The 119,826-nt window shown below is 52.2% G+C and overlaps 3 protein-coding genes across 9 annotated transcripts; all 3 read left to right on the top strand.

The window, feature by feature from the left end:
- The first annotated feature begins 58,767 nt into the window (after nt 1-58,767).
- On the top strand, nt 58,768-82,513 carry FRMPD3 (FERM and PDZ domain containing 3). The gene is made up of 10 exons (XM_062502856.1): nt 58,768-58,875; nt 59,369-59,500; nt 60,017-60,136; nt 60,255-60,391; nt 61,183-61,306; nt 61,900-61,989; nt 63,354-63,533; nt 73,608-73,752; nt 78,055-78,876; nt 79,671-82,513. Exons 1-10 carry the CDS (start codon nt 58,771-58,773, stop codon nt 82,511-82,513), a joined length of 4,698 nt encoding a protein of 1,565 aa, XP_062358840.1. The 5' UTR covers nt 58,768-58,770.
- A 10,240-nt stretch (nt 82,514-92,753) lies between these two features.
- PRPS1 (phosphoribosyl pyrophosphate synthetase 1) lies at nt 92,754-104,679 on the top strand. Of its 5 annotated transcripts, none has more exons than XM_062503113.1 (7): nt 92,754-92,992; nt 95,160-95,361; nt 95,684-95,782; nt 97,407-97,531; nt 99,272-99,445; nt 100,195-100,354; nt 102,609-104,679. In XM_062503113.1, exons 1-7 carry the CDS (start codon nt 92,871-92,873, stop codon nt 102,699-102,701), a joined length of 975 nt encoding a protein of 324 aa, XP_062359097.1. In that variant the 5' UTR covers nt 92,754-92,870; the 3' UTR covers nt 102,702-104,679. The 5 variants fall into 5 exon arrangements, with proteins under 5 accessions (XP_062359097.1, XP_062359098.1, XP_062359096.1 ...); XM_062503114.1 differs by having other exon boundaries at nt 95,160-95,352; XM_062503112.1 differs by having other exon boundaries at nt 95,160-95,343.
- A 114-nt stretch (nt 104,680-104,793) lies between these two features.
- LOC134050201 (thymosin beta-15A homolog) lies at nt 104,794-110,354 on the top strand. Of its 3 annotated transcripts, XR_009933665.1 has the most exons (4): nt 104,794-109,051; nt 109,374-109,478; nt 109,861-109,957; nt 110,040-110,354. XR_009933665.1 is itself a non-coding variant. In XM_062503117.1 (3 exons), exons 2-3 carry the CDS (start codon nt 109,379-109,381, stop codon nt 109,896-109,898), a joined length of 138 nt encoding a protein of 45 aa, XP_062359101.1. In that variant the 5' UTR covers nt 104,794-109,051; nt 109,374-109,378; the 3' UTR covers nt 109,899-110,354. The 3 variants fall into 3 exon arrangements, 2 of the variants coding, with proteins under 2 accessions (XP_062359101.1, XP_062359102.1); XM_062503117.1 differs by having other exon boundaries at nt 109,861-110,354; XM_062503118.1 differs by lacking the exon at nt 104,794-109,051 and having other exon boundaries at nt 109,336-109,478; nt 109,861-110,354.
- Nucleotides 110,355-119,826: the final 9,472 nt, after the last annotated feature.

Here is a 119,826-nt window from a genome sequence, read left to right on the forward strand (position 1 = left end):
TAAAAAGGAACAGGACAGGAATGGAGATGGACACAGCTGATTTTGTGGTGTGCCAAACAGTGGCAGATTAGGAACTGTACAAATGTGAGCATCAATGCTTGAGTTAAATGATACTGTGATCTCTGGGTGGGTTCCACCCCTCACAGGGACCCAGGTACCGAGTGTTTACCACCCCTGGTGATTTCTGTGACTGGGAACCCTGGTGATGGGATCTCCTGACCCAGATTCCTGTCATTATATCCCAAAACATCCTCCTGGGGGACACTGTGGCAAGCTGGCAAGGAGGGATTGAGTTCACCTCGGATAGTCTGTTACACCTTTTCTCACCTGAGCTGATTTCCAGGGACCCAGAGGATTCCATCCAGGATGAATTAAATGGTGAGGAGCAGGTGCTGTGTTTAAGGCAAACTAAATTGTGGGTGTGGAGTGAGACACTGAAAGTGAGGCAGTGATGTGGACTGGGCAAAAGCACCAGTGGGAGAAGAAACACATTATCAAAGTTTCTTTAAAACCATTACTGTTGGAAGGGAAGCTCAGGGCAGATAGCCACCCTGAGTTTAGGGCTGATGAGATACCTTTGTTAGAATGTCACCAGTGCTGAAAATCCTGTGCCAGAAGAAGCTGTGGGAAGGGGACTGTGCCTGGAATAGCTATGAGGTTTCCAAGCTGGCCTGAGCACTTGGCTCATGGAGATTTATTGGGCTGGGAACCTTGTCTCACTCTGGGGGTCAGACTAAGGTGGCCCATTGCAATTACTTTTATCAACAGCAGATCAAAGGGGAATTGGTGTTAAAAGTTCATGAACCCTCTCAAAAGCTCCCAATAGCCTGACCCTCTGTGTTGTCCTTGCAGCTCCTATTTCTGGGTAAGTAGAGTTAGTGTGTGCAGTGTTTGGATGACAGATTGCTGTGCCCTGACCTGGAACAGGGGATGTCACATCCAGTTTTAGGCCTACATGCATATGCATGCTTGCCCCCATCCTTTTCCCTATTTAAAGCAGCCCATGTTTATTAAGGAAAAAAAAAGACAAAAAACTACCCCACCCCACTCCCCCCCCCCGAAAATAAACAAAAACAAATACCACAAGCTTTTGCTCTAAGATCAGTGGGTAAATAGATAAATGAGGGCATTAGAATTGTTCTTTTTCTGGAGCCAGGTGCTAGGTTCAGACCAGAGGTAGGGCATCCCTCAGATGAAGAGAAGGGTTTCACCATCTGGAAAGATTCTGCAAGGTTGTCTTGAACCAGTGCTTGGGTAAGAAAGCTGAAGGTGATTAAATGCTTGCTGTGATACAGATGCTGAATGAAGAGAGTGGCTGAAGTAATATAAAACCCCATTTCTGTTTTCTTGCATCACGAATTCCCAAGTTTATGCTGTGTGCATTTATTTAAATTGGACCACTGCTTCTGTTTGAAACTAATATTTTTGTTTTCTTTAATAAAATGTGTTTTCCAATGTTGTTGCCCCTCCCCAAACCTCAGCCAAGCAGCATCTCAGCCTACTTTCTTAAATTGTTTATGTCCTTGGGAGCTGGCATAATAACATCCGAAGGAAGCCATGAGGCACAACAGGAATTCATTCATAAGTTAATGAAAGCTGTGCAGTACAGCATAAGGATGATCAGAGCAGGTCTTAGGCAACATTTGTCAAGCTGAATTCCTTTCTGTTGGAATTGTTCTCTTTGGAAGAATCATGGACCGGCTTAAATACTGTTCTATAGAGGTTTGTTATATAGTATTTCTTGGTACAAAGATGTGTAATAGAACAGGGTACAGGACAGAAACAGGAGAAATTTGATACAGATAAAAAAAGACAGAGAAATTTACTTAAATCCCTACCAAAGTGGGAAAACACTATCTGGGTAGTGTGGCATATTTTCCACGGAATTTGTCAGAAATGTTTTGGTACTCACTGGAGGGGACTGAACTGGAGATGGGGCTGATGCCAAACACCTGATAAAACCAAATCACATAGACCCTAAACCTACCCGAAGAAACACTGAAAGAGCTGAAAATGAGTTTGTGTGCAAGATCTTAACCAGAAGACGAGCTGCTACAGTGAGCAAGGTCAACTCTCCCCCTTGATTTGGGATTGCTCTCGTAGTGGGAACATGAGGCCCTAGTGCAAATATGGACTTGAATGCTAAAGCTCTGCCTCAGTGCTCAGAGCAGGTGGACAGAGCAGGCCGTGGTGGAATATCACAGCATCTCCTGGGCTGTGAGTCAGACCAGACTCGTCACCATCATGTGGATGTGGATGTCACCATCATGTGGCTTTTTCATCACAAGGACGTGTTTGTCCCCTCTCGGACTTGCATTGCCATGTGCCTCCAAGGAAGAGGAGCCACAGCTCAGTTCTGTGCCTTACTGTGCCACAGCGAGGTCTGCAGCAGGACACAGTGCCCAAAGGAACAGACCTGCTTCTGTTTCCTCTGCTGCAAATCCAAGTGGTAGAGTGGGAATGGAGATGCCCATGGCCAAGTGCTCTCCTGAGGCATGGGCTGGGAGAGAAGCTGGGGGTGTTACCAGCTCTCTCCCACATGGAGATGGTCCTGTGCTTTCCTGCCTGGGAAAAGCTAAGCAGAGTCAATTGTGCATGTGTAAACAACCTCTCTCAAACGAGAGCAAGGAGCTGAGTTACCAAGGCCTGTTTTCTATGGATCTGTCCTGCAGTGCACACAGGAGGATCTTACATGGCCCTCAGTGATCAGAGCTCTGTTGCAGAGCAGGATGTGCCTGTCATACACATGGATTGAGATGCCTGAATCAGCACATTCATTTCCCCAACGGTGGGAGCATCAGTAAGTTTATTTTCCATCTAGATGCTTGTTGACATGCATGGTGTAAACCCATCATTCCAGCTAATACTGACAGAGGCGGAGAGGTCTCGTAGTAATTAAGCACCCAGCTCAGATGATGCTGAGAGTGGGAGGGGAGAGGAGCTGCAAACAGCATACTAGCATCAGCTGCCTCTTTCTTAAAAAAATAAAATCTGCCAAACAAGTTTAAATTGCTTAGAAAGCTCTGGGAGTTGGAAATAAAAAGAAAAACAAAACCAAAAAACCTGCAATTGCTCTGGGGAAGGAAGAGAGAGGCAGATTTGTGGAACTCTACAGAGCTGCCAAGAGCCCAGCTCAGAGTAGCTGGAGGAGATAGACATCATGCTTGCAGTGGCTTCTCAGACTGGAAGGGCTTAACCAAGCTGTTAACTTTTCCTTTCCCATCACCTCAGGCTACAAGATAAAGTTGAGTTCCCAGGAAAGATCCCCCATCTCCAAATACTGTCAAGCTGTGAGCTACAGCTGGTGTTTGGCTGAGATTAATCCTTGAAAGCCCAAATGCCAAGGCTGATCATCAGCCTGAGCCTCAAAGGAAAGATCCACACGCAGCACCTGAAGCTCCTGGACTCACAGGTAAAGGGAGGCAGTGGCTGTTTCATTTGCTGCAATACTGCTTCTGCTTTTTAGGGGAAGAAGAGTTAGTGGATGGTGGAGCAGCCGCTTTGGGCTCTCCTCGGAACTGGGTAATGCAGGAGTAATGCGAGTGGGGGTATCACGGGTGGTGATTTACCTGCCCTCTTCACTGACCCAGAGCCCCCTCCCTGCTCTGTCCTGTGGGATCTCAGGATGCAGCAACACCCGGCACAAGTGAGGCAGCCCAAAATCGCTGGTTTATTTTCCCGTCTGTTTTATCGTACTGAGATCTCGTCTGCTGCCTCCTGGCCTGGCGCTCTGCAGGCTCGCTCAGGTTGCCAAGGGAAGCAGACATTCCTCCCCAGGTCTCAGCTCTCCACTTGCTGCTGCTGTCTGAACTCGATTAAGATAAGGGGCTCCGTGGGCAGGGACAGCGCTGCCCTCTTGCTGATGCGATGCCAAGCAGGCTGGGAGCTTTCAATAAAAAGTAATTAATGGTAAAGCAGACTCCTGCAATCCTGCAGTCTCTTCTATTTCTGTTACTTAGGATTTTAAAGGCAACGGGATCACAGTGGTTTGACTTCCTTCTCTGGCCAAAAAAAGGAATCACACTTAATCTGGTGACCTCACATCTATCTTCTGCACTTTATCAGCACCATCTGTCTCCTTCTGCCTGCTGAAAGGCGACTGTGCCTATCCTCATGGCTGGGACAATGCAAATATTGCTCAATTACAGCCATGCTCCAAATGCAATTACTCAATTGCAGTGTTAATTGAATTATTTGAGTTTAATTATTCCACTAGGACTTTTGTCAGTAGAGTCTAAGCTGTTTGCTTTCTCTCTGGGCTAGCATCACAACGCAGCATCTGGCCACACGGGCAAGGACTGGTTTTACTCACTCAGACCTCGTTAGGCTGAGGGAAGTCTGACACTGTTCAGAAATGGTGCTCTCAAGTTCAAGGAGAGGTGTCAAGGCTGCAGGGACCTTCTTTTCTTCAGTCAAAGCACCATACTTATAAGCAGATAACAGGGACTATTTATGCAGCAATAATTTTGCGCAAAGAGTTAGTGACAAAAATATTTGGGGGGGGGGGGGGGGGGGGCGGTTTAAGTGAAGGAATCTGTCCTAAAAGATGGTTGGCAGAAATCAAAAGGAGCAGTTGCACAACATGAGCCTGTAATAGGGACGATATATAATCAGTGAGACAGTTGCTAAGAGCTGCTTACAGTCACAGAGGGGCTGAGATGGGGCTGCGGTGTGAAGATCTCTGGTTTTTGTGGTAAATTTACCTGGACAAAGAGGAAAAACTACTTGGAATTTATTTCTGATTCTATGCCAATATCCTGCCACTATCACCAAATCACAGAATTGTTAGGGTAGGAAGGAGATCATCTAATCCAACCCATCCTTGAGTTTTCCTCACTCTTAACATCATCCAGAGCCCTTGACTCCTGGTGTACACTATTATTAAAAAGGGTACTCAAATCTTTCCCTCCCTTCAGCCCTATGAGCTGCCCTGGTTGATGTAAATCCTGCAGCATCAGTTTAGAGCTGTGACAGGTGCACTGGCAATAGCCCTGCCTTTCTCAGAAGGAGCTTTTCACCCACAGGCTCTTCTCCTGTGAGCAGAGCTCAGGCTGCAGTGCCTCTGTTCAGCAGCAGCCCAGAGCTCTGACTGCCACAGACAGCCCTGGCTTTGTACTTGAAGTGTGTGCTGTGCTTTGGAAATCCTTCACTTGCCTTAAAGCTGCTGCCCTTGCAGCTCTAGGAGCAGAAGCTCCTGAGATTTGAGGTGGAGGTAACACCCCTCCAAGAGACAGCAGCTGAGGAAAGGGTCTCTGAGGTGGGGACATCTCTGGTGCCATGGGGTTTTTTGGGGATGTGCATCAGATGGAACTTTCCTTGATGGGAGCTCCTATGGAACCCTGTGGGGTTCAAGTTGCTGGGACAGTGTTTCCTCAATCCCTGGTGACTGGTGATCCTAGGGAATCCATCCTTTTGTCTCTTTGCCCTACCACACCCCGCGCTCACGCTCCCCTGTGCCGCATGGTTTTATTGCATTGGTTTTATTGACCCAGTGGGGCACAGGAGAGGAAGTAGAGGTCAGAATCAGGGTGGTGTGTAATGGCAATTTTGTGGCAGCTTCAGGTAAAATGCTCTGCCCTAGCAGCCAGAAGTATCAATGGATCATGGTTAATCACAGATATAATTGGTTTAGGTGGTACACACGGCTGTGCTTTAAATATTTTTTTTTTGCAAACATGGACTTTATCTGCCATGTGCCTCATTAACAGTACAGAGATATTGGCACTTTGATCCTGGGTGACGTGGTGGAGTTTGGAGGCAGCAGGTCCCTCTGTGGCTGTCATTTCTCAGCCCCAATTTGCAAACATCCCTCCCCTTCTAAAGGAGAGGTGGTTTTCTTTACAGGGTACCAAATGTCACCCATCTTTGGTGAGCACTGCCATCAGACCCTCCTGGTGAGCTGTTTGAGGCTTGAACACTTGTCATGGATATGCCAGCAGTCCTGCCCTCCTGATGGATGAGTGATTCATGACTCTGAATTCATCCTCAAAAAAAAAAAAATGGAGAAGTTATGCCAAGAGAAAAAGAAGAGCCTCTCTGGGGCAGAGTGGTGGCTAAACATCCTACAGAATAACTGCAGAGAATTGTGAAAATAGCTCCTAAAAAGCTTCAGAGATTGTGTTATCCTCAGGGCTGCTCCCAGTGCCTGGGGTGCTGCATCTCCCTGGTCTAGCTGCAGAGCTCTCTTTGCTGCTCAGCATGCATTCAGCCCATTGTGTGGCACTGGTGGCTTGAATTTCCCAGGTTCTTTGCTGTGTTAATTCCTACATTTTCCAGTAATACACCCAGGGCTCTGTCAGTCCTTTCCTCTCCATGCCCACATCTGCTTTTCTGCATCTCCTACCTACAGTATCATCCCAGTTTGAGAGAGGACACCCCATCAGCATTACCATCAAAGCCCTGCATTTTCCAACTAAACAAGGAATTGGATTTCCATGCCCACAGTATCTCTGTACTTGCCTGGTTTCCCTGCCTGCTCTTTGGGATGTCTCTTTATTTCACTTCTGGCAGATCTCAGATCTTTGAAGCTCAGTTTTGCACAGTTGCTTCAGTGCCAGCAGAGGCACCAAGGCTCTGACCGGGGCTTTTCACAAGCACCCGGGGCAGCCTCCTGCTGAGGCTTCCTGGCTATTCCAGTGGCAAAATGGAGTGGATTTATGGGAAAAGCAGTAGCCTGGCACTGAGAGAAGCCTTCATTTATTACCCTGCTCTTCCCCAGGTTCTTTGGGGAACTCAGGATGCTGACAGCCTCCTGTTTGAAGCAGGAGGGAGCCAGGGGGGATCTGAGCATCACCAGGGCCCTGGCATTAGGCAGGACCAGCGCAGGAGCAGGCTTGCCTGAGGCTGAGGGGTGTGGATGTGCAGGAGCCACCCCCTGTCCCCTGCCAGCTCTGGTGCCCCTCTGGGGTGGGTTTGCCATAAATCCATCCCTATTTACGTCACAGGCAGCCAGAGCCAAGCCCGGGGGGCATTGGAAAGCAGCCTCTGGATTTGTAATTTTGTTCTTTTGACTCTAACACCTCATTTAATATTTCACAGCCCCGGAAATGCATTTCTGTGCCAGAGACAAAGGCTGGCTGGAAGTTCAGCCGCTGACATTTACATTATTAGGCTGGGTCTCCAGAGCTTGTGCTCAGTGAGGTGAGTAGCATTCTTCCTGTGCTCCTAACTGGAAATACGGGGTTGGCAAAAAACTTTTGGCACTTGACTTTTAGTGCTGAGCCAGCTGAGGGTTATGGATGGTGGAGAAGAATCAGGGTAACATTGCTTTTTGGAAACTTTGCCCCCAGTTTTCTTTAAATGTGAAGTCTGGATTAGGTGAAGCCATCAAGAAGAGTGTTGGTCCCACACAGTCCTGAGTCAGAAGTTGTTTCCAGTGGTCCTGTTCTGAACAGCTTCCAGACCCTCTAAATACACAGCTTTAAATAATTGCCCTTCAGTCTGGAAATACTGGCTCTTCTCTTGCATCAAATAACACCTAATGTCATTGTTGCTTAAGGCAACTAAGATGAAATTGCCTGCCTTATTTTTCCCAGTGTGTTGGCTTTATGCATTTGGCAGAATTTGGAATCAAATCAATCTTGCTTTCCTCTCCTGGACAGGTACTTGGTTTTGCTGATGTCAGGGTACAGCTTTAGTGCAGAGAAGGGAGAGGAGGCAAACCACAGCAGAGAACATGAGGAATTGGGTTCCAAAGCCCCACAGGCTCAAGGAAGCTTGAGGCTAGTGCATTAAATTATAGAATAGTTTGGGTCGGAAGGGATCTCAAAGACTACCTCATTCCACCTCCCTGCCATGGGCAAGGACACCTTCCCCTATCCCAGGCTGTCCTAAGCCCTGTCCAGCCTGTCCTTGAACATTTCCAGGGATGGGGCAGCCCGAGCTTCTCTGGGCAACCTGTGCCAGGGCCTCCCCCTCATTGTAAATAATTTCTTTCTTATGTCTGATCTAAACCTGCCCTCTGTCAGTTTAAAGCCATTTCCCCTTTCCTATCATTCAATGCACTTGTTAAAAATCCCTCTCCAGCTCTCTTGGAGCTCCTTTAGATACTGGAAGGGTATTCTCCAGACTGAAGAGGCTCTCAAGGCTGAACAATCCAAATTTTATCAGCATGCCTCCAACAGGAGAGGTGCTACAACCTGAGTTTCCCTGGCCCAGTACTGGCAGAGGTCTGGAGAGCTCAGTTTTGGGAGTGCTGATGTCCCACATGCACTTGTACCTGCTGCAACCCAGGAGGTGTTCCTTGGTGTTCCCCCTCTGGCAAAGCTGCCTTTCAACTAAAGGGCATTGGATGTTCTGAGGAGGAGTTTCAGGGGACAGCCCTCCTCACTAAAGTACTTCAGGACCTGTGTGGACCCCTGACCAGTGGATGGAGTGAAAAATCAGATTTGAAAGGAGCTCAGGTGGATGTGCTCTGCTTGTGCCAGGCTTTGGGACCCTGGCACATGGAACACGTGTACAGCATCCCCTGAGCTGTGAGTGCCCAGCTGGCTCATAGAGCCAGACCTTTCCTTCTTTTCCAACGCTGTTGATGATTCCTTTCATCCTCTTCAAGAGGCTTCCTGCTGCCTCTTAAATCTCTTTGTTCACCTCGTTTAAATACTGCAGCCCACTCCAAGACCTGCTAAGGCTGAGCATGATTAAGATTATGGCTCTCCCTCTCTGTCCAGGGGCTGGGGATCACCCTCCCTATGGGGGTGCCAGTAGGCAGGCTGGTGGCAGCTGGGCAGTGCCCTGCCATGGGTGCTGAGATGGCCAGGGGATGATCTCCCTGGGCACACAGGTCTTTAGGAGGCTGCTGTGTTGTTCAGCTGGTGCTTTGCTTTGTTAAACTGCCTTCATCTTGACCCATGAGTGTGTTTTTTAATCTTATTTTCTCCTCCCACCCCATCCCATTCCCTCTCCTGCTGAGGAGGGGAGGGATAGAGCAGCTTGGTGGGTACCTGGCATCCAACCAAGGTCAGCTCACCACAGGAGTGCAATCTTCATTCCTTGCTTTATTTGTGCTGTGACTGCTCTGGGCTACAGTTACCTTTAATTACTGGCTCTGCTGAGGCTGGTTAAGTCTTTTCCAGTGAATGGTTTGGAGGTCCTTGCTCCCAAACAATGAAACCACTTAGCATCACTTATCTTTTAAATCAGAGTTTGTATTTAGCTGGTGCCTTCCATTCAGGCTGTTTCTCCACACCTGCAAAGAGAAAAGCCCTTCAATCCTGCTGTTCACAGGAGGATTGGAACGCTCTCCAGCCCTGCTGCTACAGCTGAGTTGGGGTGTGATATCGAGGAGCACATCGGGCCCCATACTGCTTGCCTTGATGTTGAGCTCAGTTCTGGCAATTCTTTCACTTTGATCATCATTATAGAGTGAAAAAGTCTTCTAAGCATGTACAAAATCATTAAAGCTCACACAGAAGAGAGAGCAGCTGAGAGTCCCCAGATTTTGTGAGAGGAGCTCTGCTTCTCTTTCATGGGGGGTGGAAGCAGAGCTCGCTGAGGGGACAAAGTGTCTGCTCTGGATCCCAATGGGCTCAAGATTTCTGAACATGAGTGTCATAAACCAGGACATGGGATTGTCTGTCCTGCAATAACTTGGGTTTAATGCAAGCTGAAGGGAACTGGGAGCAGCCTCAGCATTCCCCAGCCTCTTGTTTCCCTTTACACACAGCTTCAGGAGCAGAAACTGCTGTGAGAAGTTCCTCCAGCTGCAAGAGCTGTGCTCTCAGCAGCACTGCACAAACTGGGGCAGTGAGCAGGGAAATTGTCCTTCCCCCCCATCCCACCCGTGGCTTTGGGACAGCGGCCTGGGGAGGCTGGAGGACACAGCACTTTAAACAGGATGAGGCACCATCGGAACCTTTTGGTCCAGAGTGACCCGCAGCCAGCAGCCAGGACACTTTCCCCACTGCCAGGCCCCCCATGTGGTGTCTCCTTGGAGCTGGGGGTGACTGAAGCCCTGTCCCCCTGTTTCCCAGGAGGGAGGAGTGTTTGGGGCTGCAGCTGTGTGCTCAGGGGATGCTCTGCCCAGCACCACAAGCCGTGCTGGCTGCCTGACCCCACAGGACGAGATGCAAACGAGAGGACAAAGAGTCCTCATCTAATTACTGTGATATATTTGTACATGAGAGAAGGGAAGTGAGCAGGAGCCATGCTGCTGCTAGGAACTTGATGGCTTTAGGTGAATTGAGAGACAGGGCACTCCAATTAAGGCTGTTTTTTTCCTTTTTGCACACGATTCCTCCCTTTTCCTCTGCCTGCCTGGGAGGCTGGACTACCTGCAGTGCTTCCCATGACAGGAGGTGGCTGAGGGGGAGTGGGGTTGTGCATCTCTGGGAGGAAGAAGGAGGGATGCAGGGACAGTCAGGCAGCATCAGGGGACAGCCTGTCCCACCAAGGGGTTTATGATAACGCCCTTCTGGCACTGGCCATGCACAGAGTGAAATGAAATGCACCATTCACTTGATGGTGTTTCAAAATGCCATTAAGGGATCAGAGCATGCTCCAGCCTGGGTGCTGGCAGCAGGCAGGGGAGTGAAGTAATTGATTGGCTTCTCCCTGTGATCCAAAAGGGTTTCGATGTCAGGCCATTCATTGTGGTGGCTGGAATGCTAACACAATCCATCGGAGCTTCGGCCCCGTGAATGGGTGACTGTACTAATGGCTAATCCGGGGTGATGGATGGGCTGGGGGAGATGCTACTGCTGAGTAAGGAGGAGGCAGCAAGGGGAGAGTGAGGCAGCAACAGTCTGGGACTCAGCAGGCACTTTCCCAGCCAGTGTGGGAGCTGGAAGCGGGGGCAGTGGCCAGGCAGCTTGGGCAAGTATCCATGTCCGGGCCCCTCTGCTCAGGGTGGTCACCCAAGAGGTAACATGTGAATTTAGCCACTTAATTTTTGCCAGGTCTGGGCTACAGAGTAACAAAGAGGTGGCAAGCCCTCTCTCTGTCCTCCTTGCAGTGCTTTTTAAAACTCAGATATATTTCTTTATTTTGAATTAAAAGTGCGCTGCTGTTGCCAGCATCTTCAGGTAAATGAAAGACCAAACTGAATGCAAAAGAGAGGGCAGTAAGAAATAATAAGATTAGCAAACCCAGAGAGGGCAGTCATGCTAATTAGCAGCAGACAGGGACTGATGTGTTCCCCAGCACACCAGCCCAAATTTCTTGTGGATCTACTGACTTGTCCTGCCTCCCCAGAAGCACATCTCTGTGTTTTGGGAGCATTGCTGCTGTTTACTCCGGGCTGAGTGGGAGGAGAGCTGGTGGTTGTGGTTCCCCTGCCCTACTCCAAGGCCTGCCTTGAAGGGGATGTCCACTGAGGAAGGTTTGACTGCGTCCCAGCCCCAAACCATGGCTGTGATGAGGACTCAGCTCGTGGCCAAGCTGGTGGCTCACAGGAGGAGGACCGGGGCTTGTCAGACCCCTGGTTCACAAGGGGACAAAGGGGACCACTCGGGGTTCTCCCAGCAGCACCTTTCCTCCCAAAAAATAGCTTCCATACCAGCATGCAAGGGAACAGATTGACTTTAAACGGTTGCAGCTCAAGGAGCCTCTCTTGGTTATTGATCATTTACTGATTACTCCAGCACTTGGTATTCAGCTTGTAAATAAGATTACAGGGTAAATTTAAAATGGAAGCAGAGGGATGATAAAATTCTGCTCATTTACAATAAACTCAAAGAACTTTCCCCCTTCTGCCCCCCCTCCAGCTTTATTATGAAGTCCAATAAAATACCCTGGGGACAAGAAGGAAGAGAGAGTAGCAATTCAAAGGCAACATCAAAAGGCATCTCTATTTATTTTAGCGTGTCAACAGGCACAGAAAGACACTCCCAGACAAATGTGGCAGCTGCTCCAAGTGCAGCAACCCAGCCCCTTCCCTGCCATCCCCAGCCAGCTCTGCTCAGCCCAGGGCTTCACCTGCTCTGTGCTGGAAAGGCAGGCCCAATCCCATCCATTTCCTTCAGATCGCAGATAAATTTCTATTTTGATGGCAAGCATTCAGGTGTTAGATGGGGAGTTCAATGCCATAGACTGTTCTCACTGCTTTCAGCCCATCTCTGCGAAAGAGAAAAAACCAAATGCTCTGTGGCTAAAAATAGATGTTCCTCTTCTTTTTCCATGCTGCTGCAGGGCTGTCCTTTGGGCTCCTAGCAGTGCCGAGAGGCCTGGATCTACCACAACAAACTGAAGGAGACTGTGATTTAATGGCAGGATATTTAAGAGCTATGCCCACCTTTGCCAGCCTTGGAAGCATCAGTGACATCTTGTGACATCCCGTGGCTGAAGTAAGCCCCAGTTGCTGGAGTCACGGGAACTCATGAGGATTTTAAAATCTGGAAGAAGCCCAGTCTTCCACTGGATAGCCATGGGAAGTTTCTCCCAGCTCCATCCTCTGAAGACAGGGAAAGCAGCCAGGACATCTTCACAGGCACCTTTGCAGGCACTGTCCAAATGGCAAGGCTTCCCTGCACCTTCTTTATGGATGCTACTGCTTCAAGCAAGGGAAAAAAATCTCCTCTAGTTAATTTAGGACCTGACACCATCCAGCTTCAGGTGCTCCAGCAGAAGTAAGGCTCAGGAGGATGGGTTGTCCTGCTTTCCCCTGTGGGGTCTTGAGGAGACTCAGGAATATTTTGTCTAAATTGTGCTTTTCCTCAGGAACTTTTGAAATTATTCACCCTAGGCAGGAATTGTGCCAAGTTATTATCCTTCATTGCCATGTCAGGGGAAGCTGTAGCCCCCATCCCCTGGGAAGATTTGGACTCCTTGGTGCCTAGAGCAGGTTATGTCCTTGCTGCTGGTAGTGGGGCACCAGCACTGGTCCTCTCCAAGGGTGTCACACTGAATGCCAGCACCAACACTGAGGACAGAGTACTTTTGTGGCAGTGTTCCCTCAAGAATGAGGCTTTTAAATATAGCAGGATTGACTCGAAATCCCAGATTAATTCACTTTTAAATACCAGCTCTTGGATTCTCATCCTCTGCTTCTAGGTGGGTATCCCCAGTGGGTGTTTATGAGATCTTGAAATTTAATCCTCGAAGAATACATTAAAACTTCAATTTCTTGTTCAGTCCAGTGATTTTGGAGGCTGAGGCCTGGAGGAACAAACAAACATTGTGAGACAATCAGAACCAGCAGTGTTTTGTGCAAATGGGGCCGGACCATCAGAAGTGCTGATCCCCTTGGGGCAGTGCCAGCCTGCACAGCCTGAGGAGTTTATAAAATAGATTGAATGAGGGGTTTCACAGCCTTTGAGTAGCCACTGAGTTCCTTCTTCTCCTGTGTTAAGAGAAGGCAAAATCCTCCACTTCCTTCAGGGCAAGGGCTTCTGCCTGTGATCCACAGAGCCCGAGTGCCCATGGATTATTTCTTGGGGTAAGGAAAAAGATAAAGTGTTTGAAGCCTCTAAGTGCGAGGGTAAATTTCCAGAGGGGATTGTGCCTCCTGGAGAAATTTCAGTGGCATCTACAAAGCCTTTCACATGCAGTTTCTGGCTGCCAAGGGATGGGGCAGCCCCCAAGCTATGGAATCATTGGCATGAAGCTTCCAGATATTTGCAAGTCCAAATGGGGCTGAAGGCCCCCTCATCCTATGTATGTTTTCAAGCTCCTGTTTTCTCAGCCAGCTGCTGGGGAATCTTCAGGTTTTCAGTAATAAAAGCCTCCTCAGCACCAAAAGAACACTCATCCCACTCCACAACCACACTGCTGTTGGGCTGGAATGGCTGGGGAGCAAAGGCTGCAGCCTCATTTCCCCAGCAAGAAGAAACCTCTCCAGCCTTCAAAGGGCCCACAACAATTCACAGCCACGCTGAGAAAAAAAAAATTAAATGCTACCTCCTATCCAAAAAGGTGAAAGGACAGGACAAAGTTAAAAGAAACTCCAAAAATGACTGCTGAGAACAGAAATATCCATGTGTAACCATGGCTTCCTCACCACAAGCATGCCTGAAATGCAGGTGCCTACTGCTGGCCCTGCTGTGCTGGAGCCACAGCCTGGGAAGTGGCCCAGGAAAATGTTCCACTCCTGGGGCTGGGGAAGATGCTGGGGACAGTAATGTCCTCAGCCCAGGGTGGGGGTCCCTGTACTGAAAGTGCCTGAGCAAGGGGCAGAGAGGTGAAAATCTCAAATGACCTGCTATCACAGAGGTGCTTGAAGGAGTTTGAGCTTTTCCTGACAGAGCCAGCTTCAGTGGAGGGGCTTTCCTGGGGGTGTTACACCCACCCTTCCCTTGGGAGCACAGCTAAAATCCTCCTGGGACAGTCAAAGGCCACTCTGCCCCCAGCACAACCTTTCTTTCAGCCTGATGGGTGCCCTGTGATCCACACTGGTAGAGAGCACCCAAGAGGTTCCCTGCACACCCCAGACCCACAATCCTGCTGCCAGCTCTTCCACCCCCCAGGCCCTCCAACATGGAGGGATTTATCATGCAGGCAGGGAACTGGGGCATAAACACGTGCCAAGACTGAGAATGCCAATATCTGAATGCCTTTGGTTCCTTCCTCCAAACAAATCACTGTGCGACTCTAATTATCACACTTGTCCAGGGTACACACCAGCTTAATATGGAAAATGAGTGTGGAGGATTTATTACTGCTGATCCTTGATCTTTCTTTTTTGATATGAAAACATGTTTAATTCATTGCAATGTAGATTGAAGTCAGGGAGGCCATGGGCAGGCTCTGGTTTGCCTGGGGAGGATTTGGTTGGTGCCTGTCCCAGAGCAGGATGGTGCTGGCTCCTGCTCCCCTCCGTGCTGACTCTGTGTCAAGCCCTGGCTGAATCGTGTCTGCTTTCACCACCACACTTTCTCTGCACGTGGATTTATGGTTGTTTAGACACCAAGACTATGGAGACTACCGTAAATGTGTTATTTTCACTGAGGGGATGGGTTACAGCAGAGCTTATAACCCTGCTAGATGCAACAGAGGTGGTGGTTTCTGAGGTTTTAAGCTTTCCTAAATAGATAGCCATCTCTGTCAGTATGAATCAGCTCTTGCTTTCAGAAAAGCTTTTTTTTTTATTTTGTTACAAGAGCCCAGTGACTAGTTTGCATTGAATCTTCAATAATTGTGAAAGCATTTCTCACACAGCCTGGGAGTGTACTGCAGAGCCCAAACCTTTCTTACCCTATTTTGTACTACAGCTTCTGCAGCATGATGGCACCTTGGCCACTTACACAGGGCCCTGGTCATGGGGTCTCAAAGGGATTTTCAGGGCAGGGGAGGGAGCACAGAGGGTCCAGGGATGAGAAGACTTGGAGCAGACATGGGTTCACTGAGCTTATGGCTCACCCCAAGCAGGACAGCACAGGCCAGATGGGGAGAAGGCTGAGCATGGGGAAAAGCAAAATCGGGGGGGGGGGGTGGGGGGGGACTCCCTGGTGGCACTGGTGACATCCAGACTGCCCAGCTTCTTGCACACGTACCTCCCAGGGTGACACCAGCCTGGGCATCAGGTGTGCACCATGCCTGCAGTGGCAGCATCTTCTGCTCTGTCCTCACAGGAGCGATCCGCTCCATCCATCCATCCAACCATCCATCCATCCATCCAACCATCCATCCATCCATCCATCCATCCATCATCCATCCAACCATCCATCCATCCATCCATCATCCATCCATCCATCCATCCAACCATCCATCCATCCATCCATCCATCATCCATCCATCCATCCATCCATCCAACCATCCATCCATCCATCCATCCATCCATCCATCCATCATCCATCCAACCATCCATCCATCCATCCATCCATCCATCCATCCATCATCCATCCATCCATCCAACCATCCATCCATCCATCCATCCATCCATCCATCCATCATCCATCCATCCATCCATCCATCCAACCATCCATCCATCCATCCATCCATCCATCCATATGTTTTTATTTCCCCTGATGACATCCCTGGTGGCAGCTCAGGCACGTGTGGAGTGTGACTCACTCGGAGCAAGGGAGGAGTGACCACTGGTGAATAATTCATCCCTGCCAGGAGCATAGTGTCCCCTCCCAGGGGAAGAGGATGCACCATGCTACTGCAGCCCAGGAAGAGGAGGAGGAGGAGGATGTCACCTCGGGCTGTGTGTTGTCCCTGCCCTGGCCTGGAGGGAGAATGAGGATCTGCACTCCCTGCTTTGCCAGGGCATCTCCAGCCCTGTGGCATCAGGACACCCTCCAGGACACCCATGAAATGTAAAGGCTGGGATTCATCCCTCTGATCGCATCTGGCCAGACCGTGTCTGCATTTCGGAGCACATGAGGAGGGGGAATCCTGGAGGAATCCATCCGTGTTAGCTGGTGGAGCTGGAGGGAAAAATCAGTCTCTGGTGCATCAGAGCATTTTATCTTCCCGGGCCCCCTCTACAGCTCTGTAAACCCCACTCTCCTCCTGCCACCACCGATGCACATCTGATGGGAGAGGAGCTGGCCCACCCACAGGCTTGGGAAGGGCAAGAAAGGAGAAAAGCACAGAAAGGAAAGGAAGGGAAATGGAGGGAAACCACATGGCTCACCCTAGCATCTCCTTCCCTCTCTACCCCAGCTCCAGCAAGGCCAGCCTGCACTGAGCCCTGGCTTGTGTCTGATGGTGGGACAGAGGATGAGAGATGTGCCAGAGAGCTGTCCCAGGAGTCCCAAACCTGCCCCAAGGGAGATCTGCTGCCTGGGCACCGTCTTGTCCCACCACAGGGACAGAAGGGAGGTGGCAGTGCTCCACATCACCATGGCAACCCGCGGAGACGGCTCCGTTGTTCGAATCCCGAATCTTCAGGATGAGCCTTGGCAAATCAATAACCCCAGCAGAGACAGACAGGGTTGGGCTGCGGGTCCCCTCCTGGGGGATTGACGGAGTGTCTCTGCCCTCTGAACACCGATTTGCTAATCCTCTCTGCAGCAGTTTTGTCCCGTGCCAGAACAGCTGAGCCAGAGGTGTTGCTTCTGACAGGGGCATCAGTGTTTCTCTGCATGGATATTTCTACCCTGACTCCTGTTGGGAAGTTTCTCTCCCAGTGAAAGTCTCGGTGGAGCCTTAGTTGGTGCATGGCAAGTGAGAGACTGAATCGAACAGAACTGATGGGGAGCTGGCATCCCCTGTGCTGATGGAGCTGCTGATTAGGGAAATGTTCTTGCATTTCTAACGCTCTAGAGATTTGGTCCAAGAAGATCCTCCAAGGAAATCAGCAGGTTTGAGATGCTCTTGCAAGACACGGTGTTTGTGCCCCGGTGGGTAGCTCCAGTGGGATGTGTGCCCATCCTCCTGGAGTGGTGGTGACACACAGAGGCTTCTTGGCACCTCCACCCTTCCATCTCATCAGCATGGCCCCACATGGGACCAGAGCATGGATGGGAGAGTGAGACTCCCCAGCTTTGCCCCTGCTGCAGTTTCATTCACATCTCCAGGAAAAAGAGGCTTTGATGAGTTCTGCTTTAGGACAAAGTCCTGGGGGCTGGGTGCAGGCAGTGCTGCCAGTTTCCCATCCTCCTGGCATCTGCCTGGTGGTGAGGTCCTGCCCAGTCAGCATTCCCAGCAACAGAGAGCCACTCTGTCCCAGCATGTCCTTGAGACACAGAGCACATCACAAGGCTTTCCGAGTGCCTGGCATGGACACAGTGCTGTGCCCAAGCCCTCCCCAAAGCAATGGCCAGTGATGACCTCATGTGTGATGAGTCTGTGCACGCCCAGCGCGGGTCCCCATCTCCTGAAGCTGTCTTTCATTCCCAGCTGAACCATTTAACACATGGATGTATGTGCCATCACATCCCAGCACTCCAACCCTCTGGCCACCCTGCCCAGCTCCTTGTTCCCCTGCTCAGGGCCAGACCCTCACCAATGGTACCGGCCAGACCACTCACCACTCCTGCCTTCCTTTCTCTAGCTCTGCTCCTGATCCCACTTCCAGCCTTCCCCCAGAGCCCACATTTGTTTGGGGTTGAATTGTGCTGTGGCAGAAGAGCTATTAAGGCTCTTGTTAGTACAGAGGAAAGGATGCCTGCTGTGTGCCCATGGCCACGTTAGGAAGCCAGATGAGGGCAGTAAATAAGGTTTCACTCTATTACAATGATTGGAAAGTCTTGAATGAGAGCAGCAGGCTGACAGAGCTGCAGAGGAGGTGTCCTCCAAGGGGCAATTGTCAAACAGCAATCTGCCAGCTGTCACCATTTATCTTTCTGTCTTGCCAGAGATGATATCAAGCTCCTTTGGCTGCCCAGGGTGCCAAGGTGGCCACAGATGGCCCTGGGCTTGTCCTGTAGGACAGGACAAAGCGAAGGACTCCTTCAGCAGCAGGAGGTCTGGCACTTTGCTGGGTTCTGGGCAGCAAATCTGCTTCCAGGGGATTGTGGAGGAATGCAAAACATGGGAAGGGTCTGACCTGCCACAGGTGGCATGGAGCCAGAGCTGTAGCTGTCCCTGGCTGGGATGCAGAGGGTGGTGGAGATCCCCACTCCTGCAGTCTCCCTTCCTCACTTCAATATTTCTGTGTGCTGGTTTCTTCCCCAGCACAGCAGCAGCTCTGCTTTCCTCTCCTTGCTGAGTGTTGGGATACTTAATTCATTAGCATTAACGAGGTGTGCCTGGCTCTGCTGCAGCAGGACCCTGGTACAGCTCAGCTGGAGGTATCTCATCCCCAGAGAGATGCTCGACAGAGTGAATGTGCTGTCAGCACTGGGTGATGGCCCTCGGTTTCCCCTGCTGCTGAGTCACAGCCAGGCTTAGTTGCACAGCAGGCTTTAAAATCCTTGTTTAGGGTTTATGGGGTCCCTGGTCCATTACAGCATGTCTGAGCAGCTCCAATGCCCCTGCCATGGGCCAGGCTGGCAGGAGGCTGCCCCAGCCCCAGACACACAGGCAGCATCGGGAAAGGGACAATGCTCACTGAAGGACTTGCAGTCCTTAACTCATCGCTCTGAAGGGCAACACAAGGTGCCTAAAATTAAACTCCCACCTCCTAATTTAGGTACTTCAAAAAATAGGCTGATTTGTGTATTCCTTTCTCCCCGCCCCAGTGGCACAGCTCAGCATCCAGAGACTTCCAGGGAGGTGCTCTGTTCTTGGGCAGGTTGGAGCACTCCAGCAGCACTCAGTGAAAGAAACCCAAATCTTCCAGTATCCCTGGTTTACCCCGAGCAGGAAAAGAGGAGCTACTCTCCATCTCTGGTAGGGAGAGCCCTCCTGGTGCTGCAGGAGCCTGATGGCTGCTCCAGAAGATGTTAATCAGCATTATCAAAGAGCAGCCTTGTCCTGGGCCTCAGCTTACCTATGGTGGGCTGGCTTTGCACCTCAGCCTGGCTATGTCCCAAGTGGTTTCTGATACCCCAAAGCAGTGTCCCTCCCTGCAGCACCTCCCTGCTAAACATGGCCTACCCAGCCTCCAGGAGGGACCAGAGGGGTTCCACCCCTCTTGATCCCATGGCAGGTAACCAGCACAGCAGGAAACCACTGTGCATGGCCAAGAGTGTTGAGGCACAGCTGGGGCTCTAACCCTGTGCAAAGGGAGCCATGGGGGTAAAGCAATGCCATCCTGGTCCCTGCCAGAGGTGCTGGCTCAGATGGGTCCCACTGCTCCCTCCCCATGCCTGGAAAGGTGGGTGCCAGCCTGTCTGCTCCTCACACGAGCCTGCAGCTGGAGTGATCTGTGCACGTTTCATAGTACACGTGTCCCATTAATAGAAAGATCAGAGTTCCCAGGAGCTAAAAATAACACCAGGCAGTGGAGTTTGTCCAGGAGACAGTAAGGGATGCGGGGGTGTAGAGCAGAAGGTGTAATTTCACTGCTGGCTCCACCAGTGACAGGGTGCAGGAGAAGGGGAATGAATCGATGCTGCCGTGTCTCAGGGAATCGCTGCTGAAGGAGCGGCGTGGGGCTCTGGTAACTCAGCTCCAGCCTCACTCCTGTCGGAGCCGAGGCAGTGCAGGGTGCAGGGGGAGCACAGCCAGGTCCCAGGGATGCCCCGGGGGTGTGCCAGGGTGCAGTAGGCATGGACAGAGCTGCCGGGATGTTCCTGACAGGCAGCCCTGTGGAGATGCTGGGGCAGCAGCATCCTGGGTGATGGGTGGGAGCTGTAGGGCCCTGTGATGTTGGAGTGACAGGGCTGCTCTCCATATGGCAACCTCTGGTGCTGAATGAAAGAGTGAATGCAAACACAGATCCTAATTACCACAGCTCCTCCAGAGCCAGCTCTGCCTGCTCTCCCCAAGCTGTCAGATGCTCTCTAGCAAAAGCCTCCATCTCCTTTCCATGGCTGACTTGAAGCTATTTATTCTCTACTCAAGATCCAGCAGCTTCTGTTTTACCACTAGTTGAACAGCTGTGAGAGAGAGCTGGAGGAGTGAGGAGGGGAGAAACCCCTGCAGCTCCTTTTAGTAGCACCAGAAAATCCAAGCCCCATCTGAAAGAACAGAGGTCAGTGTCTGTCCTGGGCCAAGGAAGCACCTGACCTGAAACAAGCTTTGCTGGAGAAATGATCTTCATTCCCTGAATTATGTTAGTGGCATGAGGAATGGGATGGGAAAAAGAATTTGCTCTTCAAGATTATTTAACTCATTGCCCTCCAGGTCTTGTGTCCCAGCATGGGTCAGTGCACCTGGATGGGCCCAGATAATGCTGTGAGGACAGACTGAGAGAGATGGGGGTGTCCAGCCTGGAGAAGGGAAGGCTCCAAGGAGACCCTGGAGCCCCTTCCAGTGCCTAAAGGGACACCAGGAGAGCTAGAGAAGGACTTTGGGCAAGGGCCTGAAGTGACTGGTCAAGGGGTAAACGCCTTAAGCTGAAAGAAGGCAGGGTCAGGTTTGACATTAGGAAGAAACTCTCTACTGTGAGGGTGGTGAAGCCCTGGCACAAGCTGGAACAACATGATTTTTAAGGTGCCTTCCAACCCAAACCATTTTGTGATTCATACTCCAGGCTCCCACCACAGCCTGGAAGGGAAACCATAAAAAAACAAACAAAAAAAAACCAGCCCAAACAAACAAACACGGTAATAGGTCCAATTAGCAAAGGCATTTGGCTTCCCAGCACCACTCTCCATTGCTGCTGGATTTTGGAAGGCTCCTGGGTGAGATGACTGGCAGCTCCAGCAGTTCTGTGCAGACAGACACATCTACTCTCTATCTGGAAAGCTTTTGTCTCCCCAGCCAGCCCTGGTACTTCTCAGCTGCTGCAGCCAGAACAGACCACGAGCACCCATCACCTCTCCTGCACCCAGCCTCATCCTGCTGGCACCTCCAGGTGGGTCAGCACCCACAGCACTTCCAGGGTAGCTGTTCCCTGGATGCTGCATCCCTGCAGGGGCTGGGCTTGGAGCCCCAGGTGTGCAGTCATGCTGCCCCGGGGCTTTGGGGGTTCCTGGCTTTTGGGGGCTCATACTCTCAGCATGACTTGCCTTGATGCCTGTGCACGCTTGCCCCCCTAGCCTGCCCTCACCTTTGGGGTGAAACCCAATATCTGTTTAAATCTGAGATTCTCAAAGATTATATCCAGCAGGTTTCTTAAAAATCAGCAACTGAGTGGAAGATAGAAACACTTTTTCTTGCCCTCCATAGTGGGGAAAGAAAATCTGGTCTGAAGTATGAGACAAATCACAGGGAAAAGGCCTTCCTTGGTATCTGTCAAGGTGGAATTCCATGATCCTCATGGGTCCCTTCCAACACAGGATATTCTATGATGTCCACTGAAATAATTTCAGGTGCCAGCCTGTCCTGCCCACTGGTGACAAAGCCTTTGGAAAAGGCAATGGTTTCCCACTGCTCCTAGCTCTGTTCCCTCGTGCTGCTGCTCTCCTCCCAGCTGGTGAGACTGTTGATTATATAAACTGCTCACTCTCAGCATTGATAGAGCTGTTTGCCTCCCACCTTACTGGGCTTTGCAAGTTTTTGTTGTTTTTTTGTTTTTTTTTTTTTCCTTGACTTAATGGGATATTTACTCCACAACAGCCTTCCCTCAACACCCAGCAGGAGGAACTCTGAACCACCACCCCAACAACATGCTGACTTTCACACTGAGCTGGGAGTAGACGTGAGTTTCCTCCCTGCTGCAGCTCCTGACACTGTTGGGATTAAAAGTTGGTCCCCAAATCCAGCAGAGAGGTCTTGCAGCTCATTTCTGCCCTGGGGAAGAAGCTCCTCGCATGGTTTGGAGTCTGAGGACTCTTCAGCCTTGGGCAGGTAGGGCTGGGTCTGAGGTGTGTGCAAGAGTCCTGCCCTGTCGTGACAGTGCATCTCTGAGCAGGTGACAGAGATCTGGCTTGGCAGCTGCCAGCCTTGTTTCACGACAGCTGCCAAGCAGGGATCAGGATCAGGTAGTCGTGATTTCTCCTACTCCCTCTGACTTGGAGCGAGGGACAGAGTGGGAGGGGTCTGCTCAGCTTTTCCTGTGGAAGAGAGCAAACCCAGGTATGCACAGGTCCCTTTCTCATCTGTCCACCTTACACAAGTGTGACACCCATGCTTCCCACCTTCTCCCTTCATCTGCTCCCCCTGGGTGATGCTCCTGGGGCAGTGAGGGTTGTACCAGGGCAGGTGTTCTTACAGCATCCCTGGTTTGGTCTACACATATTGGTAGGATCTATGGCACCTCTGCCATATGCTGGTGTCATCTTCCTTCACCTGTGCCTCCAGCACTGGGGTAGCCATGACTACTCATTTCTTCAGAGAACAAGAGCCCCATGGAAGTTTGTTTCTTGCTCTCCACGAGCTCTACAGTGTATTTTTGTTGTCTTGGTCTCGCCTCCATTCTGCTGCTCTTTCTGACTATCAAAAGCCCCAGCAGTCTCTCATCTGATGTTCTCCCAGTGCTGCAGTGAAACTCTCACCTTGTCATCACAGGACAGCAAGAGCCCCTGGGAGGAATGCAGTAAAGCAGCTGATTCCCAAGGGGTTAATCCAGCACGGGGCAGCAGTGTGGAATGGTGGCAAGTGCTGCAGTGCAGACCCAGCAGTCTTTGACCCATCCCTCAGCACAGAGCTGGGGACATGCAGCAAAGAGCAGGGCAAGCCCACAGCACCCATGGGAGGGTGGCAGTGGTGATGGTATTGTGAGATTAGGAGATGCCAGAGGATGGTCTCTGAATTAACTGGAGCAGGTAGGGATTCTTAAAACATTTGAAGAGGGCAACATATAACCATAAAGGAACGATTCAGGTGCCCAGGGAAGAGAAGAAAATTTGTGTTTCCCTCGCGGGAAGCGTGCAGGATAGAGAGCAAGTTGTTCATGTTACAGTTTCCCACTGCTTCCCAACTCTCACCCAACACCAACTGCAGAACAGTCGTCTGGCAAACAAGCTATGAAAAAATAAGGAAACTTTGCCAAAAAAACGCAGCTGAAAGGGTGAAACTCTCACAGATGATACTGCTGCTCAGAGACACTTGTCTCCTGCCTTTAAGCAGGCTTTATAGCAGCATCTAAATATAAATAAAGAAAATCTGACAGGTGTATATAAGCAGTTGGGCACAAACAAACAAATCCTCAAACTCCACAAGGAACAGGTTATGTTTTGTGGGGGCTGTCTTCATGTACAGGCATGCAGAGAGAGGGGCGTTTTATTTTGTGGAGTAAATTCTGATACTGAAATCTGGGAAAGCATTTGAGTTTTGCTATATCTTCTCAATCTTCATTCTGGAAACATTCTTTTAAAGTTCATGGTTGTATCTGTAAAGGGCCGAAAAATGCAAACAGGTTTAAAATAGATATGTAAATGAGGCAAATAGATGCCAACAGACAACCTTAAAAGGTGCATGCTGTATCAAACAGGGAAGACAGGAGTAATAAATAAATTTGGGGTGAGACATGCTCACATAAAATTTTAAGGTGTGACATGCTAAAAGCATAAGAACATACCATGAAGACTATGCCAGGTCATTAGAAGAAAGGCAGCCAGTGTTGTGCTGGATTCTTGTGTTTCTGTGGCTGCAAAAAGTTCTGACATTAGGGCATCACATAAAACCCAGATGAATCCCTTTATATCAGCATCTGCCATGGACAATGTTGGGAAATTCACATACTCCGCTCTTTCCTATAGCAGATAAATCTAAAGAACTCTCCTAAACGGACAGGTCAGAAAATGCTTTTAGAAAATACTGATGAGATGGAGAGCAAGGGATTGCCAGGACCAGTCAGGATTTCCCTACAGGCTCTGGAGAAGGAGCAGTGTGGTACTGAGCTGTGTGCCCTGCTCCTGGGATGAGCACAAGATCATGGAGATGCAAAAAGAAGGCAGCAATTGTGACCGCAATTTCTGTCAAAACTTAGAGCCAGAAAACTATATCCAAGTCCAACTTCTGTACAGAGCAAATTAGTTGCTTGAAGCTCTGATAAAGAATAGAATGGGAAGATGTGGAAAGTCATATGATGGAAGTCATATTTTCAAAGGAGGAAATCGTGGCTTGCAAATCTATTATTCTTTCTTGAGTATGTTAGCCAGCTAATAGTGCACTTGAATTCCCCAATTCCATGGTAACCTACCTCTCAGCCCTTGCTTCTCAATCTATTTGTAAGAAATGCACACAAGCCTCCTTTCATGCATTGATAATGTAGTTTCCTTAAGAGGTTTTGTTGATTTTTTTTTCCCCGCCAAGCCTGGGAGGGTGGTTACCATGGAGTTACCTATGGACGGGCAGGCAGACAATCCCATGCCTTTGGAAAAGGGGATGAAGAGTAAGGTGACAATGTTTGTACATCATATATAATGTCTAGAGGTAATTAACAAAAAAGCTAATGAAGCACCGCAGGAGGGTTTCATGATGTTTAGCGATCCGATGACAACATGGCAAGCAGCATCCAAAGACAAGTGCCACAGGCAGAGGGGCTTGCAGGGCAGGCCAGCGGCGGCCCGAAAGTGGCTGCCCGGGGAAGGAGCCCCTGCTGCGGCAGGCGGGCGCCGGGGCAGGCTGGGGAAGGCACCCGGCTGCCGGGAAGGAGCACGGGAGGTGCGGGGCTTTGCGGTGCCTGCCCCGCCGGGCCGGCTCCAGCGGCGCGGGGCTGGAGCGGGGACACCGGGCGGGAGACACCGGAGAGATGCTGCGGCTGGGGCCGAGGCGTGAAGAGATGGGCGAGGTGCTCCTGCGGTGACCGCTGCCCGAGTCCCGGCTCTCCGGTACCCACCGAGAGCGCCCGTCCGTGCGCACCCGGCAGGGACACGCGGGCGATGCCCGCCGGTCCCGGGCGGGGCGGGCAGGGGCGGGAGGGCTCCGCAGCCCCCGGCCAGGGGGGGATCGCCCGCCTCCGCCCGCCCCGCGTCCGCCCCGCCCCGCAGAGCCGCCGCCCGCCCTCGCCCCGCAGAGCCGCGCACCGCGCTCGCCGCCGCCGCGGGCACGGGAGCAGCGGGCCGGGCCGGACCGAGCCGAGCCGAGCCGAGCCGAGCCGAGCCGAGCCGAGCCGAGCCGAGCCGGCATGGCGGGGGTGGGCGCTGCGGGGCGGCGGCAGCAGCGGCGGCGGGCCCCGTCCGAGCGCTGAGCGCGGCGGGCCATGGGGGCGGCGGCGGCGGGGGGCTGCGGGAGCCCTGCCCTGCCCTGCCCGCCTCACCCGCGGCGCTTCCTGAGGGAGCGGCGGCGGCGGAGCCCAGGTGAGCCCTTGCCGGGGGCGAGCGGTGCCCGCCGCGGTGCCGCGGGCTCGGGCCGGGGACGCCCGTCGGTCCCGCACGGGGAGTTCGCCGGCCGCTCCGGGATGCTCCGGCGGCACCGAGGGGACTGCGAGAGGCGGGCGGCTGCCGCCCCCTCCCCGGCACCTCCTCGCGTCCCAGTGCCCGGCCGCTCCGCTTCTCCTGCGGCGTGTCACAAGGGATGCTCGGCTCCCCGGGCGCGGGGTGCCCACAAGCCATCGCTGGCGTGGAGGAGCTGGAGCAGAGCTCTGTCTCTTCCTCCGCTGGTCGGCTGGAGATGTGCTTGTGGCCTTCTTCTGGTGCCGGGGTGGTGATGGGGTACCACTTTCCTGCCCCGTGTCCCTGTCGCTGCCTCGGTAGCCCCGGCGCGATGCATCCGCGGAAGGTGCCCGCCGTGATGCGCGGGAGGAGGAATCCGGCTGGAGGGGCTCGCGTGATCTGGATCTGGATCGGTGCCGCTGAGCACCGCACGCACCCGAGGTGGCTTTCCCCATCGCGGGGCCCTGGGCAGGGAAGGCTGAGCAGAGAAAGTGGGGCTCGGGGCAGGGAACTCCACCACTTCCCCCTCAGGTCACCTTGGCGTGCTCCTGAGTGTCCGTGTTCTCGCTATTAGTCTGGTATCATGCTAGTTGCCATCATGAAGTGTGGCTGACTGAGCTGAAAAAACAGAGACAAATGCACTTGGCTTCTGGCTTGAGGCTTGTTTGGGTTTGGGTTTTTTTCTCATTTTCCTATTTTAGAGCAATTTGGATGGGATGAGTTTTCCTCTTTGTCGGCAGCAGAACTGGTAGAGAGACGTGGCTTGCTTTTGAGGAAGTGCAGTTTCAAAACATTCTCACCTTTCTCTTCTCTGATGGAAATCAGTGGGCTATATGGGCCACCTTCAGCCTTCCAGTGCCTCAGTTTCCCCATGTCCACAATGCAAAAGTCGGGGATAGATAAGCCACATTGCACCAGGGTGGGCTGGGGTGTGCGTTCTTGTGTGTGAGAACCTCTGCTGGCATGAGACTGCCTCGAGGACAGAGTGGTTCTGGGTCAGGCCCAAGGGAGACTGAGCCTGCAGCCCATCTTTGTGAGGAGGCAGGTGCTGGGTGCAGGGGAGGGCTGGCACTGCCTCTGTTCTGGGCACAGACCATGGCAGGGTCCTCTCCAGGTTTAGCAGCGCTCCATGCCTGTCCACGAGATGCTGGCATCCATGTTGTCCTGCAGTGAGGAGCTCATGCTGCACCTGAGCAGCGAACAAAACAGCATCCCAGTTATTTTCATATCAAGCTGGGGTTTTTTTGGCTCTGACATCCCCTGTGGTCATTTCCTGCCCAGGCAGTGCCCTGTCCCTGTGCCTTAGAGCACCAGCCTGTGGCTGAGCCTGCACTCTGTGGCTGCTGGCTGAGGACCCCCGTGATGCTGAACTTTCACTTGTGTTTGCTGCCATGCTGCTGTCTCCTTCCACTGTGGCTGTCACCTCGCAGCCACTGGGGCAACAGGGACCAGCCTTTGCTCATGTGTGTCAGCAGCTTCTGGCTGGAGCTGGGCTGTGGCAGTGCCAGGCTGTGCAGTGGGCTCCAGGCGCTGTGGGGCTGCCTGCACTTGAGGAGTGCTTGGTGCTGAGAGCAGCTGAGCTCCTCGGACTCTGTGATGCTGCTGCAGCAGCCTGTGGGGGAAATCAGCCCCCTGGGACACCCTGGCATGGGCTGGTAGCGTGGTGGCTGCTCTCCTGGTTTGACAGTTCAGGGTGCCAGCTGCCCACTTGATCGGCATGGCAACAGCCACTGTGCTGCAGCTCTGCTTGGAAGCCACAACTCCAGCGTTGCTGCAGGACCAGCCCATGAGGGGGGCACAGGGTGCTGCTGGTTGGGTGCTCCACCATGGAATAGCACTGAGCCACCAGAATCCCACAGCTGGAGCGTGTCTGCCCCTTCCCAGGGCTTCCGCACTGCTGGCACCGAGCGCTGTCCCTGCAGTAGCCCCAGCTGCTGTGGCTTGTCCTGCTGTGAAGTCCCCAGTGCTGTCCCCGGGGGCCAGTGCTGCTGCCAGCAGCTCACTCAGCTGCCCAGGAAGCTTTATGACATCAAGGGAATTGGGATCATTTGTTTAGGATGGACCCATGCAGCAGATGCAAACCCACATCCTCTTTGCACAGTGGCTGGTGTGGGGAGCACAGTGGGGATGCAACTGAAGTGGGCTCAGGCCTGGTCTCTCTCTGTAAACCAAGGGGTGCAGTGCTGGAGATAAGACTGGGGAAGGGAAGAGGTGCCACAGCATGGTTTAGGGTGGACAGGGTCCTGTTGGCCTCAATCTTCCTAAGGCAGGAGGGCAGCCACATGCTTGCAGTTTAAACAGTGAGCTCGTAGTGGGCCTTGGAGCTCGTTTCTGCCTCAGACCCAGCCAGTCTGAGCTTTGAACTGGAACTGAAAAGCATAAAGCCCTGTCTAGCACAGGAAAAGTCCCTGAGTGGGAAGAAGTCAGGAGAGAAGATGCTGTTTGCACCAGCCACCTTCATGTTCACCACCTCAGCTCCTGGGAGCTGACCTGATATGCTGGGGCTGAGCAGAGCTCTGGGACGTGTCTGTGGATCTGCAGAGCTGGGATTTTACCTCCAATCCCAACCCCAGGATAGCAGGAAGATGTTTGCTTGGTGGCTGCCCCCTGACACTGAAGGACAAAATCTCAAGTCCTCACCTTTGCCTTAGCACTGGTCCTTCCTCCCTCCCACTGAAATCAGTAGCAAGCCTTTCCCCTGATTCATGCTCATGAGTTCTGTGCCCTTTTCCAGGGCAGCTCCAGCACTCAAGCTCCATGGTTTTGTCAAGAAAAAAGCGTTTAGATAAAGGTCAAATCGAGTGCTGCCTTGAGGAGTCTCTAGCCTGGCTGGAGCAAGGCTCTGATCATCTGAGGGTCTTCCACAGAATGGGTCCCCCCATCATCACTGGGCCAGCACTCTCCTACTGTGGGGCATAAAACAGTCCAAATCTCCCAGGGCTGAGATGGTTTTTGATGCCACCTTGTTCTCCCAGGACATCCCTGGGTGATGTCTCAAAGGTTGCAGTGGAAGGAGGGAGATGAGCTGATGTAAGGGGGCCTTGTGCTCCTTGACAGAGCAGGGCTTGTTTGGGTGTGCTCCCCACCCACAGCACCCACAGCTGTTGGGCTGCTCCAGCTTTGAAAGTAGGGGACAGACACATGGATCCACATCAGCCAGGGAGAAGCACTTAGGAAGGTGGAAGGAAAAAGGGCACCATCAAGTCATATAGCTCATCTAAGTGGTGGCCTTGGGCACTGTGGGCTGGAAGCTGCCTCTGGCTTGTTGGAGGAGACACCTTTTCCCACTTGATCCACCTAAAACAGAGTCTTTCTTCTTCTGTGGCTCCTTCTGGGGGTGTGCTCACCTCCCTGCCTCTTGGAGAGCTGGAAATCTCTGATCTGGGTGGATATTAATCCTTCTGGCTGGCTGTCCTTCACAGGGAAGAGAGGAATAGCTGCTTCACAGCCTTCTGTGAGGCTGAGTGAGCTCTGCTCACCTTCTGCTCTCACCTGTTATGGTGGGAGTTGTCTTCCCTGAAAATGGAGAGCCAGGAGAGGGCTGGGGTGGCCCTACATGAACCAGAGCAGAGACTTCTACAGCCAGGACAGATGTAATGGCCAGGAGCCACCTTTGAGGACCCGGCAGTCTGGGGTGAAAGAAGCTCTTTCATGCCACTTGAAGTGATGATCAGAACACCATGGCTGGGTGTGGGGTGATAGAGGAGCCTCAAATCTGGTGCAGCCACAGTTGCACTGAGGGAACACCATGCCCAGTTTTAATTCCTGCTCAGTGCTGTGAGTGCTCACATGCATTCACAGATGAGCCTTTTCTCCCTAAGAGCGCACAGATCTTCTGCTGTGGAAAAACCACTGTGCTTCTGCCTTGCCATACCTCTATCCCTGACCCCTCCATCCCTGCCTGCACAGCCTGAGCATGCACACGGCTGCCTGGTGACGTTGGGAACGCTTCTGAGCTCCCTCATCATTCTCCCTCTCTTTCAAATCGAGCAGGAGCTGGGCTCAACAGCCAGTCAATAACAAGACTTATCTCTTAAATAGCATTATTGATTGCCCAGGAAGCCTGGTTTTGTATCAATAGATATGTACACATGCAGGCAAGTCGTGTGCCAGCTCCTAGTGGTGAGTGGCACAGGGGAACGTGCAGAGTGGTTTGTTGCAGGTGTGAGTCCACGTGAGGCAGATTCAGCTCTCCATTGGAGAGCAAGGTGAGGCACCTCAGGGTCTTTGGTTATGGGCCTTTCACATTTGACCAGCATTATTGTGCTGCCTTGACCACTCTTGAACATGTCCATTTCTTCCTAAGATATGGTATTGTGATGCAGGACCTCTGCCAGCTTGCTTTGCCTCTGCATTTGCACGGAGGCTTCTGGACTCTGCCTTTGGAGATGTGCAGATGTCTGCCCACAAATTGTGTGGTCTTCTCAAAGGTCACTGACCCTGCAGGGATTCTTCATGTGGGAGACTTAGGATAGATGTACAACATTCATTCTGCTCTAGCATTGTTCAGAGGGACTGGTTGGAGAGGAGGAGGGACGAGACAGGCTGGAGCATCCTGCCAAGGAGGGCACTGCCTTGTGTCCAGCTCTGGGATGGCAGTGTAGGCTGTGAGCTGACACATGTGGGGAGTGTGGTGGCATTTGGCTGAGCTCCGAGCAGATGGAGCCATGGGAGTGTGGCAGGGAAGACAGTTCTCTGCCATGCCTGCTCAGGAAAGGAAAACTGTGCTGCTGCTCTCGAGCTGTCTCCCTGCAGCTAATGGGCAGTGGTGGAGGAGGGCTCCCATGAGCTGTGGGGCTTCACTGGCTTCATCCCCTCAGGGCTCAGAGTGGCCCTTGTCCCTCGGAGGTGGCGGAGTGCTGGCAGCAGCCAGGTCATGGCTCGCTGCTCAAGGCCCTGTATGCCAAGGCTCCCACACTGCACCTCCCTTCATAGCATGGAGCCAGCCCCTCGTGTGGGGGCAAACAGGAGAGGGGTCTGGAGCTGAGTGTGGTCAGAGCTGCATCCTTCCTTTTGTGCAGCACCACTGTTCTCCCTGGAGCAGCTCAGTGTGCTGGGAGCCCTGGCTGCTCTGTCCTCCAGGGTCGTGGAGCACAGCCAAGGTACAGTGATGCTCGTGAGAAGAATTGCAAAACCTCCTGACAGGTTTGCTGTAGCAAAGCTGGGGCTGTGGCAGTTTTGCACTGGTGCTGCAGAGCCCGATTGCCCAGCCTTGCTCAGGGCTGGGAGCCCTGTGGCTGCCACAGCAGCCAGCCTTGCTCGCCTCTCTACTCACACTCTCTCTGTGGCACAGCACGGCCCCATGTCCCATACCTGGCATCCAGCCTTGCTTTGGACCGTGCTGCCTGATGCTCTGCTCTCTCCTGGGATTAGCTAAGGCAGAGGAAAGTGTCAGCATCGTTATCACAGGCAGCTGAAACAGCACAGATGATCTGTAGGGTCGGCTCGCCGAAGCCTGGCGGGTAAGACTGAGCTTGTAAGACCTCTGTGTGTGTAACTGTTTAGCTGATCAGTGGCACGGGAAGTTCTTGGTTGTTGTGTATGTTTCCACGCCTATAAATGTGTGTGGATATGTAGCACTATAAGATCTTGCTCCTGTTTGGACCCTCTCAGCGTTTTTCTAGACAATGCCTGCCCGCAGTGAGCGCCGGTTGCTTGATCTTAGCCAGCCAATCTATGCAGGGATCTTGGGAAAGAACAGTTGGGGTTTTATGAAGCTGGCATAATTTACAGCTAAAATAGCACACCAGATATATGTCCAATCCAATCTCCTTTGTAATCTTGTTTTCATTTAAGCCTCCAGGGTGGTGATGGGGGGAGTAAGGAAAAGCAAACTGCAAAGGGAGTTTATTACCCGTGCCAGGGAGATTTGCATGATGCTCTGCACCAAATGACCTCAATTTGCAGAGGTTAAAGCTGGCAGTGGTGGTCCCTGCCTTGGAGGGGTGTCTCCTGCCTGTGCTGGAGACACTGAATGCAAATCCTTTTGCAGATGGCTGTGGGTGTGCTCAGGACCATGTGAAGCCATCCCAGTGCCTGCTCCCGTGACCAGGCAGGAAGAGTGATGTGATGCATCCGTGTCACCCTGGCCAGTTCCACAGGAAAAGGAATGAAATTATCTCGCAGCCACTGCCTTTGCGGGTTGCATTTCTCTTTAGTTTTCAAACCACATATTGTCCCAGATCTCCTGCCAATAGCAGGGAGCAAACTGATAATGCAGCTGCTATTAATAAAGCAGCGTCGTTACATATTCATATCAATCAGACTTCGAATTCCACAATATTTTTTCAGGAAGAAAAGGCAGTGCTTCACTGGGGCGATGGAGGAAGCTGTCCGGTGGGATGGTGTTGGAGATGCCTTTCACCAGCACTGGCAGAACCTGCTCCCCTCACATTTCTTCCCATGGGGATTCCTGCACTGAGCTGGTCCTGGGTCTTCCCCTTCAACTTTTCTTCTCCCTGGGAGTGCTGAGCAAAAGGGTGGGATCCCCAAGGCAGCTCCAGAATCCCCGGAGCACTGTCACTGGGGGAAAACACGAGCAGTGCAAGACAGAGAAGTGCTGAATTCCAGCGGTTGGTTTGGCAGGAGCAGCTCCGTGCTCTTCTCCATTTTATATAGAAATTTTCGCATATTATGCAAATTTCAAAGCAAAGCATGGAAAATCTGGGTATAAATCTGGGATGTATGCACGTTTGTACAGCCATTTAAGAGGAAAGTATACCACAGGATTCTGGCCGATGGATAAAGATACTTACACTGCCATTTCTGCAGTAAAATATGCTTTTTGTCACTGCTATAGTATAAAAAAAAGTACTGTCTCCAAAACTGTAGCAGCGCTTTATGGTATGCTATAAATTGGAGGAGATACCTGATTATTCATAGAGTATTATGGAGGTCTCAGTAATTTCACCATTAAGCCCACACCAATACTTTGTCCATAAAGCAAAAGCCTCTTTCTCACTTCTTTATGATTGAATTCAATGTCCAGATTTGGCCAAATAAATCTTGTGAAGCTGAGCACGTTTTTCCTTTAATATTTTTCTGGAAACTCTCCCTTACCCTCGGGCTGGGAACATTTTGAAGCCTTAGCTGTGGGATCTCCAAGTCCTCAACCAAGCCTCGCAGCCCTCAAGTCTTTCCAGGCTCTCTCATCTCTGGCGCGTGTCAAAGCTGCTCCCAGCTCATCCCTGCTTCCTCTGGCTCATGCCAGGGAATGGAGCATGATTGTTCCACCAGGTTCTGTGGTGGCAGCCCTGGGAAGTGGGCTGGCACTGAGCCCTCCCAGCAGCAGCTGTCAGTCGCTGCAGCAAACAGTTTCCAAGCAACTCGGAGGCTGCCGGTCTGAAAAAGCTCCTGATAGAGGTTTGTAATATTAATTGGAGTTATGGAAAGGAGCAGCGCTGAAGGAGATGTGGGAAGGGCAGCTGGTGTGCTGTTGCCAATATCCTCCTGCCATCAGTCGGGCCACGAGTGCTGGAGAGGACTGGCACGACCACAGCTCTGCTCCCCTGCTGCTGCCATGGGATGCAGGGCATTGCTGTCCTGCCAGCTCTTCAGCTGGGTGCTGGGGCAGATGGAGAGGAGGTAAAAGGTGCAGTTCCTGCTCCAAAGAGCTTCTGTCTGGGGCCTCCATCCAGCTTTGGCATCTTCTCTGAGCAGCTCTGTTCGCCAGCATTGCTCAGCTGTGTCACACCCTGTGGTGAGTGCTCTGCTCACCTGGGGACAGGTGGAAGAAGGTCACTGGGTGGATCAGGTGGGTCTGGCTCCCTGTGCAGATATCCAGCCTCCATCCATGCTCTGCCATGCATTTTCTCTCTGGAGGCTTAACTGCTTCTTTCAGGTCATATTTTCTTGCTCTGCCTCTCTTTATTTCCAATATTTTAATGCTCCCTTGAATCTTGTGCACACTTCCACCACGGTCAGCAGCCACCTTTGAGCATCCATCCCCTTCTCTTCTCTTTGCTGTGGCTTGCACCCACTGGGCTGTAATGGGGAGGCATTCTCACGTGGATTGGTCAGTATTGGGAGTTACCAGTCAGTGCTGGAGAGAGCAGTGGGAAGGCAGTGTCCACAGGCACTTGGAGCAATCTCTCCCTACACATGGAGCAGTTTGGAGGTTTTCCCCCTCCATTCCTTGACAAGTACAAGCTGGAAATGCTCCTCCTGCTGCTGCACAGAGCCCTGGGAGGCTGACGTGGTGCTGGTGGGATGTGGACCAGGGGCTGCCATCAGGGTCACATCTGCCTTGGCTGTCACATCCCTCCTCCCAGCTGCTGGGCTTGGACCCAGATCTCTCTGGGGAAGGCTTGAAGTGGTGTCTGGGTGGTTTCTACCATGGTTGGTTGCTCTCCAGCCCCATGCAAGGGTCTTCCATCCCAGGGGAAAACAGAGATACCAGCATTATACTGTGGCCAGGGTCTAGGAGGGATCTGATGGCTTCTTTTCAAATAAGTGGTGAGTTTCCCTAAGTGGACTGTCAGCAAAAATCCCTGAACATCTCCAGAGGAGCGTGATGGTTCCTGTAAAGTTCCAATACAATAGATCATGCCTGAGCTGTTTGTCCTGAGGGTGGTGAAAATACAGGCTGGAATTTGTTGGCCTGGGGAGATGGGTGGTGTGTGGGTAGCTGAGGGGTTCAGGTGCAGAAAACTCTGGGGTCATAGGAAGAGGCAAGTAGGATCAGCAAAAGCATGGAAAGGAGTACTGGGACACTTCCCTGTGGCCAGCTGATGTCAGCGGGAGAGGCCAGCAGGGCTCCTGCCAGGATTTCTAAATTCTCAGAAAACCTGAGCCCAAGGGAAGAGAGATGCTATGGGCAGTGCTCACCAGGATTTGAGCTCTGATGCCCAAAGCTAAGCCCTTTCTTTGGCAGGATGAGTGTGTCTGGGGTGTGACAGACAGCTGGGAATAAGTCCACTTTGTCCACATTGGAGGCTGGATCTCCAATGCCACCTGACAGATCTGCACAATCCTCCATAAGCAGTGTCTGGTATGAAGCCATGCAGTGGAAGAGTGCAGGAGCTGTCCTGCTCTCACAGCACCTGCCATGCTCTGAGTGGATCTGCCACCCTCTCTGCCTGGGTTAGGGTTCCACGTTAGGGATTTGGCAGCTCCTCAGGCTGATGCAGCGGTTGTAACAGAGCAGGGCTGGAATTTTGGGGGGAAGGAAGGTGGTGGAGCAGCCTGTGGGGCGCTGGATGGGAGGGAGGAGAGACCAGGCACTGCCACCTGGTCACTTGGTCCCCAGCATGGTGTAGCAGTGGAGGCCAGGCTTGTTCCATGTGGAGTGGGTAGAAACTCAGGTTAGTCATGCTGGGTGAACTGGCACCTCCAGCAAGCCCCTTGCCTCCAGCAGAGCACAGAATACTTGATTTTGGGAAGGAATAAAAGAGAGCTAATTGAGAGAAGTCAGGAGCTCTGTTGGTAGCAGGTGGGATTACTGGTGTCACAAGGGAGCTGTGAAGTGCCTGTGCTGTTTGCTGTGGCTCTATGAGCAGGAGGCATCTGGCTTTTCTTACCTTGATTGTGAATTTAACTTTCTGGCTCTTCTGAGGTAGTGTGAGCTCAGGATGGGCAGGGAGATAAGGAAGAATTGGGTTTTTTTTGCTGCTCAAAACCAAATCCAACACATACATTGTTGTGAGCAATCACTGACCTTGCAGGAGTGCAGCGGCCACAAACAACTTTCTGTGGAAGAGAAGACCTGCCTGGGCAGTCAGGCAGGGGCTTGGGGACACTTGGGGGCAAGATCCATCTCTCCCTGTGCATGGGAATAAACTGCTGGATGTATCATTGGGACACTCAAATTCAGAGATGCATTTCAAGAGGCAATAGCTGTCATGGTCCAAATGAGCAAAGTCCTGGTCGTTGGGCAGGCATTTCCCCGTGGAAATGGAAATGGGTGACTTGGCAGCTCATCTGTCTTCTGGTTTGGTCTGAGCTCTTCCCTGCTGCCAGAGCCCCCAGGCTGGCCACCAGGGCAGCAGCCAGGGGAGCCACTCCTGGGCAAGTGATGCCACCAGATTGTCTGTGGAACTCCTGATGTGTGCTAGAGCTGCACAAGGCTGCTTGCAAACAGGCTGAGCTGGGAAGGTGCCCAAAGAGGGGCTGTGACAAGAGGAAGGAAGACAGGGTCCTGCAGGACTGGGGGCTGCCTTGCAGCACAGGATCCCCCGTGCTGGGGCAGCCAAGCCCTCAGGTGCAGATGGGCTGTCTCTGCTGCAGTCCAGCATGGACTCTGCTGCTCCAGCAGGGCAACTTTACAAAATATGGGTCCTCACCTGCCCTGGAATACTGGATAAGGTGCTGGGTGTCACCTCCCACTGGTGGGTGACTAGTGGCAGGGTGCTGCCCGCACAGACACTCGCACTGGGGACTGGCTCCTGCCACAGGCTGCAGGAAAGGATGCTGGGACCAGCACAGCAGTGCCTGTGCTGTCATAAATCTGCCTGGCATCAGTGCAAAGAGCATTCCCGCTGACTTATGGCTTCTGTGCTCCATGGGGATGGGAAACAGCGTCTCATGGCTGGCTCTGCTGGCATTTACTGCGTCATGAGTTGTCCTTCCTCCCCCTGCGACGTCAGTGAGACACAAATAGTGGTACTGCCAGGCAGGTGAGGTGCTGAGGGCAGGGGAGGTGTGCTGGCAGCTCAGACCAGTGTGGGGGTCTGGTGGCTGCAGCAGCATGGTGAGAAGCAGCTGTTCCCCCACAGGGACACTGTATGGTTATGGCAGAGCAGTATCATATCAGCTGTCACTTTCAGTCCCACCTCGCACTGAGGAAAAGCTGGTGGCCAGGTGTAAAATGGTGCCACCCCTGCTGTGCTACCTAATGGCCCTTGTCTGGTGTGTGTTACCCTCCATCCTTGCAAGTCAGTGCTTGATCCTTCCAAAACTGCCTTGCTTGCAAAGCTGAAATGGCTGTCAGGGTCCTCTGCCACCACCAAGGATGGCACCACGCTTGTGGCCAGCCATGCTGTCAGCAGTGGGGCAGCCACGTTCACCCCTGTGGCTCTGACACCAGCTGTGCAGTCCCCTCAAGGCCTTGGGGCTGCAAAACAGACCCTTTGTGGCAGCGGGTAAGGCTGGGAGAAGCAGCAGAGCACAGGCAGGACTGTGCAGGGTGGCACACTGAGCCCTGCTCCTCTCGAGCCTGGGGAACGCCATTGTCCCCATCCCAGGGAGGGTGTGCTGCAGCAGGACAGTCCCTGCCTGTTGAATTGAGACTCACAGTTCCCCTTGAGCCCTACTCTAACCAGCCTTGTGGCTGCTGCTGTCCCAACCCATTCTGAGTGTTCTGCAGAGGTATTTTCTCCCCAGCGCTGTTCTCTGTTGTTGCCTCTCTCCACACTTCTGCTCCACACAAAGCCAGCTTTGTGGACCTGTCTGACCTGTCCCACCACAGTGCAGCAAGTGTGGGGCACTGGGAAGCAGTGGGATGTCCTGCTGTGTTCCTGGCAGCACCTCAGCCCCTTCTCTGCACTCTGGGTCTCTTTGGCCAAGTGCCTTCTGCTTCTGTGCCTCAGTTTCCTCTTTCTTGCAAGGAGAGTGATGGTAATGTTTCTGAAGTGTTTTGGGAGGAAAGGGAAATGCCATGCACCATCTCTGTCTCTGATGTGATGGTCACCAGGCTGTGGTGGCCTCCTAAAGCTGCTTCACCCAGGGAAGTCCCTCTCCACCTCTAAGCACTTTAAATAGATGTGATGCAGCTCTTGGCTAAACAAATTTTCTCCACGGCTCTTTTCTTTCCCACTCAGAATTCAGGGAACATCATTTTGGTAACCAAGGTATTTGCATAATCAGTATTTTGTGGTAATTGCTCCCTTTCAGAAGAGGTGCTTATCATCCCATCGGGTTTTGAGGAGCTCGTGCTATCTTTGAGGCCAGGCAGGGAGGTGGTTTCCAAAGGGGAGTGGCTGGGCTGCTGCCCTGTGGTTTGGGGGATACCTCCCCCAGGACGAGCAGCATCAGAAAAACTTTTGCCTTTGGGCTTCTGCACCGTCAGTGATCTGCTGCAAGCCCCTTCCTCCCCCCATGCCTCAGTTTCCCCTTAGTCCCAAAATCTCTGAGCTGGGAGAGAGGAGATGCCTCAGTGCAGTGGGGCACAGGGTCTCTATCTCTGCGGGACCTGCCTTCTCAGGGCTGGTCCTCCTCTCCCTGATGCCGTGGCAAGGAAAAGCAGCCTTTGGGAATGGCTCTGCAGTGCTTTAGTAGCTGCCAGCCCAGTGGAGCAAGGTGGGAGGTGTGGGGCTACAATCCATCTGCAGGAAATGCCACTCCGTGGGGACACACACCCTGGCTCTGTGCCCCCTGTCACTGTCACTGCATCTCTCGGGGGGCGAGTGGTAGCCAGTGCCTGGCATGCCAGCGAGCCACCCTCGCCCGCCCAGCAGCGTGACTCACTCCCGGAGAGGCAGCTCCCACTCGGCAGCGTTTCCAAGGAACCCAGGAGATGTCTCCCAGTGGTAGCAGCTGGGATGGGGAGCCCGGGACCCCGACCTGGGGCTGGACAGGCTGTGAGCTCCTTCCCTGCCGGGTAGAGCTGGGAGCAGGAGCTGGGGCAGGAGCAAAGGTGGCAAATCGGACAGCCTGCATTGGAACAAAAAGCAGCAGAGCCTGGTGTTTCCCAGCATTGGCAAAGGTGGAAAGGTCGTGAGGAGGGCAGATGGGATGTGGCAGCAGGCAAGGGAAATGCCCGGCTCTGAGGGCTCAGCCGTCCCAGTCCTGGAGGAGAGGCAAGTTCCCACTCTGGGCTTGTGAGCTGGCTCTCAGGTTTGCCGCCTTTCAGCCTCTTCTGGTCTTCAGCATTTCTGCCTTGCTCTTGCAAAGCCTTGGTGTGCTGTCCACAGGTCCTGGGGTGCCTGTGGGTCTGGACAGGCAGTGATGCAGGAGCCAGCCCGGCCCATGGTGCAAAGGTTAAACCAAGCCCTGTGCTCCCTGACTTCAAAAGGAAAAACAGTGTGTCCTGTTCCTGCGCCTGGGCAGCGTTGGTGCTGCCTGACCTGACTGCTAAGCAGGGGCTGAGGTTCCTTGCAGCACTGATTTCAGTGCTCACCAAACCATCCCTGCTTCCTTCTCTGCATTTGTCCCTACTCCTCTGCACCAGGATCATTCCCGGGGTGGCTCTGCCATTCAAACCCAGCTCCTCTCTTGCCTGCTCCATCCTCCGTGCCTTGTTTCTGTGCTGCCATCGGCCAGATAGCAGAGGCTGCTCCTGCCCCAGCACTGACTGTTTCCCCAGCTGTATTAAGTCTCTATTTATCTATATAAAATTTCATGTCATTCACCGTCCTAAAAAGCTAGCAGGTAATTCTGTAATCACCATCCTTCATATGGTGTTGGCCTCTCCTCTCTCCCTGCTAGTTGGATATCCTCTTCAAGTTTAATCCTCTGGGAGTTTACATTGTCTTTGCAATCCCCAAGGGAACAATGCTGCTAAATCCAGGTCCCAGTGGTGGCCTCTGGGAAGTCCTTAATTCCCTTTCCTATTAGCAGAATGCCCAATTAACAGCCCCTTGTGACTCCTCTCCTGGTCCTTCTCCCCACAGAAGTGGTCTGGGGCTGGCTGTGTGGGCTCGGATATGATGGAGTCCATGCCCTCTTCCCAGACAATCCAACCTGGGATGCTGGGATGTGCCCGCACTGTTTGCCCTACACCCTGCAGACCCCCTTCAATTCCTTCCAGGGGTGAGGAAGGCTTCAAACTGCTTTTCACCTACCACTCTGCCTCAGAGACTCCACAGACATCCCAAACCCCATGGAGAGTTCTCATTGCAGCCCCCACAGGCCATCTCATGAGCAGGGTGGGTGGTGGGAAGGGGGGAGGCGGCACTGGAGCATCTCCCAGGGTTGGGGTCTCAGTGTCAAAGAGCATTTGCAAGGGTCCTTTCTTCTGGTGAGGCAGAGGATGCTGTGAAGCACTTCAGTTCCCTGTGGGTTTTTGTGCTTTGCACTTTTTTTCCCTTTAATGGGAATTGTATTCTGAGCATGGAGCAGCTGGTGATTCTTCTGGCTGCTGCAGCATCACCTTTGAGGAAGGCTCATGAGGCTTCTCTTTTCACTGACTGTACAGAGAACTTGAGCAGAGGAGCCCTGGGTCTGTTCCTGCCGTGACCCTGCTGATGAGAGAAACATTTCTGAGAAGGCAGGAGATACCTGGTCCTGCCTGGGGTGGGGACACAGGGAAGAGACCTTGGGAGCTGCATCCCCACCCCATTAGCTGTGGGGGTTCACACGGGGGTCTGGATAATCACAACCAGCAAAGCACAGTGTGTGCCCCACTGATGTTTAACAGCAGTCAAAGGCTGATTTTTGATTTTTATTTTTTAATTTGAAAAGGTGCTTTCCTCAGTCAGAATCCTCAAGTTCCAGAGGGGAACCAGGCCTGAGCCAGGGGAAGGAAGAGAGCACTCCCCAGGGAGTGAGGACCTTTCCAGAGCTGTGGGCTCATCCAGGAAGGAAGAAAGGCTGTGGGAGAGAAGCTGAATGCTCCAGTCTCAGCTCCCATCCCTTGGCTCTGTAAGAGGGACATGCTGTGCTTTGCTTTGTTTCAGCTCTTCAGAGGAGATCTTTTTAAGGGAACATCTTCCCTTGCTAGCTGTTCAGGCAGGATAAGATCCAAGTTAGATACTCTCTGCTGATGCTGATAATAAGGACTTGCCTGTGTTTACCTGCCCCTGGCAGTATTCCTGCAAATGAGGTGTCAGCAGGGGTGCTGGCGTGTGTGGGTTTTACAGGAGCAATAAAGCAGAGCTGAGGTGTGTGGTCAGGAGGAATCGTGCTGGCACCCAGCCAGCCGCACGTGGGGAAGTTTGAGCTGACAGTGTCTCATCACTTGCTCATTCACCTGGCACCCGTTCAACAGAGGGACCTTGTGGAAATGGCTTGAGGACCAGGTGTACTAAGCACAGATCCTGCAGGCCCCTCTGTGATGAGGTGGCTCTTTGTAACCCAGGCTCCAGCACAGGCTGCTTTCCCAGGAATCATCTGCTTGTCATGAAGAGCAAAGGCCACATATAACACCTGTGGGTCTCTCAGTCCCTGTGTGATTTGGGTGCGGAGCCCTGCTCCTGCCTGTCCATGAAGGAGCGCAGAATTCTCTGATCTCCCCATCCTGCACAGGGTGTAAATGATGCCCCTAGGCACAGCTCTGAAGGGAGTGGGAAGCACATCTCCATCACCATCACCAACATCAGTAGACCCAGGCATTATTTAGAAACTGCCCCTGGACCCTGAGCTTCGTGTTGCCTGTAGCCTCCAACATATCCCGACCACTCTCTCTGCAGCAGCAGGACTGATGTGGCTGTAGAAAGGTGACCAGAAACTTGGGGGCATCTCATGTCTGTCCTGCAGATTTGTGGTACAACCTATGCTACCTCATTACCAAAATACTGCTGGGTACCCTCTTCCCAGTGTGTGCACAGGCTGGCATAGAGCCATGGCTCTGGGAGATCTGCTCCTCCTTCCTCAGCCACTTGCACTGGTGTCAGGATTTGCAGATGCTCTTGGTCAGAGGGCTTTGTCTCTCCTCCCTTTTAATTGCCACAAGGATAATTGGTTTTGTGGTTGAGCAGGGGGAGTCCATGAGCTCTCGTTCCTCCACAGCACCCATGCAGCTCACTGCCAGCAAGCTGAGCGCTGAGAGGGTGCCAGAGCATCCCAAGGTGGGAGCTGTAATCCTTCTCACTCCTTGCCCCACAAGCTTTCCCAGATGGATGTCCATCCTGGCACCAGGATGGAGCCTGCAGCTCTTGTCTACCCATGATGACGAGCTGCTGGCAGCCAGGAGGAATGAAGGACCAACTGGCTCATCTGCTGAGAGCATTTGATTGATGTTGTTATCACTTTGATTACCTTTTTTATAGGCTAACAGAAGGATTTTAATCTGAACAGTGGAGTGGGAAATGGGAGAAGCTGTGCCTGGAAGTTGACAAGGAGGCAGCAAGGGCTGGTGCCTCCTTGTCCACATCTCTGTGAGGTGATTTTGGAGCTGTCGACCAAACTAAGAGTGTCAGGTAGAGGCGTTCCTGGCCTGATCTTACAGGAACTGCAGCTGCCTCTTGTGTTATTTACAACGCAGCTGGTGCCCAAGCAGCTTAACCCCAGCCTCACAGCTGCCCAGAGCCAGGAACTGCCTGAAAGCATCGATCTGAGCCGGCAGAGGAAGGGGCAGCGAGCTCTGAGGCCAAGATCAGCTCTCTGCTGCCTCTAGTTACTCGGGACAAAGTCATCTGATGTGTTGCCAGCAGCAGCTACGAATTGTCATTCTCCAGAAGTGCCAAGGTGACAGCTGTGGGGACCACGGGCGGCAGTTTCGTGTGTGGATGAGGAGTGGTGTCAGTCCTGGCTCTGCAATGCTCCCTGGATGGGAATGTGGTGCTGGGAACAGGCAGGGTGGATGAGAGAGCCACTGTTTCTCTGCTAACTGGGCCACCTCTCCTTTGAGGCTTCTCTGAGGCTCTACCAGTGCCCTGCAGAGGGTCGAACCTGCCCCAGAATTTATTTGCTTCGGTGTCTCTTGGAGAAGGCAAAGTAGTGGTGCTGTAGGCAGATCCATTTGTTTCACTCTCCAGCAGCTCAAGGGCACAGGCCAGGTTTGGTACCTTGTGGCAAGGGAGGGGATGGTGATGGGGAGCAGGGCTGTGTCTCACAGGACTCAGCCAGCCCCACCACGACTGACATCAGGGGATGTCTTGCCTTTGCCAAACTCTCCATGCCACCACCAAACAGCTCCTGGAGGGCTGTTGCAGTGTGGATGTCAGGTGGGCTGGGGCTGTAACATGGTACTTCCATCTCCATCCTTTCCCCCTGTGCCTGCCCCAGCTCCTCAGTGGCAGCTGGGTGGTTGTTCCAGCCTGATGCCATCAGCGTACTATGGTCTACAAAGCCTGTGCCAGCAGACCATGAGCCTCCTGCTGCAGGAGAAGATATACAAGAGACCAGGTGACAAAAGCAGTGGCCAGCACCCCTTGGCCAGGGGACTGCCCAGAGAGGTGCTGGAGCGGAGGCAGCGCTCCCGCACGCCAGGTTCTGAGTGCTGTGGCATAGCAGGGGTGCCACAGCCCCGTGGCAGTGTGGGTTGCGGGGTGTTGTGCAGGAATGTGCTGCAGCTAATGCTGTGTGACAGTTTGACACGTCCTCCCGGGACAGCCAGAGCTGACATGTCATCTTCAGAGCTGTCACTCTGGCTGCCACACCACGGCGTTCACTGTAAACAGGCGGCGAGGGGAACACTTCCCCCGGTGTGTGAGGAGGGAGAAGGGCTCTGTTTCTATTTGCATGTCCTCAGATGATCAGGCCCATGTCACTTGGCACTGGGATGTATCCTTCAAAGAGATGGAGCCAGCTGGGCTGAGGGCAGAGAGGAGGAGGGGTCTAACATCCCCCTAATCCAAAGATGTGATGCTGAGCACCTCCTTTAGAAGATTCTGGCATGAGCAGAGCATTGCCTGCCAGCCCAGTGAGGGGTTTCACACTCACCCAGGCAAGCTGTGGCGACCACAGTGCCTTGGCTGGGGAGCCAAGGGCATGGCACAGGCTCTTTGGGACTGGGGTAGCCACTGACCCCTGGGGGATGCTCACATGGGGCCCAGAGAAGGCTCTTGAGGCAGCTCCTGCCCAGCCCCACAGTTAAGCCTGGAGCTGGATGTGGCATTTCAAAAGTAAAATGCAGGAGCAGAAGGACACAGTGCTGTCTTTTCCAGCCCACTGAACTTCGCCCAGGATGTGAACAGCGTCCTGTATGGACCACTGTCCCCTGGCAGGAATTCTGGGGCACAAGGTGCCCCCATGAACCAGCCCTGGGGGATGCTTGTGATCCTGTACCTCCCATTGCTCTGCTCTGCTCTCCCTGCTGCGTTCGATGCTCTTCAAGAACATTGAGGCTCACAGTGCCGAAACCCTTTTCTCTCTCAGAGAGAAACAAACGTGGCACACACACAGGGGAGCAGAATTACCGGTGTGTCTGGTGAGCAGGGAGCTGGAACCAGACAGGTTCTGACAGCTGTTTTCAGGTCTGTGAGAGACCAAGCAGCGTGTCAGCCACACACAGCTTGTCCTGCACAGCATCAGCTCCTGCTTTGCCTGGTTGCTTTTGGCATGATCAGCCTGCCCAGGTACCAGAAGCTGCCTGGCTTTACCTGTCCTGGTTGTGAAATGCATTTGGGGTGAGTGCTGGGGTGGCAGCCATGGGCTGGTTCCTTATGGGATGAGCACTGGGGACATGGCAGTCCTGACAGTGGGACTGGGAAGCAGCATGTGTTTCCAGGCTGAGTCATGCTGAGGATTGTGTCTTGTTCTTTGTTGCAAGTCCAGTTGCAATATTCACTTGGCAGAATCAGCTCATCCTCTCTCCTCAGTTGTGTGTCTGTCTGTCCCTCCATCCCTCCCACCTCCTTCACGGAGCAGCAGAATAGCACTTGTAGGGAAAAACAAAAAAGCAAAATCTCTACCTGGAAGCTCTGCAGGGCTGTAAGGTCAGGACAGCAAACACTGGTGCTTGCTATGCAAAGCACGGAGCCAGTGTGCTGGGCAAGCAGGTACTCACTCAGCTGCAGCTGCCAGGGCTGGCTTTGCACTGGGATGGGGACTTGCATCCATGGAAAGGGGGGAAATATCAGGGCCAGAAAAGAGTGTAGGCAAATGGGAGATGGAGACACACAGCTCCTGCGTGGGTCTTTCCTCTCTGCCAGAGAGAGGAGGGAGCTGCAGAGAGGGACAGGGCACCTGCACTGCTCTGTCCCCCCTCGCTGAGCTGTCTCTGCTCAGCTGCTGTGTGTCTAGGTTATTTTAGCTTTGATTCAGCTCTGAAATTGCCTTGGCTGAAACTCTGTCTCTATTGTTTTCAGTCTGCAGAGACATTATTGAACGTGTCAAAAAGATACATTGGAGAAAAAGAGAAGAAGGAAAAAAAAAAAAGAGGAGTGCAGTGCAATTGGTGAGGAGAGCCATGCTGGTTGTGGTTTCCCAGAGCATCTGGCTGCTCCAAGCCCACGGTCCCTTTCCAGAGGCAGCTCCTTGCAGCCCTATCCCCTTCTCTGCAGGACTGAGACACCCTTCCAAACATCCTTCTTTACCTTCTGCCAGAGGGCTTTTCCCCATTGGCAAAGCTCATTTAGGCTCATTTAGGCTTAGCATCTGTCTTGCCTGAGCCTCGTCGGGGAGCATCGTGAGCACAGCCTCTGAGACCTGCTCTCTCTCTCTGCCCTGGCTGGGGCTGACACCGAGTCCAGCCTGGTGTCAGGGCTCTGGAGATGAATAGGAAATAAGTAGGATGGGCAGCAAGAGGGGTCCTGGGTGTGGGCAGGGGCTTGGAGCAGACCTGTGTGTATCCCCAGGGGTTTCACTTTCTGGTGGCCTTGTGCACACCTTGGGGTTCAGCACCGAAACACTTGGTCCAGGGTCCACGGAGCTGGGGAAGGTCTGTGCAGCACTGACCGGTCTGATGGGTCAGTTTGGGCTCCAGCCCAGGCTCGCTCAGGAATTCGGGGGCACCTGTACTAAAGGTTTGAAGTGGTTTCTGCATGCCTGCAAGGATCAAGCCTGAAGGATGAGGTTTGGGGTATCATTTGGTTCTGGAGGACATGGTGCTCTCCAAGGGCTCCTGGTGCCAGCGCTGGGGCTGTGGCATTGAACAGCATGGGGTGGGTTGCTGTGTAACACCTTCATAATTGCTAATTACCGCTGGGAGGAGGAGGCGGCACCTGGGAAAGGAGCAGAAAGGCAGTGAGTTATGGGAGGTTGCAGAAGTGGTTGTTGCTGCTGCTGAGGACGCTGGGGCAAATGAATAACCTGTTAAATAAAATGTCAGCCAGGAATGGATAGGAACTGGCATTGCTTTTCCGCTTGCACTTTACAAAATGAATCTCCCTGTGCGTGGTTGATTTGCTTATTCAAAATAGACCGTGGTGGAGGAGCTCTCCTGCTGAACCCGCTGATACCAAAGGCTAAATTGTGTAAATTCTGTTATCCAAATGCTCCTCTGAATGGCTGCAGTACTCTAAGGACATAATCCATTGCCAGAGAAGAGGGGTTTTCAGAGCCTAATTCCCTTTGTTTCTGGAAACAATGAGAATGTGAGAAATGAAGCTGAGAAATTGCCATTGAGCTCCAAGCTGCTGTCCAGTGCTGGGAAAGGTGAAACCACTCCCTGCCTCAGTTGCCTTGGTTGCCTTTCACACCTGAAACGGGGAAGATCGATCTGTGTGGAAACTCCAGGAGGCAAATACTGAGTGGGTTCCATTAGATAAGGCTGGTTTCAAATGGAAACTGATTTGCATGAGCTGATTAAGCTCATTACTACAGCAGGAACTCAGAAAATCATCAGATCCCTATGCAGCAGGAGTGCTGAGGTCTGCTGCGATGACGCTCGGTGTGCCAGCACTGCTGTGCCTCCAGCAGCATCTCCTGGGAGTGCACACGGGACTTGGCCAGGGGTCACTTTGCTACCAGCACCAGCCTGAGCTGGCAAACTTGTGGCACCAACATTTATAAATGATTTGGCCTTGTTTAGAAACGTGTTGGGGCGTTTCTTGTCATTATGGATGCTTTCAAAGAGCCGTGGTGAGTGCAGTGCTGCAGCCCCAAAGACCAGGGTTGTGGGCAAAGCAAAGCTCTGGGCACCCACACAGCACCTGGGGAATGAGCACCTTGCTCTTGCTGGTGCTCTGGTCCCATCTGGTACCCCAGGGACCAGAGGGGTGTGCTGGCAGCCCCTCCTGCCACAGCCAGGGTGAGTGTGATCTCAGGTGCTGCCTGGGAGCTCTGGCAGAGCAGGGAGGCTATGTGCCAGTGGGGGACCAGCATGGAGCTGTCCCTTGGGCTTTCCCCTGGGGACAGTGTGTGCATGCATCCCACAGGGACCCAGGTGCTTGTGTCCTGTGGGGGACCATGTGTGCGTGCATCCCACAGGGACCTTGGGGCATGCAAGGCAGATCGTGCTCTGCCAGGAGCAGCTCTGTGTCCCCATGTCTCTTTCAAACTGAGAGGAGATTTAGATTAGATACTATGAAATAATTCTTTCCTGTGAATTCCCAGTGGGGAGGCCCTGGTATGGGCTGCACAGAGAAGCTGTGGCTGCCCCGTCCATGGGGGTGTCTAAGGCCAGGTAGGATAGAGCTCTGAGCAGCCTGGTGTGGTGGAAGGTGCTGCTGCCCATGGCAGGGGATTGGAACTGGATGAGCTTTGAGGTCCCTTGCAACCCAGGACATTCTGGGGTTCTATTCCTGCAGCATTTCCCCGGGTGAGCACCTTGTGGGTGAAAAGCCACAGGGCTGTACACAAACAGGTGCCACCTTCCAAGGCTGCAACCTTTGTACACCCACGTGTTGAAAACAGAGTCCACATGGGCAGGTGTGCCTCTAGATAGATATATATATATATATATATATATATATATATATATATATATATACACCTGGGAAATACACTGCACTCATGAGCACTGCACAGACTCTGCAGTTTGAAGAGTCCCCCCTTGCCCTGCACCCCCAGGGGCACCCTGGCACAGGCAGCAGAGCTGGGAGCTGATTATGAAGAGATTATAAAGAGGTATAAACTAAGCCACTCTGCTAAAAAGGCCAGGAGCCCCAGGCTGGAAGCGTCACACACAAAGGCTCCTCTGCTCCTGTGCATTTTCTCTTTTTAATGTCTTTGCCTTTATCTTGCATCAGCTCAAGAGCTTTACTGAGCCCTGGAGCATGGAGAGGCATCCTAGAAAAGGCAGGGGTGGAGGGGGACTCTGTGAGGCTGTGTTTGTCACCTCCCATAAGCAGGTCCCTGTGTAGCTCTTGTGACAGTATTGGGGGCTTGTTGGGACAGTCCCTTCTGCCACACAGGTGAGCTTGTGGGCCAGTTCTGTCACAGCTTGGGAGAAAATCTCTCCAGTGTTGTACTGCTAGAAATGCTCCAGTGTTTGCTACCTCTGTGTCAAGGTGAGCTCTCACCCTGGATGGGCTGGCAGGGCAGGGCTTTGGGTTGCTGGAGCTGCTGGGTGAGCTTTGAGTCCAACTCAGGCTCCCTCTGCACCCAGGGGCTGTCACACAGCTTGGGCTGGGGGTGATGTTATCTCTCCTGTTGTCCTGGCTCCTCTGGCATTCCTTCCCCCAGGTCCCTGCTCTGTGCTGTGCTGGGTGGAGATATGAGTCCAAGTCATCCACTGAGGAAATTGCTCACTGTAAATCCACAGTGGAAGTCCTGAAGGCCCAGAGGAAAGTGCTTGATTGGATTTTCAAGCCTCTCTGCCAGCTGTGGGAGAGGAGGGCTGACAGCCTCCCTGAATCTTCCTCACTGATGCCTGGGAGGGGTTGCAGGCTGTGCCTGCTCGCTAATGGAATGTAAAGGATGTGTAAATCTCCCACCTTATTTAACTCCCCCCTGAACTTTATATGCAGCGATAAATTTCTCCTCCTGCAATTCTGCTGGAGCAAGGTGGGTCTGGGCTGCCCACGCAGGTGTGGGGGGAGCCATTCTCCTGCTGTGGAAAGGAGCTGCTGTGCCATGCAGCAGCCAGACCCTGGCCCTGAGGAGCTCTGGGGACATGTTGGGTGCACTTGGGGGCTCTTGCAGGAAAAGCTCAGTTTGGGTTCGTGCTGCTCATGCCAGCATGAGAGGTACAAGGTGGGGGTGGTGTAATCCCCCTTCTCCCCACAGAGCCAAGGGTGTTTGCATCCAGTACCACCAGAAAGCAAAGTAAATAAAACACAGAGATCTCCTGAGTTAAAACTGCAGCAGTAATGGACAGGCAGAGAGTGGCTAGGCTGTGGTGGCGAATTGGTATCACTCCAAACCACCATCATGCAGCTGAGCATCACACAAATAATGGAGAAAAATGCTGCAAATTTTATTCTATTGCTCCTTATCTCTGATTAATCCTCTTATGTGTTCATCTCATTTTATCCCACTGTTGACTGCCTGTTTATTGTATTTCTGTAGTCCTCACAAAGATGAGAATCCCTCTGAGTCTTGCCTGGCTGGGCAGGGGGGACCTCCTGCCTGCTGGTACCAGTGGAGTACCACAGAGGAGAGGACCAAGGTAACATGCCCATGGTCACCACAGCAGATGGTGGGAGATGAGGGGCTGGAAACCAGTTTCTCCCAGGCCCTAGATTAGTGCCCAGCTGCTTGGGCATCCCCAAATGTAAAGAAAGATACCCTAAAAAAAAAAAAAAAAAAATCCGCATGGTGTGGTTTTGCAGCCCGTGCTCAGAGCATGTTCTCAATGCACTAGAGAGGAGACAGGCTTTCCTCTTCACACCCCTCTCTCACTGCAGGCAGACTTGTTAGAGCCCTGCAAGGGAAGCCCTGCCTGTCTCAAGTCCCTTTTCTCCAGTCCAGGCTCTCCAGCTCTGCTCAGTTTTGCCAGCAGCCCTGATGTCCTCTACCTGCTGCTGGGTGAGTCAGGAGCACGAGCCTTCTGGGCCTGACCTTGTTGCTAAAGGATTGTGCTTTCATCGTCTTCTCCAGCTGGGGAGAACAAAAATCCCTTTAATGGCCAAAAATCATAGGGAAGATTGGAGGAGAATTTTTTTACCTGAGTGGGAGCCCCTGGTTCAAACAATTTGGTGGATGAGGGTGGTGTTTGTAATGGCATAAAACAATTTGGAGGAGAATGATGTTTATAATCTGGTGGAAAGTTGCACAGATAAGGGAACCCACTGTCTTTAGGGGGGGCATTTAGAGAGGTTCCACAGCACCCCAGCCTGTCCCAAATTTGTGCAGGCATGGCCAGGCTGTGTGAGTGAGCAACCTGGAGGTTGTCACCATCTCACACTCAGCATCCTTCGCTCCTGCAGATGCTGAGTGCTTGCCCTGGAACCCAAGGGCCTCCTGAAGGCATCCAGTGGCACACTTGGATGTACAACACACGTGCAGCTGGGGTCCCACCTCTGCCACACTCACATGCACCTTGGGCAGCCCATGCATGTGCACTGTGCCAGCAAGGTGGGCTCAGGTCCTCTCTCCTGCTGCACATTGATCAGACAACTCTTGGTGTGAATTCTCCCAGGATCTGGCAAGCTACAGCACCGGAACTGTGGAGGCCTCTGGCTTTAGTAGCTGGAAATTGCTTTTGAAAGCCAGTAGAATTTCCAGCCTCTCCAGCATTCTGTGGCAGGGAGCTCCTGGGATTAATTGGTTTCTGCATGGCAAAGTGCTGCCTTTTCCACATGTCAAACCTCCTTCCACAGGTGCCTTCCAGCCCTCATGCAGTGCCAGCTCCCTGCCTAGTGTCAGGCTGCTTTCAGGGACCATCATGGTCCCTCTCCTCCTTTCTGGCCTGGAGATCCCAGGTCTTAGCTGGGGAAGGCAATGTCTGTGTGTTTGCCTGTGGAAGGTGCAATACAGGCTGAGCTTCAGGTTCAGTGGTGCATCTGGCCAGGTCTCACAGGGCTTCGTCTTTCAGGACAGCCTCTCCCTGTGCAGAAGCAGATTTTTCTGGTGACCTGAGTGTGGCTGGAGGTTGTGGTGATAGGGTCTTTGCTAGCCATGCTTATACTCTATTTTTTGTAATTGGCATCGTTATTTTGAGAATTTTTGGACCCCTCTTGCCCTCAGCACTTTGAGCTGGCTCCACTCCTTGCCAGGGGGCACTAAGTCCATCTCTGCCACCCCCAGGATAGAACAGGTCCTAGGATTTCCAACTAGCCCCCAACCCACCTTGCCCCTCTGCCTATGTTTATTTCTAGGTGAGATGCCAGGACCATTTAAAAAACTGCAGGCTGAGCAGCAGAAGGCTGCAGCTGCTGCCCAGAGCCAGGCTGCAGCTGCTGCTTCTTTATTTACAGATGCCTTTGGCTGCTCATGAGCTTTTCCAGCATCTCTGCTGGACCTTGCTCGCTGTCTGCTTGTCCCTGCACTGAAAGCCAGGGGTATTTGTGCCCTCACATGGGGGCCATCTGGCACCCCACCTTTGTATCAGCAGCATACCTGGCTCACCTGCCAGCTCAGGACAGAGCCAGAGCCAGTTCCCTTTGAGGAGCTCTGCTGATTTTAAACTGCTTCCCAATGTTGACAGCAAATCCGAGCTGGAGCACAGGGGGTAAAGCTGTGGGCCATATGGCAGAGCTGTGTGCAGGCTGCATTCTGCAGGCTAGGTCTGTGAAGGACCTCACCCATCAAGGCCAGGGTTATTCTGCTGCCCTTAGTGTTGGTCCCAGCCAGGCTGGCACCCTTCAGTGCAGCTCTCCTCACTTCAGCCAGATGTGAAACACTGCCAGAGCAGGGGCAGCGTTACCACCAGGGACCGTGTGACCAAGCAGCTCCTCAGTGCTCTGGAAGGACAGCATCTGTTTGCCCATGCTGGGGATGTCTGACACCTAAACATGGGCAAAGTGGCATCTTCCAAGGTGCCCAGATTCCTGCTGGGCACAGATGCAGGGCTGATGGAGCAGAGATGCACGTCCTGGTGGATCCTGTGCCAGCCAGCTCTGCCTGCTCTGCTTTTGTCCCTGCTGTTGGTCCCCACGAGCCCTGGCAGCTCCGTGGTTCCATCTGAGATGGAGACAGGGGTGTGAGGCTGGAGCTGCCATATGTTCCCCATAAAAACACTTCTTGGCCTGTTCCCCAGCGTTTCCTGCCGCTGCCACACGTGCTCAGGATCCCACATGCCTCACAAGCCGTTCACCAACTGCAGCCTGGCAGATGGAGGAGCTGGGCATGGTTTTGCAGGAGAAGAGGCAGGAATCCACAGGCGCTCTGTTTGTTCTTGGGTTGTTCATGGCAGCAGAGGAAGGGGGAGGAGAGCTGGCACCCACCCCTGCAAAGTGCCCCACTGCAGAAGGGACAAGACCTTTCCATACCCACTGCCCATCCCCAAGCTGAGCTGTGAGCCCTTCTTTGGCTGCACAAAGTGGTTTCACCTGGTGCCACTTGTTTAAAGGCAGTTGGAAATGGTGTGAGTGTCCTGGGGAGATGGAGACCGTCATTCCTCCCAGGCAGGTGGTACTGGTTTGTTTTGGTGGCAGATGGCCAGTCAGCATTAAGAGCAAAGGCAGAAAATTAGTCCTCAGAGGGAGCAGAGATTTATTGCGGTAGGAAATTAAAAATGTTTGTGTCAGCTTTTGGAATAATTCCTGTTCTGCCTTTATCCGTTTGGGAGGGATGAGGGCTCTGTGTCCAGCCCTGCTCCACAGCAGGGAGGTCTGAAGGTGCTCTGGAAGCTGAAGGCACATCCCTTGGCAGTAGGTGTATCATTATGGGCAGTGACTGGAGCAAGCTGATGCCTCTCTTACCTTGAGTGGCAGAGTGTGACCAGATCAGTGTCAGCTCTGAGCACAGCAGATGACTGTCCCAGCCTCAGGAGTGGGATGTCTTCATGCCATGTCAGTTGAGGTGCTGTGAAGAGCTAAGTGTCCCACAGGGGTGCATCTGTGGTGGGCTCCTGCTGCTGCTGGGCACTGAGAGGTTTCTCCTGATAAGTCCTTTTATTTTGTGCTGAGCTGTTGTCCAATGACTTAGTGCCTCGGTGGCATTGTGCCATGGTTGTCCTGAGGACAGAAGGGGATGCAGAGCAGGCTGTTGGGCTAAGGGTGTGCAGCAGGCAGGTAAGGACACAGGCAGGATGGGGACATGGACATAAACAGCCATCTGCTCCCTGCAGTGGGATGGGGTCAGTGCTGGTCTGCACCCACCAAGGTGGTGTTCCCCAAGCAGTGTGACCCCAGGGTGAGGCTGGGTTTGGGTGCTGCTGATGGCACCAGAGCTGCTGAGCTCCAGGGATTGTTTCATATCCTCAGTTCCCTGCTGCAAGAGTGAGGCTGTGAGCTTTGCAGCCCAGTTCAGCTTTCTGCCCTGAAATTAAAAGAAGAAACATAAAAAATTAGGCTCCAGGGAAGTGATAGCTCCTGGGGTACAGCCAGTTACCAGTATTAGGGAGAGAGCTACCTTACCCACTGCTGCTGCTGGTTTTCTCTGACCTCTCACTCTGGTCCAGGGTGAGCACACGTTAATCCCCAAGCCTGGCATGGGAGCGCTGCTGCAGGAAGGATGTTCAGAGCCACAGCCTGGAGAAGGCATGTTGTACCTGCTGCTGAGCATATTACTGCTTCTCCAGGAGTGGATAAGTCCTGCTTACGAGGATGCTCGTCCTCTTTTATTTAATTTCCTGGTAATGCTTCTGCAGCGTCCAAGTCTTATCAGGAGAGGAGCAGCTTAAGAGGACGGTAAAGGAGTTTTATTGTCAGTATCCATCTCTTTATTCCCCTCTTCCCTTTGACGCTGCATGGCAGGCTGGTTGTGGCTGAAGTGAGGTGTGCTTTCTTTTCCTTTTGTCTGTTAAAGCTGCAAAGATTTCCCGGCTAAGCAATTCTGATGGTAATTTCGGCTGCGAGAGACGCTGCTGTCCCCGGTCCCTGGGCGGTCACCGGCTGTGGCTCAGCCACGGGTTCCGTGGGGAGGAGTGAGGGTGACCCCGACATCCCAATTGCACACAGAAGGACAGATTTGGGGCCACAGCTGGGCAGCTCTGGTCTGGGACTCGCCATCCACTTTGCTGTGACTTGGTGATGCAAAGCCCTGCCTCTGTTCCCCCAGAGCCGTGGCACTGAGCTCAGCCCCATCTCCAAGACATCCCAGTGCTTGGGATGCTGCTGCTCATCCTCGTGTTCCTCTGCTGGGGGGGGGGGGTGTGGATGGAGGGGCTGGGATTGCTGTGGGCAGCCTGGGTGGGATGAAAAGTGTCCCCTGGGAAGCCAGCAGCTCGGTGACTGCTGTCTTGTGGCAGCCAGCTCCATCCCTGGCATTCTCCCTGGCCATGCCAGGCGTGTGGAGACGCCGTGCTGTGTTCAGTCGCCTTTTCAGCTGCACACAATAGCCTCGGATAACGTTTGTTTGAGAAAATTGGTTGAATCGCGTGATTCTTTTTCTTGTGGTTGTTACTGTTGTTCTTTTAAATGCTCATGGGAGTAGCAGAGCAGCTAATGAGGCGGAGCAGAGACAGTCGCTGGGGAGATGGTCTCGCCTGTATTTCCTTGCGGCTGCACTCTCCTGGTGATGGAGCTGGCTCTGCTCCTGCTGGGAGCACTGATGGGTGCGGCACTTCCCGTGCCCAGACCCTTCTGCTCCTCACCAGTTCCCTTCCCCAGGCCTCACTGTTTTCTTCTCCAGCCATGTGCTGCTGCATGTGGGAGGGAAAAGCCATGAGCACACATCCAGCTGGGCGCTGGGAATGGGTCACCTGGCAGTGGTGACATCCCATCACCCTGGGCGCACTCAACTGGTGCTCAGAGCTCTCCTGGCTCCCATGGCATCCTCCCCTAGAGGATTTTGGGTGGGTTCAGGAACGGCACAGGACTGTCATTTGCTGGCAGTGATGTCCTCAAGCCCCAGGTTCTGTGTGCTGGTGTGGAGCTACCAGGAGCTCCTGTCCCCTCCAGCCCCACTTGCTGTCCCTCTTGGCTCTCCAGTAGGTGCCAAACACAGCACTGGGAGTGGGTGGGGGTGTCAGAAATGCAGACAGATAGCATTAGATGGATGATGCATCAAATCCTAAACTGATAAGAGATGGAACAATTGGTGTGTTGTCAAAAGGCCGGGAAGGATCTCTTTTAAATAGACTAAATAGTCTGGACAGGAACAAGCAATGAGCAGCACAGAAACAACAGCACGTTCACCACTTTGTTTTTCTGGCTGGGCTGTGCATGTTGCCATCTGTGCTGTGCTCTGTGGCCATCCCGTGGTGCTGGGATTGCTCCCCCATAGCAGGCTCACAGCCTGGAGCCATGGCTGGCATTGCTCTGGGATGCCAGGGGCAGCTTTGATATGATCTTGCCTTGGGCTGGATCTTCCCATCTGGTTGTCTCCACTCCAAGGAGTCCCTGGGCTGAGCATGGAGATTTGGTTGTAGTAGCACAGCTGAGCCTGCCTTAATCCCAGTTTTCAGACTGGCTAAACTTGTTTTCACTTATCTCTGATACTGTTGAGCTATGTTACCCAACATGAGCAAGCCAACCCTTGAGATTGCTCTTAAAGCTCTGCAGAATGGCAGAGAGCTCTCTGGCTCTGCCAGGGCCAGTCTCCCCTGACCTTCATGGCAGAGCCATCCCTCAGGGAATGGCCAGAGCCACACCAGCAGTAGTTAACCCCTCACACATCTTCCATCTCATCAAGTGCAGTGCCGGGGCAGGGGTGGGACAGTGAGGTGCTGGGAGAGGATGGTGTGTGATATCTCCATGAATGTCCCCCTGCCTGAGCTGCTGGTGCTGTGGCAGGGACAGGCACCGAGCAGCACTGCTGTGAGGGGGAGGATGGGGCTGTGGCTGTCCCAGGAAGGGACTGAGAGTGCTGGGAGCACTGCAGGTGCAGTGGGGCTGCCCTCCAGGTCTCAGAGGGCTGGGTGTGACAGGCAGGGCTGCGTGGTAGGGCCTGTCCCTGTGTTATAAGTACATATTATATTATTGGCTTTTTGCAAATATTAAATGGAATGCTAGATGTATAATGTTGGGAAGTGTCGCTGAATGAATATAGTTTCTTTTAGTTCTGCTGTTAACAAAACTTAGAAATAGTAGTGTGATAAATATATATATTTTTTGGACTATAACGTGGTAATGTAAAAAAGCTTCTGTTCATGTAACTAACTCAGAGAATGGTAAAAAGATAATCAGAAAATTCTTCACATTCTTGGATTATCTTATCTGGATGAAGACAGGGGTGACAAACACCAGAACTCCAGGGAAAGGATTTATTGATCTCCATTATAAGGGAGTGCACCGACAAGAAGGCGCCACAAGATAAAAAAAATAAAAGAAGTTAAAAACTGTTGATTTACAGGTTGGGGGGGGGGGATGATTTTGAATTATGCATGAAGGTCTATGAATATGCAACAGGTTGATGCATTTAACGAAGTGTTTTCTGAGTTAAGGTGTGCTCTTGGCAGCCATTATAACCCTTTGCTTTATTGTCTCTTCCTGCCTTTTATTAAACTTTTAAAAATCTGTCAGTAAGCTGACCCTCGTTTCTCACACCTGTGGTTGCAGCGCAGCCATGTGATGCCGGAGGAGCGCGGTGGCGATGATATGGAATGTGGGCAGCTGCCTTCGGACACGCTCCGGCAGGTGACGGTCCAGCGCCACCCCCTCTACGGATTTGGCTTTGTGGCTGGCAGCGAGAGGCCGGTGGTGGTGCGGTCAGTGGCAGCAGGTAGGGTGTGGGGGTGGTCCTGGACACAGCTGCAGCGTCGCTTCCCCCTGCTGGGACCCCTCCCTGGGCTCCTGTCCTCTCCTGTCCCCTCTGGTGGCCCTGCAGGGTGTCCTTCACAGCCATATATGTGGGCAAATGCTTTGGGGGTGCTTGGGACCCTCTTGCTTCCCCTCCACCCCGCAGCTCTGGGATGCCTGGGTTGGCCCTGACCCTCTCTCCTGGCAGGCGGCCCCTCTGAGGATAAACTCCTGCCAGGAGACCAGATCTTGGCCATCAACGATGAGGATGTGAGTGAAGCCCCCAGAGAGAGATTCATCGAGCTTGTCAGGTGAGGACAACACTTGTCCCTCATCGCCTCTGGGGAAGGGCTCATGCCAGGCTGCTGTCCCCATACCAAAGCCTTGGGCTGTCAGTCCACACCCAGTGGTCACTGCTGGGGTGGGGAATTCTCAGCCTGAGCAGGGGGAGTGCCTTGAAGCAAGTGCCATAGCCGTTCCCAGCTGGCTGAGAAGTGGGAAAGTATCCACAGCCATGTTGTCAAGCACCCCAAGGAGCCCACCAAAGTCCTGGCCACCACTGAGCTGGGAAGGGTGGGATGTGCTCTCAGTAGCCAGCTGCCCATGTTGAGGTCCATCACCATAAGGTCCCATCCCTCTTCGTTTCTCCTTTCTGTCACAGGAAGGCCAAGGACTTCATCATCCTCACGGTCCTGCACACCCACCAGGTGAGACTGCCAGGGCCATGGTCAGCTCCAAGGGAGCCAGGACAGGAGTGAAAAGCCCTTTTGGAGATCAAGGCAGGGTCCCTGGAGACCCTGGGAGACCACTCAGGCAGCTCAACTGATTTGTTGGACCCAGGTCCCACCACCACCCCAAGGCTCTTCCAAGCTGTTCAGTCTGAGAGCTGCCATGGCCCCTTGGGGTCAGTGGGCATGCAGCCATCTCCCCATTCTTGTCACCAGGAGGGAGGGAAGAAAAATATTCCCAAACCCATAGGGTTTGCTGAGGACATCACTTTTTTTGTGTGTCTGACAGAGTAACCCATTGTGCCAGAGGAGGCAGGGAGGGGTCGCTGCTGGCTCCGGAGTCCCTGGGGAGCTGGGAGGGCCAGGAGATGCTGCAGGAGGGCTGGAGATGCTGCTGGCACCACCACTGCTGGTGCACTGGGGCAGAGTGAGCTCTCACGCCAGAGGCACCTTTTGTGCTTCACCGAGTCTTTGATGTGGGGGAAGGAGAGAAGTGTGAGAGCTCCCCTGTGCTCCCCTCCTCTCCGGGAAGGAGATGCCCCCACCCAGCACTGCTCTATCAGGAGCGGGGGTGTGTGCCACAACTCCAAAAAAGCCTATTTCCTCGTGGCCCAGGATGGCCACCAGCCAGGACAGGAGCTCAGCTGGTGCAGGCACCATCAGACGCACACAGCTCTGTGGCATGACTGTCTCCATGCTGGAGTATGGTGCAGAACACCCTGCCAGGATGCCCAGGGTCCTTGCCACCTCTCTGGGGCTGCAAACCCACATCTAAGGGGTTCATCTCTCTCATCCAACTGGTGCCAGTGCCTCCAAGCAAGACCTGGCTGACGTCTGCTGGAGCTCAGCTGGCACAAGGGGTGCCAGGCACAGGTGCTCACTGGGGTACAGCCTCCCTGCCACACTGATGTGTGCTGGTGTAACTTCAGGGGCTGCTGCTCATTGTTCTGGCCCTGCCTGCAGTGCTGTGTGACCACAGCCAAGGGGATTTGCTTTCCATTTAACTGTTTGCTGCCCACTCCCCATCATCACCCTGGCTCCAGAGGGGTTTCCTCTCAGCCCCATGTCTGCCTTTCCCCACACCGTGGCTCCAAGGGCAGGCAGGTGATTTACCCAATGCTCTCTTTCCAGTCTCCCAAATCTGCTTTCATCAGTGCAGCCAAGAAGGCAAAGCTAAGGTCCAACCCGGCCAAAGTCCGATTTTCAGAGCAGGTGACGGTCGGCGAGACAGACCCAGTAAGTCCTGCCCTGCCTCCCTCTGTGCTTCACCCCTGTGAGGTGTCCCCAGGGCCATGGGGTGTGGGGTGGTTGGGGGCCACAGGGCTCCTCTTCTCTGATTTGGGCTCTGCAGGTGGGAGCAGCTGTCTGGCCTAGGGAGCCCCAAAGGACAGATGCCCTTGGGCACAGTCAGTGTGTTGGGTCACTGCTGGGGGGACTTTCTGTGGTCCTCCCCTGTCCCTCTGAAGGAGCCCCAAAAATTGGCCTTAGAAACCTGGCCTCAACTGAGTCCCCCTGAGCACCCAGAGGAGGCATCGAGGCAATGCCAGTGCCTGCCCTAAGGAAGATCTGTGCCCTCCAGCCTGATCCCAAAGGCTTTGGTATGCCTGTATGTGAGGCAGGGTCACCAGGGCACTGCTGAATGTCTGTGGAAGCTGAAGAGTTCCAGCTCAGTGCTTTTATCTCTAAACTGCAGAAAGGTTTTATTAACAACAAAACAAAACTGAAAAAAAAACCTGTAAAGCGCTTCTAGCACGTTCTATTTTTAAGCAAAATCAATTAGATAATTATCTGATTGAAATGCTTCTCACTAAATAAAATCAGCCTTCTCCCAACTTCCTACAGAGGGGAGTGCAGGGTTGAGGGGGGATAGGCTTGGGGTAAGGGTCAGGAAAGGGGGATCAGCTCTGAGCCACCCCAGCCATACCTCCCCTCTGGGACACCAGCTGGGGAGCAGGACAGGCTGCCAGGCATGGGCACTGGGATGTGCTGGGCAGAGCAAGATGCTCTGTTCCCACTGCAGCTGCTGGGAGCTGAGGAGGTGAATCTGTCAGGCAGCTCTGAGTTGCCTCAGCTCCGTGCTTCTTGATGGCTCAACAGACTGCTGGGTTTTCAGGGGAAGTGTGCCTCTTAGCACAAAAGCCCAAAATAGCAGAGGATGCCACCAGCACTCCATCACTGACACTCTCTCTCTTCCTACCCTCCCTCTGTCTCTCCGTGCCCCCCTCCCTCCTCACCTCCCCCTTTGCTGGCCCCACATGCCAGGACATGTTGAAGAAAGAAGCTCTTCTCCTCATTCCCAACGTGCTGAAGGTTTTCCTGGAGAACGGGCAGATCAAATCCTTCACGTTTGATGGCCGAACCACTGTGAAGGTGAGCCCCTCCATTCCCCCCAGGGCACTGTGACACTCCTCTTCTCCCACCTGCCCAATCCATTTTTCCTCTCCTGCTCCCCGTGCACAAACACCGCAGCAGCTCTGGGCTGGCTGCGAGCTGCTCTGGCGTGATGGATGGCCCGTCTGCCTCCCCAGGCAGCACGCTTTGCAGCTGGCAGGGATGGGGGTTTGCTGGCTGTTTGCCTCTCCTGACTGCTCTTCTTGCTGTTAGCCTGCCCTCCAGCCAGGGTGGAGTGCCCCTGCCAGGAGCCAGCTCCCTCAGCACCACCACGGTGTCACCCCAGCTGCTGGGGCTCTAGCTGCTGGTCATCTCCCCCTGCAAGGTCACTGGGTACCATCCCGTGGACCCTCTCAGCCTCATCCTGGCACGGCCCCAGTTGCCAGGGACAAGTGGGCTCTTGGTGAGGTCCCAGCTCCCCCTGGGGAAGTAGCCAGTGCCTCGCACCCAAGCCTGTCCGTGGCATTTGCAGGACGTGATGGTGACGTTGCAGGACCGCCTGTCACTGAGACACATCGAGCACTTTGCCCTGGTCCTGGAGTATTCCAGCTCGGAGCAGAGCCACCGCTTCCTGCTGCTCCAGGACAAGCAGCCACTGGCCCACGTAAGCTGCTGGGTGTTGGGATGGGCGAGGTGAGGGGCTGGGCACAGAGAGCCTCCTCTTCCCCCACTGTGGGGCTTGGCTGGGATTGTGCTGTGGGATGGCACAGCCACTCCTTGCCTCCGGTATGGTCCTTTCAGGGGTGAAAAGAGTGGCCAAAGAGGGACACAGTCAGGGTTTTATCCATCCCATACTGACAGCACCATGGAGCTGCTCTGTGCTCCAGCCTGGACAGCTGCAGACAGCACTCATGAGCATCCTTGGCTGGGAGAGCCAATAAGCTAGTGCTGCACAGAACCAGGGATAAAATGGGGGATCATGGAGCAAGCATTAGCCTGAGTGGCATAAATCCTGCAGCACCAGGCAATGCTGTCACACCAAAGAAGTCTGGGATGTTGCTGGGATGAAAGGTGCATGGAGGAGGAAAATCAAATAACATGCCAGAAGAGAAGAGAGGGCATCTCGTGCCCTGCAGCCAGTGGTTCCTGGGCTCACTGCTGCCTTCTGTTCCTGCCACAGGTTGTGCAAAGAACACACTACCACGGCATGAGATGCCTCTTCCGTGTGAGCTTCTTCCCCAAGGACCCAGTGGAGCTGCTGCGCCGGGACCCCGCAGCTTTCGAGTACCTGTACATCCAGGTAGGGACTGGGAGCTGGTGGTGCTCGTGGCCCACACGTCTGCCAAGGCTGGACACACCTCAGGTGGCAGTGCCCTGTCTCTGTGGCTGTCTCAGGACACCTCTTCTCCCTCCCACAGAGCCGCAATGATGTGATCAGAGAGCGCTTCGGCACAGACCCCAAGCCAGAGATGCTGCTGGGGCTGGCTGCCCTCCACATCTACATCACTGTCTCAGCCACCCATCCCAGCCAGAAGGTCTCCCTCAAGAATGTGGAGTGAGTCCTCCTCCCTGTCCCCAGGCTTCTACACAGCCCTCTTTTGTTGTCCCTACATTGTGTCCCTGTGTCCCTGTGTCACAGCAACGTTTTGGGGTGCAGAGCACAAGGTGCTCTAAGAGCCTTCCCAGAGCTGGGTGGTGGCTCAGGGGCTTGGCAGCAGTGACAGCCAGCCCCTGATCCCACCATGGGGCTGTGTAGGACCTCCTTACACTGACATCCACCTGCATGCAGCAGCCAGGGCTGGGGACATTTGCTGTGAACCCAGGATCATTTTCATGGGAATCTGGGCTGATTTTCCGCCTGCATCCAAGGCAAGGAGAAGGCTCTGTGGCTGTGCAATCTCAGCCTGTCTCCAAGCTGTGCAGCACTGGCTCAGCCCTCCTGTGGCTCCTGGGGGTCCTAAACCCATACCCAGCCCATCTGGGCAGGCTGTCCTTGCCCAGTCTGGACAGGGAGGAAGGAGGGATGGATCACTCCAAGAGGACCCCAAAAGAGGTTTGGGAACTGGGGCCTGCATCCCCTAAGCTTACATGAAGGTGAGTGGGAGCTGGGGTCTGCTGCAGAGTATTCTGGGGAACTGCTGTTCCCCAGCCTGATGCTTGTAGCTGTGTCACCAACCTGGGGTCCCATCCCTTTGGGGACCCGAGCTGGGGGCTGCTGTTGCTCCGGCTGTGGCACCAAGGAAATGCTGGTGTGGCTCCAGCTCCCTCTGATGGCAAGAGGATGATCTGGGACAGTTTTCTGTCCCTCTCTGCCCGGTGAGCTCATGCAGGCTTCCCTCCCCATAGGAAGGAATGGGGCCTGGAGCCTTTCCTGCCCCCCTCACTCCTGCAGCTCATCAAAGAGAAGAGCCTTCGGAAATCCCTCTCCCAGCAGCTCAAAGCCCACCAGCACCAGCCTGGCGGCACCAAGGTGAGCCCAGCCCACACAGTCCCTGTTCAGCCCTCCACCCCAGCCTGCTGTCCCCAGCTTCCAGGGGACTCTTGTTATTAAATCCCCTGGGATGGGAGATAAATCCCAGACAGCCTGGTAGATACTCTCTCTCTCTTGAATCCACTTTCAAGAGCTGATCTGAATTGCAGGGAGTGCAGCAAGGATCAGGGGTGAGATCAGCTGAAGCTTGGCTGAAGTGGCACACATCAGCTCATTGTTATCTCTGCTTCTGGGCTTGGAAAGCTCTGGAGGCAGCTGCTGAGCCACTGCCTTGGTCCCTGCAGTCTTCACAGCTCCCCAGGGAGGGGGGAGTGTTGTACATCTCAGGGGGGTTATACATCAAGCACTGGGGCTCCTTCCTGCTCTGAGTTACCTCCCAACAGCTGCCCAGGGTGACAAGGGAGTGGAGACCCCCATCACCCATGACTCAGACTCACTGCCAGCACAGCCCATGCCTGGAGCTGCCTGACAGCTTGCCGTGCACCCCTGCTTGAGAGCCCCCAGGTCTGCCCCAGCCTCCTGCAGCTCTTTCCCCTGTGCTCACAGTGATCACCTGTGTGATGTTTTGTCAGGTCTCCACAGCCCAGGCAAAGCTGCAATACCTGAGGATCCTGAACGAGCTGCCGACCTTCACTGGGGTTCTTTTCAACACAGTGGGACTGGTACAGTAATTCAGGCTGGGCTGGGAGGTGTGTTGTGGGAGGGAGCCAGGGGGCATGAGGAAATCACAGAAACCACTTCCCTCAGTCTCCTGCTCTACCCTGCTGAGCTCCAAGCCCACCCAGAAAAGCCTTCAGAGCCTCTGCTGTCAGGTTGGATTTGCAGGTCTGCAGGGTCAGGATCTGCTCTGCTCTTGCCAGCCTGTGGGGCAATGAGATGACCTGCTCAGTGAAGTTGGAGTAGTTTCAGGCATATGTTTGTAGCTTGATTGTGCCCTGGCACATCCTGCCATCCATTCTGGAGGAGGGCAACTCCTGGCAAAGGCCACTGTGTTTCCTGCTTGCCCACACAGCCCTGGCTGGGCTCTCACAGGTGCTCCAGCCTGATCACTGCCACAGTGATCCTTCATCTCCACTGCTCACCCAAACCACCTCAGCAGGAGGAGAGCCACCAGCCCAAACAGGACCCACAAAGGTTCCCCACTGCCTGGCTTACCCTTCATCCCTCTCACTCCATCTCACCCAGAGGTCCCCATGTAGGTGTCACCTCTCTGCCACCCTTCCCTTTACCTCCACCCATGGTCTCAGCACTTCCCTGGCTTCCTGTGCTTTGCCTACTGGGTTCCATCTCTGGCAGCCTTTGATCTGCTCTGCCCCTCACCTCACAGCTCAAAGGGCTGTCTGCAAGAAACCAATGCAGGCACAACCTCATGGTGTCTGGTTGGTGCCATGGCAGAGCAGTCAGAGCCTGCTCCTGACACTGCTTGAGTAGACAGCATTTTTTTTAAATCTCTGACACCAAAGCAATGCCTCTGAGCCAGCCTGTGTGTTGAACTGTGTTGAAGTGTAAAAAGGTAAAAAGTATTCTGTTATTATCTTCTGCAAAGGCCTGCCCAGCTCCTCTTCCCTTCCACACCTGGCTTGAAGCATCCTTTTAGACCAGAGCAAGAAACGTCCTGATTTCCAGTCGAGGCTTTTGTGTTTCTTCTTTTCTGAAATACATTCACTCCCTCCTTTGCTTCCTTCTCTCGGAAGCAATGTCAGATCAGACAGATTTGTAACACACTTACTTTAGTGTAGTGACACCAGTGAGCCTGAATATTTCATGTGGACAGTCAGTTCAGAGCTCGACTTTTAAATAGCCTTGGCATCCTGCACACCACTCCCAGCCCTGCAGAGGGGCTCAGGGAGGCAGGTGGATGCCACCAGCCTTACCTACTGCTCTACAAAACCCTCCTGGACCTGACCAAGCTGCCAGCATTGAGGCTTGGCTCCATGGAGAGAGCCAGGTGCAGCCTGTGCCACCCCGGGGTGTGTTTGTTCACCCCTGTCTGTCTCTCTTTCTCTCCATGTGCCTGTGCCACCAGGATGAGAAGCAGCCAGCCACCACCCTGCTGGTGGGACCCCGGCACGGCATCAGCCACGTCATTGACCTGAAGACCAACCTCACCACGGTGCTGTCAGAGTTCAGCAAGGTCAGCAAGATCCAGCTGTTCAGGGAGAACCAGGGGGTGGCCCGGGTGGAGACGAGCATCCTGGATGCCAAGGTAGGCATGGGTGCCGTGGAGGCAGACAGGGGTGGAGATGAGGTTGGGGATTTGGGGCCAGCCTTTGAGGGGATTCACATCACAGCTGTGTGCTGGAAAATCTGCTTGGGGATTCCCAGAGACTCCAAAAACGCTTTCACACCAGGGTCTGCAGCATGTCCCCTGCTGGTCTGACTCCTTGTGCCATGCAGGCAGGGACTGCTGCTGAGGAACACAGGGCAGACATGGTGGCATTCTGGCCATGACCCAAACATCTACTTGACAGTTCAAGCAGGATCCTCGGGGCAGATGGGGAGGACACGGGCCAGGCAGGTAGTGGGACCCTTTGGAGGCAGGACAGCACCTCACCTCTGCTCAGGGCTGGAGAGGAGCAGTGCACAGCCATACCAGGGCTGGGTGCAGCTACTGGAAGGGACCAGGAGGTTTTGTGCATTATAGCACTTGTGGGACTTGTCAAGCCGGGCAGGATTGTTGAATAAAGTGGAAATGATGGGAAGGAGGTGTTGGGCTCAGTGTGAGCACAGATAACTGTGTGTCCCTGGCCCAGTAGCCACCCCCTGGGTATCTTGCCAGCTGCCCCCAGAGCACTCCTTGGCACGCCCTCCTGAGCCCCCTGTGTTATCATCCCCCATCTCCTGCTGGCTGTAGTGTAATGCAGTGCTGGTTCTGATAATCAATCCATGTGGTCAGGCCCTCCCACCCCTCCTCATCCCTCATGGGTCCCAAACCCTCCAGGAAAAGTTTCAGCAGCACAGTAAGATCTTTATTTACTTCTTTGGTGCCCAGTGCAGCAGCCAGAAGATCCTAAGGAGGTCTTCCCTTGGCCTTTGCTCAGGTTTTTAACAAGTTGGGACATGTCCCTGACAGACTCAAAGGCAGACAGCTGTGTGTGTCTCCAGAGCATCCTCGATGTCACTGCCTCCCTGCGCCCAGCTCCCCTCTGCCCCATGGGGAAGGACAGCTCAGAAGCAGAGATCTCACAAATACCAAGCCTTATCTTCTCCTCTTCTCCCACTTGGAATTCAACAGGACAGAGTTAGGATTGAGTTTGGAGTTAATTAGTCAGGAGCAGTACTTGGCAGAGACTGTCTGGCACACTGGGGCCAGGACTCTGTGGGGCATGGAGGTGCTGTTGCTCAGGTGTATCTGCACAAGCCCTCTGAGCCTTTGGCTGTGGGTCAGCTTTCCTGCCCCTGCATTCATCCCTTTTCCCCCCAATGAAGCTGAGCTGCTTTGCCAGCTGTCTCTGTGTTTCATCTCCTGCAAGCTCTCAAAGGCTCAGCCAGCCCTGTCTACGGTCCTTTCTTTGCACTGTTTCAGTCTCACAGCTGTAATCACAGTGGATTTGTTTAGGATTCTTCTGCTGCCTCCTGTCCTAGAGGAGGATTTTAGCACTTTCTCCCACCCAGGTCATTAATTCCTCCAAGTCTGTTTTCCTGCTGCTGTGCCTGGTCCAGTAGCTCTGCTAACCTGCAGTAACACCCCAGTAGCCTCTGCCAGAGCTGTGTTAATCCTCATCCCCTCTGCTTCAGCTCTCTCCTCCACAGCCTCATCAACAAAACCGTTTTTTTTTACATTCCTAACTCAGTGGTTATTTGGTCAACTGTAACATTTTTAACATCCCCTCTTCTGCATCCCACCGAGGTCAGTTGTTGTGCAGTTAAAACCTCGGTGTCCATCTGTGCCCGTCCTAACCCTTCAAAGCCCTCACCCTCCCCTGCTGCAGCCTGGGCAGGAGGAAGCCCTCCTTGTCCAGCCCCTCCAGCTGCCTGGGCTGTGCAGGAATCCATCAATTTACTCCTTACAGATCAGGAATAACCAGGGGATATTGCCTGCACCATGAGGAACCCTGCAGGTTCCTCCTGCTGCCCACGCCCCTTGGATTTGTGTGTATAAAATCATGATATTAATGCATTAATAATAGGCTGTTCATGACCCTGTTACTGTTTGTGGCTCACTGGGAGTGCTCTGAGCATGGCTGTCCCCCTCGTCACCTAGCTCCATGGCACTGGCACTGCTCCAATGCACTGACCTCTTGGGGTGCTGCCATCCTCTCCCTGGTGTGGAAGAGAGCAGTGTTCCCCTCAGCACAGACTGGCCACAGGAGAGACAGATGCTCTGGAGGCTTAGGTGATGCTGGCATCCATCTGCTCTAAATTAGGTGGCAATTCCCACACAGCTTGTCGACAGATCCCGCAGCACTGCTACCCTGCTGCAGAAATCCATTCTGTACCTCCACTAGCCCTTCCGTGCTTCAGGAGCAGACTTTCTCCTGTGACCCTGCTATCCAGCCCCCCAAAGGCTGGAGAAAAGCCAGCTCACTGGAGTAAGCCAGCTCACACACTTCCCATGAGCACGTCCACATGCACGATGGCTTTATCTCCATAAGAAATTCCAGGCAGCTGCCTTTGGCCATCAAAAGCCCCTCTGCCTGCCTGGAGTGGAGCAGCAACCCATTTATGGATCTTAGGAGGCTCAAAAGCACCGTGCCGGGGCAGAGGTGGCTGTTATCTGTCTTCGTTTAGCCATTATCCGAAGGGCTGGGTTTTAAAGCCAGAATGTCTGCTCCAAAATGAGGCATATGCTAATCCTACGCAGGACAGCGATGGATGAGGCAGGCTAAGAAAAGCAGGCAGAAAGATCATTATCTCACAGTGCTAATCTGCTCTCTACAATTATTCTATTGCACTGAACGTGTCACTGGCTAAAGCCCTAGGTCGCAAATCAATCCATTTCTGCTTCGAGTTGCAAACCATTAGAGGGCTCAAAGTAGTGTCCTGACTGCTTTGGGGACTTGTCAAATCCCTGTCAGAGCCTGTCAGAGCTCCATGGATTGCATTGTAGGAGCGGATGTCCCCCTGGGCTATTTCACCCTGATGCCTGGCACTGCTGCTGTCATGGGATGTTGGTGCTGGGGCAGCTCCCAGCCTGAATCTGTAGGAGGTGCTCGCTGAGTTACTGTGGAAACACAGATGGTCAGTGATGGTTTAGGGTTTTGTGCAGAAAGACCATCTTGAATTTCTAAGTGTAGTTAAAATGATGGGTTAAAAAAGGCCCCGGGTCATGGAGCAGCCCTCAGCTGGGAGGTCTGAACACCCTGACCAAACCAGCCAGCACAGTCCAGACATCCTTATCTGCTGCTGACCTGCAACCACAACCCAGACTCACCTGGCAGGAAGGAGCTGGAGAAGATTTTCAGGTAACAAACAGGCTTGAGGAGATCATAAACCATTTGCATTTATTTCTGACAGAAAAGAAATGCTATTTGTCTTATGAATTATTCACGAGGTAGTTAATTGGTTTGTTTTGGAGCTTTTTCATCCTGGGCTTCAATTTCTGTTTAAAACAGCCCATTTGGGATACAAATCCAGAGCTGGTACCTCTGCTTTGCCTTCTTCAGCTCTTTGCCACTGTGGCAAGAGCGGGGCAAACACTGACAGAACCCCTCAGAGAGGAGCTGCACAGACAGAAGAACAAAAGCCTCTAGGTTTCTGCTGCTGGTTCCAAGGATTTTTGTTCCCTGCAAGCTCTGTGAGAGCTGCAGGGAGGACAGGAGCAGGTTTTGTCTCAACAGTCAGAGAGGGACTGAGCAGCTTTGCTTGGCAATGCAGAGAAAGTTCCCAGCCTGTGGCTGGGGGCAGTACCACACGTCCCCAGCTGCACTGCAGTGGTGCAGGTGATCATTTTGCAGGTTCCAGTGGTCATTCTCACCTGACAAAGCCTCCTTTCTGCTGGGGGTGTTGCTTTTCCATTCTTCCTCCTCATGTTTAGGGATTGATTCTGGAGCTCATGTCTCTGCTGGAGGAAGGGAGGTGGCACAAGGTGTCCCCTGTGATCTTTATGCATTAAGTGCATCTTGCCAGGTTAGGGGGCTCTGCATCTCCTAGGGACTTCCCCCTTCTGCTGGGACCAGCATTTGAGAGTGGCCAGTGCTTCTGAGCCAGCTCAGAATCGAGCTTCAGGCGTGCATTTCCCTCCCTGGTGCAGCACTTCAAAGTCCTCCTGTGTCTCCCAGTATCCCAGGAAGGACAATACATCTCCTGCCTCGTACCTGGACAAGCCTGGCAGCCTGAATGGGGCACAGGGAGGTGATGGCTCCCTCAGGCTCCCCAGAGCAGGGGTAGGGGTGGGAGCTGCTCAGCTCCAGGTTCCCCTGGCTGTGCAGCTCCACAACTCCCACAGGAGCTAAGGGCTTGTTCTTTTTGAAATGTTTTTTCCAATGGAGCATTTATCCTTTCTGATTTACACAGCTGCACACCGCTGGGCTTTTTGTTATTAACAGTCTTGACATTGGGAAAAAGGCTGCTGAAGCACTCTGAATGCCAATGAAAGCTGCTTGGGGGAGAGCTGGATCAGCTGAGCCTGGACAAGCAGCCGAGCAGAGGAGCTGTCCCAGGCTGTGCCCTGTCCCTGTGCAGGGCTCTGGGGCAGGAGCCCACGGTGCTGGCTGCTCGCCAGGCACAATTCAATCAAAGGCATCGGGGTAATTGACTTTGGTCTCCCAGCAGAGCCTGCAACCAGCCTGTACTTAAGCTGTGATCAAGACTTGAGAGAGAAAAACAAAGGAAAAATTAATTCAGAAAGGTCCCTGGCCGCTGCTGTGCCTGGAATCTGGGTACTGGTGTTGGTGTCCCAGGGCGTGCTTCCAGCCTGCCATGAAAAAAGGAATGCTATGCACAGCTGGGGTTCAGCCTTCTCCTGTCCCCATGGAAGGAGCCAAGGAGCCCCTTCCTCTCACAGGAGATGGGATGATGACCCCTCTGAGCCTGCCCTGCTGCAGCCAGCCCCAAACCTGGCTGTGCTCCCCTGAGCTGGGGCAGGGATGTGCTGTGGTGCTGAGGCCAGTGCCCGATGCGTATTTGCCAAACTCCAGTCTGAAAACAGTGTCAAAGTCACCAGGGCAAGCAACGCTGACATTCCTCCACACTGACCAAAACCCCTGAGGTTTCTGCTACAGGAAGAGCGAGGCTTTGGAGTGACAATGGGCCCGGCTCTGCTTCCTTACACTGAATTAATCTTCGTTTACATTAAACCGTTGTGAAACGCTGTCACCTCAGGGGAGAGAGGAGGAATTGAGATTTCCTTTGGCTCGGTACCTGGGTGGGAGGGACAGATGCAGATCCCTGCTGGGAATGGGATGTGAAGCAAGGGATTGGGATGCAAAGCAAAGCACTTCCCAGCTCCAGCACCACTTCGAGCACTGCCTGCAGGCACCCAGGACAGGAGCCAGCCAGAAACAAGAGAGGCAGACAACATGTGGAGAGGATGAGTTTCCAAGCCTGCAAAGCTGAATTTGATTTGTTCATTAAAACAAACAGACAAACAAAACGACCACACCCAACCGAAAAATGCAGTCCTCTAAGGAAGGAGAGACCTGCAGGTCTAACGAAGGCAGTGCCCTTATTGATCAACAAGTGGGAAATAGTGGTCCTAGTCACAAGCAGCCTGGTATTGATAGAGCTGAGTTAATAGTGCTTAAGGGGAGAGAAGGAAAGGTCAACGTCGAAGTGAAAAATTGACTGCTGCCTCGCTTGGCCCAGGTACCTGTATTATTAAATAAAAAGTTGGCAGTGCACCTCAAGTAAACCAAGGAACATAAATTATGTAAATTCATCTCCCATATTTCTGCTGAACTGCATTAAAAGAAGCAGGGTAAGACCCAAAGTGCATGACAAAGGGCGGAGATTAAAAAGAAATGCATATAATCTTAGAGGTTATAGTATGAATAGATTGGGTGATAAATTAATTTCAGTATGAGGACTGTTAAAATCATCTAGCATAACCCTGGCCAGAAAATTTCCTGCAGACCTTTGTCTGAGCAAGGAAATACCCTCCAGAAGGATACTGAGATCTTACTTAAAAGCAGGGCATAATGGAAAAATCACTTTATCATTAAAAAGCTAATACAGAAGTAATTTCTTCTATCCGGTACAAATGTGTTTTGTTTTACTTCACAGAGTGACTGGTTGCCAAGCAGGAGACTTTGAATGAAAAGGTGTCCTTTCCTCATGAGACCTAGAAAATCTAGGAAAACATTATGAGTGAAAGATCAAACCCTCAATCATTTCAGGCTGGTATTACACATTTAGATGTAGGAAGAGCATCCTTGTGAAAATTTGCTTCTTTACATGTTGGCACATTACAGGTCAGAGATGAACCTTTACCTGGGCATCCCACTGGGAATCTGATGCTTGACCAATACTTGGAGCAGTAGGATTATCCCAGGAGGTTTGCTTCTATGTAAAACTTGGAGTTTTCGTCCTAAAGGTGCTGCTGTCCTGACAAAACACAGACAGGCATTTCTGCTTTTCCCTCCCAAGGAAGCAGAGCCCTGGGGTCCACTGAGGAGCTGTAGCAGCAAGAATGTGCCTGTGAGAATGAGGAAGAGGATGGGCTGGTGGGCATTAGACAGGCCAAAGGTGTGGGGTGGGAGGCCAGCCAGGGGTTATCCAGATTAATAACTTGTTCCCCATCAGTTCTCAACATCACCTCCTGATTAGCAGCTGAGAAAGAGGGTTCTGCACCTTGTGGCCACAGTGCTGCCAGGGCAGGGAGCAAGGCTCAGAGGAGCAGCTCTGCTTCTGCCCCTGCTGCATCCCTCCCTGCCTTCCACCTGCTCGCAGAAGTCTCTGCCCTACTGCACCACTGGGTTTAGAAAACTGAGAAAGATTCATGCTCTTCCAGCTTGCTGCCTTTTTGTCGGGTTTAGTTGAGATTGAGCAGCAAGTTGAAAAAACTGCAGGGAAATACACAGGGATGTCACAGTAAGCCCCAGCCACGTGGACACCAGGCTAGTCCTGACCTCAGGCATGAGCCCTCAGTGCCTCTTGCAGGATGTTTCTAAGGGAAAGGAGGCGAATCCCTTTTGCCAGAAGCCGTGGGTGTCGCAGGGAAACCCAAAGCACAGACTGCAGTTCTTCAGAGTTGTTCTTATTTAGAGCAGTTCCCTGCAAAGCTATCCTGAATGTGCCATCTAAAACCCTCAGCACATGAGTTGGAAATGAATGTTTTGTGCACCTGTTCACAAAGTCAATATTTGCTCAGCTCGCCCATGCCTGGCTGTCTCCACATGATCTCGTTTGCCTTGCCCACATGGAACAGGGTGACCAAGGTTGCCAATGCCTAAAAATAACACCTCCATTAGCTGCCACCCCTGATACCTCCTCTTTGTGGAATCATTTCCCAATGGAATAGGGCTGCTGCAATCATGGTGTCTCTTTGCCTCTTGATTCCATAAACCACTTTTATATTTCAGGGGGATGTGGGTGCAGGGTAGACATCTCAAAGGCGCTGAGCTGTTGCAATATCAGCAAAACTACCTAGTGGAGTGGAAGAGAGAGACTCAGTCTTGTAACCCAGTGTGGGAAAGTCTCAGATCCTGTGCCAGAATTCTGCTAGTGAGCAGCAGAGAAGCCACCAAGGCCAAGGGAGATGCACAGCCTGACTGCAGCAGCTTTGCTCACAGTCAGTGTTGGTGTAAACAGCTCATAACCCATGAGCAGGACACAGACCCACAGCACTGTGGGCTCCCAGGCCAGGGGGAGACCACACATCCACAGCACGGGTGGATGGCTCCAAGCTGCACCTGAAGTGATTTAATCCCTAATAACAATATTTAAATGCTTGATAATTAAATAATTCTCACACAGCTTCCCTGTCAGTATATCAGAGTAATCTCTTCTAAGCTGTAATGTCAATCAGGTTTAAGATTCCTCCTTTTCAGAGCAGAGTGTCACAGTTAACCCCAGCATGCCATGCATTTATTGCTGGAAGCCGTTCTGGAGGCTGGACTTACTTGGACACCTGGTAGGGAGCTCACAGCACCCTGGTGTTGCATTTGTAGTTGAGAAACATCAGTCAGGGTTGTTGTATCTCAGTCCTGTTGTCCTTCCACATGCCCTTGACCCAGGGGTTTCCTCCTGCCAGCAAGAACCTGCATCTTTGGATGGGTGGGAGCATCTTGAGGCAGAGGTAGCTGAGCAAAGATGGAAGTGGGTCTCAGAGATGCTGGTCCCCAGCTGGGGCACTGGGGCTGCCCTGGAGGCTGCATGGTGAGCACTGACAGGGAGGCAGTGAAGGTTCACAACCCTGTGCCACTCTGCCTTGGTGGGATTCACACGTGGTGGAGACTATCCCCTGGTTTTCCTTTTGGAAGGGGATTCTCAGCCCACCTTGGCCTCTTGGTTTAATCTCCTGGCAGTGGGTGTTTATCAGCCATTGCCTCCCTCCCACTGGGATTTGCTCCCTCCTTTGCTGCTGACGCTCCAAACCCTGCAGAACAGAGCAGGGAAAATGCACAAATATGTCCTCATTCAAGAGATGGCTTGAAAAACCCAGGAGGGCTTAGCCCTGTGAAGAAGCCACTTGTTTTAAGGATACTTCATACACAGAACACATGGTTTCCTTTCATCACTCATGTCAAGACTGGAGCTGGGCTAAGAGTCTCACCCCCCTCACCACTGCATGCCTACCTCCCTTGAGCTAAGTTGAGAATCTCTTTGCTCCTCTCTCTCTGGTTTGATACTTCCCCTTTGATCTGTGTCATCTCAGGTTTATTTTCCAGGATTCAGAAAGAGCTTTGTCAAGCAGGCAGGGGCAGAGTCTCTCAGCAGAGGACATTCACTTGTCAGGCTACTTCTCTTCCACATCAAGTTATTTCTTTTCCTTTATCTTCCTGGACAGCAGCCAAAGAGGGAACTTCTTTACCCTGGCCCTGGGAGAAATCTGCCCCTGCCAGGGGATGGCATAGCTTGGGGATCATATGCAGCTCTGTCCAGGGCTGATAGCTTCACACCCAAGTTTGTTGCAATCTATGTCCAGAGCATGACACTCTGGCCTAAGAATTGGCTTGGTGGCTTACAGTAGCAAATAGTAAGCAGAGCACAAAACTGGCCAGTGGGTACCAGGAACCTCTTGTGGTTATAAAACAAGAAAACCAAAATAGTTTTAATGTTTTTCACACTGCGTAGGCTTAAGTGTTTTTTTTTTTTTTTAAACAGCCTCGGTGTTCCCTGAATATGGTAAATGAATTCTTCTGAGTCCTGAAGGGCTCTCAGTGTGCAAGAGGCTGAGTGTGGCGGGACAGGCTCAGACTATACCTGGGTACAAAGGTCCTTTAGGTAAAGGTGCTTGTGAAAGGGGCAGGTGAGGGCAGGAGCTGTCTTTGCCATAACTATTGAAGGCACTTGTCCAATTGTTCCATCTCACGGGTCTCTCTTGAGCAGTGCTGGGTGCTCAGACAGAGCATGGACCTCTCAAGTGAGCTGTGCTGACACAGGCTGCTCTGCCCAGCCTGGTGCCAGCAGTGCACAGGACCTCACAGGCTGGGTAAGAGTGAATCCCACCCCAACAGCTTCACTGGGCTAGCTAATCTTCTCCTTGGGACAATCTGGGAACTGGGAGTTGCACTGTCTGCTGCTAGATTGTGCCGTGAGGTTATATGTGTCACACAGATCGTGTCTGAGTTTCATCTCTCTTTAAAGCAAAGATCTTTTTTAGCATGCAAATAAATGCTCTCCTAAAAGGGAAGGCACCATCTGCTCCTAAGCACAAATTTAATTTTACAAAGGGTTAGGTTTAAATAAGATCCACAGTCTCAGAATGGTAGCTGGGGGAACCTGTAATGGGGTTTGGCCCCTTTGGCATCTTGCTGGAAGCAGATGTTTTAATTCATGGGAGGGAAATACGGTGCCTGCAATGAAAGAGGGGTTCTGGCAGCTGGAGACCCCACAAACTCCCTGTGCTCCTCCCGAGGTCCTGATGGTTGAACAGGTGCTTGCAGGTGGGCTCAGAGCACAGACATGGAGACAAAGGATCAGAAGGACATCCTTGTGGGTCCCTCATCCTAGGGGGAGTCAGCAAGCAGGAATCACAGCTGCATGCAGACACTGTCCTGCCATTTGTTGGGTGAGCTGGAGCACGGCTGTGCACCCAGCTGGTTTTTCATGTGGGAGTGCTGGGAGCAGCAGCAGCTCACCAGTTCCACCAGTGCAGGGCCCAGCACAGCCCCCTTGGAGCTCTGCCCCATCAGCTGAGCCAGTGACCCTCATGCACTTTGCTCCTCTTGCCTTCCAGCCGCTGGTGTTGCTGATGGAGTGGCCTGAAGCCACCAACTTTGCCTGCCTCATCGCAGGCTACTGCCGTCTCCTGGTAGACTCCAAGAAGATGATCCTGTCCAGGGCTCCCAGCCAGCCACCCCCACCTCAGATTATTAAGGCAGGTACGTTTCAGCCTCTGCTTTCTGTGCCAGCCCCTTCCCCAGCCTCCCTCCCCTCCCTCTGCCCAGTGCTCTGCAGCATTAGGAAGCCGAAGGCTTTCTCTTACATCTCCCCTCTGCTCCCACTCACCTTGAGAACCAGCAGACTCCATCTTTAAGCATAAAGCAAGAGCAGGGAGACAGGTCCTCATTTTGGGTCAACCAAAATGACTTGTGGTATCAGCTCAGGCCCTAAACACTATGAGTTGTCGTGGCAGCTCCTGGAACAGCTCCAGGAGGTGCTCTTTGAGCAGCTGCCAGCCACATGCTGGGTCCTCACAGAACAGCCTGTGCACTGCTGCAGGGATGCAGCACACATTTCCTGGCTGGCATCCTGCTCTGGAGCCCCACCTGAGTGTGTGAGCTCAGGGCACTGCATTCCTGCTGCCTCCTGGGGCATGGGGGTCTGAGCCTCACGGGCAGCCCTGCCAGCGTGGCTGCTCTGCTGATTTCCTAAACCAGGAAGGCAACTTTGCTGTCCCAGCTTTTCAGGGAGCAGAAGGCTGGTCTGGACCCAGCAGGAGCTTCCATCCCAACAGGGACCAATGCTGTCCCTTGAGGATGGATTGCACGTGTGAGTCACCCTCCGAAAAGAGCAATGATTCTCAAGAGTGATTTCAAACAAGAGCCAGCCATGAACTACATGCTGCTGTTACATGTAGTTGCTCACATCCAATAAATTTTGTATAGGAAAATATAAAATACAGGTTCAGTGAGTGGAGATGGGCAAAATACCAATCCAGGTGCCTTTGGAAGGTTGCTCCCAGACCTTCCAAGTGACACTGCAGCTCCAGAGAGCTGTGACAAGTCCTCAGTTCAGCTGCCAGTGTCAAAACTCCCTTCTCAAGATGGGCCTGGCTTGGGGAGGTGGGAGGAGTGCCGAGAGCTCACAGGGTCCTTGGCAAAGCACCTGGTGCCTTTGAGGAAGGCACCTGAATGTGGTTTTGGTGCATGTGGGAGGAGACACTCACAAGAGGGATCTGGAAAGCGTCTGCAGCAACCTCAGTGAATCCAGAAAAGGCCTGGCAGGTGATTTTGGTGTAAGTATAAGCAGCTTCTTCTCCTTTCTTCCCCTGTGACTCTAACTGACAGCTCTCATTGTGCTCGGCTCTTGTTGCCCTATGGAAATTGTATTTAATGTATTTAATCACATTTTGCTGTGAGCAGAGGGTGTTTGCAACTGAACTGGTTTAACTGTCATCAGAGTGGTCCTTCCCTGGCTTATGCCACCCTGACATGGGCTACAGGGACACATGGGACATGTGGCTGTGGGGAGTCAGAGAAGTGGAGACCTTCCCATACCCAAGGGCTTGGAAGGAGGCTGGCAGCACCCACAGTTCCTGCCCTCTCAGGGGATGTCTCAGCATGTGCAAGTGGTGTTTGTCCACCCTCTAGCTATTGTGACAATAGCCAGAATTTTTCCCTGAGATTTTGCTTCAGGGCCATGGTCCAGTCCTCTACCAGAAAGGGTTGTAAATCTTACCCTGTTCTTGACAGTGTCAAGAAACCAATGTAACTCTGCAGGGCCAGGAGTAAGTGCAAGAGAGAGTCACAGTGTGGGTAGGACAGTGATGGATCTGTGCCAGCCCCTCTCTGGATGGCCTGGTCTATCCTCCTGGGTGCAGTGAAAACCTCTGTGACTAGTGGAGTGGAGCAGTTTCCTTGCAGACCCAGAGCAGACTCAGGCACCCTTCAGAAGGAGTGAATTTAGAGAGTATTGGTGAAAGAGTCTGCTCACAGTTCTGGTCTCCCCAGGGCTGCAGGCTGAGCTGTCAGAGCTGGGCGGATCACAGGGAGCAGCCACTGCTGATCATTAGCACATCCTTGCAGGAGAAAGCCCCACTGGGACGAATTAAGTTAGCCCAGACTTCCCAGGCTGCAGGCAGACTGTGCCAGAATCTTAAATATAAAACCAAGCCTTGGCCCATGCTTTTACCTAGAAGAGGAGCACATCCGTCTTCCCTGAGGCCCATTAGAGCCTCCTGCTGAACAGCAGACATTTTTAGAAATGAACACGCTGTCTGAATGTTGTCAGATCCATCTCTCTGCCTTTCCCTGCAAAGCCATATGCCAGACCCTTGCCCTCCGTTGTGCCATGCTGGAGCTACACAGGTGATTCACCTCCCTGTCCCTTCTTCTCCCCACTCTCACCATCAGCCATCATTAGCCAAGCAGCTCTCTGCCCTTAGTTGCTCTCTCAAATCCTTGTCCGGAAGTTTTCTTCTTCCTGAGCATGCAGCAGCTGGATTTTGGATTGTAGGGGTTTGGCCCCATTCAGCAGCAGGCCTTGGCTTGGCATGGACAGCCAGCAAGCCTCTGCCTCAGCCTTTGCCACCCTGCTACAGCCCACATGTTCCCAGCACCAGCCTTTTGCTCCCTCACACAGCTGTCATTTCTGAGCGCTGCCACGGCCAGGCATGATAGAGAATTTGCTTTTATGGGGATTTTAGCATTGCAGGTGATGAGCAGTATAATACAAACATGTGTTTGGGGAGACAAATTGTCCAATTTGTTGAGCTAATGAATTTAATTAGGATTTATTTGATTTAATTTATCCTTGGTAAGACAGAACCTGCATCCCATGGCAGCCACTCTCAGCACAGCTGCACAATCCAACCTGCAATGCAGACAGATGGCCCTCTTGAGGGATGGACCACTGGCCAGAAATTCAGTATTTCAGCCACTTTCCCTGCACAGGGGAGCAAGTGGAGGCTGTCACTGGGAGATACTTAACAGCAAGAGCAATGGGCTCTGCTATAGCCAGCCTGATCCAAGGGCTGTCAGCCAGATAGAAATAGCACATGGATCATGGGCAGCGAGGGAAGGGGCTGGGGGGATGTCTGTCACTTGAGCACAGCCAAACTACAGTTGATGTCTCCCCAAAAGGCAATATTATTCCACTTTTAGTAGTCTCCTGATGAACACTCTTTGGTGTGGCCAACATTACCCAAAAATGGCAACAATTCCATCTTGCCATATAACACATGAGCTATAACAGGCTGAGGCTGGAGGTCCTTGGAGCAGCCAGGTTGCTCCTGCTGCCCTCTGGATACAGCTGGTGGATCAGTGATGTAGCACCCACATCCCTGTGTCTCAGTGCCAGCTGTGCTGGCCAGCCCTCCTCTGGGCTCAGCTCTGCCCCAGCAGAGGGATTAAGATCAGGGACCTGTACTAGGACCAGGACTGTTTCATGTCTTCATCAAGGACACAGTGAATTGAGAACACCCTCAGCAAGTTTGCAGATGATACCAAGCTGAGTCATTCAGCTGAAATGCCTGAGGGACAGAGTGACATTCAGAGGACCTGGACAAGCTCAAGCAGTGGCCCATGGGAATCCCATGAGGTTCAACAAGGCCAAGTACAAGGTGCTGCACCTGGGGCAGGGCAATTCCAGTATGGGGTTGGATGAACAGATGGAGAGCAGCCCTGCAGAGAAGGACTTGGGGACGTGGGGGATGAGAGGCTGGACATGACCCAGCCACGTGCACTCACAGCCCAGGAAGCCAAGTGTGTCCTGGGCTGCACTAAAGCCCTGTGGGCAGCAGGGGAGGGAGGGGATTCTGCCCCTGACAATTCCTCAGCAAGATCAGCCTCTGCTTCACTGGTCAGACCCCACCTGCAGTGCTACCTCCAGCTCTGGGGTCCCCAGCACAGGAAGGACATGGACCTGTTGGAGCTGTGAAGGAGGCTGTGAAGATGATCAGAGGGATGGAACACCTCACGTAGGTGAGAGTTGGAGGTTTTAGTCTTGAGAAGAGAAGGCTCCAGGGAGGCTTTTTAATAGGGCTTGTAGCTATATGGCAAGGAGCAGTGGTTTTAAATTGGAAGAGTAGATTCAGATTAGATACGAGGAGGAAGAGTTTTATAATGAGAGTGGTGAGGTGTAGGCACAGGTTCCCATCCCTGGAAACATTCAGGGTTTCCTTGAATGTTGGATATGGGTCTGAGCAACCTGAACTAGTTGAAGGTGTCCCTGTTCATTGCAGGAGGATTGGACCAGATGGCCTTTAAATGTCCCTTCCAACTCCTTCTGTGGTGCAGGACACTTCTACCCTGGTTCCTGGCAGACAGGCCCAGTAGGTTTTCCAAAGGACCAGCCAGGTGGCCTGACTGTGCTTCAGGGAATGTGGGTGTCCTACTGCAGTGCTGAGGGCTGGAGGGCAGAGAGCACACAGATGCTTCTCCAGGGTGAGCAGGAGCTTCCCCACGCTGCTTTCTCTTCATCCGGGTGCTGCTGCTAACGTGCCTGTTGTGGTTTTGGTTTAGATTACATCAACGCACACAACTTCCACCGGCCTGGCACGGCAGGGCACATGGGAAAGAAAGAGAATGGGCTGGTGGGTGGCTCTGCCACTGTCACCGGAGCAGCCGGGGCTTCTGCCACCAGGGCTTCGGACTCGGAGCTCATCCGCTTCTGCTACCTGCACATGCGAGAGCAGAGGAAGGAAAGAGAGAGCGGGACGGATATCAATGAAAACCTGATTTTTTTTGAGGAAACTCGTCCCAGGACCAAATCTGACCCCACTTCCAAAAGCTCTGGCCAAGGCTACAACGGGGCAGCTAAGGAGTACGACCCGGATGGCCTTGAGCAAGACAGGCAGGCCAGCAGGGCCAGAGCACACACCATAGACACTCACCTGCGCAGCGACACCTCCCACTTCTACTGCGAGTCCTGCCAAGCCAAGATCAAGAGCAGGCTGGCCTCGGGCACAGGGGGCAAGCCTGGCAGCACCCGCGACAACATGGTGGACTTGATGTCGCTTCCCCCTCCCGGGAATGATGAGGAAGAAGATGAGACAACATCCCTGCTCCCCGCCATCGCCGCCCCCCCTCCTGGCTTCCGAGACAACAGCTCCGACGAGGATGACCCCAAGCGCCGGGCAGCTGCCCAGAGCCAGGAGCAGGGCCGGCACCTCTGTGGCATCCTCTACGACGAGATCCCGGTCACTCTGATCGACAGCGTCCAGCCACGGACGGTCCGAGACCATGCCCAAGAGCTGGATGATGCCCTGGTGTCCACTCTGCAGGCGCTGGAAGCCCTGGCTGCTTCAGAGGATTGTCCACACCCCCCACCACAGCAGACAGCAGGTATTTTAGTGGCTGTGACTCCCTTTTTTCCCTATAGCCTTTCTTTCCTACTGTACATCCCTCCCTTAGTCTCCTCCTATCCTATACGTGACTGTGAAGCAGCTTCTAGTAAAAATTAAGCTGCGGCAGGAGGCTACTGTAGCAGGAGCAGCCAAGTTGCTGCTCAGAAGATTTCTAAGAAGCTGAGGTGGAACTCCTCTCCCTGGCAGTGGCTGAAGGAGTCTCTTGGTTATTCCATATCTGCCACGATGCTGGGGCAAGGCACTAACACACCAGTACTGTGAGCATGAGTTCCTCCCCACTGTAACCCCACTCAGCTGGGATCTGTGGCCATTGGTCTTTGCAGGTTCCCACCCAGGTTTTGCAGTGTGTGAGCCCTTCACAAGGCAAACCTGCTGCCAGATGGGTGACTCTGAGACCAGCCTGCTGGCAGCACAGTCCTTTGTCCCTCTTCCCACCTTGGTTGCCCTTCTCACTATGGCAGAGTACCTGTTGCCCAATTTTTCTTTCTCGTGCCAGACACATCCCTATAGCTCTGCTACCACCAACAATGGAAAGCTTCACAGGATGTTTTCCTTGGCCAGAAGCTCTTGCTGCATGGAGCTCTCAAGCCAGCTCAATGCTGACAAGTGATCTCCCTTAGAAGCTTTTTCTCTTAGTTGTGAGAAGTCACTGAAGTTTCTCCAATGTGCCCTGCATTCCTGGGACCCTCCTGCTGCAAGGAGTTCCCCTCTCCTCCACACAGCACTGTGGTGTGAGGGTTGTTGTGGGGTTTTCTTTGTGTCCCTCCTCAGGTCTTATTGTCCTGGCTGCCATCACTCCTGAGTCATCCTTGGACTCTGGCCACGAAACGAACTCCTCAGAGCTGACTGATGTCTCGGAGATGGTCTCTGCTATGAAGCAGCATCAGAACGCAGCCTACTTCCTCACCCAACACATCAACAAAGAAAACCTCCTGGCCAGGAAGGACTTGCCTTTCCGAATCCAGAGCTGTGCTGCCCAGGCTGTTCTCACCTCACCCTACCCCCTGAGCCGCCAGGACCTGAGCCCTTCACTGAAGCCAGCCTTCTCTACCCAAAGTCCCAGCCTTACCAACTGCAAGAGCAAGCAGGAGCAGCAGCATGGGGAGCAGAGCTGCACCTCGGCTGCCCAGCCAGGGCTGACCTCCCAGCTTAGTGAGCAGAGCAAGGAGGCTTCAGTGCCAAGCTCTGAGTGCAAAGGTGTAGGTCACACAAAAGCTGCCTTTGAGGTACCTCTGCATGCCACAGCAGCCCCGAGCAGGGAGCAGGCACAGGATGTACAAGAGAAGATGCCTAAAGAGGTGCAGCCAAGCTCCAAGCTCCTCCTGGATCAGAAAAGCAGTGTAACTCCAGCCATCATTTCAGCTGCTCTGCAGCAGGTGGCAAATGCAAAAGCCTCAGCTCCCCAAGTGGTATCAGCCTTAAAAGAAGACCAGAACATGAATGGTACCAGCAGCTGTGCACCAGCCAGCAGCAAGCCTTTGACACTTAAAGGAGGTCCACAAACTGCAGAGACATTATGCAACTGTCAGCAGCAGCACTGTGAAGTTTCTCCAAGTCCTAAGGAAGCTCCTAGCAGTCAGGCTGAAGCTTTCCACCTCACCTCAGCAGGTGAGGAAATGATGTCCAGTAAGACTTTTGCCTCTAAAAGCTACCAGCAAAAGGTGAGTAGAGATGCTCCAGGAAAAGTTGCAAGTGGAGAGACAGGTCAGAAGGCAGGTGGGGAAGCTACAACCCTCGTCCTGCAGAAACACACAGCTCCTTCAAACCAAGGACAGAAAATACAACAGGAAAGCTCGACCAAAATCTTAAAAGCTGAGAGCAGCAATGTACACTCTTCATCACCTGGTAGCACTTTCAGGAGCACCAGTGAGGAAGCCAAAGGGCCAATCCAGCTGATGCCCAGATCCGAGAGCCTGCAGATTAGCACTGTGCCTTCCAAAAAAGTAGAAAAAGTTCTGGACGTAACCCAACAAGATGCTGATGTCCCAGCTAAACCCAAAGCCCCAAAAGCTCCCTTCAGGCTTAGGAACCTGTTCTCTGCAACATTTCCCACCCGGCTGAAGAAGGAGACGGACGAGCGGCAGGCCCAGCTGCAGAAAGTGAAGCAGTATGAGCTGGAATTCCTTGAAGAGCTGCTCAAGCCAAAGAGCAAAGGTGACCTCCCACCACAGGAGTATCTGCACCCACCTGCCCCTGGGCGCTGCAGCTGCCAGCTGAGGAGCAGTCCTGTGCAAAAAGTCCCAGGGATGTCCAGGGAGCAGAGGCGTAGCTGTGACTGCAAGCGGATTTGCAGGGGAATGAGACCACCCCCCAACCAGCTGGTGATACCAGAACTGGAGAGGCGAGGCAGGGATAAAGTTGCAGATGACCAGAAGCAGGTTGAAGCCATTAGGCTGACAAGCATGAGCAGCCCTTCCAAAGGCAAACGGATACGATCCACAAGTTTAGAGTCCAGAGACAACCGGTCAGATCCAGAGAACGGCATGTCCTGTTTGACAACGTGCACCTCTCGAGGGGAGTGCATGGGTGCACCCCACTACAGGAAGCTCCTGCGTCGCTACAGCGTCAGTGAAATAGATAAGACTGATAGGACATCCTTGTCTTCTGACGTCTACCAGAACATCTACACAACTAAACAGAAAGGCCCCCAGAAAGAGCCTGAGCCCAGCATCGTCTGTCCTGTTCTGAAGAGCAAAATCCAGGAAGCCTCTGGAGTGGCTGACCCCTCCTATGTCCAGATAGCACAGGACAAAAAGAACCAGAAGGGTCCAGCAGTGTTCTCTGTCCAGGAGGAGATGTATCCAAGTCCTGCTGAGCTGCGGGATGAAGACATGGAGGATGAGAAGTGCTGCTCCATCCGGTACTGCTTCTACTACAGAAAATGTGATGTTGCAGATGATGGGAGTGAGAAGGATGAGCTGTCCTATTCCATCCCCATGCAGATACTCCCAGGAATGAAGTTGGACAATCAGATGGTCCCAGTCATGAGCAGGACTCTTCAGGTCCTAGACGCAACAGCCTGCAGCAGTCCCAATGAGAGCCAGACCCAGGAAATAGATTTAAGGACCTCCAGTTTTGAGGGGAGCTTGGCAAAGATCAACACCCTTCGAGGGCATGCCTACAGCTTTCCCAATGGGTTTCTGCAGGTGCAGCTGGACACCAATGAGCTCCTGACCATCCTGAGGCAGTGTGTGCTGAGCCCTGAGGTCCGGGACTGCAAACCCTACATCTCCCAGCTGGCTGAGTACAAGCAGGAGCTGGCCCTCAAGTTCAAGGAATTCCGGGCGTCCTGCCGCCGCGTGGCCGCTGTCGACAAGAGTCCCACCCACATGCTGTCTGCCATCACAAGCAGCTTCCAGGTGCTAAGCAGCCTCATCGAGACCTTTGTGAGGCTGGTGTACGTCGTGCGCTCGGAGTCCCAGCGCCAAGAGCTGCTGACGAAGGTGGAGGAGGTGGTGAGAAACTACACCTTCCTCCTGAAGGCTGCCGAGGAGTCCACGGCCAGAACGCTGAGCCACCAGCAGACTGTGGAGCAGCTCGCCCGCCAGTCAGCCACGGTTGCCACTGTCATGAGCACTCTTACACGCTCCCTAAAGACGTTGATCAATAAGTAAAGCCAGCTGTGAAGACCAACAAGCCAGTGTGTGCCAGGCCATGCTCTCAAATCTCACAGGTCTGGCGAGGATGCGATGTCTGCATGCCCACGTTTACCGGGGTTTGCGATAGCCAAGACACTCTTTGATCTCTGCAGAACAGATGGTTGTGTTGGTGATGGGTTGGAAAGGTGAATTCGTGCCCTGTCACAAGCTGTGCAATTTCAGCTGGTCAATGGGATTCTGGCAGCTTCTCTGCTTGTTCTCCCACACTGGCTTCTTGGTGACAGTACTTGGGAGGTACAGGCACCCCATCTCCACACCAGTTTGGTTCCATGGGGTTCTGGGCCTCTCTGCAAAGACCTTTGTCACAGTTTGTGGCAGGTCAGTGGGTTATCAGGAGCTGAGCTGAGATCTCCTGGCTTCACGTGGGCAGTCTGGAGCCAAACCAGTGTCTTGCCACGTAAACAAAGCTTCTGCCTCCAGGATCTTCCTGGCCCATAAACACAACGTAATTAGCAGCAGAAGGGATCTCTGGGGTGCAAGTCCCTTCTGCTGTGCTAGGGCTTGGGAATTAGTCCTAGCATGGACAGGTTGCCATAATCCTGGGATAGAGCTAGGGCACCCTACTGGGCTCTAGCCTCACAGCCTGGGCCCCAATGCTCTAGTCCTGAGCGCGCTAGTCCTGAGTGCCAAAGGCAAGGGCTTAATGCCTGAAAGTGGGGAGGATCCAGGGAGCTACAGGCCTGTCAGTGACCTCGGTGCCAAGAAGGTCATGGAGCAGATGATCTGCCATCACATGGCACATCCAGGACAAGGGGATCAGGCCCAGCCTGGGCTCTGCCTCACCAGGCCGATTGTGTGAGGGTCAGCCAGGTCCTGCCCTGGGGTCACAACAACCCCCTGCAGCTCCAGGCTGGGACAGAGGGGCTGGAAAGTGCCTGGTGGGAAAGGCCCTAGGGGTGCTGGTCAACAGCAGCTGAACACGAGCCAGGTGGACAAGAGGTCACTGGCACCCGGCCTGTCCCAGCCATGGTGTTGCAGCAGGACCAGGACAGTGACTGTCCCCCTGACTGGGCACTGGTGAGGCCACTCCTGAAGTCCTGTGTCCAGCTCTGGGCCCCTCACAACAACAAAGACACTGAGGGGCTGGAGCACGTCCAGAGAAGGGCACGGAGCTGGGAAGGGTCTGGAGCACAAGTCTGATGAGGAGCAGCTGAGGGAGCTGAGGGATTTCAGCCTGGAGAAAAGGAGGCTCAGGGGGGACCTTCTGGCTCCGCACAACTCCCTGACAGGAGAGGGCAGCCAGGTGGGGATCGGTCTCTTCCCCCAGGTAGCAAGTGACAGGATGAGAGGAAAGGGCTTCAAGTTTTACCAGGGGAGGTTTAGATTGGATATGAGAACAATTTCTTCATTGATGGTGGTCAGGTTTTGGAACAGGCTGCCTAGGGAAGTGGTGTAGTCACCATCCCTGGAGGTGTTTAAAAGACATTAAGTTGTGCTATTTGGGGACATTGTTTAGTGGTGCCCTTGGCAGTGCTGGGGAAGTGGTTGGACTCAATAATCTTAGTGGTCTTTTCCAACCAAAATAATGCTCTGTTCCTCTTCTGGATGGCTGAATCCATGCTAGAGACCCTGCAAGGAACCCAGATTGATTGATCTTTGACCACTGCAAGCCAGAAGATGGGCTAGCAGCTGAGGGGAGACCACTTTAACACCATTCTCTGGAGGTTAGGTTCATGCCCTCAAGGCTCAGCCCAAACCCTTTCCTGTTTCTTTTCACTGTGACCATCAGAGAGGAGCCCCAGATAAGCTTTGACTGTGAGCCAAGCAGGGGCTGTCCTCCTTGCCAGGGTGTTGAGGTTCTTTTTCTGTCTTCACCAGGCTGACTGCCATAAGAAGCATTATTTAGTTCTGTGAGGTGGTTATTTACTTGGAGTTGGGGTTTTTGGATTGTTTTGGCGATTTTGTTTTCACTTCTAGGTGAATGGTAAAATGATTCCTAGTTGTGTTCCTTCCCACCCCAAGGCTCCCCTCCTCCTCCCAGTCTAGTAATAGAGATAATCAATGAGACAGCCTTAACTGGTGTTTCCCTGCAGCCACCTACCCTCCAAAACAGAGCAAGGAGAGAAATGCAAGGTCACACATTGCATTGCCCTCACCCTGCCACCCACTGCAGTTCACATCCTGCCAGTTCCCGGTGCCTGTCCCCATCACACCCCCTCTGGGCAGGAGGTCACAGCATTGATCTCATGGGAGTGAGGGCAGTTGTCCAACCCACCCCCAGCCCTTGGGGATGATCAGGGATCTTCGTGCGAGCAGTCACTTCCCATCTCTATTATTTTTGATAAATATGCACATTTGAAATGTCTTGTTCTTCCATAGGAGCTATGGAAATGCACAAATGTGCTTTTAACATGCGCATCCTTGGAGTGCAATAACCTCCCCTGGCCCATGGCTGTCCTGGACTGGGGCCGTGGCTGTCAGCAAGGCACAGAGGATCCTGCTGTGGGGACAGCCTCCTGATTTCAAGAACCATGTAGCAAATATCCAGCTGAAGAGCCAATTGGGACTTCAGTCCATAGTGAGCAAGGCCTGTTACAGTGCTGAAGGCTGACAGGGAGATGTGTTTTCCTTTTCCCTGGGAATTATCTAGTATGAAACTCTGAGTTTCTTCAAAGCTCCCCGTTATGCCTATATCATTCCTCCATAAATCTCTCAGTCTAATACAGAGGAAAATTTTTTTATTGTCTGTATATAGTATATATAAATAAAAAAATATAAGTTATATCTATACACAAATTTATGTCTTGTTTTACAAACAAGAGAGATTAAATATATTAATCTTAATATCCAAACTAGCATTTGTGTCTTTTTTTAAGAACTTTGTGGAAACATGGCTATTCTTAGATAAGACACTGATAAGACACTTAGATAAGACAAGACACTGTTTGTAAGGAACACCTATTTTTGTTGCTGTAGAAATGCAGGGATCACAGACAGGTTTGAAATGAACTGTTTGACTTGCCAAGGTAATTTTTGTTTTGTTAGTGGCTGTTTTGGTTTAATTCTCCCCCAGAAGGGGAAGGCAGCAGCAGTCACCCCTTCAGCGCTGGCACCGTGGCTGTGCTGGGACACCCTCCTGCCCTAAAGCTGGGGAGAAAGTGGTGATTTAACAAACCCCTGCCCAGATCCCTTTCAGGTGAGCCAAGGTGAGCACCCACTGACCAGCTACAGTCTTCATTTTCACCCAAGCCTTTCCCTGGCTCTTGTGCCTGGGAAGAGGTGACAGTGTGGCCCTGCCATCAGTGCCCTGTGGGACTGCTCTGGTGTGTCTGCAGGGGAAAGCCCAGAAAAGCAGAATGCCAGATCTGGGGAGAATTCTGAGCCTGAATTGAGCCAAACAATTTCCTAGCTACAGATGATATTCAATGAACACGTTTTTGCCTGGCACCATGAACTGCTCTCCGTTTATCAGGGAGGAAGGCATTGATGTGTGTTCCCTCTATACACCCCAAAGCCTCCAGGAATTATAAAAGCCAAGTATAATAAGGATCCAACACTCAAAAAACCCCTAGGGGATCTGGGTCATTCTCTATATGGGGGTTGAATGTGTTGTCTAAAGCAAAAGCAGCAGCACTAGAGACTCACACACGGTCTCTATGCCTCCAGGCTCGTTATTTTAATCTGCATCACACCATCTCCCATGCTGAACTAAAGATGACACTGAATGGGATAAAACCCACCTATTTATAAAGCTGGATGTGAATCAAAAAAACATGGAAAAGCCAAGAGGTTTTCTAACAACCCCCAGAGACTGAAAATGTTACTGACAGCAGGCAGTTTAATCAGCAATTTCAGACTCGGTGCTTAGTACCATCTAGAGGGCAAGAAGCACACCGTCAGAATGTTGTTATTTGGACAGGGATATTATCCAGGAGCAGCCAGATGTCCCTGTGTGAACAGAGGGACTGGACTGGTACATACCCTGGAGGACGATATTGCTGTACTCCTCTCTTAGGTGCCCTGCCTCCATTTGCTGGGAACTTGTAAATACTCTCAAAGGAAATGATCCAGGTAAAATGTTCTTGTTAATGGTTCGGTGTCACAGCTATTAAAAAAAATGCATCTCAGTAACACAGCACAGAGAATTAAAGGTGGGTTTTTCTCCACAAATCTAGTTCCCATTTCACTGCCCATCTAGTTTATCTCCCTGCAGATTGCCTGGTTTTCATTCACCTCAAAGCCACTGTGCCCCAGGAAGTCAAAGCAGGTTAAAGTACTGTGTGATAAACCAATTTTTCTGCATCCCCTCCCACCAAAGCAATCTGCCTGAGAGTGGCACATTGTGTTTGCTGCCCTTCAGCACCTTCTCAGAGCAAAGCCAGCAGTACCTGCCCTTCTCACATTGCCTTCACCCCCAGTGTTTTGCTGTAGCCTCACAGCTGGTGCAGATTTCCTCCAAGACCTTCCCAGCTCCAGGAGCATGGCTCAACTACAGCATGCACTCCTGGCCATCTGATGTCCCTGCACCCCCAAAGTCTGTTCCTCCCTTAATCTTCTCTAATTTATGTCTACTCTCAAGGAGTTCTCACCAAGGCTCTATCAGAGCCATGGATAGAAAGGGAACAAAATTTGAGCCACTGCTTTGGTTTTGGTTGGGGTAGAGTTAATTTCCTTCCCAGCAGCTGCTGTGGGGCTGGGTTTAGTTTTGTGCAGGAAACAGGGTCGATGGCACAGGGATGTCTGAGTTATCACTGAGCAGGGATTGCACACAGCCAGGCCCTTTCCTGCTCCTCACCCTCACCACTGAGGAGCTTGGGGAGCACAGCCAGGACAGCTGATCCCAGCTGACCCCAGGGATATCCCAGACCGTGTGGATCACCCTCAGCACATAAAGCTGGGGGAGAAGGAGAAAGGGAAGACATTCTGAGTTTGTCTTCACAAGTCACTTTTACATGTCATGGAGCCCTGTGTTCCTGGAACACCTGCCTGCCATGGGAGGCAGAGGATGAATTCCTTGTTTAGTTCTGCTTGCTTGTGCAGCTTTTGCTTTATCTGCTCAGCTGTATAGTGTGCTTTGCCAGATGAGGTTAAACCTCACTACCTGGCTGTCAGGGGTTAAAATGCCAAAGGCAGAGGCTGGAAAATCAGCAGACCTCAAGCAGCAGTCCCAAGATAGGTTTTGTGTCTCCATGGACTTTGCTGGTCATTGTCAACTGGAGACAACAACTGGGCACCATGGTTGAGAGCACTTTGAACTCTAATCCCCATGGCCGAGCAGTCACATTCTCCTGTCGGGATTTCCATCCTCTCCAAGGTCTTGGCAACACTACACAGGACTTGCAGGAGCCCCAGATAAAACAGCAGAGCAAGCTGAATAGCTGGGACCCACTGCTGTTTTCATCATGCCCAAGGGAGCTGACAGTCAAATTGAAGTGAATAATGCCTAAATTTTGTCCTCATTTAAGGCACAGTGTCTGGATTCCTGTGTGAACTATCCTAACAAATTCCTCACGTGGGCAGTCAGGGTGGGGCTGGGCAGGACACCTATGGCTGTCCGTGGATATGGGAGAAGTCTGCCAGGGAACACAGTGATCTCAGCCTATCTACAGCACCCAAACATACCTAATATACACAAAACCAGTCTGTATACTCGATAGGAAATTTTTCCAAATGTTTTTGTGTCATGTTATGTAATTCCATGTCAGAGCAGACACCTCATCACACTGCAGCTGCTGCACAAGATCCCAGTGCCCCTTGCACATACAGAATAGATGGAGGGGGGGTTCTGCAGCCGGAATATTAAAGTTATTAAAAAGCAAACACATCATGCCCAAAGTGACAGAAATTTCAGTGCTGCCCCTCTAAGCTTTGTTACTCATGCCAGGGGCTGTTGAGAAGATAAAAGGGCTGGGAACAGTTTGACATTTTACAATGCTTTACTAAATCCCACTTTCGAAAAACACCTTAAAAATATTCCTAAATCTAATGAAAATTCACCTCTTCCTAAGGCAAGACGGCTCATTCCTCATACTTTTACTTGGGCTCCTTAGAAAGGCACAGTAAAAACGCTGAGTGGAAAGATCAGGAACACAAAGGGAGCCAGTCAGGATCCTTTAAAAACGATCTCTAAGTCTGTATTGGTTCCAGTGGAGACTTGACAGTACCATTTATTTCCCAGAATTTTCTCCTTTTCCTGACGAACGGTGAGCTTCTCCTTGGTGGGTGTGGTCCAGCGGTGTCCTGTGTAACTCTGGTAATAGTTACAGTGCTAAGGGTGAGCACCTTTCCTAAACTTTCCCCCTCTCCTTCTGCCCTCATGTGTCTCTCATCTCTTTTTGGCATCAGCTTTCAGCCTCCCTCCCCTTTTTAGCCTCTACTTTTCAGCCTTCCAACCTTTTTAGCACTGATTTTTTTTTCTTTTTTCCTCAGCCTCTACTTTCCTATCCATCCTCCCACCCTTTCTTTACCTCTGCTTTTCTTTACTTTTGTTCATCTTTTCCCGGCTCCTACTTTCAGCCACCAAGGCAAAAGGGCAGAGCCCGGTGTTATTTCCATCAAGTGCCATTCATTAACAGAACCGGCTGTGAGGCAGTGAAGTCACAAGGCAACAGAATGAAATAACAACCCTCAGTCTCAGGATTTTTGCATGAAAATGTGCTCTTGATTAGTGACTGGTGATAACTGAGTGGCAATTGTATGCAGGAAAGTGCCAAGAAGGGGACGAGGGCTGCTTGTCTTGATTGACACCGCCATGAAATTTGATGCTGTTTGTGCTGCTTAAAACTTCCTGGAAAATTCATTCTCAGCTTGTGACACACAAAGATATTTCTGATTAATTGCACCTCCTTAGAGTCAGGTAAGTAAAAAAGGTTTTTTGGCTGTTTTCAGGTTCTCCTTAGTTGGACGGTAATTTAATTCACAATTTAGAGAACTTGATGGAAAACAGCACCTCAGGCTATGAGCTTGTCCTTCCTGCTTGTCCAGGCCAGCTTGTGCTCGTCTGTACTGCAAACCACAGGAAGATGAAATAAAATCCTTCAAATTGAAAGTAAATAATTCAATTTATTGCATTTCGCTTTCAGAATGAGGCACACCAGCTGCAACGAGGTGCTTTTATTCTGAATAAAGACATCCACGCAAGAGCTGAGACACTCCAATGTACCTGGACGATCTGTGATCATTTTCATGACCTGTGATCATTTCCCTGAGCATCCTTTGACAGAAAACCTGACTCCCAAGCCAGTGTGAGTTTGGTTTTGAATGGATGCAACCACAGCGTCTCCTTTCATCCCAAGAACCAGATAAAAGTCTCACTCTTCAAAGCTGCTCCTCCTTGTCCCTGCATGGCAAAGCTAACTGCAAGCTGTGGCTGAGGAACCTCCTGAGCGAGTTTTTGGCTTTGTTTAACTCAGACTTTGGTGCATTAAGAGCTTCTCTTTAAGCAAATCCCTGAGGTTATCCCGTTCCAAGAGCTTTGTGAGTCGTTAGTGGAGGTGGACTTTTGTCCTCAGGAACAAAGCACTGGCTAATCTACAAAGGCATGGTGGAGGCTAAAATACTGAGGGAAGCAGGTGGGTGTGAAAACACACCTGGTTACCAGCTCAGAAAGGGAAAAATCATTGATTTTACACATAAGAGGTTTCCAGTTCCTGGTTTTAGGATTAAATATTTAATCCCCCACCCCCCCCTTTTTTTTTTTTCTCAGATTTTTCACCTCTCCAAATGGCATCTCTGTGATGCCAGGAGGAACCTGATAGGAAAGTGACTTCCAAAGTCTTGTGCAGGGAAGTCCAGACAGGGCTCATCAATGAGAGGCGTCATTTGCATGTTTAAATATACCCTCTGCTGCCTTTAGCCTCAGTGCCTGGGTCACAAATAAACCGAGGGGAGGGGAGCCTGGGGTGTTGGGACACAGAAAACTCTTATTCTGTATTGAAGAACAGGGTAGGAAAAAATGGAATTTAAAACAAGAGTGAAGCAAATACTTCAAAATCAAGGTGTGCCCCAGACCAAGGGCCAGGAATCAGCAGTGAATGGCTGCAATGATGTGGATTTGGGGCAAGAATGTGTCTGCTGGAAATTTGGGAGGTATGCACAAAGCCCATCACTTGAACTCGCCAGTGAAGTTTTCTTCACTGCTAAGATTAATTTTGTTTGTTAAGATGATTGATCTCTGTTCAGATGAGGAATGATTAGCAATAAATTAGAAGCAAAGATCTCTGTTCTTCCTTCCCCATTCCCTGGATTTGTTGTCTGTCATATCATCTTAAAACTGCTACAGCTGCACCAGAAAATAATCAAAATTACCAATATTAATATTTCAGTTCCATCAATGCAAAGCATGGGAATTGATATCTATTTAATGCAGAGGAATTCCAAATTTAATGACACTGTACAAAGTGTTATAGAAAAATTCCTCAAAGTATGGTTTTGTAGTCATTAATTTATGGGGATAATGGCAGCAGCATCTGGGGCGAGGAGAGTTTTAAGAAAATAAAGAAAACATGGCCAGCTCCCCCTGCCCTTGACTGTGGATGATTAATTCTGGTTGAATTCTCAAGGACTCAAAGCAAATCAATGTCAAATTCACTGCAGAAGTTCATTGTCTCTCAGAAATTCAGGTAACATGAAAATTCTGAAGAAGCTGCCTATGGCTTATTTTGTTGGGGTTTTTTTTGTATATTTATATATGTGGGTAAATCTTCCTCCTTCACTTTGTGAGGAAAAATAACAAGCACAGACAGAGTGAAGAGTCACTGGTCTGGTGTCATCATTACCCTGGACTTGCTGGTTGTTGTGTGTCTGACAGAAACACAGAAATGTGAACAATTATCAATTCCTGCATTTTCTATGATGAACCACAGGGCCTTTTATTTTGAATGGGTTTATAAAAATATATACAAGCTAAAATTTGAGTATAATTTCTTTCAAAATAGTGAAAGGTATTTTGAGATAATTAAGTCTTAGCAAAAGGACAGGACTATATTGGCCTATTAACAACCAGAGACTGGATCAGAAATTTCAAACGAGAATAAACCACTATAAAATCACATTAGTGGGATTCCTGGGGGGGCCCTGTGCAAGGCCAGGAGTTGGGACTTTGTGATTCCCTCCCAGCCCAGGATATTCTATGATTCAATTATATCCAGGTTTAAAGGTTAACAATCCAGGTTTAAAGGTTAAAAACCGTTAAGCATGATGTTTAATTTCGCTGAAGATAAATTAATGTGCATAATGCAGTCACAAAATGGTAATTCACAGAATACTGATTTAGTATTAGCCTATAATTGGTTACATATATAATTATATATATAATATAGACATATAGACAAATATATGATATAGACACACGTACACATATATATGTGTGTGTGTATATATATATATATATATATATATATATAAACATATACATGTACTAATACATCATTTGGTATGGAACTGCGTACAAAATCCCGACTGTAAACGTAAAAAACCCCTCAGGAATTACTCAGCATGTTAAAATAGCCCTTGCAGGCTGCTTGCAGCCCTGATCCAAAATCAAAACAACCCTTGAAAGGCAAGGCCGGGTGCAGCGCACGGCCCGACCCGGGGCACGGCGGTGCCACGGCGGGCCCGCTGCCACCCGGTGTCAGCCGGTACCGCCTCACACGCGGCCCGCCGGGTGACGCCAGCTCCGCGCAGCGCCGCGCAGGGCGGCGGGGGACGGACGCGGCGGGCGCGGACACGCCGGCATGCTGAGGTAACGGGCACCGCGGCTCCGCGGGGCCCCGCACGCGGCGGGTGCGGCGGTGAGAGGCGGGCGGGGGGGCGCTGGCGCGGTGCCGTCAGGCGGCAGCGGGGCCATGGCCCACCTCCTTCCCCCCGGCACGGTGGGCGCCATCATGGCTGCCAGGGGGGCGGCTGGTCCCTTCACGGCCACGTGGGGCAGGGCCGGCCGCGCGCTGCGGCGGGTCCCGCTCTGGCCAATCGCAGCCCAGGCCGTCACACAGCGACCAATCGCCGGCCGTCCATTGCCCTAGGTCCCGCCCCCTGAGGGGGCCGCACGCACCTCCCCTCGCGCTCATGGAGAAGTTGGTGCGCCAAGCCACGCCCACCACTGCCTCGCCAGTGAGCGGGACCCCGCCCTCTGCGTAGGCACAACCAATGGGAAGTGGCTAGGGGCGTGTCCTCGGGGCGGAGAAGTTATAAAGGGTCGACGCGGCGGGCGGGAAGGGGTAAGATGGCGGCGTAGAGGCGACTGGTGTGACCTGCACCTACTGTGCCGCGTCCTCGCAGGAGGCGGGCGGGTCCCCGCGCGGCAGCCGCGAGCGCTGCGTGGCGGAGCGACGAGGAGGAGGAGAAAAAGGGCGCCGCTGCCGCAGCCGCCGCCATGCCCAACATCAAGATCTTCAGCGGGAGCTCGCACCAGGACCTGTCCCAGAAGATCGCCGACCGCCTGGGCCTGGAGCTGGGGAAGGTGGTCACCAAGAAGTTCAGCAATCAGGAGACATGGTGAGGTGGGGCGGGGCGCGGCCGCACTACAGCTCCCGGCAGGCCGCGCGTGGCTGCGGTGCGGCGTACCGCGCTGCCTCGGCGCGGGGGGTCATGGGGGTTGTAGTTCGGGGGCCGTGCGGTCGGGCCCGGCTGCGGAGCAGCGGAGCCGCGCTCGGAGACATCCCCGGTGCGCTCCCGCCGGGCCCCTGCTGCCCCGGAGCCCTCGGGTGAATCGCGCACGTCACCTCCGGGCACAGGCGGGACGAGGCCGGCCCGCGGTGCCCCCCTGGAGCCATGTGGGCCCCGGGCCGTGCCGCCAGCGGCCCCCGCCTCACGGCGCCGGCCCCACGCGGGATTCCACCGCTGCGTCTCGGGCTTCCCCCCACCCGGGCCCGCGCGGGGCTCCTGAACTTGGGGATTTGTGTGACCTGGCCGCTGTGGCAAGTGTTGGAGCAGTGTAATTCGCCACCCGGACCTTGCCCCCTCCGCCCAAGAGCCGTGAGCTGATGGGACGGCACGTCTTGGAGTTACACTGGTCAGGCTGTTTCATGCTTAAATCTAAACTCTCATGACTTGAGGCTTGATAATTTTGTGTTTAGCGTGTAGCTGGTACCTTTAAACTTCTCAGAGGAGCTTCAGAGTCTTAGAAAGTATTGATAGAATTCTTAGGGAGAGAGAAGAGCCTCACACCTCCGTGCATCCCACGGTGCATTTGCAGTCATTCAGTCTGTTCCCCTCAAGCTTTGAAGCCTAACATGCGCCTTGTTTTATGTGTCTATGCTTTAAAAAATATCTTACTGCCATCCTACGTAAAGCTAAAAAGGAGGTTTAAAGTTGTTCAGAGCTTTTTAAGCTTGTTTTACAGAATACACTAACTGTGTATACACCAGAGTATAATACTAAGAGCCTTGGTTGATCCAACCCACTCCTTCTGGAAACAGTACTTTTTTTGCCATGAAGATCCAGGATGTACATGTGATGTACAGTGTTACATTTCTCTTGCATGGGTATTGATTGTAAAACCTCAGAGGTAGTACAAAGAGTTGGAGAGGAGTTATAAAAGGTTCTGTTGGATTTGCAGCCCTTGCAGTGTTCTCGTTCTTTATTAACTGCTCTTACCCATCTAGTTGGCTGGCCAGCAGGTTCCTATGTCAGCAGGTAATGTGCCTTGAAGACTTAAAAGACATCTTATTTACTCCAATAACCTGACAGCAGCTTCCACAGAAGAGCAAGACTGGTTTAACAGAGTAGTTCATAGACATTTTTTGTACCACAAATATCTTAAATCATCCTGATATTGGAGTGTCTGATTATCAGCTAACTGCTGATAACCAGACACTTCTCCAGCAGAGAGTTCTCATTGAAACACTCCACGAGATATGGATGCATCCTGCAAGTCAGTGGGCAGTAAAGATGACAGCAGCTCAATGATAGATATTGAGCAGTAAGGCTGTAAATAGATCACAGTTACCAAAAAAAGTTTGAAGATATCAGAAAGGTCAGAGAAGGAAATATTAGAACTCTACCTGGAGGGGCTCTATAAGTGAAGTGGTTTCTTTCCCACTTTTTCTGGTGCAAGTGTCTCCATACGTGCACTGGAGCTGGCATTTTGCTGCTGGCAAACAGAACCTTTGGCTTGTATTCAGGCCCTTCATCAGCAGGGATTAGTGTGCACTGCATCCAGGAGAAAATTAACCCCAAAAGCCTTTCCAGAGTGAAATGCTGGAGTGCTTCTCTGCTGGAGCCACTGAATGGCTGTTCTGACTTTCAGTCTGATAATTGACTGCAGTGTTGCTTTGGTAGCAGTTTGACCTCACTGTGTCTGGTGGCTGGCCATGGTCCTTGCTCCTTTGTACACTGCTGCTTTTAGAGGTGCCTGTGCCTGTGATTCCAGGGGAACACTGCCTGCTCTGGGGTGTTTACATGCTCAGCTTGTGTTGAGATCAAAAGTACAGACTGAGTGCTTTTTTAGCCTTACTGGCTGGACCATTAAATCTGATCAGTGAATGTTGTAAAATAGCCACTGAGCAAATAAACAGCAGTGTTCCTGCTCAACAGCCTTGATTATATGGCACTGTCACCCACAGACCCTTGGGAATGCAGTGCCTTGGTTGCTCTGCAGGCACAGGTAATGGCTGTGCTTTAATTTGTGTTTGGCTACAACTCTCTTCTCATCTGCTTCCAGCGTGGAAATAGGTGAGAGTGTTCGTGGGGAGGACGTCTATATTGTGCAGAGTGGCTGTGGGGAAATCAATGACAATCTGATGGAGCTTCTCATCATGATAAATGCCTGTAAGATTGCCTCAGCCAGCAGAGTCACAGCTGTCATCCCCTGCTTCCCTTATGCCCGGCAGGACAAAAAGGACAAGGTAAGGAATGTGGCAAAGGTTTCTGCAGAGAAGTTGAATGCACACCATGAAAGTCCTGACTGCTGGAGAGGATTTGAATGAGGTTTTGTCACCCCATTTGAATATCCAACTTCTTTTCATTTTGTTAAACTTCAGGACATTGGACTGCAAAATTATCTTTTCATGAAGATCTAGTTCTTCTTGAAAATATACTAAAGTTTAATCACTGGCTGATGAAAGGATGCGATGTTAATGAGTTCTTCTTTTAGTAACTGCTTGTGAATCACTGCCTGGAAGCAGAAGGCTGACATCTTGATGAAGGAGTTGAACTTGTCTTATACTGTCTTTTTTCCTGTACCAGAGTCGAGCTCCTATCTCTGCCAAGCTGGTTGCAAACATGCTGTCTGTGGCAGGTGCAGATCATATAATCACCATGGACCTGCATGCATCTCAGATTCAGGTAGGAGCAAAAATCAGGAAAGGACTTAACCAGTTCCATCTGAGCCTCTTGACTGCTTTGCAAGCTTTCTAGATCTGCTTTTTCTGAGATACAGTAGTGATCAAGACTTGGAAACTTGGGACTGGCTGGGGAGGTGGGTAACAGTTGAATGGAAGTATAATTGTTCTTCATCAGATTGAGTGTACTGAGTCTTGTGTAAATGATCACTACAGCTTTGTTGCCACACAGTGTGACTGTTTATTCTTCACTAGACCTTGGTGGAATGTGAGATGGAGAGTATCCTTAAATTCTGAGCAGAGCTTTCTGATACTTAGTGAGTTGTCTTGGAGAAGTGAGCAGTGAGTTCTGCCCTCAGGTGTCCTGGCACAGCTGCATTTGGGGGTTTAGTTGACCAGGAAAGTGATCTGATAGCTTGCCTCTGGCATGACGGACAATCCCACTTGTATCCATTCAGTGCCACCCTCCCACACAAGCTGGCTTTGGTGCTACTCAAGCTGGTAGTGATTTGAAAATAATTCATAGGCTTTGTTGGGTTATGAACAAAATATCTCACAGAGCAGTTGAACTGGGCTGTGGAAGTAAAGTGGCAAGAATATTTGCCAGGGAGAGGAGGGGCTGCAAGCTCAATTTGAGTTTCTCTCCACCTTGAGCAAGTGCTCAAGACCAAGAAACCAACTCAGTGCAACTGAGATGGTTGTGTGAGAGGGAAGGATGTCTGTTGTCTTGCTGCAAAGGGTAAGGTAGCTACTGCCTGGTGAAGTAAGTGGGCTGGCTGTTGCTTTAGCAGTTGGAAGTGCACTTCAGTATGATTTGCCCAAAAATACTGTCCCGGATGAAAAAAACCTGGGGGAGCACAGCTGAGAAGGCTCACAGAAAGAGCATGAGAAAACTGAGCCCAAGGGTGTCCCCCTCTTCCTTAAGGGCTTGGAATTGGTGTATGCCATAGGGCTGACCTTGCACCAGCAGCAGTGATGAGATTTAATGGGATCATTTGTGCATATGTGCTTCCAGCATCTGTCTGGTTTCAGGCTGGCTCTTGTAGCTGCTGTGTTGCTGAGCACAGAAGGAATGATGGTGAGAAGGGTTTGCTGCCCCTGTACCTTGAAGCATTCCTCAGGAGTAGCTGCCCCTCTCCTGCCTGTTACTCCAGGGTTAACTTCTGGCAGTTAGTGACCTATGAGATTTGGAGAAGTCTGCAGGGTCACTGTAAACTTATGGAACCAGCTGCATTAAAGACAGATGTTGCTCAAGCCTGTTTGTAGATGTAACCAGTTTGGGTGATGAGCTTTAAAGACTGGCTGTAAACGGGCAGCTGGCTGTTCAGGAAGTGAGTGCATTTGCTGCAGGCTTTCTGCAGCCCCCAGGACAGAACTAGTTTCATTTTGTGGAGGTGTTAGATGTAAAGTGTTATTTATGCTGCTGAACTATTTCTGGCTCTGAAGACTTCTTACTTTACTATTCTGTGTATCCCAAAGATGACTGCCCTTACATCAAGGGAAGTAAAATGGAAAGCTGAAAGCTGTGGAAAGGTGATGACTGCATGCCTGATGATATAGAATGCTTCTTACAACTGTTTCTGGAATGGGACTTTCAGCTACATCTGTTCCTGTTGTCTTCCTTGCAGGGTTTTTTTGATATCCCTGTTGATAATTTATATGCTGAACCTGCTGTACTGAAATGGATCAAAGAGAATATTCCAGAGTGGAAGAACTGCACCATTGTTTCACCAGATGCTGGTGGAGCCAAGAGGTGAGCTGTCAGACAGGTATTTTGAGATGCTGCTTCTGCGTCTACTTCAACTCCTAAGAATACTTGTGACCCTATTTTTAAAACATGTTCCTTCTGTCAGTCTGCCTTCTCTCAGAGTCTAGGACAGCTGGTGAAGAGTGGTCAGATATTCTTCCTAGGGAATGTTTAGAAGGTTTCTTGGGCTACACAGAGGATTATATAGCTTATGGAATCACAGCTGCATGGATAGGAATTGCACAACAGCTATATCCCTTGGATGAAACCAATTTGTACAAGAGTATTTATGCTAATTGAATGAAGAAATAGGGTAGCTTACACCCCTATGCCAAGGCAAGCTTACTGCTGATGTCTAATTATACATTTTTATCCAGGTTGCTTTCTTTGCAGAATTAAACTTAGTCTGTTGAGGCATTTTCTTACTTTATTGCTCTGGATTTTAATATCTAGCTCTGATTTAAGCCTTCTGCCACTATTCATGTTCCCTGAGAATGAGGAAGATAGATGGTTCCTTTCCAAAAAAAGCAGCAGCATATGCTATAGCACATTTCTATTTTGATAGCCTGACAGTCTTCCATCTCCCTACAGACAAACATGCCAGTTTGTGGGCAGCTCAGAATGTTCTCAGGTGCTTTTTAGGAGAAACTAGGCTGTTCCTTGAAGCTTCTGTCTGAGGGGGCTACATGTGAACAGTGAAGGACACAGATGTACTCTTTAATCCAGGGCTGTCACACCAAAATGTTGGGGTGTGCTGATCTGGTTCACGTGCCTCGGAATGTTTTCAGTGATGTGTTACAAACAGCCAAGAAACACTGACGCTGTAGGTCACTGAATGTCTTCTGTAGCTCTGCTGTGGTCCATGGATTGGGAAAGACCCTTCTTTATATTCAGCTATTTCTGTAGCTTGTTGCATAACACAGTATATGAAGTGCCAAACCAGCCAGATATAATCTGACTCATGAAAAAATCTGCTCAAAAGCCTCTTACACTGAAACGTGTCAGTCTTGGCTGGTGCAATATTTTATGGAGATAAGCAAAGGCAAATAGTTCAGTTTAGTTTAACAGTCTGTGCAGGACCACCAGGATTAAGTGTGATCTAGTGGGGCTAAGAGTCTGCTTACCTCAAGTGTAGAGTTTCTGGGGATATGTGTGTTTTACTTCTTCCACTCTTAATGCTTTTAAACTCTTGACTATTCATCAGTACCAATATATAAAGTTAAGATCCCTCTAGTAGGGTTGCTCTGCAGTCACTTTGATGGAAATAAATGTGAGGTGAGGTGTATTTGAATTGCCTGGTTGTGCAATCCTGCCACAATCTGTGCCAGTGCTTGTGTGCATGATGACTGAATGCTTATAAGAGTGACAGTAAAGCCCTGTCATAGCACAGCTTAAGCCTTTCCAGTGCAGTGTTACAAAGATGACAACTTTCCAAGTGTTTGAATCACTTCAAGTTTGCTGACCTTGCTGGTTAAGGTTTGTTTTCAGCTTAAATGCAAATTAGCTTACAGTGGTCATGATGAAAGATGAGCTCTATCTGCTGTCACTGAGAAAGATTAGATCAGAGGTTGCAGTTTGGCTGCTTGAAGGGAAACTAAAGTGGCAGAGTACCTTCTATTAATTGCTTGGGAGCAGTAGCAGATGTGGTGACAGCTCCTCTTAGTGCAGTGTGCTTGATACTGAAAGAGCTTTGTTTGAAGCTGCTGTGTGGAGCTAAGCATTGTTTGGAAACTGTTCTCTCTTCAGAGTGACCTCCATTGCAGATCGGTTGAATGTAGACTTTGCCCTCATTCACAAGGAGCGCAAGAAGGCCAACGAGGTCGATCGCATGGTGCTGGTGGGGGACGTCAAGGACAGAGTGGCCATCCTGGTGGATGACATGGCAGACACGTGTGGCACCATCTGCCACGCTGCAGACAAGTGAGTGGGGCTGACTGCTGCCTTCCCAACCCAGGAACCTGCTCCTAGTGAACACTGTGTAATGGCTTAAGCGTGTTATTTGCATGATAAGTTTCACAAGGTCTCATGTGGTTTCTTGATTATTCATGTCCTACAAAATAAGAAGGAAAACCCAGTTAAAGTTCTCATAGTGGGTGGGAATAAATAGAAGACCATAGTGTCTCTCTCTTTTTTTTTTTTCCCTGTGTTGCAGATGGACTGTCACTGACCATGCCAGGTAGAACTAAATGTTGTCTGGTGCATCAGCTGATTTTATATTAGAAATAAGCTTTTCAAACTTTGATATAATTCATGCCTTTTACACTAGAAACACCAACATATGCAAGACTGTTAACTGTTAAATACAGTATTAAATATTAGCACAGTATTTCATACTGTATTAAATACAGTATTAAAGTATTAACACAGTATTAAATATCTGCTGCCTTGTGTAAGCAAAAATTACAGAAGGTCATTTGTATGATCTGTTCCAAATATTCCAGAGCTAAGAACAATGGGGTTTTTTCAGTGTGTGCTTTGCCTGTGGTGGATTTCATGGTACTTGTAAAACTTTTTTTTCCCCCAAGTCAATAGAGAGGGGGAATCAAAGGTAGCCTGTTCTCCAAGCACATGGTGCTGTCTCCTGTCATGCTTACCATGTGCCCTGCAGTAATGTCAGCTTAATACTCACTGAGAATTAATCATCCTTCTCCTTTACTCCCCCCTTGCAGGCTTGTGTCAGCTGGAGCCACCAAAGTTTATGCCATCTTAACTCATGGGATCTTTTCTGGGCCAGCAATTTCCCGGATCAACAATGCCTGTTTTGAGGCAGTTGTAGTCACAAACACAATACCCCAGGAGGACAAGATGAAGCAATGCCCTAAAATCCAGGTGAGCATATATCTCCTGTCACTCCTGGGGGGTGGTAGCCTTGTCTGTTCACCTGTTAGAGGGGAAAACCCCACAGTACTGTGTAGTGCTGACAGTGGTTCTGTTGGTATTGCCATCAGTGTTACCTAGTTCCCTTGGCCCTATTGCTGTGGGGTAACAGACAAGTTACTCTGATACAGAGAAGCTTCTGTGCCAGCTCATCTCAAATAGTTCATTAAAGGATTTCTTTTCAGGGCTTGTTTACCTAGATCAGGTGCCTGATTTAATGGGGACATGATGTAGGCAAGTAGTTGGATATGTGCCCTTTGGAGGAGTGATGTGCTGATGATGTGCAATGCTGAAACAGAGGTAGACAGGAGCTTCTGATGTTGGTGCTGACAGCTTAGTTGTGTATCTGTCACTTTATGCTCAGCCTTTGCCATCCATATAAAAGCTGATAATGAGCCCCAGAATCTGCTGTTCAGCCAGTTCCCAATCCACTCATCCAGTGTACTGTTCTTGAGTTCACCTGTGAGGATTTCATGGCAGACAGTGTCAGAAGCCTTGCTGAACTTGACAATATCCACTGTTCCCCCCTCACACATCCAGGTAGTTGCTTCCTCATAGAAGGTGATCAGGTTGGTCAAGCATGATTTGTCATTGGTGAATCCGTGCTGACTATTCCTGATCATGCTCTTGTCATCCATGTGCATAGACCTGGTCTCTGGAATGAAGTGCTCCATCACCTTTCCAGGGATTGATGTGAGGCTGATTGGCAGTAATTCCTGGGTTGTCTTAGCTTTCTTCAATCCTCAAGCACCTCTGGTGAGCTGCAGGACATTTCAAAGCTGATCATGAGTGCCTGGCTGTGATGTCTGCCAGCTCTCTCAATACTCCTGAATTTATCCCATCAGGGCCCATGGACTTGTGGATATTAAGTCTGGCCAAGTGTCCTCTAACTCAGTCCTCCCTAAGGAAAAGTCTTCCTTCCAACATTCCCTTACCCCAGTCTCTCACTGCCTTCTCTGTACCCTCTGTTACCAGGCTCCCCCTTCCCTTTAGTCACAGGCTCACATTATTCTTAGGCTTTTCCAAATACATCAATAACAAAAAGAAAACATTCTTGTTGTCCCTGATGTCATTTGCCAGACTTAATTCCAGATGGGCCTTGGCTTCACAGCAGCAATATCTAGGACACTGGCATTTGGAGAAGCTCTGGCACTACTCACACTCAACCAGTACTCTGGTGTGAGTATAGAAGCTTCCCCACTACTGGGCTGCTCGTGAAAGGAAACCTGAACTGGTTGAAGCTCTAGTCAATTTTAAGCTGCTTTTGGAAATATGTTATAAGCTGATTTCAGGCTGCTGCTGGGTTGTATTTCTTTCAGCACTAACTTCTGGATGGTACTCCTGCAACATCTAAAACATTCTTGGTGCTTCACCTTTTTTCCAGGCTCCACATTACAGCTAGTGTAGGCAAAACGTTAAATTGGCAACCTCTGTGTAACTAGCTGTAGCCAAAGATTGCAGTGGATCAGTTTTCCAGGCTTTCCTTTAATACCTCACATTTACACACTGATGTCTGATGTTGAGGAACACAGAGCTAAAGGATTTATCACAGGTCTCAGGCTTTACTCTGCAGCTTGTTGTTTTTTTTCTTGCCTTCACAAACAAACTATCTAAAAGATATTAAATATTGTTTTCCCTTGGTTTCTTTAATGCACCATTAATATGGTGACTCTTACTAGACTACATATATTGAAATGCTTTAGCTGTGGGGATTCAGAGCTGGGATTTGGCTCAGACGTGACTTCTCCTGGTACTTGTCTGACCCCACCAGATGGAGCCAGCACAGCGCCTGGGAGCTGAGCTGTAGCACAGCAGCTTCATCTCTCAGACTGCTGGCAGCAGTGGTAAAACCTCTTAGCTCAGGGGAAGTGATTTCATCTCGATTTAGACTGCCCTAACTTCTCTACACAGAGTGAATAAGAGTCCTGTGGTAAACAGACTGAGCCTAGGGAGTGTGAGCAAAGCAAGGCAACAGTAGACTGTAATGCTGACAGACCAAGTAGAATATTTGTAGTGCTATTGGTAGGATATCTTCAGGCTTATATGTAATTAAATCCTAATCCTGTGTAGAAGCAATTTGTCTGCATCTGGCATGTCATAAATGTGGGTGATGAGTTTATTCTTTAGATTCTCCTTGACTTCCCAGCCGTTCTTTCAGTCTTGTGCCTTTTTTCAATGGTGCTGATGCATCTTTCTTCCCTTCCAGGTGATTGACATCTCAATGATCCTTGCAGAGGCCATCAGGAGGACTCATAATGGGGAATCTGTTTCCTACCTATTCAGCCATGTCCCTTTATAACAACAGATGTCAGCTGCTGCTTGTATGGCTTTTTTTTTAAAAACCAAAAGTTGTTCAGCTTGTTGTAAAGTTCAGTAGAAGACTCTGCTTGTTCCAGTGCAGTTCTCCACAGCTCCTGCTTAAGTCAGGCTTACTGGCTCTGTTCCCAACACTGGGCGGCTGGAGGGGGAAAGTTCATCTCTGTAACAGCCAACTCCACCAGCACCCCTATGCATGGAGCTGATCAGTAGCACTGACTCAATTCTGCAGGTCTGTGGAGAGCAGGACTGACACATGGCTAATTGCCACAATTATTTTGAGGGGGGGAGGGAGAGGGTTTGTGGGCAGGGTTAGATGATCTGGCATGCACATCCTAAATTGTTTGGGAAATAGAGCTCCCTAGGACATGTTGATCTGGATCTACAGCAAGAGCCCAAGAGACTGCTGGCTGTCTTACCACTCCGTACCTGACAGAGCCCTTGGAGAGTGCTGGGGAAGGCTTGTGTCTTGGCCAAGCCTGACCCTTGGTGAAGCCCTGGGAGACACCTAGGAGGTGCTGCTGCTACAGCTTCCTCCCATTAAAGGAGATCAGTGTAGCTTGCAAACTTGAAATCCTCTTAATTGTTGATGAAATTAAATGCCCTTTAGTGCGCTGCACAGCAAAGTGAGGGTGAGAGCAGAGTCTGTGCAGTGCTGTGTTAGCTTAGTGGAAAAGGTGCATTCTGCACAAGTGTTCTTCTCCAAAAACTCTGACGTAGAGAACTTCTGGTGGTTGTGTGCTTTGGTTTCTAGTGCAGGCTAAAACCAACTTCTCAATTTCACAGCTTCCTCTTAGCCTTGCGAGTTAACTAGAGGACTGCTGTCATGTACTGCAGCTGCACCTTGACCTGCTGTGCAACCCCCGACCCTTTTTTTACAAGTACAGTGGTAAACAGAGCCTCTTTATCCAACAGCAGCAGGGTTGTTGCATCTAGCAAGTGCCTGCTCAGACACTGGGGTGACCTGAAACACAACAGCTTTGTGTCCAGCTGACTCAGCCTCTCATTGCCTGTTACACGCCTGTTACCTGGAAGTTACTGCTCATTGTCTGCCTTACCTTGAAAGCGTTGTTTCTTGCAAAATACCTTAAGCCAAGGAGGTCACAGGACAACAAAACCTGAAGAAACCCTTTCAGTGGGTCCAATGCTTCTCAGGAGTGTTCATGGCAATGTGTTGAGGAGGCTACATTATACTGGGAAAATGGCAGATTTAACACCAACCTGACAGGCCACAAAGTGCCTGAAAGAAAAATATCAAAACTAGAGCTGGCTGAGGCTCTTGGATGTAGTAAGTATCATCTGAAACTTGAATAATTAGAAAATGTACCAGACAATCGTAAGGTAAACTGCTAAGTCTCTCTTGAACTCTTACGGTTTATAGACCAAACTGTTTTATTCTGGTTTTGTTTTGGTTTGTTTTTTCTTTGTTTGGTTTTTGGTTTTGTTGTTTTTTTTAATAAGCACTCCTCTTTTATTTGTTTTTGAGGCTGGAGGAAGGGAAAAAGGGAAAAGAAGGAACTTGAAATTATTTTCTAGAGTAAACAGCATGGCTTTGAGAGGCTAAGGGCTGAGATATAAGTGGAACTAACTGAAAGATGTGGTTAAAATCTAAGGAAGTACTTTTTTAGTTGTGCCTTTTACTGAAGACTTCTCTCCCTTCCTAAACTCCTGTCCTGTGGCAACTTTAACACTTCTATTAGTGTAGAGCTTTTGTTTTTGTATAAGAATTGGTGTTTGTCTGGAAACTGTGCATCTCTTGCTTCTTTGCTTTGCATCCTGCACTGAGCTCTCCTGAGAGTCTGTGATCCCACCTCCTGTATGGGAGCCCCTGCTGCCATCCTGCTGCTGCTCTGAGAGTCAAAGGCCAGGACATCAGAGCAGTGCTTGGGAGGATTTTCAGCAGCATTTATGTTTAAAGTTAAGACCTGATGAAGGAATTAAACTTTTATTTAAAAACCATAGCCTCTGCCTGTTAAGTGCTTCTAAATATCTTAAGTGACATGAATCTTTTGAGTTGAGTCATTTTAAGGGCAGATCATGAAGTAATTTTATTTAGAAGGGACCTTGGAAGGTCATCTGATTTAACCCTTGTGCATATGGCCAGCTGTGAGGTTCAGCTTGGCTCTGCTCACATTGCATGGGACCAAGCACTGAGGAATTGCTTTTGTCCATGCTTGATTTCCTGGGCTTAATTATTAGAGGTGGTAGTACAGCTTCTCTAGTACTGTTCAATTATGTATCTGAGCAGATTTGTTCACATAATGTTCAGGTGAGGGAAGCTTGAATATTTGAACAAGTACAAATGAAGAATTTGTAAGTGTTTCGCACAAAGCTGATGATCAGAGAAGGATTGTGTCCTGAGGAGCACTTGTTCAAACTAAAGCCTGATCCTTTCTTACTGTTTGTTGCAGATGGGGAAATATGAATGAAGTCAGAAGGATGACCTGGCAGGTCTAGAGAAAGGTCCTTGGCTTTACAAATAGATTTTCAGGCCTAGACTAAACATAACTCCTGCCTCAGGCAGGTATTTGCTGAGGATCACAATTGTCATCCATGTTACTACATGTCTTGCAGTACTGGCCAGTGAATAAATTAAAAAAAATGGGGTATTTTCCCCAGGTAGCAGGGTGGGTGCTGTGGGTCTTGTCAGGATTATGTTAGCAGATTTCACCTTCCTTTGATAAAAGAACAGAGCTTTACAGCCATTTGTACACAGGAGACCATTGCTATTAGTGAGTATATGATGTTTTCTTAGTTACTTTAATAAAACCAGGGTTTTGAGTTAGGAGATGGCACAGACTTAATACGCTGTATGACATTGTAGCTCTGAAAAAGGATGGGAGATAACTCCTTGGGACAGTTCTTATACCCATGTAAAGTCACTCTGCTCTGAAACCTTCAGATCAGAAGGGATGGAGTCTTCACCAAAATCTCAAGGTGAGCTGTGGGGTGTCTTAGGCTTTTCTCACAGCTGCCTGAGTTAATACTGTACAAAACAAGTTTTGCAGGAGAAAAATCTCAACCAAGTAATTTGCTGTGTTCCTGCAGTTGGAGGTCTGGAGGAGCCAGGATAGAGCTCCAGCAGCTCCCTCTGCCACAGGCACAGCTGGCACGTGGCTGCAGGTGTGAGGGTGCTGGTACTGGTGCTGGTAGCCATCTCGTGGCTGTCTGCTGCCTGCTGTTAATTCATGGGGACAAGGAAAACATCAGTCACTAGTCCTGTATCAGCTCCACTCACCTACTTGGGTACCTGAAACTAATGCACAGCGTGGGAGCTGAGCTTGCCAGGTGTGCCTTGCAGGTAGCAGGATGTGTCCACTGTTCAAAGCACAATGAGACACATCTCAATCTGCTGGCACCTCCCTCCCGCCTTACTGATGTAAGGAGGTCTCTTGGAGTCAATGTTTCTGTGAGCTAAAGAAAGCAGCAGCTTGTCTTGCTGCTGTTGGGCAGGGGGAAAATGGTGTTAGCAAGCCCTTCTCTAAACTGCAGCAACTTCCACAGGAGGAATGAGTCCTCCCTGTAAGATACAACAGCTCCAGTATGCTGCTACCTTCCCAGGCTCTCTGCTCCTGCCCTGGTGGATGTGAAGGTTTGTGGCAGGAGGCTGGGGTGAAAACGGGAGAAAGTGCTGTCACCCTGTGGAGTGGGTCAGCCTGGCAGCTGTCACGGTGGTGCCCTGCAGGCAGATGGGTCAGGAGGCTGAGAAAAACCTCTGATCAGAGAAACCTTCCTGCATCCTTCCTGTGCAGGAGAATAAGGTATTCCTGGAAATGGCTATTGGAGAGGCTGCATCAGCCCTGGCAGCCTTGTTCTGTTTGAGATTTAAAACCAATCTAAAATGGCTGGCAGTCAGTCTGTGCTATTTCAGGTTAGGGCTGTTTTTGCTTTCTCCCTATCTGTTGTTGTCTCAGTTCTTTCGTTATAAATTATTGAAAGCAGAAAAGCCAAAAGACGTAAGAAGGTGGTTGTGCAGTTACGGGAGGCTTTGCTAATTTGTCAGGGGGAAAAGCTCTTGCTGGGATATAAGCTCCTTTCTTGTTCTTTGTGCTAGATGGGTTTTAGCGGCTCCCCAGCACCAGCCCCACCTCTCCCCTGCTGGCAGTGCACAGGGTTGGGTTTAAAGCTGCTCTGGCCGTGGTTTGTACGAGTGTGGTGGTGGTTGTGTGGCTTGAGGAAGGGGGAGCTCCCCTTCCCCTGTCTGCATGGCCACCGTGGTGGCTTTGTGCCCAGACAAAGACCCGGGGGTTACAAAGTGCTGCAGCGTCAGAAGCAACACATTGCCCAGGGGCTGTGCCTTGCCAGTGGCAGGTGCAGCTGGTCTGCTGAGGGGCTGGGAGGATGGAGAACAGGTTTTTGGGTTCTGCTGGTGCCAGCAAGGGGCTGTGCACAGGCAGGGTGGGGATCAGCTTCGTTCACACTCGCTGCCTGCCAGGGACAAAAGCTACGTCAGACTGCAGCATCCACAAAGGAGAAGCATGTGGAGAACAGGCAAGCAAAGGGGGAAGCTGAGGGGAAGGTGAGCACAGCCAGAGTTGTCACTGTGACAAAACACTCGTCTGGCTATTTGCATGAAGGCAAAAAGGATTTCCTGCATTCATTTTGAAACCAAATGGATGTTTTGGTTCTCGCTGGCTGTGCAGGAAAGATGAGCCTTTTCTCACTGAGGCTGGGCTATGTGATGCAGGCTCTGTAGGGTGGGTTTGAAGGATGTTCATGAAGGCAGTCCTGCCTGGGCTTGCAGCTCTTGGCTCTGTGGCACTCTCCAAACCTGGCCCTGCTGGGGGCTGCACCATCAAATCAGAGCTGCTCTGGGAGCAGCCTGGCCTGGAGCTTTGCCTGCAGCCTCTTCCTCCCTCCCCGAGAACAGGAGGCTGCTTGCCATCCAGATTCCTCTTGGAGGAGCAACCTGGCCTTAGAACTTGGCCTTTGCCTTCTCAGCATTTGCCAACTCTTGGTGCTTCTTGAATTCAGAGCCCACATTCTGGCTGGAGCAAGAAGGTGCCTCAGGGCTTGCGGCAAAGGGCCACCTCCGGCCGTGACCTGCTGTCGCTGGATAGCACCAGTCCCTCCTGCCAAGACGGCAGTCGTCTTGCTAAAGAACACAAAGCAAGTGTTCCCTCCGGATTTCTGGGGATTTTCTCTGCAAAATCTCCAATAAGCCCTGAGCAAAACCCCAGAGGCTGGCTGGCAGGCCAGGAGGTGGAGGTGAGAGCTGCTGCAGTACAGCTGCTACCCCTTGGTGCTCTGTAGCAGGTTCCTGTTCACCATGGCACTGAGAACTCTGCAGAAAGGTTTTTTGGCAAATCTCATTTGCAGCCAGGATACTTTTGCCTCCTCCCCTTCCCCTCATTCCCTTCAGCACCTACAGGACCCTCCTGGCCCTCTACCCGCTCTCTATCCTGGTGGCCAGCATGCAAGTGCCCCCAGATTGCCACTGTCCTTCCTGCTGGGATCAGATAAGCTGCCTGCACTGCCCCTTGGCTTTTTCTCACTAAAGGTGTTTCTTCCACTTGCACACTAGCCCATCAGCACAGTATGGGCTGCTCCCCAGGCTTGCTGCAGCCAAGCAAGAGCCTGTGAGTATGGTCAGCCTCTTGTCCACCCACGCCGCTTCTTCAGTGACCAGATCTCTCCAGGAGGTGCTGTGGCCAAAGACAGTGTAGACATGAGCTGGGTAGTGGCCAAGCATCTCTCACAGTTGTGAGAATAGGGTGCTGGGTTTAGCCTAAGGCTTGCTTAATTCATGTTCTGCTTCAACAGTGGGAGCATCCCTGGACACATACGGGCCACAGCCGCCTCCATTGCTGTGGGGCACCTGGTGGGGGACCTGCCTCTGGTGGGGGACTGAGTCTGGTACAGTGGCTTTGGAATTATCCGCTCTCATGAGGACCAGCCTGCTGCCCCTCACACCTGGCACCCAGGTGCGTGCGCGCACAGGAGGGGCTGTGGGAGCCATGCCCGTATGTGAGGGAGCAGGAGCCGTGTGAGGGGCTGTGTGACGCCTGTCCGTGTGTGTGTTGTGAGGGGGTGTGTGACCCCGAGTCCCCGTCTCCCTCTCCCGTTGTTCCCGCTCCCCTCAGTCCCTCACGCTCGGTCCCGCTCGCGCCCCCGTCGCGCGGCACGGCGGGAACGGCCACCCCCTGGCGGGCCGCGCGCTTCCCGGCTGGCGGCCAGCCAATGGGCGCGCGGGCTGGGCGGCGGCCGGGGTATAAAAGGCTCCGCCCCGCGCGGCGCGCGCTCCAGACTCACCTGGACGCGCAAGAAGCGGGATCGGTACCGGCACCGACCGCATATCGCAACCACCGCGCATCGCACCGTACAGCGCCGCAGGTACGGGCTGGGCCGCGGGCTGGGGGGGGGCGTCCCCGCGCAGTGCTCCTGCGAGGAGGGACTCGCCGAGGTGCCCCGAGGCCGGAGCTGTGGGCGCGGTGGGTCCCGGGGGAACGTGGCTGCTTGCTGCGGGGAGGGCTCCCCGGCGTGTGCGGGCACCGCGGGACGCCCCGCACGGCTGCCCGGGCCCGGGGAGCGGCGCGGTGCCCGGGGCGGCGGCGCGCCCCGCCCTGCGCTATTGTCCGCGGCGGGGGCTGGGGGGGGGGGTTGGAGCCGCCTTTGTCTTCCCGTCCCTCGGCTGACTGCGGAGGGGGTCTCACAGGCAAAATGTGCGACAAACCAGACCTCTCGGAGGTGGAGAAATTCGACAAGAAGAAGCTGAAGAAAACCAACACGGAGGAGAAGAACACGCTGCCCTCCAAGGAGAGTGAGTGCGGGGTCGGGGGCTGGCGGGGCAGTACCCTCGGGTCCGGTCTCACTGCCCAGCATCCGCGGGAGAAGGGCGGGTCGGGCGGCAGGGCTCTGACCCGGAGAAAGCCATGGGCAGAGGGGTGTGTGCAGCCCGGGGCAGCGGGCATGGGCACTCGAGAGGGCTGTTGTGCCAAACTGATCCCTCAGGGCATCATTTTCCTGCGGACAGACGAAGACAGGCGCCCGACTTGACACGCATACGTGTGGCTTGTAGTCTCCTAACTTGACTATTAAACCACCCCGCTTGGGATCAAACCACAAAACTGGCTACCGGGGCCTGAGTGAATCCTCCACAAAAAAAAAGCACTAGACACTAATGGGCCTCTATTCTCTTGCAGCTATTGAGCAGGAGAAGGAATGTGTGAAGTCTTCCTAGAGAGAGATTGCCTGGCAGGAGGAGCAACTACTCAATTATTTTGCTTTGAAATTAATCATGTGGGTTTTTTTTAAATTTACATCATGTACATGTATAGAAAACAGCTGTATCACCTAACACACTGTCCCACTTTGCTGGCAGCTTTGGCAGGTGGGGGGACAAAACGTGGTCCTCTCAGTCCATCAGTAGCCTGACCTGATGCCATCTCTGCTGCTCAGCTGCCTCCTGTGACAGCACTGATCTTGCTCTGATGCAGTGAGGAGATGAGCAAGGGCCATGGAGGCTTCTGGGCATGGACCCCTTCTGCCTGGGGGAGTGGGGAACCTTTCTGGCCTCACCTCCAGCCTGGGTCTGTCTTGCATATTCTTCACTGACAGTGTTCCGTAGCCTCACTCACAATTTTTTGTCTTCCTTGGGGGAAAAATGAGAAGTTTATTATAAAATAAAAAATTGTAATGATCACCTATGGCTTGTGGCTCCCTCCCTGAAAAAGGTTCTGGTCTGGCTTACCCTGAAGGGTGGGGAGGTCTCTGCCTGGTGTTGCAGCAGTGCTGGTTGTTGGGTGTTGCTCAGAGGGCAACATGGGATGGTTTCCAGCAGGGTGAATCCAGGTTGGTGTTTCCTTGGGGATCGGTTCCTGGGGGAACTGGGAGCATTGCTGGCATGATCGTGGCCACTGTGTTCCACCACCGTTGTGGTTTCTTGGTGCATCTAAAAGCAGAGGCTAACCTGGGTCTTGCCCATGTGGAGGTTGATCCTCCTGCCTTGGAAAACTTGGTGTCCCCTGCTTAAGACTTTGTGGAGCTGGGCTGGTGCCTTGTCAGCATGGCTGGAGATGCTGGCAGTGGAGATGCTGGCCTGGGCCCTGCTGGTGTGATGGCCAGGCCAACTCTGCCCACCCAGCTCTTGGAGCACAGTTCTCCTGTCACTGTATGGCACTGCCTTTCCATTCCCCCTGAGCCAACCTCCACCCCTATCCTTGACTGATCGTGGTTTCTGCAGCCCTGTAAGGATGAGTTTGAATGTAAATCCCTTGGGTGCTCTCTGGGCTGATCCCAACCCTGTCTTGCAGGGGTGGAGATCCCTGGGTCCTGCAGTTGGCTGCCAGTACAGTGTGGGTGAGCTCTGATACTGCCTCCAGGTTTATGCTGAGGCTTCCTGGCTACTGCCAGGACTTTCTCACCTCCACCTGGCTTGCAGGTCACTGAAACACATCAGGTATTTATGGAGGAGGTGGAGGCACACTAGCCAAAACTTGCCAGCCAACAGTTTTGGTCAGTGTTCCTAATGAGCCTGGTCATCTGGGGATGAACATGGTGCTGTTGTGCCTGCCTGGACATGGTGCCTGTCTGCCTGGTGCCTCCACCCACGCTGCCTGCCAAGGACTGCAAATAACATTGCCTGAGTGGTTGCCACTGCCTCCACCCCTTAAAAAGCAGAATTGAAAGAGCTGCAGGTAAGAGTTTGGCGCTTGTGCGCTGTCAGGGCAGTGTGTGGGGTTTTCCATGGGGTGAGGGCACTGGGGAGCAATGCAGAGGCCCAGCTGGGGCTGCTGCTGTGTTGGGCTGAGCACTGGGGAGCCCAGCACATGCCAGGGTGGCTGTGCCCCCTCAGCACCATGATGTCAGAACCCTATCCTGGACGTGGGAATCTTTTCCCAGTGCCAACAGCCAGGGTGGTTTGTCAGGGTGACAACCTTGCTCAGGGTTGGTTTGTCATGAAGCAGGAACAGGCAGCTAAAGCCAGCCTGAGCCCTCTCTTCATCCCTGAGAGCCAGAGGCTGACTTGAACCAAGTGAAACTTTCAGGATTCAAACAAAGTGGAAATGCTGCTCTCCCTTCCTCAGTTCTGCTTTTGGGGACAGGGAGGTCTCTGGCTGCCCAGAGCACCTCGGCTGCTCCTGACACCACCCGGGGACCTCTCCCTGCTATGTGCTGCAATGGGCCCCTCTGCAGGCATGGAAAAGCACCAAGGTACTTATCTCTCCCTGAGTCACATGGACGTCTGCAAGGCCACAGCAGGAGTGTGCCCTCCCTGGCACCACTGCTTACACCAACTTCCTCCTCACCCTGTGCTGTGCACACAGGCAGCAGAGCCTGCCAGGAGTGCTGGGCACCCAAATCCTACAGAGCCAGCCAGTTTGCCACCCAGTGCTAGGGCTGTGGGTTGCTCCGTGTGGCAGGGTGGCTGGTTCCAGAAGCTGGTGGTGCTCCAGCATTGACCCTGAGTCTGTGGAAACAGCCCATGTGACCCCTGTGCCATGGGGAGCCATTGAGGTGTTGATGCATCCAAATTTGGGTTGCTGTTTCACTGTGTCCAACCCAGGCACATAGCAATACTGATTTAGACATGGGGTTAAGTGCTGGCACAGCCAGGTCTGTGCCCCAAGGCAGTCACCCCAGGAGCTGGCAGTCCCAGCCCAGACTCAGGGACATCAGCAGGAGCTGGGAGCAGCTCCGCAGCAAGCACACCTCCATGTGTTTTATGGCCAACTTCCTGTGTTTACCTAAAATGAAGGCAGTCCAGGCACTTCTCCCAACCACGCTCCTGTCAGAATGGTGCAGAGGAAGTACCAGAACACATTGCCTAAATGCCCTATGCTCAAGACTGAGGGTAAAGTGTTACCTCTTTCTCTAACCAGTGTCCAAAATGTCCCTGTTGCCAGCAGAGGGTGAGCCAGTAAGGGGAGAACCATTACAGAAAAGCTTTTTATATCCGCACTTTCCCTTCCTATCCCAGACCTTCACCTTTTCACCCTAGCACACATGGACCCACAGCTGCCACAATGGTTTGGGAGGCCAGGACACCTGCCAGACTGATGTCCCCCAGAAATGTGGTGACTTGAGCAGCATGGACTGCCCCAGCAGACACCCATGCACAGAGGATGCCATCCCAGGAACTGGGCCTTCCTGGCAGGGCTCTACAACCTTTCCCTCGCTGGGCACCAGGTGAGTTATCCATGTCAGCCCCTCTTGGCAAAGCCAGAATATAATCCATGCCTCTCCCATCTGGGGCCCATCCTGCCGCTTCTGGGCAGTTTCCTCCCATGCTCAATGAGATGGTGAGCTGTGGCTTCACTGCAGAGGAGGGAGGAGAAGGCTGAGTCACCATCAGGAGGAATTTGGGCAAATACCTGGTGAGCAGCAGCACGACATGAATTCAGATCAGGGCTTGTGGTTGGGATGGGTGTCTGCCTCTGCCACTGCTGCATCCCCTCTGATTCAGACAGGAGAAGATTTGGCCCACCGCACGTGTGGAGGATCATAGCCCCATCTCTGGCAGGACGTGCCTGAGTCAGCCTGTGCATGGCCCTGTACTGGGCTCCCCTGTGCCCCACAGCTCCCTGCCAGTCTGTGGCACCTTCCTCATGTCCCGCAGCACCACGCTGGTTTGTAGCACAACTCACCCAGGGCAAGGGAGGCTCTTGCACTCTGGTAGCCAGGGTTTTTGCCTTTGTCACTCACCATCTGGCAGCCCCCAGAGCTGCAGCAGAAAGTGGTGAGAGCAAAGAGGTGTCAATGATCAAGGCCTAAGGCAGCTCCTAGATGGCAGGAAATTGCCAACCTCAACCTGAACTGTGGACGGTCAAAGCAAACCTCCTTTAGCAGGTGTGTGTTTGGCACCAGAGCAAACAGGATAAGGTGAACCCAGGCTGCACAGACAGGTGAATGCTGCAGCTCCCCAGTGGGTGGATCCTGTTCACCCCCACCTCCCTGTTCCCTGCATCCCTGGGGAAAATATGTCACCACCTTTGTGTCATTTGGGTTGGCCTTTTCCTGCCAGGTTTCTGCTGGCAAGCAGAACACTGCCAAGCACAGAGCTCAAACCACCCCATGGTGGCTCAGGTTGAGAGGGGAAGCAAGGGGCAACAAGCATGGGCTGCGGGGGAACCTCTGCTAGGAGTGCTTGCAGGGGGGATAGTTAAAGAGAAAAGCATGTGGCTGTAAAAGAGGAAGGCAGAAGAGAAGGAGCAATAGTGGGGAAATGGAAGTGTTGTGTGGGCTAGCAAACACAGTCCTTTGGCAAAGGAGTTGATAGTAGGCCACCATGGTGTGTGAGAGTTGTGTGTGATGGGGCCACTTGGACGTGGGAAGGATGGACGGACAAGCTGTCCTCATCCTGTGGTGGGGAGGAGCACTGTGCTGAAGAACCCCCATGGCCACAGGGAGGGAAAGCCACTGTCCCTTTGCACCCACACATGGAGCCAGAAACCCTTGGACACCTATGCTGGGAAACTGGCCTGTGGGCTGCACACAGCACAACCCAACACCTTATCCAGCAGTGCAAAAGTTATTGCTACTCTTGAAATAATGCCCTGGAGCTCAGGATTACCAGCAGGAGCTTACTCATCCCCTGCCAAGGAGGGCTCAGCATGAGTAGTGATGAACCGGGAGCACGCAGAGCTTCCTGCTCAGGACCAGGCTCCTGCCAGCACCTGGCTCTAAACAAAGCCAGGAAGTCACGCACAGAGCCCCACTGCAACCCCGCGCTGCCCGCATTTGCCGGGGCTGTCGCCGGCACGAGGCGCAGGTGGGAGCAGCCTGGCTGCGTGCCTTGGAGCCCTTCGGGGGCTCCCAGCCTGCTCCTGACACAACTCAGAGCTCACTTCTGGCCCCACCGGCTGCATTCTGCGGATTCCCGAGGGCCTGGAGAGCCGTGTCCGGGGCTGCGGCAGCATGTGCTCCTGCGGGAACGCGGCTCCGGTATCCGCGGCAGCGCCCGCACTTGCGCCCGAGCCGGGGCAGCTGACAGAGCAGAGGAGTGCTTTATTTTAGGAAGCAGCTGGATCACACAGGAGACATTGTTTATCATCCTTCTTGCCTCTGGTGTTTTATTACAAAGGATTATGGCATGAAAAGCCATTTTGTTCCTCTGTTCCCAATGCATAGCCCCCTCTCCATGATTTATTCCTCTCCATAGGCAACAGCTGGGGTATGACATCCCAGGAAGTGGAGGGGAAAATAAGGTGGGGGCTCAAACCCACGGCAGTGATAGCAGCAGGGATACATCCAATGTCCAAATCATGGCACAGCAGTCAAGAGTTTGGCAGGGATGCCTGAGACTGCTCATGCACCTTCATGATGTGAGGGGTGGAAAAACAAGACCAAAGCCTTTCCACGGTGGGTAAGGAAATGTCACCTCACTCTGGACAGGGCAGAGCTCAGTGTCCTCTTCCAGGAAACTGCTGTCCCCCAAGCCTGTGTGCCCCACTGCCAGTGCTGGTGGCATCCTGTGGTATCACAGCCCCAAACCTGCCTGGATGAACCCGTAGAGGAATATTCTGCTGTCCACGGGGAACCTGGGGCCAGGCTGGGCACAGCGTGGTGCAGGGTACAAGTTTGGCACAGTGAGTGGGGTGCAGGGTACAAACTAGGGGGTCAGCTTGCGGATATGGTCCTTTGCCACTCCCTCCAGAATCACCTTCAGGCATGGCAGAGGCACCTCCAGAGCCACAGCAGGAGCAGCTTCTCTCTGACCCTCTGTCCAGGCACTTTCCTTGCCAAGTGACAACCAGGATACCATGTGCCTCCTGTCCCCCTCCTCTGTCCCTGCTGCCATGTGCCTTTCCTGTGGGTCCCAGAGCAGGGTCCGTGGCAGCACAGGCTGAACTCCTCTCTGCTCAGCTCCACCAGTGCCTGACAGACTCCTCTGTGGTTTTCCAGGAATGAGCTCTGGAGCCATGGGCAGCAGATAAGCATGTTGCAACAGATGCCTTGTGCTGTCTCCTGAAGGCTCATCCTGACTCTGCACCTACATCAGGGTAGAATTATGTCTGGTGCTGCCTCCTATGGTGCTACCTGTTCTGCCACCTTGTCATTTAACAAGTCTCTAAAAAACAGCCAAGAGGTTCTGGGGAAGAGCTGGGGTTGGGCAGGGAGGCGAGGGCAGTGGTGCGTGGCTCAGCCACTGCCAGGCCTGCGGTTACACTGAAGCTGGGACAAGCCCCTGCCTGCAGTGTTGTGTCTGAGAGGCAGCTCTGCAGCCCAGGCATGTCCTCCTCCCTGCTGCCTCAGACCAGCTCACAGAAACAACACAGGTCATTTCTTTAGGGCAGGTTGAGCTGTGTGGAGTAGAGGGGGATGAATGACAGGGTCTTCCCCAGCTTTGCTCCACCCATGGATCTCCTTCCTGGGGAGATAAATGGATAAAGAGGTACCTGCTCAGAGCTGTAGGCTCAGGGCAAATGGGGGTGGCCAGGGCTAGGGGTGGAAAGTGATTCAGAGCAGATGCCATGGACTGGAGCTGCTGCTGGGTACGTGCCTTGGAGAAGCAGCTGCAGAGCTGTGCACCAGGGCTGGAACAAAGGCAGAGGCCCAAGCCCCAGCTGCAGCATGGGATGTGTGATGAATTAATCGGGGTATGAGCTTGTCAGCATTGTGTCACCACAGGCTGGCAGGAGGTCAAAGCTGGACCAGGACTCCTCACCTTGGCACCAGCTTCCTGTTGTTCACCCTAATTCCCAGAGCTGGTAGTGAGAGCCAAGCAGCCTCACACATGCTGCAGCTTCCCTGGGCAAGGATGCAGCTGAGCCAGGGGAGTAAAACCTCTCACGCCCTGCAGAGTCCCTGCCCCAGAGCAGCCCCCACAGCCCTGGTACTGCGCACCCAGCTCCTGGGCCATGTCCCCATCTCCAGACAAATCCCCCTGGTGCCCAGGAGCCACAGGCAAGGTCCCATCCTCCCCATGGGGCCAGGGCAGTGCTGCTCTCAGCAAGTTCCCACCAGCACAAGGTCATGCCCAGATAAGCCCTTTCCTTAACTTGTGCTAAGTGTTCTTTAGCCATAGTAGTTACTAAGTAGGCAGCTCCTGTTGGGTCAGTGTTTGTTGGCTGCATTTCTTATCTCTTTACTTTTCTGGGCTTTGGGAACATGTTAGTACAAACCATGCCCTGGCACTGACGGCCTTGCTCTGCTGGGGGAGCTGCCTTGTGGAGAGGATCAAGGAATACATCTCCCTCTCCTTACCCAGGACTGACATGGGTGGCTTTATTGTGCAGGCTCATGAGGTTCCCTACTCACCCTTAGTTTAAAACTACTAATTAACATCTGGGGGGTTGTGGCAGCAATTTACAGCTCCTCTTAAGTGTGAGGGCAAGATATTTATTCAGGGAAGATCTTGTGAACTACTCAAGGAAAGTGGACCACCACAGGTGAAGGCATCAAGTACCTGAGAGAATTAAGCAGTGCTGGAGATCCTCAACAGCGATCTAGACAATGATGATGTCTCCAAAGATTCAGAGGTGTTCTGTGCACACAGGCTGTGTGGCAGAAGGTGATTCAGAGTGCCCCAGTGTCATTCTGGCAGCTTGGCAGCAATGTATTATCTAGTTGTGAAAACACCAGCTGTAAAGAAAATACCTTTTTGGCTCCAGAATTTTGATGAATTATCTATTTTATCTCATCCCTATAAGCCAGTGCCTTGGCTGTCAGGGGCAGCCCAAGAAGTCAGTCTTCTCCTGCCCTAGTCAGAGGGAGAGTGAGCCCCAGATGCATGTGGTGTACTCTGTTTCTTCTTGCCTGAGCAGGGTAGGACAACAAGCAGCAGGATGATGAGCCTAGCTTTAAGCAGAAAGCCTATGTATGAGACATGAGAGGAAAGAGAGCTGTTAAGTGGAGGAAATCCCAAGAAGGCTTCCAATATAATTGCTGTAGAGACACAAGAAGGCAAACATCTTTCAGAGCAATCACTATGAGTGCTTAAGCCCTAATTCCCAGAAAGCAGTTGGACATCACCTGCTGATGGGAAGTAGAGAATAAAGCCTTTGCTTTCCTTAGCTTCTGCATGCAGCTTTTGCTTTTGCCTTATTATTCTGCCTTTATCTTGACCCACAAATTCTTTTCCATCTTACTTTCTCCCTGCGCTATCCTGTTGAGGAAGGGATTTCTAGAGCAGCTTGGTGGGTAAGTGGTGTCCACCACAAATGCCGAAAAGGTTGTTGACCAGCTCAGCAAGACAACCAGACTGCACTGGGAGCCAAACCAGACCAGGCACATCCCTGCTCAGGTGGGCAAGTGACTCCAACAACTGCCAGCACCCAGAGATTGCCCTGGAGGTACACAAGGGCGCCTCGAGCACAAGCACGGTCAGCTGGGGTCACTGGCCATGTGGCATCTTTGGCTGAGCTGCAGGGACATGCTGCCCTCCCTAAATCCTGCAGGCAGTATCCCCTGAGGATTAGGTGTCTGTCAGGCCTGACAGGGGTAGTGCAGGAAAGCAGAGCATGGCACAGTGCTGCAGTAGAGCACCATGCCTCTGTTGCCTTGGCAGGATCTGTCATGGTGGATCTTGTGCAGGATCAGGGCTCGTCCCTTACATGCTAAATCAGATCCCTAATCTATAAATACTTGCAAATAACAGGACTGAATGGCTGCCAGGCAAAGGGAACTTGGCAGGGGCAAGTGCGCCATGCCCAGAGGCTCACTCCAGCAATACATGATCCTGATAGAGCTGGCATGGGGACCTGGACTGGTTTGGAGGGATCTCCCAGTGGGTGGTGCAGGCTGCATCTGCCACTGGTACCAGCAGCATCCTGCACTTCTGCCCTGGTGCTACTGTGTACAGTGGTGCCCCAAATGCACACCTCTGGAGCTCCCACATTTTCCCCAGGCTGCCCTGGTCCCCTACTGCAAGCAACCTCGACCTTGGGCCCTTGTGCTGCCCACCCCCTCCTCGCCCCACTTAGGCTTCCCTTGTTGCCTATCTTTTCTGACAGATCACTGAGGCCAGTATTAATATAATCCCTGGCTTAATTTAAATCCTCCTCCCACCTCATGCTTTCCCGGGGGGGAGAAGAGAATTGATGCACTTTTGTGGCACCCACTCAGCCCTGGAGCTGATGCAGGATCCAGATGGCCAAAAGCTATGGATGTCCATACCAGGGGTCCCTGTTCTTTCCCCCCCTGGGAGGTGTCCAAGGCATGTTGCAGCTCCAGTGAGATGTGTCCCCAAGTTTCAAAGGGGTATCTCAGTGAGCACCAGGCCCTATTAGGAAGAAGAGTTGATGCCAACCACAGGGGGAACACACAAGTGGCTGCTGCTCCCCAAAACCCCTCTGCACCTGGGGGTCCTGGAGGATTTCCCCCTCCCTCTGCTCTCACTATCTGGGCAAGGCTGGCGTGACCTTGCCACAATTTTCCCCGTTCAACTCTCTGTAATGTTTATATTAGTTGTTCTTCCACAGAAACATCCCTAAAGACATTCTTGCTCCGGATCTCCTGGGCAATTGTGAGGGCGGAGGACTCTTGTTCTTTCGGGCAGCTGTCACTGAAGTGACAAAGTGGGGACGGGGGGGACTGTGAGAGGAGTGACAGGGAAGGGCAGTGAGGGGCTGGCAGTGACATGTGGGACTGTGAGAAGACGGGAGATCAGGGAGTGCCATCGACCGGCATTAAGGGGGCTGCGGGAAGCAGGGGACGCGCGGAGACTGCGAGAAAAGTGACAGAGGGGACTGTGAGGGGGAACAGGCGGTACTGTGAAGGGAGTGCCGGGGGCGAGCAGTGGAGGGCTGCGGGCCACATCGGGGATATACAGGGACTGCGGAGGGGAGTGACGGGGAGTACTGTGAGGGGAGTGGCAGGGCGGGCAGTGAGCAGCTGAGGAGGCACAACGGGGACATGCGGGACGGTGACGGGGCTGAGGAAGCTGCGGAGACACAGCCCGCACACCCGGCACTGCGATGGGGGTGACCGCGGGTCCGTGAGGGGCAGCAGGGCGGGTCCTGCCGGCCGAGGGCGGGCTCTGCCGGCCGGCGGGAGGCGCGTGCGCGGCGCAGGCGCGAGGCTGAGCGGCACCTGCGCCCCGCGGGCCGGGCGGCGGCGGCGGCGGCCGGAGGGCGAGGTAAGGGCGGGCCCGGCGCCGCCGCCCCCGGCCGGGGCACCCGCGGAGGGGTGGGGGGGGCTGGAGAGCCGCCCCTTCACCCCGGCCCGTG

Source organism: Cinclus cinclus, chromosome 15 (genome assembly GCF_963662255.1).
Source record: "Cinclus cinclus chromosome 15, bCinCin1.1, whole genome shotgun sequence".
Classification (NCBI taxonomy): Eukaryota; Metazoa; Chordata; class Aves; order Passeriformes; family Cinclidae; genus Cinclus; species Cinclus cinclus.

Excerpts from the sequence above, each read along its gene's own strand:
- FRMPD3 (XM_062502856.1), top strand. The coding sequence starts at position 58,771 with ATGTTGAAGAAAGAAGCTCTTCTCCTCATTCCCAACGTGCTGAAGGTT. Across the intron at positions 61,990-63,353 it reads TTTTCAACACAGTGGGACTG|GATGAGAAGCAGCCAGCCAC; the intron begins GTACAGTAATTC and ends CTGTGCCACCAG. Across the intron at positions 73,753-78,054 it reads ACCTCAGATTATTAAGGCAG|ATTACATCAACGCACACAAC; the intron begins GTACGTTTCAGC and ends GTTTTGGTTTAG.
- PRPS1 (XM_062503113.1), top strand. The coding sequence starts at position 92,871 with ATGCCCAACATCAAGATCTTCAGCGGGAGCTCGCACCAGGACCTGTCC. Across the intron at positions 95,783-97,406 it reads TGCATGCATCTCAGATTCAG|GGTTTTTTTGATATCCCTGT; the intron begins GTAGGAGCAAAA and ends TCTTCCTTGCAG. Across the intron at positions 97,532-99,271 it reads GATGCTGGTGGAGCCAAGAG|AGTGACCTCCATTGCAGATC; the intron begins GTGAGCTGTCAG and ends TTCTCTCTTCAG.
- LOC134050201 (XM_062503117.1), top strand. The coding sequence starts at position 109,379 with ATGTGCGACAAACCAGACCTCTCGGAGGTGGAGAAATTCGACAAGAAG. Across the intron at positions 109,479-109,860 it reads CACGCTGCCCTCCAAGGAGA|CTATTGAGCAGGAGAAGGAA; the intron begins GTGAGTGCGGGG and ends ATTCTCTTGCAG.